This window comes from Erinaceus europaeus, chromosome 14, assembly GCF_950295315.1.
Source record: "Erinaceus europaeus chromosome 14, mEriEur2.1, whole genome shotgun sequence".
Lineage (NCBI taxonomy): Eukaryota > Metazoa > Chordata > Mammalia > Eulipotyphla > Erinaceidae > Erinaceus > Erinaceus europaeus.
This window is the reverse complement of record NC_080175.1, coordinates 32,375,811-32,519,989: the sequence shown is the minus strand read 5'-3', so window position 1 is coordinate 32,519,989 and position 144,179 is coordinate 32,375,811. Positions and strand designations below refer to the sequence as shown.

General features: G+C 45.2%; 2 protein-coding genes across 6 annotated transcripts; one reads left to right on the top strand and one right to left on the bottom strand.

The window, feature by feature from the left end:
* The first annotated feature begins 2,066 nt into the window (after nucleotides 1–2,066).
* Nucleotides 2,067–31,036, top strand: LANCL2 (LanC like glutathione S-transferase 2). Of its 2 annotated transcripts, XM_060171533.1 has the most exons (10): nucleotides 2,545–2,675; nucleotides 8,068–8,180; nucleotides 8,298–8,415; nucleotides 10,852–11,059; nucleotides 13,859–14,006; nucleotides 19,462–19,608; nucleotides 22,641–22,823; nucleotides 25,885–26,061; nucleotides 28,277–28,349; nucleotides 30,733–31,036. In XM_060171533.1, exons 3-10 carry the CDS (start codon nucleotides 8,355–8,357, stop codon nucleotides 30,843–30,845), a joined length of 1,110 nt encoding a protein of 369 aa, XP_060027516.1. In that variant the 5' UTR covers nucleotides 2,545–2,675; nucleotides 8,068–8,180; nucleotides 8,298–8,354; the 3' UTR covers nucleotides 30,846–31,036. The 2 variants fall into 2 exon arrangements, with proteins under 2 accessions (XP_060027515.1, XP_060027516.1); XM_060171532.1 differs by lacking the exon at nucleotides 8,068–8,180 and having other exon boundaries at nucleotides 2,067–2,675.
* A 19,984-nt stretch (nucleotides 31,037–51,020) lies between these two features.
* On the bottom strand, nucleotides 51,021–135,297 carry VOPP1 (VOPP1 WW domain binding protein). 4 transcript variants are annotated; one of them, XM_060171529.1, is made up of 7 exons: nucleotides 135,106–135,297; nucleotides 121,836–121,975; nucleotides 82,188–82,246; nucleotides 66,981–67,009; nucleotides 64,602–64,679; nucleotides 58,476–58,612; nucleotides 51,021–53,195 (listed from the first exon to the last, which is right to left on the bottom strand). In XM_060171529.1, exons 1-7 carry the CDS (start codon nucleotides 135,166–135,168, stop codon nucleotides 53,027–53,029), a joined length of 675 nt encoding a protein of 224 aa, XP_060027512.1. In that variant the 5' UTR covers nucleotides 135,169–135,297; the 3' UTR covers nucleotides 51,021–53,026. The 4 variants fall into 4 exon arrangements, with proteins under 4 accessions (XP_060027512.1, XP_060027514.1, XP_060027513.1 ...); XM_060171531.1 differs by lacking the exon at nucleotides 121,836–121,975 and having other exon boundaries at nucleotides 135,106–135,281; XM_060171530.1 differs by lacking the exon at nucleotides 66,981–67,009 and having other exon boundaries at nucleotides 135,106–135,268.
* Between the last annotated feature and the right edge of the window lie 8,882 nt (nucleotides 135,298–144,179).

Sequence of the window (144,179 nt, the reverse complement as noted above, 5' to 3'; positions counted from 1 at the left end):
CACCTGAGCTCTGACAAACACAAAGGATGAAAGAACTTCTTTAGTGGCTGAACAACTTAATTCATGAACTTAAAGCTTTGATAGGAAGTTGCTGGGAAATTGTGCCAATGCAGTCACATCTGCCATGTTGTCCTCTCAGGCTACTGCTAGTTCCCGCGAGAGTTGGGACATTCTCGGAGTGCCTGTTCAGCCATGTTGTGCCCTCAGGGCATTGTCTATATCCCCAATATTTGGAGTGCTTTGGTTACTCCCCCCCCCCCCATTCTCACGAGAGTTATTATCCTATCCTGGAGTGCTATGGTTACTCCTCCCCCTTCCCATTCTCCTGAAAGCTACTCCTATAAAAGCCCTTCTTCTTCCACATCTCGCTCTCTTGCCAGCGCTTCACTCCTGGTGTTCAGACGCAGGAAAGGTTACTGCATGAGGTGGCCATTTTCGCTACCTCCACGTGGCCCAACCTGTCTCTCTAGCACCCAACTCTGAGGTGCCAGCGCAAATAAAGATTTGTGTTTCCTCTTCGCTCCGGACCCCCTCTCTCTCTTCTCCGCGCCCGCCCGCGGCCCGTGCACAACAACAGGAAGTTACCAGAAAGCACTCCTAGGGTTTCTTCAGAGTGGGCACCTATTTAATCTTCATACTGCTCCCTCTCACACAATTGGCAATACTCTATCCAGAACTTTTCCCATGTTATGCAGATTAGAAGTTGTCATTTCAACATACTTTCTACTAGAGCAGCTGCCAGAAAGTGGTCCCGAAGTTTCAAAGGGCAGTTGAATGCATATTTCTCCTTCTGCCTTGACAAAATGTTTCTGGAGACAGGAGGGTGAAAAAAAACCTATTACTTTTCTGCAGAGTAACGTACATAAAACTTCCTAGAAGGACAAGAGATATATCAATCAGATAGCATTTAGACACATATCTCAATTCCTTAAATTGGCTTTAGATTTTAGTTTTTGGAATACTGGTTGACCTTAGGACAACTTTGTGTACTTGTCAACAGTTGTCCACAGGTACCCACCAAATTTTTAAGACTGCAAATTTTAAAAGGAGGAGGAGAATTGCTGTGCCTTACATGCTAAACAGAAGTCAAAGGTCACTGTGGATGTTTCCGCCACCTCTGCCTGTAGTATTATAGTCGGGACAAATAACCAGGGTCCAGGGAACCTGTAAAATGGTTGTTTTGCCTAGTGTAGCGCCTGGGCAGGAGAGAGATGCTCCTGTAACAGGTGAGCCTGGGTACTGAGTAGGCAGTTTCATTCAGGATGTAGTGTGAAAACTGGAAGCAGTGAAGATATCTTTCATTAAAGATGGGAGAAAAGGGGCCCCCTGGAAAGGGGAAAGCAGGCAATCCGAGCAGGCATCTTGTTCTAGCAAGGGTGTCTGTCCTTCACCTCTGGGTATTTTGAATATAATAACCTCTTTAGTGAGGTTATTATATTCAAAATATTCAAATATTCAAAATATTCACCTCATTTTACAGTGAATATCTCTCATGGGACTTCTTGCCCAGCCTAGGGAGAGAGCTGGACGGAGCAGTTTGTGTGCAGTCAGTGGGGCAGGGCAGCAGGAGGCCTCCGAGCTGGGTGTGATGGAGACATCACCCTTATTTTTGGGCACTTTATTCTATCCCGATGCTTTTTAAGTCACATTTGTTATCATCTAGTATCTTTGGGGGGCTCAGTATTTAAGAGGGGGGTATCTGAAACACGACATTGTCCTCAAACAGGAGGGGGAAAATGACATCTCTTTACAGCCCAATCATCAAAGACACAAGAACAAAGAGACCCAGGGAAGACTGCGAAGCTAGACATGTCGCGACGCTATAAACCTGTCTACATGCTGGTGTCTTTTTATTTATTTGTGTCTTTTCTTCTTCCCGACGCAACCGGGCGCTCAGTCTCTGGGGGGTCGCAGGACGGGTGACACCCGCAGCCCGTCGCGTCTTCACCTTCTCCCACAGGGGATAGGGGTGGGGGAGCGCTTTATGGAAACAAAGAGATAGAAAATAAAACATAAAAAGATTAAAAAAAAAAAAAAAAGCGGCCGAGGCTCCTCCCCCAGACACCCCCCACCCGGGGTGCGGAGGAGGGGCGCTCGCCAGCCCCGGCGCCGTCCGCGCCGCGCTGCCGGCTGTTTTGACATTTATTTTTATTATTCTTATTTTATTTTTGTTTCACGGCGCTGCTTTTTCCTTTTCTTTGCAGCTGGGAGGCGCGGCGGCCGCGGCCTGGGGTCCAGAAGGCGGCGAGGGTGGAGGCGGTGGAAACAGCTCCGGCGGAGATCCGAGCGGCGGCGGCTCCTCAGCACCGAGGCTCCCGGGTCCCCGCCGCCCCGGCTCTGCGGGTAGTCCCGGTGCCCAGCAGCGCGCAGCGCCCGGGCCGGAGGCTCATTCCCGCGAAGCTCGCGACAGCGGAGGTTTGTCCCCGCGCGCGCGCCGTAGGCGTCCCGGGTGCTGACGGGCGAGCGGGCGGCGCGCGGTGGACATGGGCAAGACCATGTCCAAGCGGCTCAAGTTGCACCTGGCCGGGAACGCCGACATGGAGGAGCGCGCCTTCGCCAACCCTTTTTCGGACTACGATGGGGCCGCCGCCGGCGGAGCGACGGAAGACACGGGCAGCGCTCGTCCTCCACCCGGCACAGAGCAGCCCGGCCTCCCCTTCCACAGCGACGGCCAGGTGAGGTGGCGCCGGCGTCTTCGGGCCGTTAGGCCGGGCGAGCGGGCGGGGGGAGCCGACTATGGTAGCGTCCGCCTGCCCCCCGCGCTGACGTCATCCCGCGACAAGTGACGTCATCGGACCGTCGCTCCTGGCGTCACACACTCGCGACATACCCAGGGCCCTCGGGGTGCCTCATCATGGAGGGTGCTGGAGCTGCGGCCCAGCGGTGGTGTGGACCCCCACGGTGGAGGCTAGTGTGGGGATCAGTCGGATGGGGTGCCGTGGGCCCCCCTCCACTGTTCTGGAAGTGCGTCCTGACCCGGTCCTGTCCCATCTTATCTGCCGCAGTTTGAGGGTGGGGGCACGAGGCGGTCGCTAATGCGAGCAGGTCTCACCCCCGTCCCACCTCCCTACTTGCTGCTGCTACATCGTAGACGCCGCCGCAGCGAGTGAGCAACCCAGTGCGGAGACTGTCGGGGATGCCCAGGGGCAGGCCCTGAAGGGGGGGTATCAGCACCACCCCCCTTGCAGTCCCGCTCCCCGACCATCCCCTTATCCCCTGCACTCCCTTTGCATCTGCGAGCAACCTGAAAGAGGGGCCTGGTGTCCGCATCCTGCACCTGCACCTGCACCTGCACCCCCCCCCTTCCCACCTGACCGCTGAAGCCATGAGAGTCAGATGCTGTAGATGTGCACCTGGAGGCAGTGGCTGGAGTTAGTGTGCTGGGGTCCCCCTCCCTGAACCTGATAATAGAAGTCAGAAGCCCTCGGGTGTGTGTGTGTGTGTGTGTGTGTGTGTGTGTGTGTGTGTGTGTGTGTGTGTGTGTGTCCATCCCCCTCCTGCATGCCCCTAAAGCATGTATCTCTTTCCTATTCTTTTGTCTTAGTAAGTACTCATTGGAATATGCCTTGGCATTTTCTTTGCAATTGTCAGTCCGGAGCCTGAGTGGAGGGGTTGAGGGGCCCTGTGCCCTGCTCCTTGCTATCCCAAAGCGTCCTATGCCCGACTCCCGCCCCTTCTTACTCACCCCCCGCCCCACACACACACACACACACACAACACAGCCCAAAGCTGGAAGCTGCAGCGGTGTGTGACAGAGCTTCGGTGCCCCTGTAGATTCTGGACTGCCATACTGGACACCCTTCTGCCTGGGAGCTAGGCTGTTCCAGAACCCTGGAGGCTCTTCCTGGGAAGGTCCAGGTTCAGAGTGGTGCCGCTTTGCTGTGCTGCTGGTGGTCGTCACTGGCTTGCGGCCCTCCAGCTTTTTTTTTTTCCTTCAGCTGAAGATACTTAAGGTATCGCAGGGGCTGTTTCGAGGAGTTAATTGTTTTTCCAAGTGTTTCCTAAGAAGTATACATGTTAGTAAACTTCAGTTTGTTGGCATCTTTTACTGGGACCAGGAGAGAGCATCTCAGCCAAGAACCCGGAGGGACAGAGGGGTGGTGAGTGCACTTCTGCAGGCATCAAGGAAGGCTTTTCCTATAACCTGGCTGTTTGTATGTGAGTTTTAAATTAAATTGGGATTCGAAAGGATATAAGATACAGACTTCCAAGTGGCAAGGAATAAGACAACTAACAAAAGAGATGATGTGGCTGAAAAGGTAGATAAGAGCTAATTTCTTAAGGCTGGAAGAAACATGTTAGGTGATAGAAACCAGAAAGAGAAGGATGAATATGGGATGATATCACTCATGGATAAAAGTTGAGAAATAAGAACAGAAAGGAAAACACAAAGCAGGACTTGGGCAAGGTTTGGTGTATTGCACCACAGCAAACGACTCTGGGGGAGGAGGTTTTCAGGTCCTTGTACTTGATGATGGACCTACTTTGAGGGTGAGCGTGTTTTGCAGACACCTATCTTGGTGAGATGAGAAATTATACCCACATACCAACAACTACTGCAAACCATTAACTTCACCCTAAAAAGTAAATTTTTAAAAAAATAAGTGTTTTTTTCATATTTATTTTTTTATATTTATTTATAAAATGGAAATATTGACAAGACCATAGGATAAGAGGGGTACAATTCCACACAATTCCCACCACCAGAACTCTGTATCCTATCCCCTCTGTTGAAAGCTTTCCTATTCTATTAAAGAAGTTTTTATCAGTAGCATCAAGTCATGTCACAGAAACTTTAGGAAATTAGCTCTCTTCGATTGCCCAGCAACAGCAAGTGGATTTCCCATACTGCAGACCCTTCTAACTTCAACTTCTGCCATACCATTCCAGTGGAAGAATAATTCTACATAATCCACAAAAATTATTTAGACTAATTCTCCATTCCTCCTCCCTCCTCCTAATGTAGAATAATCTCCCTATTTTAAGATTCCAGGGTTAGGGTGTAGACATCTTAGAGATTCTGCAGAACACAAAGGCTCTTAGCCTATTTTTAAATTTTAGAGTTGCCTACTTTGGTCCAGACTCCAGTTTTACCACTTATCGTTTGTATCATTTGACAAGTTTCTTTATTTTGTGAAATTCTAACACCAAGGAAATTCCCTGGGTGGTAGAATTGTATTTAATGTATCTTTCCCCACCCACTCCCACCCTTTCTATAGAACAAAAGCAATCATAGCAGGGACGTATCTCAACTGTATCACACATGCATAAGGCCACATTAAGGGGGGGAACTTGTTTTTTAATCACTAGCAGAATTAGAATTTAATTAATTAATTATTTTTTAAAATCCTTTGTTACTCAAATAGGCAAATTATAGCATTTGTACATATTTGCACACCATATGATTACTGTGGTTGAGTATTTTTAAATTTTTTAAATATTTATTATCTTTTGTTGACCTTTTATTGTTGTGGTTATTGTTGTTATTGATGTTGTTGTTATTGGATAGGACAGAGAGAAATGGAGAGAGGAGGGAAAGACGGGGAGAGAAAGACACCTACAGACCTGCTTCACCACTTGTGAAGTGACTCCCGTGTAGGTGGGGAGCCAGGGCCTCGAACCAGGATCCTTAAGCCAGTCCTTGTGCTTTGCACCACCTGAGCTTAACCTGTTGTGCTACCACCCAACTCCTGGTTGAGTATTTTTGCCAATGATTTTCATAAAAATTTTTCTTTTGCATGAGATACATTGATTATTTTATAGATGTTTTTATGTTGTCACAGTCTCCTATGTAGAATTTTAGATTCACATATTTCTCTCTTGAAATTCTCATGAATTTTGAAGCCATTTTATGTCCTTTAACTTGTAGAAGTTAAAATGTTTAAGCAATCAAATCCATTGTTATTCGTTCTTTAAAACATTTTTTGTTTGTTTGCTCAATTTATTTTTTGTTGTCTTACCTTTTGATTTGTGGTCCATATCTTGTTTAACCCCTTTAAGGGGTTAGGTAGCGGTGCACTTGGAGCACACATGTAATCATGCAAAAGGGCCTTTGTTCAAGCCCCCAACCCCCACCTGCAGGGGGAAGCACCACAAATGATGCAGCAGGGCTAGAGATATCTCTGTTTCCCTTTGCTCTCTGTCTTTCCCAACCACCTCAAATTTTCTGTCCTATCATATAAAAAACAAAATAAAAGTACAGCCACCAGGAGAAATGAACTTAGTGCAGCACTGAGCCCCAACAACAACTAAGCCCTTTAAAAGCTAAAGTAGGGAGCCAGAAAGAAAGCTCAGTTGCTAGGGTGCCTGCCTTGCCATGTGCAACTAACTCAGGTTCCAGCCTCAGTACATCTCATGAGATTATTACAGAACTAGGAGAAGTTATGGTGCTATGATATATCGCCCTTTCTCTCTGTAAGTCTCAGTCAAAGAAGGTCAGCCCAGAGTAGTAAAATCATACATGTATAAAAACAACAAGATATCAGATCACCCCTCTGAGAATGTCATACATCAGAAAAAAGTAGCAACAACAAATGCTGGAGAGATTGTGGGGCCAAAGGAACCCTCCTGAACTGCTGTTGGGAGTGTAAATTGTTCGAACCCTTGTGGAAAACAGTCTGGAGAACTCTCAGAAGGCTAGAAGTGGACCTACCCTATGACCCTGTAGTTCCTCTCCTGGGGCTACATCCTAAGGAACCTAACACACCCATCCAAAAAGATTTGTGTATACCCATGTTTATAGCAGCACAATTTGTAATAGCCAAATCCTGGAAGCAACACAGGTGTCCAACAGCAGATGAGTGGCTGAGCAAGTTGTGGTCTATATACACAATGGAAAACTACTCAGCTATTTAAAATGGTGATTTCACCGTTTTTTAGCCCATCTTGGATGGAGATTGAAGAAATCATGTTAAGTGAAATAAGTCAGAAACAGAAAAAATGAATATGGGATGATATCATTCACAGGCAAAAGTTGAAAAACAAGATCAGAAGAGAAAACACTAAGTAGAACCTGGAGTGGAGTTGGTGTATTGCACCAAAGTAAAAGACTCTGGGGTGGGTGGGGGAGAAGAGTACAGGTCCTGGAAAAGGATAACAGAGGACCTAGTGGGGTTGTATTGTGTGGAAAACTGAGAAATATTATGTATGTAAAACTATTGTATTTACTGGTGACTGTAAAACATTAATCCCCAAAAAGGAAAAAAAATGTTAAAGAAAAAAAAGACTGAACCTGGGACTTTGGAGTCACAGGCATGAGAGTCTCTTTGTATAACCATATCTGCCCCTGTTCTGGGTCATTTTTTACTGTGTAAGTTTTTACATCTTTTGTACATCTATACCAATTCTGAATAGATGTTTGATGTTAGTCATTTGTCGGATGTGTGATGTATACAAATACTATCTCTCACTTAGTGAGTTGCCTGGTTATCCGATTGTAGTTTGTTTTCCTTTTCGATGTGTAGAAACTGTTTGGTTTCATGTAACACCATTTGTTTACATTTGCTGTCTGTTCCCATAGCTAATACATCTTTAATAGTGAAGAGCCTGAATTTCACTGATACTTTCTTCTTTAAATTTTAGAAATTTTGGTTTAAAATCCAGATCTTTGATATATTTTGATTTGATTTTCATGTATGCTGTTAGATAGTGGTCTTATGTCAATTTTATATATGTGGCTGCCTAATTTTCCTAGCACCATTTGTTGAAGAGACCTTCTTTATCTCATTGGGTGGTTTTGTTCCCTTTGTTATATATTAGGTGGTTGCACATGTGTTTGCTTAATTCTGGGCTCTCCATTCTGCTCCATTGATTCAAGTATCTATTTTTGTTAAAATGCCGCACTGTTTTGTCATGTAAACTGAAGTTGAGGAGCATGATACATCCATATCCCCCCCCCCCCCCGAAGTGATTTGGGTAGTCATTGCTTTTTGTGGTTCCAGAAAAATCTTTGGATGAGTTGTTCAGTTTGCTTGAAAAACACCACTGGAATCCTGATAGGGTTGCAATGAAATTGTAGGTTGCTTTGGATAGAATGATATTTATAATAGTATTTATTTTCCAATAAAGGAACAATAAGTATTCTTCTAAAAAAATTATGCATGTGCGAGGCCCCAATGCAGCAAAATGAATCAATAATGTCCAAGGGAGATTCCAGCCAATGAAATACGCAAGTGGGCCAGGTAAAACAATTTCTGTCTTTTATGCTCTTTCAACTTAGACTGTTAATTACAAAATGTATTGTACCATTGTCCTGTTCATAATATGCAACTTAAATTTGTGTCATCTTTTGCTCACAGATTATTCCTAATTTTACAAGGCGGATCCAGACCAAAATCAAAGATCTTCTACAGCAAATGGAAGAAGGGCTGAAGACAGCTGATCCACATGATTGCTCTGCTTATACTGGCTGGACAGGTAAGACTGGCTCCGCATAGCTGACACACTCTAGCTGTGGATAGTGTACAACAGACTTGGCTTAGAAGTGGTTGGTTTGTTTGGTAGTTTTTTGCTTCTTCCTTCTTTATTGTATGAAGTCTTCTTGAACTGTCTGACCTAGTAGAGCTCATACTCTACCAGGTGTGAGGACCTGGGTTCAAGCCCCCTACCCACCACATGGGAGCACCATGCAAAGTAGTGGATGCTTCACAAGTGGTGGAGGGGTGTTATGGTATCTTTCCTTTCTCTTCCCCATCCTTCCATGCTCTACCTGGAAAATTGGGGGGGGGGGGATTATTGACCAGGAATGATGGAATCACACAGTGAAGCCCTGGCAGCAAAGTAAAAAGTAAAATAAAATAAAATAAAAATGGCTAGGTGGTAGCATATCCAGTAGAATCTGTTACGCACATGAGGACCAGATTCAAGCCTCCAGCCCCTATATGCAAGGGGAAAACTTCAGAAGCAACTGAACAGTGCTACAGGTGTCTCTTCCTCTCTTCTCTCTCTCTCTCTCTCTCTCCCCCTCCCTCCCCCTCCCTCCTTCTCTCTCCCTCTCTTCCCCTGTCTCACTCTTGAGTTAAAAAAAAAAAGAGGGGAGTCGGGCTATAGCGCAGCGGGTTAAGCGCAGGTGGCGCAAAGCACAAGGACCGGCATAAGGATCCCGGTTCGAACCCCGGCTCCCCACCTGCAGGGGAGTTGCTTCACAGGTGGTGAAGCAGGTCTGCAGGTGTCTATCTTTCTCTCCTCCTCTCTGTCTTCCCCTCCTCTCTCCATTTCTCTCTGTCCTATCCAACAACGACAACAATAATAACTACAACAATAAAACAACAAGGGCAACAAAAGGGAATAAATAAAAATAAAAAATAAAAAATCCTCTAGCCACTGAAGGTGTGCCGGCACTGAGCTCCAGCAATAACCTTGGTGGCAAAAAACAAAACAAAACAAAAAATTAAAATTAAGGGCAACAAGATAGGATTTCGTGTCTGCTTTATCACACGCTCAATCCAGGTTCAAGTCCAGCCCCAGCAGCTTTGGTGCTGTAGTATCTTTTCCTCTCTCCCCTCTGTCTCTGCCCCTGTCTCTTTCTCTGTGTGTATCTTTTTCTATTGTGGGGGGTGGGGGGGTTGGCTTAGAGTTATGAAGCCCTGGCAATGATGACAGAATTAAAAATGATAATAGAATAAAATAAAATTTGAAGAGTAATGTATGTAATTGCTTACTCCTTGTGAAATATCTTAAGGAAGTATTGCAGCATTGACTTTTAGGTCTAGAATGATGTACAAATGAAATAAATGATAACAGTAATAGATAATAATCTCTGTTAAAATTAAAGAACTGCTCTGTTTGAAGGCAGTTTGAAGAGGAGAGGAGCCTCAAACTAGGAGGAAAATAATACAAAAACACAGCTGCTAAGGGCTCTTGTCCAATATATGCAAAGAACTCATAAACCAAACAATAAGAAAACAAACAACTCTAAACAAAATTGGCAAAAGACATAAACAGACATCTCATCAATGAAGATATACAAATGTTAATTAAACACAGAAAAATGGCATAATGCTTCTCATTAGGGAATGCATATATGTTAAATAGTGGCCATGCCAGATGCAACTGAAGAATGGAGCAACCAGTGCTCATTCATTGGTGGTAGACAGGAAAAACAGAATAGTCGCGCTCGAAGACAGTTTTATGGCTTGTTGTTTGTTTTTATAGAACTGGCATATTTCTGCCATATATCTCAGCAATCCTGTCCCTTGATATTTATCCAAATAGACTGGAAGTTTATTTCCACACAAAAAAACTGCACGAAGTAACTTTATTCACAGTTGCCAAAAGCTGGAAACAACTAATCTTCAACAGAGGAATTATACATCCATACAATGAGATATTATTCAGTGTTAAAAAGAAGTGAGCTATCAAGTCACTTAAGGAAACTTAAATGTGTATTTGTAAGGGAGAAAGAAGCTAGTTGAAAACACTACATGCTGTGTGATTCTAACTCTAGGACACCATAGTGATCATTTTTTTTAGTGTATGTCAGTTTGGGAGACGTCATATGTAAGTAGAAAAAAAGATCTAAGTTAAAATAGAAAGGAAAATGAATAAAATTTTGAAGTGATGAGTGTATACAGGAATAATAAAGAGGTATTGAGTCGCTGTTAGAACAATTAGTAAGGCAATCTATTTAAATTTGTTTTAAGCTTTTCTACTCTGACCTTTTTTTTGTTTTTGTTTACTTGTTTGTTTTGTTTTGTTTAACTGTTTTCCACAAATGTCTGCTAGGTAATTAGTTGCCTCTTTAGAAACAGGGCTTAAATAGAGGAAAGGTTTTATTGTAATTTTAAAGTACTATCCTGAAGTCAAAAAAGGAAAGGGAGTAATGCCTTTCTTGTGGGGTGGGGGGTGTTCCAGGCATAGCCCTTTTGTACCTGCAGCTGTACCGAGTCACATGTGACCAGACCTACCTTCTCCGGTCCCTGGATTATGTCAAGCGGACACTTCGGAACCTGAGTGGCCGCAGAGTCACCTTCCTCTGTGGAGATGCCGGCCCACTTGCTGTCGGCGCCGTGGTCTACCATAAACTCAGAAGTGATTCCGAGTCACAAGAATGTATCACAAAGTGAGTTGTTTTAAAAATTAGAATTATTTTCTCCTAATTTGCAATAGAAAGTTTTGATATAAAAAGATTCAATAGGCTTTGATGTAAATTTTTTTAATTCTTTATTTATTATTGGATAGAGACAGAGAGAAATTGAGAAGGGTAGGGGAGACAAAGAGGGAAAGAAACAGAGGGACATCTGCAGCCATACTTCACTACTCATGAAGCTTTCTCCTGCAGGTGGGGACCAAGGGCTTGGAACCGGGTCCTTGCATGCTGTAATGTGTGCAATTAACCAGGCCTGCCCCTACTATAAAAATTTTCACTAGAAGGTTTTGCTGTGAAAAACCTGGTGGTGGCCCACCAGATTGAGCACACATGTTACCATGTACAAGGAACCCAGTTCAAGCCCCTGGACCCTACCTGCAGTTGGAGAAGCTTCACGAGTGGTGAAGCAATGCTGCAGGTGTTTCTCTCTCTCTTCCTCCCTTCCCTCTCAATTTCTCTCTGTCTCTATCCAAAGTAAGTAACTATAATATTTTAAAAATATATTCAAAAAGGAAAAATATTAATGTATTCATTATATCGAACAGATCTTTTCATTGAAGTGAAGAGGTTTGTGTATTCATTGTAATCATAGACGTAGTCCAGGTCCTGCTTTGTGCTTTACTTTCTGTTCTTATTTCTCAACTTCTGTCCATATTCATTCTTCTCTTTCTGGCTTATCTCACTTCACATGATTCCTTCAAGCTCCATCCAAGGTAAGGTGAAGAAGGTGAAATTCACCATTTTTAATAGCTGAGTAAGTAGTCCATTGTGTATACAGACCACAACTTTCTTAGCCACTCATCTGGGTTGCTTCCAGGTATTGGCTATGACAGATTGTGCTGCTATGAACATAGGTATATACAGATATTTTTGGATGTTTTTTTCCAAAGCACTGCTCATCCCTGGCTTATGGTGCCGCTGGGGATGGAACCTGGGACGTTTGGTGCCTCAGGCATTCTTTTGCAGAACCATTATGTCTCTCTAGTCCTCATGTTCTTTCTTGAGGAAGGGGAAACCAAGGCTTGCTGTAAGATCTGGTGGAGCACCTAGCATGGGCTGGTCACTTCATGTTTAGGGAAAGATGAAATGTGATAGTAGTTCCCAAGTACTTGTCTATACTTTGCTACCATTTTTATCTAGGTTTTAAGATTATTTTCTTTAATGTTTATATCAAAGTTTATTATTTTCTCTTACATAATTTAGAATAAATGTGAAAGGGGAAAAAAATCTGGGACCAGCATGATAACTTGTCAGGGGAGGTGGGTGCCTCTTTTTATGTTCAAATCCAGCTTTGAGACCAGTCCTGCTGCACTTAGTGCCTCTCTCTCTGTCTCTTTCTGTCTCTCTCTGTCTCTCTCTCTGTGTGTGTGTGTGTGTGTGTGTGTGTGTGTGTGTGTGTGTGTGTGTATCTGTCTGTCTAAAAACTCTGCTGGCATAAATATAAGTTGTATCCAAACATGAGGTCCGAAGTTCAATTTCCAGTGCCACGTATGCCAGTGTTTCTCTTCTCTGTTTTGTGAAATAAATAATATATCTTCTGGGGATCCAGGAGGTGATTCACCCAGTGGAGTACACACATTCCCGTGCATGATGACCAGGGTTCAAGCCTCACAGCCCCCTATCTGCAGGGAGGAAGCTTCACAAGCAGTGGAGCAGTGTTGCAGATATCTCTGTTCTCTATCTCTCTTTCATTCTCTTTCTCCTTCTCTATTTCTCCTTGTTTCTCATCCTCCATCGTGAAAAGAAAATTGGGGTTGGGGAGAGAGCATAATGGTTCTGCAAAAGACTTTCTTGCCTGAGGCTCTTAAGTTCAGTCACCTGCACCACCATCAGCTAGAATTAAGCAGAGCTCTCGTCTCGGTCCCTCTCTGTCTCTTTCTGTCTCTCTCTCATCAAAATAAATAAATAAAATATTTTAAAAAGAAAAGAAAAAATGTCCAACAGAAGTGGTGCTGAAGTCGTGCAGGCACTGAGCAAGCACCAACAATAATCCTGATGGCAAAAAATCTTTATCTATGTTTTTAATATCTATTTTTTGATGTTATTTATGTATTATTGGATAGAGACAGAAATTGAGAAGGGAAGGTGAGATAGAGAAGGAGAGAGAAAGAAAGAGAGATACCTGCAACCCTGCTTCACCATTCATGAAGCTTTCTTCCTGCAGGTGGGGACCAGGGGCTTGAACCCAGGTCCTTGTGCACTGTAATATGTGTACTTAACCAGGTACTTCACCACCTGATCTATCTCACAAAAATACAAACTTTTTCTAAGAGAAAATAAGACAAAAAAAAAAAAACCTGGCGGGATAGATAACATAATGGATATGTAACAAGACTGTCATGCCTGAGGTTCCAATGTCCCAGGTTCAATCTCCCACACCATCATAAGCTAGAGCTGAGCTCTGGTGAAAGAAAGAAAGAAAGAAAGAAAGAAAGAAAGAAAGAAAGAAAGAAAGGAAGGAAGGAAGGAAGGAAGGAAGGAAAGAAAAGAAAAGAAAAGAAAAGAAAAGAAAAGAAAAGAAAAGAAAAGAAAAGAAAAGAAAAGAAAAGAAAAGAAAAGAAAAGAAAGGAAGGGAAGGAAAGAAGGAAGGAAGAAAGAGAAAGAACTGAATAGAAATCTACATCTGAGTGGAATAGCCTTTGTTGTTTTCTGTTATTTAAATGATCATTAAGTCAAATAATAAATAGCAGGTCATTCTTAAGGTGATGCACATGCTATTCTAGCCAAGTATTCTAGATGTTTTCTTGTCTAAACAGAATCCTTGTTGGGTAGACTTTTGCAGCTCCAGAGAAACATTGTCTGCCAAGATTCGGACCTTCCTGATGAGCTGCTGTATGGACGGGCAGGCTATCTCTATGCGTTACTCTACTTGAACACAGAGATTGGTCCGGGCACTGTGTGTGAGTCCACGATTAAAGAGGTACTGTCTGCTGTCAGGCCTACTGACAGCTCTGGTAGGAGGGGTACAACTCCACACAATTCCCACCACCCAATCTCCATATCCCACCCTCTCCCCTGATAGCTTTCCCATTCTCCATCCCTCTGGGAGCATGGACCCAGGGTCATTGTGGGTTGCAGAAGGTAGAAGGTCTGGCTTTTGTAATTGCTTCTCCGCTGAACATGAGGCTGAACATGAGCGTTGACTGTTCGGTCCATACTCCCAGTCTGCCTCTCTCTTTCCCTAGTAGGGTGTGTCTCTGGGGAAGCGGAGCTCCAGGAAACATTGGTAGGGTCGTCTGTCCAGGGAAGTCTGGTCGGCATCATGCTGGCATCTGAAACCTGGTGGCTGAAAAGAGAGTTAACATACAAAGCCAAACAAATTGTTTAACAATTATGGACCTAAAGGCTGGAATAGTGGAGAGGAAGTGTTGGGGGGGGGGGGTACTCACTGCAGACTATTGTGTACTTTTGCTTTCAGGTATATATTTTGCCCTAGTTTATGGATACGTGTGAACATATGCTCTATCTCAGGGGACCTGTTCTATATCTAGGTTTTGAGACTTTGTTAGGAAGTGAACCACTTGGAAAGGAATTAGAGAATACTATGAAAGGAAAGATCTCACCCAAGTGATGAAGCTGAAGGGTTGTCATTCCACACCTGAAGTCTCTGGACACAGTCTGAAGTGAAGCATGCCGGGGTGGCAATCATTGCGCTGATTAGATTGCGATCAGTGGATGCAATATTATTTCATATGAATTGAGAGAAGCATGCAGGAAAGTGTGCCCTACCCTAAGGTTCCAGGACTCGGGGAAATAATAGTGGAAATGTGAGGTTCCTGCTGTCTTAGGGTTCAAGAAGACAATGGATAGTTATTGTTATCATCACATTATTTGCTAATTGGGTTAACTTTGAAAATTTGCTTTGTTAGGGTTTGCTGTATAATACCCAGCATGTTGTGTATAGCTGTGCCACCGATTGCTTCTGTTCTACCTAGTCTAGGCTTTTGAGAGAGTCAACATATCAAAGACTGAGCCTATGTATTAAAAAGACTCAGTCTGTGTTTTAAAAAGATCGAGACATGCAATCAATTTTTCCCCTCTCATATTAATTAAATAGTGATTTATATGAGTACACTTTAATAGGAGGTACATAAACACCATTCCCACCACCAAAAGACTGTGTCCCATCCCACCTCCCCCTCTCCGCCGCTGCCCCGGGAAGCCAAATGTCCACCCTCCCCCTAGCCACGGGATTTTTACTTTGATACCCTATCTAGATAGGGTATCAAAGATTTAGTCAGATCCTGCTTTTAGTTTCGCTTTCTGTTCTTCTTTCTCAGCTTCTGTTGATGAGTGGGATCATCCCATACCCATCTTTATCTTTCTGACTTAGCTCACTTAACATAATTCCTTCTAGCTCCGTCCAAGATGGGTCAGAGAAGGTGGGTTCATTGTTCTTAATAGCTGCATAGTATTTCATTGTGTATATGTACCACAGCTTTCTCAGCCACTCATCTGTTGTTGGGCACATGAATTGCTTCCAGATTTTAGCTATTATGAATTATGTTGCTATGAACATAGGTGTACACATATCTTTTTGATTGGGCATTATAGAATCCTAGGGGTATATCCCCAGGAGAGGAATTACTGGGTCATATGAAAGGTCTATGTCTAGCCTTGTGAGAGTTCTCCAGACTGATCTCCAGAGAGGTTGTACCAATTTACATTCCCACCAGCAGTGCAGAAAGGTTCCTCTGTCCCCACAGCCTCTCCAGCATTTGTTGCTGTTGTCCTTTTTGATGTATGCCATTCTCACAGGAGTGAGATGGTATCTCAGTATTGTCCTTATTTGCATTTCTCTGACAATCAGAGACCTGGAGCAGTTTTTCATGTTTGTTAGCCTTTTGGATCTCCTCTGAAGTGAATGTCTTGTTCATATCCTCTGCCCATTTTTGGATGGGGTCATTTGCTTTTTTGGTGAGAAGTTTGCTGAGCTTTTTGTATATTTTGGTGATTAGTCTCTTGTCTGATGTATGGCATATGAAGATCTTCTCCCATTCTGTGAGGGGTCTCTTTGTTTGTGTGATAGTTTCTTTGGCTGTGCAGAAGCTTTTCATTTGATGTAGTCCCATTGGTTTGTTTCTGCTTTAGCCTTCCTTGCAGTTTGGTTTGTTTCATCAAAGATGCCTTTGAGGGTTAGGTGGTAAAGTGCTCCACCAATGTTTTTTTTAAGTATTTGATAGTTTCTGGTCTAACATCCAGGTCCTTGATCCATTTGGAGCTGATTTTTGTTTCTGGTGAGATAAGGTGGTTCAGTTTCATTCTTTTGCATGTTTCAACCCAGTTTTCCCAGCACCATTTATTAAAGAGAGCCTCCTTCTTCCATTTAATACTTTGGGCCCCCTTATCAAAGATTAGATGTCCATAGGTGTGTTGGTTTAGTTCTGGGCTTTCAATTCTGTTCCACTGGTCTGTGTGCCTATTTTTGTTCCAGTACCAGGCTGTTTTGATGATGATGGCCTTATAATATAGTTTGAGATCTGGCAGTGTGACGCCACCATTTCTGTTTCTTTTCCTCAAGATGGTTTTGGCAATTCTAGGTGTTTTCTGGTTTTGAATTTTTTTTTTTAAATCCATACTCCTCAGGGCCGGTGATGGCACACCCAGTTGAGTGCGCACGTTACCGTATGCTAGGGTCCAGGCTCATGCCCCTGTCCCCACCTGCAAGGGGAAAGCTTCATGAGTGGTGAAGCAAGGCTGCATGTGTCTCTCTTTCCCTCTCTATCCCCTCCCCTCTCAGTTTCTCTCTGTCTTTTGGGAAGAAAGGGAGGAAGTTGACCAGTCCATACTCTTCTCAGGCCTGCATTGTTTCAGTTGACTTTACTAGAGCCAAAAAAATAACAACAACCAAGCCTAAAATGTTTATGTCTCTTTAATGGCTGTCTGGGGTTACTGTGAAGTTAAGAAATTAAGTTTTCTTTTCTTTTCTTTTCTTTTCTTTTCTTTTCTTTTTTTGTTGTTGTTTAAGAAAGTTAAGTTTTCTAATTGGGTGGTAGCACAGTGGGTTAAGTGCACAAGGACTGGTGTAAGGATCACAGTTCAAGCCCCCAGCTCCCTACCTGCAGGGGAGTAGCTTCACAGGCGGTGAAGCAGGTCTACAGGTGTCTCTCTCTCTCCCTCTCTGTCTTCCCCTCCTCTCTCCATTTCTCTCTGTCCTATCCAACAATGATGACATCAGTAACAACAACAGCTACAACGATAAAACAACAAGGGCAAAGAAGGGAATAAATAAATAAATATTGTGGTCAGGGAGATGACACAGTGGGTAAAGCATTGGACTCTCAACCATGAGGTCCCAAGTTCAGTCCTCGGCAGCTCACTTACTAGAGTGAGTTCTCGTTCTTTCTCTCACTTCCTATCTTTCTCATTAATAAATAAATGAAATTTTAAAAAGCTAAGTTCTCTATTTTCTTTTCCTAGTTGTCCTTCACTTAGCATAATTACCTCCAGTTCCAATTTTATCCTAAATGATAAAATTGATCCCAGTATCATCTTTTTATTACAGAGTAGTATTCTATTCTGTTTGCTCTTCAATATCCTTATCCAAATGACTAAAACTAGTTGAGCACTTATCCCTGAGGCAGGTGAGGCTGTGGAACATGAATATGAAATCTTCCTTTCTTTTAGGCCAAGCATTAGAAGTTACCCATACTGCGTTTTTGTTTTTTTCTTACTACTTCTTCTTCTTCACATCCCATTGCCAGAGCTTGGCCAGATCTCTGAGTCTATCTGTCTGTACCTAGAAAAAGAGATGCTCTGTAGATCCTTGGGGCAGTACTGCCAAATGTACAAAAAGAGAATGGCGTGAGTCGGGCAGTAGTGGGGAGTCGGGCGGTAGTGCAGCGGGTTAAGCGCACGTGCTGCAAAGTGTAAGGACCGGCTTAAGGATCCCGGTTTGAGCCCCTGGCTCCACACCTGCAGCGGAGTCGCTTCACAAGCGGTGAAGCAGGTCTGTAGGTGTCTGTCTTTCTCTCCCCCTCTCTGTCTTCCCCTCCTCTCTCCATTTCTCTCTGTCTTATCCAACAACTAAGACAGACAACAATAACAACTACAATAATAAAACAAGGGCAACAAAAAGAGAATAAATAAATATTAAAAAAAATTTTTTTTAAAAGAGAATGGCTGTAAGGAAACATTGTGTGTCTTTTCCATTGTATTTATTCCAGGGTTGATTGTCATCTTTTGATCTAAAACCTTCCACTCCCCTACAGACCTCATTCCACTAGCCTTTTTTTAAAGAAATTCCTCAGCATTATACATTGCAATTACAAAAAAACTAATCTAGGACTTTAAGATTTTCTATTTGTCTATTAGAGACTGAAACTGAAGAGAGGGGTGAGAGAGAGAGACACCTGCAGCCCTGTTTCACCACTTGTGAAACTTTCCCCCTACAGATGGGGGACCAGGGGCTTGAGCCCTGGTTCTTGTGCACTATAATGTGTGCGCTTAACTAGGTGCATCACCACCTGGCCCCCCCAGTTTTTTTTTTTAACTTTCATTTTGTATTGCTCAGCTCTGGCCTATGGTGGTACAGGTGATTGAACCTGGGACTATGGAGCTTCAGGCATGAAAGTTTCTTTCATAACCATTATTCTATCTACCCTTGCCCTGGACTATTTTTTTACTTTATCTATTTTTACTGAATCTAATAAACTGTTCATATTTAAAACTTTCTTGACTCACTTTTCTAGTATATTTCTATTTTGTGATTGATTGTCTTATGATTGTTCTCTGCCTGTATTTGTTTCTATTTATATAACTAATAGAACAGTATTAGCTACCCATCTAAAAACAAGGTATGGGCAGAGAGAGCACAGCAGTAGTGAGAAGACTGCACTCCTGAGCCTCCAGAGTCTCAAGTTTAATTCCCAGCCATTGTGCCAAAGCTGAAAAATGCTTTAGTATCTCTGTCTTTCTTCCCCACTACCACCCCTCCTTTGTCCCCCCCTCATAAAAATAATGTTAATATTAATGTTTTTTAATGTTAAAAAAAAGCAAAGACGTGTTATTAGTGCTAATTAAGATAAAATAGGATAGGTAGTAGGTGGTAGCGCAGTGGGTTAAGCACACATGGCACAAAGCACAAGGACCGGCATTAGGATCCCGGTTCGAGTCCCTGGCTCCCCACCTGCAGGGGAGTCGCTTCCCAAGCGGTAAAGCAGATCTGTAGGTGTCTATCTTTCTCTCCCCCTCTCTGTCTTCCCCTCTTCGCTCCATTTCTCTCTGTCCTATCCAACAACGATGACATCAGTAACAACAATAAAACAAGGGCAACAAAAGGGAATAAATAAATCTTTTTTAAAAATTAAATAAAAAAGATAAGATAGGATAACTGCAAGTATCTTAGACTAAGCCTGCCTTGACTATCTCTGTAGGTAGTCGGTGCTATTATTGAATCAGGCAAGACTCTGTCAAGGGACGAGAGGAAGACGGACCGCTGCCCCCTGCTCTACCAGTGGCATGGGAAACAGTATGTGGGAGCAGCACATGGCATGACTGGCATCTACTACATGCTAATGCAAGTAAGTCAGAGCACGGGGAAGCACCAGCCCAGCCACCACATTGTGATGAAGTCCATCCAGTGTGAACTGGAAATGGAGTCTATACAGATTAAGCCGGCTGGTATGAAATACAGATCCCAGTTGGAATCAAGGTTGTGTATACACTGCTTCATAAACCCTGCAGCACACTTCTGAGAGTATATCTCTGCATAGTTTTGTGCCAGATTAAATGTCTGTGACCTGTCCATGCCCTCTTGCTGCTTGGAGTTTTCACTCTTTCACTGAGGAAAACAAGCAGGGAGCAAAAAAAGGGCCTTGGAAATTCAGAATGGGATAGACTTCTTCTTGCTCAGATGATTCCAACCTGCTACCAATTGAATTCTGAATTGTTAACTAGTTTGTCAATCATAATTACCTTCTTGTCTGTCACTCATGATACCTGCTGAGTGTATTGGCTCTTCTGTCAGAAAGTTAGAGACCCTCAATCCAAATATTATTTCAACCTGCATCCAGCCTTTGGATACTTGCTTCCTTTCCCTTCTCTGCTTTGGTCTTATCCTACTTTAAAAATAATAATAATAATAATAATCAAGCTTCTTTTTTTTTCCTACAATACTCATTCAGGCCATTAATTTTCTGGAAATCCTTTTTTTCTTATTAATGAGAAAGATAGAAGAAAGAGAGTGTATCAGACATCACTCTGGTACATGTGTTGGGGATGGTGTTGGGGACTTAACTTGGGACCTCATGCTTGAGAACCCAGTGCTCTATCCGCTGCGCCACCTCCCGGACCACTGAAAATCTTAAAAGCTAGTGAGAAGAGAAGCATGCATTAGAATTTAGATTCTTTTTGGGAACTGGGCATTGGTGCACACAGTGGAGCACACACATTACCATGCATAAGGACCCAGGTTTGAGCCCCCACTCCCCAACTGCCGGGAGGACTCTTCATGAGCAGTGAAGCAGGTATGCAGGTGTCTCTTTCCCTCTCTCTCTCTCTCCCCCTGTTATCCCAGTTTCTCTTTGTCCTATCAAATAAAATAGAAAGAGGGGAAAAGAGTCGCCAGAAGCAGCGAATTCATAGTGCTGGCACCCAGCCCCAGTGATAACCCTGGTAGCAATAAAAAAAAAAAAAATTCAGTTTGTTTTGGACTAAAAGTCAAACATATAATTTTACCTTCAAGTGCTTTTTAAAAACAACCATATCCTGCTGCTGTTCTCTAAACTAAAACAGGAAATCTAATATACAGGTAACCCCCCGTCCCCCCTCTCTCCCTCTCTCCCCCTCTCTCTTCCCCCCTCCCCCTCTCTCTCCCCCCCTTTCAACACAGTCACTCCTCATTCTTTCTCTCTCTCTTTTTGAAATAGCTCAGATGAAAGATCTGCTGAATTTACAGTGGTTTGACTTACAATTTCTTGAATATTCGATGATGCTAAAATTATAAGAAATCAGTAGAAACCATGCTTTAAATGTTGCTGTATTCCCCCGGCTGGCAGCAAGTGGTGCAGTCTTCTGTGCTGAAATGCAGGGTCCTGCCGGCCATGCAGGCATGAGGGAAAGCAACCAATACTTTTTTAAAAACACATTTTCTTATTCTTTCATTACTACTTTACTTCCCTTATTAAAATATTTGACACTGGCAATCTCAGCATCATTAGAACTTGCTCCTATTTTCTGGAACCAATTTGTTGAGGTGAAATTCAAGTAATAGAGATGTGAGTTATCAGTGGCATTCAGGATGTTCATCAGCGAACAGCCAACATGCTGAGCATGTATTATGTGGATATTGGCCCTGTTTTTACCTCCTTCCATGTCTGCAGGTCATCTCTCTGTATCTGAAATACTCAGCACTTTGTTGTAAGTCTTTTTTTTTTTTTTTTTTTAACCACCAGGGTTATAGCCGAGGCTCAGTTCCAGTACTGCAAAATCCACCATTCCTGGTGGCCATTTTTCCCCTTCTTTAAATTTAAATTTTTGTTTTTATTTGGTTTTTTTTATTTTACTTGACAGAACAGGGAGAAATTGAGGAGAAGGGAGATAGAGAGGAAAGAAGACCAACAGACACCTACAGACTTGCTTCACTGTTCAGGGAGCATCCCCCATGTAGTTGGGTGTAGAGACTCAAACCCGGATCCTTGGTCATGGTCATAGGTGCAGTTAACTGCGTGCACCACTGCCCAGCCCCCCTAAGTCTTTGTGATGGATGCTTTTGCCTGTTCATGTGTTAAAGTGTGTGTTCTGAGCATGTCTTCAACATGGATGCTACACTAAGCTACTGTGGTCTTTGTTAAAAAAAAAAATCAAGTTACTGTCTGTAGTGGTTAATCCTCTGATTACTTGGAATGGCAAAAGTCTTCAGGTATTTGACAGACGATATTTGGGATATGTTCATGAGGTACTTTGGATGAAGTTTCCACCTAAGGAGGTGGACTTTTAGTAAAATAAAATGTACCTTGTCTAGTCAGCTGCCAACCTCTCATGAGCAAGATGAAATTTTCTAGCAGATAACCTTTGAACTTCATCTGCAAATATCAAAAAGGGTTAAAATGGGCCAGGTGGTAGTGCAGCAGGTTAAGAGCACATGGCATGAAGTACAAGGACCGGTGCAAGGATCCCAGTTCGAGCCCCCAGCTCCCTACCTGTGGGGGAGGGGGGCGGCGTCACTTCACAAGCCGTGAAGCACGTCTGCAGCTTTCTATCTTTTTCTTCCCCTCTCTGTCTTCCCCTCCTTTCTCAGTTTCTCTGTCCTATGAAATAATAACAATAACAACAGCAAAGGCAACAAAATGGGGAAAATAGCCTCCAGCAGCAGTGGATTTGTAGTGCAGGCACCAAGCCCCAGTGATAACCCTGGAGGCAAAAAAAAAAAAAAGAACAAAAAACTGAAACACAAAAAATTATGTCTAAGTCTTAAATAAACAGGCAATGAGATTAGTTCTAATAATCTTACTCCTCAGTACACCAGATAATCAATGCCATTATGCAGTGACTTTTTTTTCAAAACCTTAAAGCAAAATAAAATTATTTTGTTCCATATGGTCTTTATATAAAGCCAGCAGCAAAAGTGGACCAAGAAACCTTGACAGAAATGGTGAAACCCAGTATCGACTATGTCCGCCACAAAAGATTCCGGTCTGGAAACTACCCCTCTTCACTGAGCAACGAGACAGATCGGCTGGTACACTGGTGTCATGGGGCCCCAGGTGTCGTACACATGCTGATGCAGGCATACAAGGTCAGTGCTGTGCTTCCTGTCATCAGAGCCCAGTGTCTAAGACCCAGGTGTCACTATCAAACTTTCAGTTCAGTTTTGTTTGAGGACGCTTGACTGCAAACTAAAAACCTTTGAGAATTAATGATTTGAGTGTGTGTGTGTGTGTGTGTGTGTGTGTGTGTGTGTGTGTGTGTGTGTGTGTGTGTGTGTGTGTGTAGGGTGAGTGGTGGTGCACCTGGTTGAGCACAGACATTACAGCATATAAGGACTCAAAGCTTCAAGAGTTGTGAAGCAGGGCTGCAGGTGTCTCACCCTCACCGTCTCCCTCTCCTTCCCCCTCTCCTTCCCCCCTCCCTCTCTTTCCCCCTCTCTCTCCCCCTCTCCCTCTCCTTCCTCCTCCCTCTTCCTCTCCTTCCCCCTCTTCCTCTCCTTCCCCCTCTCCCTCTCCTTCCTCCTCCCTCTTCCTCTCCTTCCCCCTCTCCCTCTCCCTCCTCCTCCCTCTTCCTCTCCTTCCCCCTCTCCCTCTCCTTCCTCCTCCCTCTTCCTCTCCTTCCCCCTCTCCCTCTCCCTCCTCCTCCCTCTTCCTCTCCTTCCCCCTCTCCCTTTCCTTCCTCCTCCCTCTTCCTCTCCTTCCCCCTCTCCCTCTCCTTCCTCCTCCCTCTTCCTCTCCTTCCCCCTCTCCCTTTCCTTCCCCCTTCCCTCTCCTCCCGCTCCCTCCTTCCCCGGCTCCCTTCCCACCCTCTCCCTCTCCTCCCCCCTCCCCCTTCCCACCCTCTCCCTCTCCTCCCCCCTCCCCCTTCCCACCCTCTCCTCCCCTTCCCTTCTTCCCCCTCTCCCCACCCTCTCCCACTCCTCCCCTTCTCTCCTTCCCCCCTCCCTTCCCACCCTCTCCTCCCCCTCCCTCCTTCCCCCTCTCCCTTCCCACCCTCTCCCTCTCCTCCCCCCTCTCCCTTCCCACCCTCTCCCTCTCCTCCCCCTCCCTCTCCCAGTACATCCTCCTCCCTCTCCCTCTCCTTCCCCCTCACCCTTTCCCTCTTCCTCTTCTCCTTTCTTCTCAATATCTGACTCCAAAATAAGTAAAATTGTTTTAAAAATAAATAGTAAGCTTTTTCTTCACTGTTCATCACGAGTATAATTGATGTATGTGCATGCGTATTTGAACAGGGGTTGCATTGATGCATGAAAGGAAACCTAGAAGACAGCAAGGTGATGGCTTGTAGTCAAATAAACATCAGTTTGCAGCAAGGTGGGAGGCAGTGTTATAAACAAAATGTGCGTGCGTGCGTGCGTGTGTTTCTAATTTGACTTCACATTGTCGTCCCTTCTTGCTTAAATGTGCTTTTGTCACTCGATGGTGATTCAGAACCATTTGCATTCAAAGTTGTTATAGATGTGGTATCAAATTTTTACACCTAAGAGATTATTATAAGATAATAGGTCACCTCTTCACTGATCAGTCCTAGTAGCCTCTGGATACACATGGGTACAGTGGGAAGGATACTGTTGATTTGCCTAAGCTAGACCATGTAACTTAAAAGCAAGGAATGGTTCTTTGGCAGTTGTGTTTTTCATTTAATGCATCTTCATTTGTACCATTTAATGTTGGGATTGTTGTTCACATATGTAAAGTATATGGCTGTGTCCACTGTGATTGGTCAGTCTTTTAGTTTTTTTTTTAATATTTATTTTATTTATTTATTCCCTTTTGTTGCCCTTGTTGTTTTATTGTTGTAGTTATTATTATTGTTGTCGTTGTTGGATAGGACAGAGAGAAATGGAGAGAGGAGGGGAAGACAGAGAGGAGGAGAGAAAGATAGACACCTGCAGACCTGCTTCACCGCCTGTGAAGCGACCCCCCTGCCGGTGGGGAGCCGGGGTTCGAACCGGGATCCTTATGCCGGTCCTTGTGCTTTGCACCACCTGCGCTTAACCCGCTGCGCTACAGCCTGACTCCTAGTCTTTTAGTTTTGTCAGATACATAGAATCAATGGAGAAATCAAATTTCTACTAGAAAACAATATAGCCAGATCCTGAATCAATTTAATTTCCCTTGTGATTAAAATTATAATAAATATTCTAAATAGTCTTTTATAATTTAGTCTGATATCTCAGAATGTTTCAGTCATCCTATGACTGTAACACTAAATCAAATAATGTAAATCAGGGAGATGAATTCCACGAATCACCCCCCAGAAGAGCATCTCTAATGGCCCTGGACTTCTCCTGTCCAAAACTCATTTGCACTAGAATGGGATGAGTTATGCAGGCAAAGTTTACTGATGCTAGATTCTGAGAAAAAGGACATGGGGAACAAAATTAATGAAATATAAGGAAAATATGTAAGCGGGAATCAAAAGAGACAACACAGACAGCTAGCTTCCTCCTGCTGGCATCTGTCTTTTGGGCTCTTCTCTCTGCCACTGTCTATATAAATTACACAGCAAAGACAGTGCCTTTCTGCCTGTGTCCTGCAGCCCAGGCCTACTTGATCCTGGGTCTTGGTATGTCACTGAGTCCACGGACTGAATATTCTTAACTGACATGACAATTTTATGGAATCATCAGCCCCTCGATTGCCTTCTATATGAGCAGAAATTTTATTTTATTTATTTTGGATAGAGACAGGAAGGGGGAGAGGGAGAGGGAAAGACACCTGCAACAGTGCTTCACTACTCATGAAACTTTCTCCTTGTAGGTGGGCACTGGGGGATTGAACTAGGGTCCTTGTGTATCATAGCATGAACACTCTTACCAGATTTGAGGTGCCACCACCCAGCCCTAGTTAGCAGAATTTTTATAGCTACAGACTGTACATTCCAGAAAGCACAGAATGGGTTTATTTGGGACAAGACGTCTTAACAATAACAACAACAAAAATCTGGTAGCTTTAGTTTTTTTATTAGAAAAATTTGGAATTAACTTTTGCAAACTCACAAAGTAGGCGGGGGAGAAGGCAAAAATAGATGACTAGCATGAAACTGTCAGGTTCTGTGCTATGGTTTAGGCTTTCTGATTTCTGAAGCATTTTTGCTGTTTACTGGATCCATCTGTTTTGGCACCGCTCTGTCTCTTCACTGCTCAGGTTTTTAAGGAGGAGAAATACTTAAAAGATGCCATGGAGTGCAGTGACGTGATTTGGCAGCGCGGTCTGCTCCGCAAGGGCTATGGGATCTGCCATGGGACAGCCGGCAATGGCTACTCTTTCCTGTCCTTGTACCACCTTACACAGGAGAAGAAGTACCTGTACCGAGCTTGCAAGGTAAGGACGCCTCTGCCCAATCCTGTCACTCCCGAACATTCACAAAGCCTGGAAATACAGCTCTTCTTCTCTTACCCAATTTCTTCCAAATCTGGTCTGTCTGCTTCTTCTCTCACAGCCTGGCCTCTGGGGTCCTACTCTACAAAGCAGGTGTTTGGAGATAGGTTTGCGAGCACATGGCCTGAGGAGAATCACCACCTGTGCTCTTCTTTCACTTGGTGACTTGAGTCAAGCTCCAGTTTCCTTGTCTGTAAAAATAGAGAAGACATGCTATCCTCCCCTAAATGTGTTCCAGTCATCCTAGTAGAGACAGAGCACATCGTGCTCCTCGTGGCCTTGCAGAGAGAGGTCTCTCACCGCACCGCAGATAAGACCCGTACTCCTCCCCACGCTTACAGGTTGTCACCAGCTGCTCCTTCCTCAGCATCTCGTTTATGCCCAACCTCCGACATAGCACACTACCCACCATTTCATTTGTTGTTTGCTCCCCATAATGCTCTTTTCCTAAAATTCAAATGGTGATCCCATGCCATCCCAACTCCAGATTAACTGTGATGTTCTTTTTTCTGTAATTTCTTTTTTATTATCTTTATTTACTGGTTAGAGACAGCCAGAAATCGAGAGGGAAGGGGGAAGATAGAGAGGGAAGAGAGACAGAGAGACACCTGCAGCCGTGCTTCACCACTTTCAGAACTTTCCCCCGCAGGTGGGGACTGGGGGCTTGAATCTGGGTCCTTGTGCACTGTAACGTGCGCTCAACCAGGCACACCACCACTAGGTCCCCTGTGATGTTCTTAGAGGGTACCTCTGAGCTCTTCCACTGAAAGGATCTGTCTGTCACTCCTGTGTGTCTCCTTGTTTCTGGAGTTAGTTGTCCCAGTGGATTATAAGCTTCACAGTCTTACTTGTCATGTCACTATCAGTACCTAGAGCAGGTACCTTGTGCCTAGCACCAAGTAGTCTCTCAAAAAAAAAGAAAAAATCCAAATAAGAACTGAATGTGTAGGGCCCAGGTGGTGGCACCTGTAAGCATACATGTTACCATGAACAAGGACCTGGGTTCAAGCTCCCAGTACCTGCCTGGAGAGGGAAACATCACAAGTGGTGAAGCAGGTCGGCAGATGTCTCTCTTTCTCCAACCCCCCCCAATGTCTGTGTTTACTAAATAAAAGTAAAAATAAAATGCGAAAATAAATCACACACAGAAGACTTAGTACAGTGCTTGCTACTGTTCTTGATTATCACACACATTTCACAATATGTAGTTGTATATGTATGACAAGGGAAAAAGTCGAGAAGAAAACACAACAAAATGTCTACAGTGACACTTGAATATCAACAACACTATGAATGATGCATTCTTTTTTTTTTTTCTTTTTCTTTTTTACCTCTAGGGTTATCGCTGGGGCCGGGTGCCTGCACCACTGAATCCACTGCTCCTGGAGGCTATTTTTTTCCCTTTTGTTGCCTTTGTTGTTTATCATCGTCATTGCCATTGCTGCCATCATTGTTGGATAGGACAGAGAGAAATCAAGAGAGGACAGGAAAACAAGAGGAGGAGAGAAAGATAGATACCTACAGATATGTTTTTCACCGCCCATGAAGCAACCCCCTGTAGGTGGGGAGCCGGGGGCTCGAACCGAGATCCTTGCACCAGTCCTTGCGCTTTGACTGGTCCTTGCACTTTGCGCCATGTACCATTAACCCCCTGTACTACTGCCTGGCCCCCCAAATGATGCATTCTATGTATTTTGGACTGCAAACATCTGTTAAATATGAAAGCAGCTCCTACCCTAAGAGGGGTGTTGAGGCAGGACTGGGGGCTGAAAAGCCTGGGGCCCCTCATGCAGGTGCTCCCCACATGGGGCCAGAGATTCTAGTCAGGGAGCCAGCAGCTGGGTTTGTAGGTGGTCAATAGGCAGAGTTCAGGATCTGCATAGGGCTAGTGTTTGGAGTTAATTTCAGAATTGTCACCTGGAGGAACAGAGGGTAGACACCTGCAGAGGACAGAGGCCCAGGCTGAAATGTGTTTCCTACTTCAGTCTTCCCTGCCCCCAGCCTAGTAAGTGAGGACAGGCAAGAGAGCAGTGTTGCTCCCCTGATGAGCCTGTATTCCTGCCTCTCTACCACCCAGAGTCTTTCACTGATTCCTGGCAAATCTACTGCTGTGTCTCATGGGCTGCCTTCTCACCTAAGGAGCCATCTCTCTTCTTAGTTTGCAGAGTGGTGTCTCGACTATGGTGCACATGGCTGCCGCATCCCCGACAGGCCCTACTCGCTCTTTGAAGGTAAGTGAGAAGAAGTGGAGTGCGTGGCTGTATCTGTGGGCCTGGGTCTCCAGTCTCTGTGGAGGAGCACTGTGCCATTTGATCTGGCTTGGGTAGTAGTAGCTCTTCAACTGTGAGATATCTGAACATGTTAGTTCATTGTTTAAAATAAGATCGAGTCTCTTTACCTTAATCTAGTTCATATCCTTGTGAATGTTTTCCAAGTATTCTCAGATCTTTTGTGAAGTACACGTTACAGAATGCAGGATGCTTACACTCAGTAGTGAGAGACAAGATATTTACTCCATGGTATTTTATCTGTAATGTTAGGTACATAATATTGACTGATTACAGGAAGCCTGGTTACTTAAGTTTATTGCCATATAAAGAAATCTGAATTATTAATATCAGTAGCCTAAGAGTATAAGTAATTTCAAAGTAAATGGGTAAAAGATGTTAAGGTACAGTGATAAAAGCCTGCTCTAGAACTGTATCAGACATTAATTCAAAATAAGCTTCAGAAGGAATAAATGATTGCACTGAATTTTGTCAAATGTATTTTTCTGCATTAGATGTTGGTGTATAGTTTTCTCTTTTTGGACTGTTTCTGTCTGGTTTTGACATCAAGATGGTACTTGCCTAATCAACTATATTAATAATTATCTTCTCCTGTTTTCCAAAAGAGATGTACATTCATTGGTAAAATAATTAGTGTTCATTTTAATGTAAATGATAGGGAGAGTCCTTGGAAGAGATTGCTTTTGGGGGGAGTATTAAAGTTTAAAATTGTTTATTAGTTTTTAAGACTGTTATATTAGCTATTTTATTTCCAGTGGAATTAAGTACTTTGTATTCTTGAGAAAGTGTTCCATTTCATCTATGAGGTCAAATTTGTATGTGCAAGACTGTTCATAATACTCATTGATTAGTCTTTTTTGATGTCTGAATTATTTATAGTGACATGACCTGTTTTGTGTCTACTATTGGTAATGTTTTTTAACCACATAGTAGAAATATGAATATAAAATAGAGCATTTGCCATCGTCTTTTGTAGGGTAAGATCTTTTGATGACTATTCATAGAAATAATAATGAAAAAGTCTTTCAGAATAAAAATTGTATTCTTTCATATTGTCAGATTGTCATATGTGATGTATTTGCATAAGGTAAGACAGAACTAGCACCTCAACTTTAAAATCAGGTTCATTCAAGTTTATAACAATAAATGCAAAGACTTGGTAGGTAAAGATCTTTGCATGTACATGTGGGACACTATCAGATGTGTCTGCCCTCTGTTCCCCTCAAGAGCCTGGCCGGCAGCACTGCCAGATGGTGGTGGCTATGTAGGTAGAAGAGTCTTTGTTAGACTGGAAGGTTGCCCCTAGAAGAGTTTTTCCTGCTTAAATGCTTTATCCAGGTGAATCTGCTGGCCCTCCCCCCTCATCAGAAATAAAACTCTAGAAAAGTCAACAAAAGCTGAGGGCACATAACAGGTCACTGTCCATTTCTAGTGCATTCTGCTATATGAGAAATCTTCAGAACTTTTAAAATAGTCTTTTGAAGCCCTTTCTCCAAACAGAAAATTAGAAGGAAGACCAGGAACAGTGTCAATTTAGGGAGACAGCTACTGGCACCCAGAAAATATGAATGAATCATTGAAAGGCTGACAAAGAAGCCACTCACACAGCCGTGTCCTCTGTAGCTCTACTCAGTATCCTTCTGAAACAGATAAAACAAATCCACACTGACATGTGTGGAAGGATAAAGAAAAGCTTCTTCGGGAAGGCAGTCCTGATGGGGTTTGGTCTACACAGGCAGAGGCAACTTCAGAACTCAGAGAAGGACATTGAAGTTGAGTGTTTACTGTCTTGTATAACTTTCATGTTCAAATAAAAACCAGATACACAAAAGCCCACTAGGGAAGGCCGTGTTCTGAGTGAAATGAAATGATTCCTCCTTAAACAGTTTAAAGCTCAGTGCTGGGTTACCACTGTGATTTTGGGGTAGGTTTGATTTGTGGAGGTTTTGACTGCCAGAAATAAAGTCATTTCAAAATGATATTCTGAAAACCTAAAAAAGACATAAAATACAACTTTGTGTTTGAAATAAAGATATAGAGGGTCTGAGAAAGCTCCGTCTATCTAAATGTCACAGTGGCAGACACAGCCATAGTTTTTGGGTAGTAGTACTTTGAGATCAGCTTAAAGTTTCAAGACACAGATTAAAAACTAAATACCAAATTTCCTTTAAATTTTAAAACCTGCCAGTGACTAGTAAAAAAAATTTTTTTTAAGTGAAGTCTTTTTATTTTTAAACCTTGAGCACTCTTCCCCACATCCACACAGCCCTCTGAAGGACACTGTTCTCTGTCACTGTCTGATGAAGGATCCATGTTCATGTTGCAGGCATGGCTGGTGCAATCCACTTTCTCTCTGACATCCTGGCTCCAGAGACGTCACAGTTCCCAGCGTTTGAACTTGGCTCATCACAGAGGGATAAAGAAGTGCAGAAAGACTAAGATGACCATCTGGACCCAAAGTCCCCAGACATCTCGGTGCCTGAAACTGACCCCTCTGGACCCTGAAAGGAGAGCAGGCGTATTCACAGCCCCTGTGTTGCCAAGACCTCCCCATCAGAGCATGAGTGAAAACCATTCGTCCATGTGTGTGGCCATACTCACTGGTGTAAAATAGGAACTCTCCACACCCAAAGCCTCCCTAGTGTTTGCATTTGTCTTGGTGTTTGTTGTCCGTAGGTGTAAATTTTTCCTAAATAGCTGACCATGTATGGGAACAGCAGTGGGCACGTCTCTGTATATAACATTTAAACTGGGTGTTGTCTGGCTTGACAAACGGGGATCCCCAGGTGATATGTCTCATGAATCATTAAGGTTGGAAGGCGACATCCTAGGGGCAGTACACTTGCAGGTTTATCTTTGGGACACACACACACACACACACACACACACACACACACACACACACACACACGCTGAGAAGGCAGGGTAGGTCAGAGAGGCTTGCTGGGAATCTTGGTGGAGTCAGCTTTCCCATCAGGAGTAGAGCACCCCCTCCGTGCTCTGTGCTCACCTGGTGTCCTAAGGAAGCCCAAGGGAGTGAAAAGCAGCACTCTTGGGGCCACACATTCTCAGCCAAGGTTCCAGGTGGTTGATAGCAAGTCACAAAGGATCCTTGTGACTCTCGTCAGTTCCCGCCTGCCATGGAGAATGGACTTCCTGGTGTTAGGGATGACACTTAAAGGTGCCTTCTGCCTCAGGGCGAGGCAGGAAGCAGTGGCTCACACTGGGATTCTAGAACATATCCCCAGATGTAAAGACCACAGAGGTCCTTCAGTTTGATTAATACCAGCTTATTGTAAGTTGAGTGGCTATGATTCTAGATGGACAGTAAGCAGAGAGATAGTTAACTGAACCCATGTCCTTGCAATTAAACTTCTTCCAAAATTTAGTGAGTTATCAAAGTATAAATGCAGGATGAAGACAGTCCTTAGGATTGGTTTACCATTTGGATGATAAAAGCTGACATTTGATGAACTGTATCAAGCATAGAAATGATAGTATACATTTCCATTCCACCAAGGGGAACATAGTATTCTAGCCAACAAATGTGAATTACTACTTTTTTTTTTTTTTGCCTCCAGGGTCATGGCTGGGGCTTGGTGCCAGCACTACAAATCCACTGCTCCTGGTGGCCATTTTTCATTTTTATTGGCTAGAACAGAGAGAAATTGAGAGGGGAGGGAGAGGGAGAGACAGAGACATCTGCAGACCTGCTTCACCAGTTATGAAGTGACTTCCCTGCAGGTGGGAAGTCCTTGTTCCGGTCCTTGAGCATCATGCTGTGTGTGCTTAACCTCATGCACCACCCAACTCCCCAAATGTGTATTATTCATCTGTTTTTATTTTTATTAGGGGTAGAGGGAGCTCTACTAGCAAGGCAGTGCCCAGGTTCAAACCCCAGAGTCACATGGGAGGCACAGTGTGCTAGAGGAAGGCCTGTTGCTATGGTGTCTCTCCTCATGGTCTCTCGTTCTCTGGGAAAAGCTGCCTGGAACAGAGTCACATGGGAGGCACAGTGTGCTAGAGGAAGGCCTGTTGCTATGGTGTCTCTCCTTCTCACGGTCTCTCGTTCTCTGGGAAAAGTTACCTGGAACAGTGATCATCAAGTCTAGGAAACCCAGATGCACATTCAGAAAAGGAGGGGCAGGGCATACACTGAGTCAGCACACCCTCTTCTGTCCTGTAAGCTTGGGATTTTGGAAGAGTTTTATCATGGCTTGAAGGGTCTGGGACATCTTTTACTTCTGTTAAGTCTCAGCATTTTTATTTTTTCCCCTTTTGTTGCCCTTGTTTATCATCATTGCTGTAGTTATTATTTATTGCTGTCATTGTTGAATAAGACAGAGAAATGGAGAGAGGAGGGGACAACGGGGAGAGACAGAAAGACAACTGCAGACCTGTTTCACTGCCTGTGAAACGAACCTCCTGCAGGTGGGGAGCTGGGGACTTGAACTGGGATCTTTACGCCAGCCCTTACACTTCGCACCATGTGCACTTAACCCGCTGCGCCACTGCCCAGTCCCAATTTTTTTTTCCCCTCCAGGATTATTGCTGGGCTCAGTGCCTGCACCATGAATCCACTGCTCCTGGAGGCCATTTTTTCCCCCTTTTTGTTGCCCTTGTTGTAACCTCGTTGTGGTTATTATTATTGCCATTGTTGATGTTGTTCATTGTTGGATAGGACAGAGAGAAATGGAGAGAGGAGGGTAAGACAGGGAGAGAAAGACAGACACCTACAGACCTGCTTCACCACCTGTGAAACGACTCCTCTACAGGTGGGGAGCCGGGGGCTCGAACCGGGATCCTTACACCAGTCCCTGCGCTTTGCGCCACCGCATGGCCCCCTAATTTTTATTTTTTTAATCAGAGCACTGCTCAGCTCTGGCTGATGGTGGTGGTGGGGACTGAACCTGAGACTTTTGGTGCATCCAGCAGGAGAGTTTTTGCAGAAATGTTATCTCCCCAGCCCTGTGCATGTCAGGAGGAGCAAAGTAGGCTACTTGGGAATCTGATCCTTGCCTACACATTCCTCAGCCCTAGTTTAAACTCCGTGAGGAGAAAGACTATTGACCTAGGAGACAGTCTCTGTTGGCCTTTTTCTAGCTGTCTGAGCCTTGCTGGTGGGGCTGACACCCTGGCGTGGGCCCTTCCCTTTCTAGTCTGTGCCTCTTCAACAGCAACACTCATCCCTGAGCCAGGACTCAGCTTTCAGGTTCTGTGGAGGCCTTCCATGGAGCTAAGTCCTGCTTCCCTGTGAACTGGCTGAGCCTGCTCACCCAGCCCCCCATCCTCCCAGCACCTCAGCACAGAGGTGCTGTCACCTGAGGGTCACCTCAGTTTTGTCACCTGAGGGTGGGTCCTGCCTGAACATAACTGAGGGCTCTCGGAGCACAGCTCAGCCATCTGCACCACTCTCTCCTGCTATCACCATCTCTTCTTGTAAATGCTTGTAGCCCACAGCCAGGCTGTCAGCCTCTCCAGGCCCTGGCTTGCTGCACTTGGCCTCACTCCTAAGAGAGACCTGAGGGGCTGCAGAGGAGTTGCCCAATGCCCACCTTTCTCCACCCCTTCCTCAGCAAAGGGGAGGCAACTCATGGAGCCCTGCTTCTGGCTAGGTGACTGAAATTCTTAACAGCTCTAGCTGAGGGAAAGGCCAGTGGAGCAGATGGGGCAAGTTTCACTTATAGGATTGGTTCATTTATTTACTTTTTATTTATTATTACCACCATGGTTATCACTGGGACTCAGTACCAGCACAATGAATCTATCACTCCCAGTGACCATTTTTTTCCTTTTTTTTTATTTGATAGGACAAATTGAGAGGAGAAGGGGAGAGAAAGAGAGATACCTGCAGCCCTGCTTCACTCATGAAGCTTCCCACCTGCATGTGAGGACCAAGGGCTTGAACTCAGGCCCTTGTACTTGGCAGCATGTGCCCTCAACCCAGTGTGAACCACCTGGACCCCTGAGTTTTAAAAATATTTTATTTTAGTGAGAGAGATAGATACAGAGAGGAAGATACAGAAAGACCAGAGCCCTGCTCAGCTCTGACTGATGGTGCTAAGGATTGAACCTGAGACCTCATCCTCAAGCAAGAGAGTCCTTTACAGAACAACTGTACTCTATCCTCAGTCAGCTTTATTTTTAGATAGATAGAGAGAGAGAGAGAGAGAGACAGAAGGACATATAGTGAGCTCTGCTTACCTCTGTCTGATGGTGGTGCTGCGAACTGAACCTGGGACCTAAGGCCTAGGCATGAGAGTCTTTCATAGATCCAGAACCACTGTGTTGTCTCCCCAGTCCAGTTCTTTTTTTTGTTAAGCCAGATGCGTTGCCACCTTTACTCACCAGCTGCTGTGTTACCAGTGCCCTGGCCCCCAGCCCTGTAGGCAGAGGGGGAGTGTCCCAAACTTCCAGGAACAGCAAGGGCAGGAGTGCATGCAGTGAGGCTGCATCAGCAATCTGTGCACACCCTGCAGGCTCTGGACAGCTGGGGCTTCCTTGTCCTCCTTGGCGAGTCTGCAGTTTAAAAATATGTGTCCATGCACAGTCTCATTTTAAGAAATTGAAAGGAAAAAGTCCATGTCCACAAGTGTGTGGGTGCTCTAGTGTTGTGAGTAAAGACAGTTGTATGGTGACGCTTGTGGTGTCGTCCTTGGCTCTCCTGTCTCCCTGCGGCTGGCTTTGGCATCAGCATTGGATGCCCCCTACAGATGCCGTTCCTCACTTTATAACGTGGCAGATAGTTCACCAAGACAAAGCTGAGGGTCCCCACCTGTGCATTCCTGTTCCCAGATGGGCTCCAAAGCCGCTGTGGCCATACTCGCTGTTCAGAGCTTTCAGGGGTGGGGTGGATGGGGCATGCTTTGGCTGCCCTACAACTGGCCAAGCTGAGAGCCTGACCCATGGCCCTGGGATGAGGCTAATGGGGCTCAGACCAGACGGTCTCAGGGGCTCACCCTGCTAGCATGGTCTCAGCCCCTCCCACCTGCAAGCCTGCTGCAGCAGTAAAAAAGTGGAATAGGAGTCGGGTGGTAGCAAAGCGGGTTGAGCACAGGTGGCGCAGGGTGCAAGGACTGGCATGGGGATCCTGGTTTGAGCCCCCGGCTCCCCACCTGCAGGGGAATCGCTTCACAGGTGGTGAAGCAGGTCTGCAGGTGTCTCTCCCCCTGTCTCCCCCTCCTCTCTCCATTTCTCTCTGTCCTATCCAACAATGACATCAATAACAATAATAATAGCAACAACGATAAAACAAGGGCAACAAAAGGGAAAAACATGGCCTCCAGGAGTAGTGGATTCATGGTGCAGGCACTGAGCCCCAGCAATAACCCTGGAGGCAAAAGAAAAAAAAAAGTGGAATCAGCCAGGCAATGACACCTGGTAGAACACACTTCATAGTGTACAAGGGTCTGTGTTCAAGCCCCCACTCCCCACCTGCAGTGGGGAAGCTTCACAAATGATGAAGCAGTGCTGTAGGTGTCTAGACCACAAATGGTTCCGGGATGCGCAAGGCAGGCTGGGCCTCCAGCCAGGGGCAGGGGTGCTATGGAAGAAGGGGGTGTGGGTTTCTGGAAGCAGAAAGCTACTACAGCAAGGTTCTAGGCTCCCCCCCGCCCACTACCCCCATCCCCTCTACCCACCTCCCAGGCCCACAGAGAGGGAGGAGGAAGGGGGCTCACTCTATGGAGTGTAACACTGTGCTCCCCAGAACCACTGGGATGTTCACCCTGAGCTCCCCAAGTGGAAGTGTGACACCACACCCCCCCAGACCTACTGGGGGGACCCTGTGCTCCCCAGGTTGTAGGAGGGGGTGACACTACACTCCCCAGACCTACTAGAGTGGTTAGGTGGGAGGGGGAGAGGCCTCATGCTCCCACCAGGTTTTGAGATAGGAGCTAGCACGGACATGAAACACACACCACGCAGTTCCAAACCAGCTTGAGTAGCACTGGGAGGGATACTACCAGGGCAGCCTCCCCCTCACACTCAGGGTCACTTCAGCAGAGCCCAGAGGAGCCTTGTTCCTTGACCCTCTTGCCTGTCCCCTGTTAGTGCCCTGTAGAGGCACACAGGGCCTCCCGTCTACACAGCAGACTCTCCACAGCTTCCACAGGATCACCTACCAGACTCACAGCTGAGGGCTTTCCGCACGTCTACCCACCTCATATAAATATTCCTGTTGTTTCCAGGATCCCTGAGGCAGAGCCATGTTTGCCCAGGAGGAGGGGGGAAAGGAGGGTTCAATGGTTACAGGGGCTTCTAATGAAAGAGACTAATAGCTGGCCTGAGGTGCAGCCACCTGCAAGTGGGTCACAGGTGAACTGCCAGCAGTGTGGACCCTTTCAAGGAGTGACGCTGCAAATGCAGGGAAGAAATGGTGTTCTAGCTGGTAAGGAATACAGTGGAAAAATAGGTATGTCTGTAAGCAGGTTGGCATAATGAATTGGATAAATTTTCTTTGTAATTGCCATCAGGGTTGTCACTGAGGCTTGGTGCCTCCACAGTGAATACACCACTCCTAGGGGCCATTCCCTCTTCCCTTGTTCCCCCCCCCCTTTATTTGATAAGACACATAGAAATTGAGAGGGGGAGGAGGAGATAGAAACAGAGGGCCACCTACAGACCTGCTTCACTGTTCGTGAGGCTTCCCTCCAACAGGTGGGAAGCAGGGGTTAGAAACCAGGTCCTTGTGCATGGTGATATGTGTTCTTAACCAGGTGCACCACTGTCCAGCCCCCTTAAGTGGATCATTTTTTACCTCCACCCTCACTTCACAGCCAGGGCTTTTTGCATCCAGAGTTTCACTGCTCCTGGGCCACATTTTAATGCAGAGAAAGGAGGGAGTGGGCAGAAACAGCAACAAGGCCAAAGCTTCTCCCAGTTCCACAGCACTGCCAGTGGTGCCAGGGCTCAATCTTGGGCCATGCACATGGCAAGTCATATACCCCACCTGGTAAGCTCTCTCTCGAGCCCCACAACAGTTATTAAAAAGTAGTAAGGGCTGGGGAGGCGGCATATGGTTATACAAACAGACTCTCATGCCTCAGACTCTGAAGTTCCAGCTTTAGACCCCTGCACCACTATAAGCCAGAGCTGAGCAGGACTATGGAATAAATAAATAATGACAGGGGCCTGTGATAGCACACCTTGTTGAGCACACATATTACCATGTGCAAGGACCCAGGTTCAAGACCCCAGACCCCCCCCTTCAGAAGGGAAGCTTCATAAGCAGTGAAGCAGGTCTGCAGGTGTCTCTCCTCTCCATCTTCTCTCAATTTCTCTCTGTCTTATCGAGTTAAAAATAAATAAGTAAATAGGGGGTCGGGCAGTAGTGCAGTGGGTTAAGCACACATGGTGTGAAGTGCAAGGATGGTGCAGGGATCCCGGTTTGAGCCCCCAGTCTCCCACCTGCAGGGGGGTCAATTCACAGGCGGTGAAGCAGGTCTGCAGGTGTCTTTCTCTCCCCCTCTGTCTTCCCCTCCTCTCTCCATTTCTCTCTGTCCTATCCAACAACACAACAATAACAATAATAACAACAATGATAAACAATAAGGGCAACAAAGGAGAAAAAAATGGCCTCCAGGAGCAGTGGATTCATAAAACAGGCATTGAGCCCCAGCAACAACCCTGGAGACAAAAACAAATAAATAAATAAATATTTGGTGGGAAAAAAGTGAAAAGAATTGGAAGGGGCAGAGGAGATTCTGAAGAGAGGAGCTGGGCGCCAATTCCCTGGACAGATGGATGGGCGCAGGAAGGTGGGAGGTGCTGAGGAGAGCTGTGGGATGTTTCTCCTGATTTCTACTCTTAGTGAAAGTGGAAGCCGAGTGGCATTTGTGGACAAAGATGGAGGAGGAGGTGTCGGGATGTGAGGAGAGCATGTGAAAACTGCAGGAAGCCCAGATAAAGAGTCTCTTGGCAGGTGTGTGAAAGCACAGATTGCTGGGTTAGTGTGGACCCAGGAGGCCTCTGGAGCCCAAGTCTCTTAGACTGGATTCCCCCACAACTCTCTGTTATTATTATTATTGTTGTTGTTATTGTTATTTTTTAATTCCATGGGCAACAGACAATACAGATGATTTCCTTTTTTATAAAAGTTATTTATTGGGAGTTGGGCGGTAGCGCAGCAGGTTAAGTGCACGTTGCACGAAGTGCAACAACCGGCGTAAGGATCCTGGTTCGAGCCCCCCTGCTCCACACCTGTAGGGGAGTCACTTCACAGGCAGTGAAGCAGGTCTGCAGGTGTCTCTCTTTCTCTCCTACTCTGTCTTCCCCTCCTCTCTCCATTTCTCTCTGTCCTAGCCAACAACAAATGACATCAACAATAATAACCACAACAAGGCTACATCAACAAGAGCAACAAAAGGGGGAATGGCCACCAGGAGCAGTGGATTCATGGTGCAGGCACTGAGCCCCAGCAATAACCCTGGAGGCAAAAAAAAAGAGTAAATTTAAAAAATGTTATTTATTATCTATTGTATAGAGACAGAAATTGGGAGGTAAGAGAAAGAGAGACAGACAGACAGACAGACCTGCAGTCCTGTTTCACTATTCATGAAGCTTCTCGTCTGCAGGTGGGGCCCAGGGACTTGAACAGGGATCCCTGTGCATGGTAACACGTGTGCCCAACCATCTGCATCATGGCTTAGCCCTTTCCCGGCTCTCTGGTATCTAGAATGGTCTTTCTGGAGTCAGGGCCAGCCAGCACAGGAGACAACCTACAACACTACTTCCCAGTTCATGACGCTTCTTCCCTGAAGGAGGGAGGGGCCTGGGTTCTTGAACCCTGGTCCTTGTGCATTGTAACGTGTGCACTCTACCAGGCAAGCCACCACCTCTTCCCTGACAACTCTAGTATTTTATATATTTTTTCTCACACTGAATTATCTTGTTAACGTCTTGAATCTACAACACACACACACATTAAATATTTATTTATTCTCTTTTCCTGCCATTGTTGTTTTGTTGTAGTGATTATTGTTGTTATTGATGTCGTCATTGTTGGATAGGACAGAGAAAAATGGAGAGAGGAGGGGAGGATAGAGAGGGGGAGAGAAAGATAGACACCTGCAGACCTACTTCACTGCTTATGAAGCCAACCCCCTGCAGGTGGGGAGCCAGGGGCTAAACTGGGATCCTTATGCGGGTCCTTGGGCTTTGCGCCTGCCAAGTGCGCTTAACTCACTGCACTACCTCCCGACATATACATATACATATACATATACATATACATATACATATACATATACATATACATATACATATACATATACATGCCCCACATAGAAAGGCTAATTCTTTTTGTCAGATGAAAAAAAATAAAGAAATGTATCTGTGTCCAATGTGAATGTGTTCGTATAGGTCTTGTACTTGTGAGAGTTACTCAGCTATTTTCACCATCTTCTCTGGAAGCACACACCCTGGAGGTCAATGAGGCCAGCAGCAAGGAGCTTGTGTGAGTGTACCAGGGAGACCAAGGATTGGAGGGCAGAGGTCTGGAGGAGTTGTCCCAGCGCAAGACACCCCACCCCCGTTTCTGACCTCAGGCCTATTTCCAGAGCTGTACTCTCCCACGAAGCCACTGCAGTTTTAGCACACTCATATGACCCATCCATAGCAGCTCCTCTCCAGAGATGATGCCGTATTTAATTCAAAATTAGCACATTGTGAGTCACCAGCACTATTCCCAGTGGCCCACTCAGGAGAGAGCACCAGGGATGCTCAGATACTCCATTCTAGGCTCCCATTCATCGGGTGGGCTTCATCACTTGAGAGCAGTTAGTTCCTACTGTATAATGATCATGTCGATCATTCAAGGAGCCGAATAGCATGGGAAGTGCAGGGTCAGCATTATAACATCCAATCAGCCCATCAGCCCTTCACACAAGCCTGTGTGTTGGCCTGGCAGCCACCATTCACCACAGAGAGGTGGCTGAGGACAGGTGTTGGTATGCTTCTAAATTCTGCTTATAAGACCATCTGTTTTGATCATCACATTAGGTTCGCTTGTATTACTTATGATGTGGTCTATTTATATCATCACTGTTTTACCTGGGTCCCGCCCTGCCTGCAGGGTATTGGTTTAATCCCCACTGGTTAGATGGAAGCTTTCTATGTTCTTTTTGTGCTCTTTTTTTTTGCTCCACCTCCTCTCCTAGTCATTTCCTTTCGCCTGCTACTTCCGGTGAAGAGATGCATAAAAGACGATGTATCTGATTAATAAATGAGATGAGATACTGCTTCCCAGCTCAGCCATGAGTCCCTGGTCGTCTGTCTCCCACCCACAAAGCTAGACTGGCAACTGGTGCCCTGAACTGAGACCGGCAGACAGGGATGCTGGCCCAAGGTCATGCAGCTGAGCTATGCGACAGAGATGCAGCCAGGCCTGAGTCTAGGGGGCTGGTGTCACAAGTTTCAAGGTTAAGGATGAAAAAGGGAACACGTGGGAGTTGGGTGGTAGCACAGCAGGTTTAGCGCACATGGCATGACCCAAGTAAGGGTTCTGGTTCGAGCCCCCAGCTCCCCACCTGCAGGGGAGTTGCTTCACAGGCAGTGAAGCAGGTCTGCAAGTGTTTATCTTTCTCTCCCCCTCTCTGTCTTCCCCTCCTCTCTCCACTTCTCCCTGTCCTCTCCAACAACGATGACATCAATAACAACAATAATAACTACAACAACAACAAAAAAACCAACAAGGGCAACAAAAGGGAAAATAAATATTTAAAAAAAGAGAGAAAAAGGGAGCACATTTCCATTCTCCACAGAAGGTGAGAGTAGGAAGAAAGAAACAGCCCTCAGAATGGGCAGCAGAATGGCATTTCAACATCTAAGCTCTGTGTACAGACAGGAAGTAACGATCAAAAGGTATGCTCAAAACTGTCTCTAGGATGTGTAAGAACTATGGCAGTTATCTCTGTGAGGAAGGGGTGGGGGACACTGCTTTTGTTTTGGGTGTGGTGTCGAACTACACATTTTAATATTACAGTCATAACCCACTATTAATCACAAATAAAAAATGGAGAGAATGGAGTCCAGTGGTAGCACAGTGGGTTAAGCATAGGACCAGCATCAGAATCCCGGTTCTAGCCCCTGGATCCCCACCTGCTGGGGAGTTGCTTCACAGGTGGTGAAGCAGGTCTGGCAGGTGTCTTTCTCTCCCCTTCTCTGTCTTCCCCTCCTCTCTTCATTTCTCTCTGTCCTATCCAACAACAATGACAGCAATAACATCAATAATAACTACAACAATAAAACAAGGGCAACAAAAGGGAATAAATATTTTTTTAAAATGGAGGGAGAAAGTGTGTTCAAAATTTGAACATTAAATAATAAGCATTATATTCTGGTTTTATACCCTGGTCAAATCAGCACAGATATACATATATTTTTCCCCAGAGCCCTGCTCACCTCTAGTTTATGGTGATACTGAGGATTGAACCTGGGATCTGAAAGCCTCAGGCACAAGTCTTTTTGCATCACCATTATGCTATCTCCGAAGACCCAGCATATTTCTTAGAATGTTAATCTGAAAAACCCTTGAAGACATAGCCAAATTTCAAAAGTTGCTATTCTATCCCCTAATCTGTGAGTCCAGCCAATGATGACCACTGACTTTCTGGAGACAAGCAGACCTTTGTCTCTAGGTGCGGCTCTTCTGATGAAACACACACCACCACCCTGGGAGCAGTAGACATTCAAACTGAATCAGAAAAAAATAATGTGGATCTGATTAAGTTTCTCTAACTACCTGTTTCTAAGAAACAGGGGGAAAGAACATATTAAATGATGTCATAGAGATGCAATCAACAAATTCCAGACTTGAGTAAATCTGCAAACGGCCTGGTTTCTTTTATAACACACACACACACACACACACACACACACACACACACACACACACACCAAAGGGATTTTTTTTTTCAAAGATGGAGAGGGAGGAGTGTAGGGCAGTAATGCTCATTTTGCCATGGTCCAGGATGGGGTGGGGGGTAGGGGGAATAGGAAGTGAGACTGTTTTTCAGAACTCCCCGCCATGTAGCCAGCTCACAGGATAGCTCTCCCTGGGCTTCATCTCCTGTCCTTGTGAGTCCCTTCCAGCTTCAATGCCAGGCTGTAGAAGTGATCCCCTGTGCCTTCTGATGTCTAGTTGTGAGAGGAACTACAGGCTTTCAAGACACCTGCTGCCTTCTGTGCTCTCATGCAGTTGTGCCGGGTCCCATGTGGAAAGTGGGTTGCCAGATACAGGATCCCCTAAAGTCATATTCTCAAGCCCTGTTCACATGGCCTTATTTTGGACATAGGATGGTTAAAATGGTTTATATTAAAAATAAATCTATCTACAAAAAGAAAAATACATATTGGTAAGAGGCTGGTCAGGGCCGCTAGCTACACTACCTACTATCAACAATCATTATCTATCTTTTTCCTTCTTTTTGTCATCAAATGGGTTTCAATGCTGTGACCAAGTTCTGCAGATAGGAGAGCAATAGAAGGGCTGGGTGGGGTGGCACACCTGGTTGAATGCACATGTTACAATGTGCAAGGGCCCGGGTTCAAGCCCCCAGATCCCACCTGCAGGAGGAAATCTTCATGAGTGATGAAGCAGTGCTCCAAGTGTTTCTCTGTCTCTCTCCTTCTCTATACCCCCCTGCAAATGTTTCTTTGTCTCTCTCCTTCTCTATATCCCCCTTCCTCTTGATTTCTGGCTGTCTCTATCTAGTAAATAAAGCTGAGAGAGAAAGAGAGAGAGAGATAGAAAGGAGAGAGACAGAGGCAAAGAGACAGAGGGAGAGAAGGAATCATATTACAGTACTGGTTGTCCTGCACTGTGCCAGAGGCTGAACTTGAACCTGGGTTGTGTGCATGGCAGAAGTCAGCCTCCCACCTTACTGACTCCAACAAATATCTTTTATTGGATATTTAACAATGTTAATCATTGTGTTCTTTTTAAAGATTATTTGTTTGTTTATTTATTTATTTATTAGAAAGATAGGGAGAGAGAGAGAGAGAGAACCAGACATCACTCTGGTACATGTGCTGCTGGGGGTCAAACTCAGGACCTCATGCTTGAGAATCCAATGCTTTATCCACTGTGCCACCTACCCCCAGACCACTGTATTCGGTTTTCAAAAAAAAAAAAAATCTTCACATAATTTTCAAATAACCCTAGTCACAGATAAATAACAGAAAATATGATTAACGAGAATTTGTGTGTGTGTGTGTGTTCTTTTCCAGATTACAAGAAACCTAGTATCTGTGATTCAGCAGTTCAGTAGTGTGAAAGCTGGCATTTCTGTGAGTATCTTGGCTGTTCCCTCTTGGTCATAGCATAGCTGCTGCAGCTCCAGCTGTTACCACAATGATCAAAGAGAACAAAGAGAACTGGCTTGTGGCAGTCAGCAACTCTAGTCTCACTGATGAAAAGAACAATGTCTCTCTTCAATGAAACAAATCCAATTACAAAGAAGTCTAAGTCAAGCATAAACCTATGGCACTACATCAAATTAAAAAGCTTCTTCACAGCAAAAGAAACTACTACCTAAACCAAGAGACCACTCACAAAATGGGAGAAGATCTTTACATACCATACATCAGACAAGAGGCTAATAACCAGAATATATAAAGAGCTTGCCAAACTCAACAAGAAAACAAATAACCCCATCCAAAAATGGGGGGAGGACTTGGACAGAATATTCACCACAGAAGAGATCCAAAAGGCCATACTCTACAGCAAACCATAACAAAGGGACTTTTCAAAGTTAACCCAATTAACAAATAATGTGATGATAACATTAACTATCGATTGTCTTTTTGAACCCTAAGACAGCAGGAACCTCACATCTCCACTATAGAGCCCCTACTTCCCCCAGTCCTGGAACCCTTGGATAGGGCCCACTTTCCCGTATGCATCTCCCAATCCAAACCAAATAATATTGCATCCGCCAATCACAACCTAACCAACGCAACGATTGCCACCTCAACATGCTTCACCTCAGACTGTATCCAGAGACTTCACGTGTGGAATGACAACCCTTCAGCTTCATTACTCGGGTGAGACCTTTCCTTTCATAGTACACTCTAATTTCATCTCAGGTAGTTCACTTTCTAACAAAGTCCCAAAACCTAGATATACACCAGTTTCTGTGAGAGAGAGCTTATGTGCACACATATCCATAAACTACTGCAAAATATATACCTGAAAGCAGAAGTACACTAGAGTTTGCAGTGAGTAGCCCCCTAACACTTACTCTCCACTATTACAAGCTTGGGATCCATGATTGCTCAACAAATTGTTTGGCTTCATATGTTAACTCTCTTTACAATCACCAGGTTCCAGATGCCACCAGGATGTTTGGCTTCCCTGGATTGAAGACCCCACCAATGTGTCCTGGAGCTCAGCTTCCCCAGAGACACACCTTACTAGGGAGAGAGGCAGACTGGGAGTATGGACCGACCAGTCAACGCCCATGTTCAGCAGGGAAGCAATTACAGAAGCCAGACCTTCTACCTTCTGCAACCCTCAACGACCCTGGGTCCATGCTTCCAGAGGGCTAGAGAATGGGAAAGCTATCATGGGAGGGGGTGGGTTATGGGGATTGGGTGGTGGGAATTGTGTGGAGTTTTACCCCTCCTACCGTATGTTTTTGTTCATTAATCCTTTCTTAAATAAAAAAATTTAAAAAAAAGAGATCCAAAAGGCCAAGAAACACATGAAAAAATGCTCCAAATCTTTGATTGTCAGAGAAATGCAAATAAAGACAACAATGACATAACACTTCACTCCTGTGAGAATATCATACATCAGAAAAGGTAACAGCAGCAAATGCTGGAAAGGTTGTGGGGCCATACGAACCCTCCTTCACTGCTGATGGGAATGTAAATTGGTCCAACCTCTGTGGAGAACAGTCTGGAGAACTCTCAGAAGGCTAGAAATGGACCTACCCTATGATCCTGCAATTCCTCTCCTGGGGATATATCCTAAGGAACCCAACACACCCATCCAAAAAGATCTGTGTACACATATTTTCTTAGCAGCACAATTTGTAATAGCCAAAACCTGGAAGAAACCCAGGTGTCCAACAACAGATGAGTGGCTGAGCAAGTTGTGGTATATATACACAATGGAATACTACTCAGCTTTAAAAAATGGTGACTTCACCATTTTCAGCTGATCTTGGATGGATCTTGAAATATTCATGTTAAGTGAAATAAAACAGAAATAGAAGGATGAATATGGGATGATCTCACTCTCAGGGAGAAGTTGAAAAACAAGATCAGAAGAGCAAACACAAATAGAACCTGAACTGGAATTTTTGTATTGCACCAACCAAGGTAAGACTCTGAAGTGGGTGGGTGGGGAGTATGTAGGTCCAAGAAGGATGACAGAGGACCTAGTGGGGGTTGTATTGTTATATGGAAAACTGAGAAATGTTATGCATGTACAAACTATTGTATTTACTGTTGAATGTAAAACATTAATTCCCCAATAAAGAAATTTAAAAAAATACATCTTTGATATTAAAAAAAAATAAAAAAGATCAATGTCTCCCCCAGAGGCCCCCAAGTGGATTGTAACCATATACCACACTGGCAGACACTGTCCCATGAATAGCCTTTTGCAGAGGACACTGGGCTGGCAGATATGATATTCAATTTCATCTTCCATATACAAGGCAGGAGAAAGGGGGGGCTAGATCAAAAGGCGCCATGGAGGTGATCCTGTCCTTAGGAGTCAGAGGACACTGCTGCTCAGAATACCTCCCCCTGGGTTGTGCAGAAGTCCAGGGCAGGGCTGGAGAGAGGGATCAGCAGGCAGGGTGCAGGCCTTGCCAAAGGCATGGCCCAGGTTGGAACTCTGGCATCACAAGTAAGGTACATGATATAATACCCAGCCCTTCCAGGAAAAGAGGACCTGGAACAATGAGATTGTGCATTCAGGAGAACCAGATTACACAAAATAGGAAGGAAGGAAGGGAGGGAGGGGAGGAAAGAGGAAGAGAGGGAGGGAAAGAGGGGGAGGGGGGAGGGAAGCAAAAGGAGAGAAATAAAGAGAAAAGAGGGAAGGATGAAGGAAGAAGGGAAGAGAGAGACAGGGAAGAGCAGTGAAGGGCAGAGAAGCCAGTGGCCGACACAACAGATGAGTTGGATACTGACCACAGATGCAGCAGAGGACACTGGTGCTACCTGGAGCTGAGGCTGGCTCACACCCCTTAGGAGAGGTGGTGTCTGCATGTCCTGAGAGACCAGGGGGAAAGCTGCCCTCAGGAGACCTGAGGGAGGCCACTGACCACTGGGGAAGAGTTGCTTGCTAGAGCCCACAGGTGTCCACAGGGGATGTGGATGCCTAGGGCATTCTTGTGTGCTCCATCCTCAACCTGCATCTATGTCCTATTTCCTCCCCAACCATCTCTTTTTCATTTGTGTTTAGTAGTGGGTTACAAGATTGCAAGTACAGTTTTGTTTGTTTCTAATCCAAGTTCATGTGTATCAGTTCTCTAGATCCACAATGTATGAATGAGACCATCTGGTAGTTGTCATTCATTTCTTTACTTATTTCACTTCCAATTCCATCTGTTTTGTCCCACAGGACACAATATACTTTTTAAAATAAGGGTTTTTTTTTGCCCTTGTTGTTTTATTGTTGTAGTTATTATTGTTGTTGTTGTTGGATAGGACAGAGAGAAATAGAGGAGGGGGAACAGAGAGGCGGAAAGATAGACACCTACAGACCTGCTTCACAGCTTGTGAAGCAACTCCCCCTGCAGGTGAGGAGCCAGGGGGGGGGGGGCTTGAACCTGGGTCCATATGCATGCATAGTAACATGTGCACTCTATTGAGTGTGTCACCACCCAGCCCCAATATAATCTTTTTTTATTGCAGAGTAGTATTCCACGGAGTGAATATCCCATAACTTCTTTAGCCAGTCATCTGCTGACAGCCATTTAGGCTACTTCTACTCTTTGGCTATTGTGAATAATATAGCTATAAACACAGGGGCGCATATGTCCCTCTGAACTAGTGTTTCAGTGTTCTTTGGATAAATGCCCAAGAGTGATACTGCTTAATTTTGCCTTTTTGTTTTTGTGAACTTTGGCCTTATTGACCCTTGAAGAAGACGGTTCCCAGAGTTAAGGAGGCATTCACATAGAAAAATAATGTAAGATCGAGCAAACAAACAAAAAAGTTGGTACTTTTTTTTTAGCCCCCTACAAATCAGCAATCATGTATGGCCTAATGATTTATATATATAGTGTTGGCATAGGCTGGCTGAACAAATCAGCATGATCTTTCTATATGGAATGTGTCAGAATCCATGAAAAGTAAATATAAGCTTTGACCTGGCAATTTAAATCTTGAGATTTCATTCTGAAAAATTAAAGTGGATGTGAGGGAACAAAACATGTAAGCTTGGCACTGCATTATGTGTAAGTGAGAAAAAATAGCAACGGCTTGACCAAGGAACCAAGCTGGAGAAATGTGTCATCATAAAGTTAAAAATGAAACAAGGCCGTATATGGTAAAATGAATACAAAAGCAAGGGGATTGTGAGCAGGAAAGGTAGGATGCTAGCAGATTGCATGAGGCCTCACCTGCTGCTGGGAGCTGGGATACTGAAAAATAAACTTCCACGGAGGGTGGGTAAACTGTGGGCAGCCCTATGGTGGGATACAATTTAATTCTTTAAGTTAAATATATATTTTTAAATATTTTTAACTTTCTTTCTTTTATAGGGCAGAGATCAATTGAAAGGGAAAGGGGTGGAGGAGACAGTCAGAGAGACACCTGTAGTACTGCTTCACTGCTCAGGCTTTCCTCCTGCAGGTGCGCTTAGCCCACTGTGCTACCTCACGACTTCCAGAGATGATAGTATTTTGATGTACTGGGTTGGTTCAATATATTATTAAAATATTTCTACCATTCTTCTATGTAGTGAATGAAAATTTCATGTGATATGTAGCTCATGGTATTAAGCGGTCAGTGCAGGCCTAGGCACATATTTAAAAACATTTTTCCAGGCTGGGGAAACTCTAAGGCTTTTAGGTCCCTGGCTCAATCCCTTGAATCACAATAAATCAGAGCTGAGCTCTGGTCTCTCTGTATCTCTTTCATCTATAAATGAAAATATATTAGAAACATTTTCCTTGTGCACTTTAAGGCATGATGCAAAATTCTTTGATCCCAGGCAACCACATGGGGTTTTTAGTGTTTACAGAGGCTGTACTTTCAAAGGTGCACTCTGGTTCCTGTCCCATGCAGGGAGGTCCAGGTCTATGGCAGATGATTCAGGGGCTTCAGCAATCAGGACTGTTGTGACTCCCAGAGTCCAGAGAGGAAGAGAGATAGCACTCTTGCCACTGCTGATAAGATAGCAAGCTCCTCCTCTTCCGCCCTGTTTTTAGAACATGCACAAAGTCTTCCTTTGTAGAAGAAAGGTCTGACTCTGCTGGGTGGTGTCAGATGGAACTTTCCTGGGAATATTTTACGTAATTGGTGATTTGATCATGTCTAACACGCTTTTTAAAATATAAAGAATGCCAAAACCCAGGGAGGTGACTAAGCAGGTAGAATGCACTACTTGCATGAGTGAGGCTTCAAGCTTGATCCCTGGCTCTACATATTTCAAAATAGTGCACTGTTCTCAGAAGGAATTTTTTTTTCTAGAGCCAAGGCCTTATATATGTGAAACTTCACAGCCACCAGGCCCCCTTCTTGTTTTCATTCAGAGACAGTGAGAGATATCACAGCATCAGAGTATCACCTAGTGACAAACACTCCAATTACCTCTGGGATTTGAACCTGGGTCACACACTCTGACCTAAGAAAATTATTTTTTTTGTGCTGGGGCTTTGTATCTGCAATATTCCAGTGCTCCAGAAGGACTCTCTTCTTTCACCAGAGCCCTGCTTAGCTCTGGCTTATGGTGGTATTGAACCTGAGTCTGCAGGCAGGAGAACATGTTTGTATAACCACTATGCTATCTCCCTTGCCCGTTCTTAAAATTTAAAATAGAGAGAGATGGAGAGACAACAGAGAGACTCCATAGCACCTGCTGTGCATGATACTCCCATGTGATGTCAGAGAACTTGAACTTGGGTCCTTGTGCCTAGTAAAATGTGCATGCTCTAGGAAGTGAGCTGTCTCCCTGCCTCTCAAACATTTTAAATGATGCCATCATTTTACCTGGCAGTATGCCCGCCCCCCCTCCTTTTGTTCTTGTGTATGTGTTAAGTCTGCTCAGCTCTGGCTTGTGGTGGTGCTGAGGATTGGACCTGGAATCTCTGAGCCTCCAGAATGAGTCTTTTTTGCATAACCATTATGTCATCTCTCCAGCCCTCTCCCTCCTGAGAATGCAGGCACCAGGGCTGTTCCTGCAGTCAGCTACTCCCCTTTGTGCAGATCTAGCACGCGTGGCATAACTGTTCTCCAAACACCCAAGGGACCCTCACCTGGTGTCTGCCCGCCCTCTCTGGCTCCATCCCATCCCATGCACTCCATGTGGAGAGTGAAGAACTCTCAGCTCCCAGTCACCTGCATCTTCCATCGAGTCTGGTCTATTTTCTCATCCCCCAACCTCACTTGCTGTGTAACATTTCAGAAATTCCTCAAACTTCTGTCCTTTCATATTTTGCCTTGAGAACTATGATGATTTTTTTTTTTGAAGTTCAGTAAAACTTGGAAGGAGAGATAAAAGAGAGTGGTCAGTTTACCATCTCAAGCTATGACTCTGCTTCAATTCTACACTGAGAGGCTGGTGAGGGTGTGTGTGTGTGTGTGTGTGTGTGTGTGTGTGTGTGTGTGTGTGTGTCTACATCTCTGTGTGTGTGAGATTGTATGTGTATGTCCAGAAAGGTGTGTACATTCACTCTGACTCCACCACCAGCAAGTTCTCAATCTCACCCAGCTAGTACAGGTCCCAAGACAATAAATTACCAATGCTAGGCTGTAAAACAGCTCAGCTGGACAGAGCTGCTGCTTTGCTATGTGCACTCTGCAGGCTCGAAGCTGACTCCTGTGGTCCTGAAGGAAGCCTCCCTGTGATGGTTTCTCTCTCTGGAGATGTTTTTAAAAAGTATCAAGTGTTTCTTCATAAACATCATCTCAGCTATCAACTTCCGTAAAATGTAGCCTAACTCTGGCAGTTATTATCCTCCAGCAGATCTGGAGAGAAATGGTTTCTGATGGGGCAGAGCTGGGTTTTTAAATGAGGAATCACCTTCACAGAACACAGATTAACATGTCAGTACTGCATGAGATTTTTATGGGTGGGTGGGGATTAATGAAAAAAGGAAGAGGAAGAGAACCAGAGCACCATTCTGGCACATGTGATGCCTGGGACTGAACTCAGGATATTGTGCTGGTTAAGTCCAACACTTTATCCACTGCACCATCTCCTCAGTTGCAGATTTTACCCAGCATTTTGTAATCTGTTTCACAGAACCTTTTTCTTAGCTAAAATGTGTTAGTGAACCTCATATTCTTAAAGTGCATCTATTGTCTGTCCCCAGACTGGGTACCTCATCCCCTAACTCACGGCCAACAGAACAAATGACTCCCTGTCCACCTTTCCTCACCAGAAGCGCCATCTTTACCCCTTCTCAGTGTCCCAGCAAAACACTGACGCCTGTGCCCAAATTTAGTTTTATTTTGCATACATAGGAAATAGGACCCTATCAAAAGAGGACGAGAAATATAACAGAGCTGAGTGGTGCAGACGGAGAACATGCACAGATCTGCCCCAAGCTCACAGCTGATCACTGACCACAGGGGCTTCAAAACAGGGCCACCCACCCACCCACAGCACAGAAGACAGGAGATGCCAGAAACGCAGCAGGGGGATGACCCCACACAGCAGCGCAACTCATGGCAGCCGGCTCACACCCAAGTCTAGGAGAGAACACAGCTCACCTCACACAAACGTGGGGCTAGAAAATGGCTGAGCCCTCCCTAAACTGTTGAGTCTCAGGACTGTGTTGTCAAAAAAGAGAAACAAGACTGAGTCGTGGACCTCTGGGTGATGTTCATCTGCACTAGGCCCAGTGCTGGGGGCAGCTCTGGTGTGCTTCTGTATTTTTAAAAAAGAATAATAATAATGAAGGGAGAGACTGAAGTTAAGAAAAAAAAAGAGCAAAACAAATGACCTGGAGGAAGAGGAGGGACTTTTGGACCTATGTGGTGGCCCCTGGTTGTAAACAGCATTTTGTGCTTTGCCATCTGGTTTGAATCCAGGACTAAAGGGTGGGGAATACAGAACAGAGAGGTCACAGGGCGGCCAGAGGCCTGGCAGCAGCATCTGTTTGGAAGCTGTGTTTTCAAGGTGAGTCTGAGCAGTGGCTGTGGCCTCATCCTGCTTCTTGCCCCCTCCCGCCTCCCTCCCCACCCTGACATCCCAGCAGATCAGGGACACAGACTCCTGTTGCCAGGGGCTGAAAACACCCTGTCCAGCTCCAGGGAGGTATCCTGATGCTCAAAGTTTAATGCGAAACAATTTTCCAAGGTTCCAGTGAGCACGCCTGGCCATCCTACACCTACACACATTGTAATCTAAGCTACTCTGTGTCTCCCTCCCTCCCTTCCTCCCTCCCTCCTCTCCCACACACCCAAGCCTGGGCCTGGGTAAGACAGGGTGCATGCCCACCGCCCACTGTAAGCTCCCCCTGTGGGGGAGGGGGGGCGGTTTCTAAGCCAGGACTCAGTCTTCTGCATCCTCACTCTGATTGAGGTCAGTGCAGTCCTGGACTCTGTGTCCTGCTCGGCAAGCCTGGCCTCTGAAAACCCAGCTCCCAGATGCTGAGATGGAACCACAGGCCTTGCTGAGACACCTCTCTCAGTGGCCAACATCACAGGCCTGTTTGCCAACTGTCCCTTACACCCACCCACCATAGGAGTGGATGATGGGAAGGGTGCTTCTCACACAGGAAAGACCACAGAGTGGTTGGGCTCCAGGGCCAGGGTCTACACAGCTTCCACGAACAGACAACAACGGGGGATACTCTTCTCTTTGGGAGTCACACCATGGCACCCCAGGGGGCAACTGTCCAGGAGCTGAAATTGTGTTCTTCAGTGACATCTTGGGGGCTGCAGATGCCCAGCAAGGCCTCTGGGTCCCCATCTGTGTAGCTAGCTGAGCAAAAGCTGCACAGTTTCCCAGGGGTAGGGGCAGTGCAGAAGGGCCTCTGTCTCTAGGAGCCAGCGGAGACAGGCAGTACTGAGCGGCTTTTCCCCACCCAGAGTCTCCCTTGAGCAGAGACTAGTAATAGGGCAGGTCCTGGGAAGGGATGTGTTCCAGCTGTGCTGACTCCCAGGAGGGAGGTGGGGAATGGGGGGCCTTGTGCCTGGAGCCCTGCCATCCATGTCCTCCTTTGCCTGAGGGCCTGGGAGCCCCAAGTGTCAGCTCCTGGACTGGGCACAGTCATGGCAGAGACAGAAGCAACAGGGAGACATAGGGTGAGCTCAGACACTGGTCCTCCATGGGTGGGGAAGGGGGGGCCCGCCAGGGGCTCTGAGGGTGGGGAGCAGCTGCCCTTGGCGCCTCACAACACGGTTCCTGGACACCAACATGGGTGAGGACAGGGAGGCCAGGGGGTGAGGTGGGGCCATGGAACCCCTACTTGTCCTTGACCACCTGTTCATACGGGGGTGGGGGGGTGTTGCAGTAGGAGGGGGGTGGCGGGTAGGCCGTGCTGCCCTGTGGTGAATTTGGCTGGACCTGGAACGCCATGGCCATTGGGTTCCCAGCAGGATTCACACCCAGTCCTCCAGGGTCGGTATAATACGGCAGCCCCACAGGCTGGGCTCCTGCAAGACAGACAGACAGACAGACAGTGAGCAGAGCACAGACAGCAGCCTGCCCTCACCCTGGGGCATAGGGACCCCCAGTTCCCCATTTTTCCTCTGGGATTGGTGTAATACAGCAGTCCCACGGGTTGGACTTCTGCAAGACAGACAGACAGTGAGCAGAGAAGAGATAGCAGCCATCACCCGAGGCAGGAGGAAACCCCATTGTTCTTTCAGTGGGAGTTGACTGACATCCCACTAGCAGCTGGGACTTAGGGTGACTGGAACCCAGGCCACCCCCACCCCTGTCCCCTGCAAGCTCCACAGAGGACACCCAGGTGACATGAGGACATGAACCAGGTCAGCCACGAAACAGGGTAGAGGCTGTTGCAAGACCTGAAGGGCAGCCCAGGCAGCTCTGGGGAAGACTGGAGAGGGTGTGTGTTCCATGAACCCTGGTACATGGGCACTGAGGCCACTCAGCCGTGACCACTACAAGCAGAGTGGGGACAGGCCTCCACTCTCAGTTTTAGTACCACCGATGATGGACAGGCAGGGCAGAGTGCAGAGGGGCTTGCTGAACATCCGTCTCCACATCCCCCTGCTGGCTCCTCCTGGGGGTGGGGGCTCCCTGGTGTGAAGAAAGAACCCAGGTATGCAGCAGGGAGATAAGCTTTGGGGTGACACCTGCAGGCCTACGAGCCTCGATCAGCTCCATGCAGAGGGAGGAAGAGGCCTTCACAGGAAGAGGCACCAGGTCAGAGAAGAGAACTTAGGGGTCCAGAGAAGAGACAAGGATTGGAGGGAACAGGCTGATCTCTGAGCCTCAAATCTAGGCTCTTGTTTATTTGATTTTTTATTTTTTTATTATCTTTATTTATCGGATAGACAGAAATCGAGAGGGAATGGGGTGATAGAGAGAGGGAGAGACAGAGAGGGAGAGACAGAGAGACACCTGCAGCCCTGCTTCACCACTCACAAAGCTTTCCCCCTGCAGGTGGGGACCAGGGGTTTGAACCTGTGTCCTTGCACATTCTAACATGTGCACTCAACCAGGTGCACCACCACCTGGCCCCTTGATTTTATTTTTATTGCCACCAGGGTTATCACTGGGGCTCAGTGCCTGTGCAATGAATCATCCTCTTCTGGCAGCCATTTTTTCCTTTTTCTTTTCCTTCCTTTCTATAGGACACAAAGAAATTGAGAGAGAATAGGGAGGTGGAGAGGGAGACAGAGAGACACCTACAGACCTGCTTCAGGTGGGGAGCGGGGATTTGAACCCAGGTCCTTGAGCATGGTACCATATGAGTTCAACTGGGTGCCCATTGCCAGGCCCCACTAACTAATTCTCATTTTGAAGTATAGAACATCTGAGCTACTGTTGGGAGAATTTTTTTTTAATCTGGTCTCCCCGATAATGCTATAACTGTATGAATACTGACTCTGAGCCCTGCTCAGCTCTGGCTGATGATGGTGCTGGGGATTGAACCTGGGACCTCAGAGCCTCAGGCATGAAAGTTTTTTGCAGAACCATTATGGTATCTCCTTGCCCAATAATGAATATTTAAATTAAAAAAAAATCAAGAAAATTTGGGGGGATTTCCTGGGCTGTATCAATTTGTGAGCAGACATAGGCCTAAGAGTTCTCTCTCTTTTAATTTATTAATTATATTAATTTTGCCAACAGGATTATAACTGGGACTCAGTGACTGCATGTACATGGCCCCACTATTCCCAGTGGCCTTTCCCACCGTCCTACCTTCTGTCCTGTTTTTTTTTTTTTTGGAAAAGCTAAGAAGCGGGGGATAGGGGGTCCTGCAGCGCTGCTCCACAGCTTGTGAAACTTCTACCTCCCCTGGAGCTGGGGGCCTGGGGCCTTACAATCTTGTCCTTGCACATAGTAATGTGTGTGCTCTAAGGTGTGAGCCACTGTGTGACCCCTAAGTCTCTTTGTATCCAAGGAGCTGTGTTATGTAAATATTACAAGTTAATATTATCTAGTTTATTTTAATTAGTTTAAGGGGAGATTTTATTTTAGATTATTTATTTATTCCATTTTTTTGCACTTGTTTTATTGTTGTAGTTATAATTGTTGTTGCTACTGATGTCATCGTTGTTGGAAAGGACAGAGAGAAATGGAGAGAGGAGGGGAAGACAGAGAGGGGAAGAGAAAGACACCTGCAGACCTGCTTCACCGCCTGTGAAGTGACTCCCCTGCAAGTGGGGAGCCGGGGGCTTGAAGCCAGTCCTTGCACTTTGTGCCACTTGCGCTTAACCTACTGAGCTACCGCCCGACTCCCTATTTTAATTAGCTTTTACTCAGAGGGGTCTGAGTAAAGGTTTGCCCCTTGTTCCCAGTGAGGTGAGCAGTGTCATGGCAAGTAAGAGCTACCAAGGGGCAAGCGTGTCCAGTCTGAAGGTCAGCACTAGTGTCTGTAGCACTGGCCAGATGCTGCTAAGGACCAAGGTGCTGGAGGAGAGAAGGTGGAGCAGAGGTCAGAGAAACAGGCCAACCATCAGCAAAAATGCCACTTCACCTGTCTTACCAGCATCTGTGGTCCCAAGACAGCAGCACCTCCTTCTGAGGGTGCCTCTTACCCCTGTCTTGGCCATGACAGCATGGAGAAGCTCCACACTGTGAGGCAGGAGCTACTCCTGGGCTTTGCAGGATACAGTCTTCAAATCATACCTCCCACCTTCCTAAGTCTCTCACCATGCAGAAGAGGCAGTACAGAGTTGTGGGGAGATAAAATAATGGTTCTGCAAAAGACTTTCCTGCCTGAGGCTCTGAGGTCTCAGGTTCAATCCCTAGCTCCATTATAGGTCAGAGCTGAGCAGTGCTCTAGTAGAGCTATAGCGCTCTCTCTCTCTCTCTCCCTCTCTCTCCCTCTCCCTCTCCCACTCCCACTCCCACTCCCTCTCCCTCTCCCGCTCCCGCTCCCGCTCCCTCTCCCTCTCCCTCTCCCTCTTCCGCTCCCGCTCCCTCTCCCTCTCATAAGCCAAAGCTGAGCAGAGTTCTGGTCTCTCCCTCTGTCTTATTCTCTGAGCCTCTTTCTCATTAAAATAAATTTTTTAAAAGTTAAAAAAAAAGGCACCATAGTGGGTAGGATACTACTCAGCTACTAAAAATAGTGATTTCGTTGTTTTCAACCCATCTTCGATGAAACCTGAAGAAATCATGTTAAGTGAAATAAATCAGAAATAGAAGGATGAATATGGGATGATCTCACTCATAGGCAGAAATTGAAAAACAAGACCAGAAGAGAAAACACCAGTAGAACTTGAACTGGAGTTGGTGTATTGCACCAAAGTAAAAGACTCTGGGGTGGGTGGGTGGAAGGTGGGGGTGGGGGAAGAGTAAAGGTCCTGGAAAAGGGTGACAGAAGACCTAGTGGGGATTGTAGTGTTACGTGGAAAACTGAGAAATGTTATACATGTACAAACTATTGTATTCACTGTCAAATGGAAAACATTAATCCCCCAATAAAGGGGGGGAAGGCACCATAGTGGGTATAATAGGTGGGTGGATGGGGCTGGGCTGCACAGCCAACTGCAGGTGCCAGTTCCTTCTCCAGAAGATAAAGAGAGCCTTGCAGACAGACAGCCTGGGAAGGGTAGTGAGGGGCCTGCCCCATCTCTACAACCTGAAGCACCATTTCAGGAAGAGCTGTACTCAGTCCACAGGCTCTGAAATGTCCATCCTCACAATCAAAGTTCCCTGTTACATTTCAGCTCTGATCTGAAGGGTAATGAAACTGTCAAAACACATGACGCCCCACTATTTCCATTTCCTGCCATTGGCATCAGCTGGGGCAGTGCTGTCTGGAGGGGGGGGGGGTTGACAAACTGATCATGAGATTGAGACATGAGAAGTCAGGAAACTGCCACTGATCTCCCCATGCACACACGGCTGGAGAGCAATACATACGCAGCCTCCCCACGGGGCCTCTCCGTTGACTCCTGTTTGATTATTTTTCAAATCAGCATCAGTCACATCAAAGAGAAGTCATTGTGAAGGGAAATGTAACGTTAGCCACAGATGCCATTCTCCGTCACCTGTAATCTCTGTCTCTGCCTTCTATGGCTGCACAGTTGTGGGAACTCCACACAACACACCATCCACCACCCTTGTCCCTAAACACAAGTGGACACTTGTTCTGTCACAGTTACAGGGCCATAATCCTAGCTATCTGCTTGAGAGGTGACATAGCACCTTACAAAACAGCAGGGGCTGCCATTCTGCCATCAGGTCCATGTGGTGCTTGCTCAGTCTTCCCATGCTCAGTCTCTGCTGCCCTCAGTGTTCAGCTCCGGCCCTGCTCACCTCCACACCTCAGCTCTGCACCTGCCAGGTTCTGGCAGTCCTTCACCTTGCTACAAGCTTCTTTCACCCTTAAGTATACAATGGACATACAGCGTCATGTTCATTCATTCATTCGAGTGCACATATTACCATACACAAGAACCCAGGCTTGAGTCCCTGCTTCCCACTTGCAGGGCGGAAGCTTCATAAGTAGGAAAGCAGTGTTACAGGTGTCTAGTTCTCTTTATTTCCCCCTTCCCTCTCAATATCTCTCTATCTATATCCAGAGTAAATACATACAAACTTTATTTTAAAAAGAACCAAATAAAAGTGACAAAATTCACCCCCAGCTTATGTTGCTAACACATGACACAGCTCTTATACTATAGGGGTGCCCCATAGCATCTCTGCGGAATCATGGAAGCCCTATACTCCTTTGGAACAAAGCAAGCCTTGCTCTCACATGGCACTCTAGCTTCCTCTAGGACCCATTCTTTCATGCTGCTGCAAGTCTATAAGATCTTTACCAATGAAAGATGGTGCTGAACCCTCTGGCTTATGGTAGTGTTGGGGATTGAACCTGGGGCCACTGGGGCCTCAGGCATGAAATGCTTTTTGTAGAACCATTACACTATCTTCCTAGCCCATCACTCTGGCTAATGCTAAACAAATTCTGCCTCTCTCTCTCTCTCTCTCTCTCTCACTCTCTCCCTCTCCCTCTCCTTCTCTTTTCCAGTATGGTATTCAACTTCAGTGGCAGGCTGAATGCACAAGACTGAGCTGGACCGTGTGATAACAGGTGTATCAATAACTAGGTGAGAATATAGGTGACTATACCTTTTATCAGCCAAATGCACAACAGAGTTGATCATCGGAACAGTCTAATCCATATAACCCATCTTTTCCTTCCGGCATATTCCATAGCATCACCTTTATTGACATGCTTGTAGGAGACACATAGACCATAGGGAGAAGACAAGGACAGAGGGTCTGCTGACCTGGAGCAGGGTTTGGGGGCTGCCTGGTATAGGACACGTTGAATGCAGGCTCCTCCATCAGCGGCGGGGGGTACATGCGCCTCCGGATAAAGAAGCCGGCTCCACAGCAGAAGAGAACACCCATCATCAGCAGGAACCTGGGCACAAACACAGTGTGAGACACTGAACCTGGGCCCTGGGCTTCCCATGGGTGCACTGCGGTCACAGAGAGACCGCAGCACAGAGGAGCTGCTCACACTAGTGTCAGAGCTGTAGGCCAAAAGCCCTAGTTGTCACATATCCTTGTCATGTGCAAGGGCCCAGGTTCAAGCTCCTGGTCACTACCTGCAGGGAGGATACTTTATGAATGTTAAAGCAGGTCTGCAGACCTCTGTCATTTTCTCCCTTTCCCCTCTCAATTTCTGTCTGAGAAAAGAAAGGAAGGAAGGAAGGAAGGGAGGAAGGAAAAAAGAAAGGAAGGAAGGAAAGAAAGAAAGAAAGAGAAGAGAAAAAAAATTGCCTGGCACCAAGCCCCAGTGATTATCTTAAAAAAAACTTTAATTGTAAATATAAACTAAATATTGTCCAACTGTAACTCTGAAGTCTAGGGTCAATGGTGAAGGATAGGACCTTTGTTCAACTCATGTCAAAATGATCAGTGTCATGATGACTGATTTAATACATGACTGGTGAAGGGCTGGGTGGCGGTGCACTGCTCCAATCAGTTAAGACCCAGGTTCATGCCCTTGGTTCCCACCTGCAGGAAGAGGCTTCATAAGTGGTGAGTACACACAGTGACAGCGACCCCCCCCCCCTTCTCAATTTCTTTTTTTAAAATTTTTAAAAAATATTTTATTTATTTTTTAATGAGAAACATAGGAGGAGAGAGAAAGAACCAGGCATCACCCTGGTACATGTGCTGCCAGGGATTGAATTCAGGACCTCATACTTAAGAGTCCGATGCTTTATCCACTTCGCCACCTCCCGGACCTCGCTTCTCAATTTCTCTGTCTCCACCAAATAATTTTTTTTTTAATGGTCAATGAATGAGTGAATAGCTTTGCCTCACTTTACACTCCACATACCACCCTGAAATAAGGAGTCAATCTGAGAAAGGCCAATTGTTTATCCCTTGCAGATAAAATTGGGAAACCCTGGTCCACCTCTGAGCTGAAATCATGTGGAAGCTCATGGAGCCTTCTGGAATCTCACACCCCATTCTCTGTGAACAGCCAACCACCAGCTAGCTGGTGAACACACAGCAGAGTCAGCTGCTTCGTGATCGAAGGCATCCAATCACACATCAATGAAACTTGAGAAAGGAGCAGATAAAGCCTCTGAGAATATTAATATGATGTCACGTACAAGTCTGCCAGCCAGCCAGTAAGTACTTAATGGACAACCTTGGGAAGAAAGGTCAGAAGCCCCAGACAGGAAATGATTCAGGAAAAGGAAGCAACTGGAGCTTTCTGATCTGTCTCTTGATTCATTATTCATTCAACAAATATTTTCCAAGCGCCTGTTCTCTGTGCTGGAAAAAGATGAAGGAGTCCACCTCCAAATGGACTTGAGTTTAACAGGGGTGGGTGTATGTGTGTGTGTGTGTGAGGTGGGTGTATGTGTGTGTGTGTGTGTGTGTGTGTGGTGGTAGTGGGGGCTGGGGTGTGGGGTGGCGCACAATGGTTAACTGCAAATTTACAAGATTATGCATTTACAATTCTGGTGAGTGCTAAAAGGTGCAACAGTTTTAAATGTCAAGGAAAATACACGATAAACCACTTTTTTTTTTTTTGCCTCCAGGATTATCGCTGGGGCTCAGTGCCTGCACTATAAATCCACTGCTCCTGGAGGCCATTTATTCCCATTTTATTGCCCTTGTTGTTGCCATGTCTATTGCTGTTGTTGGATAGACAAGAGAGAAATAGAGACAGGAGGGAAAGACAGAGAGGGGGACAGAAAGACAAACACCTGCAGACCAGCTTCACCGCCCATAATGCATCCCCCCCGGCATGTGGGGAGCCAAGGGCTCAGGTGTGGATCCTTACTCTGGTCCTTGCGCTTCTCGTCATGTGTGCTTAACCCACAGAGTTACCGCCCGGCCCCCAACAAACCACTCTTAACGGCTGAATTCAGTGCAGTGAGCAATTATAACAAGGGTATCTGCCACAATCAGGAGGAAGGTCAGAGACACATCTTTTCCTTCTCAGCAACACCTGAGCTGAGTCTTGAAAGATGACAACAAAGAGCTGGCAGACAGCTCACTTGGATAGTGTGCTGCTTTGCCATGTGTGTGACCCAGGCTTGAGTCTCATCCCCTGTGCATTGAAGGAAGTTTTGGTGTGGTTTATTCCCCTCTCTCTGTCTGCCTTGATCTAAAAAGAGATGATAATAGAGAGTTGGAGCAGGAGAGGAGAAAGGTAGAAAGAGAGGTGTGTGTGTGTGTGTGTGTGTGTGTGTGTGTGTGTGTGTGTCTCAACCCAAATGAGTAGGGGCCTGGCAATGAGGTTTAGGAAGCACAAAATGTTCAGCTGAAGCTCTTTTAAAAAAATCATTTATTTCTTTTGGAGGGCAAGTCTGGTGCCAGCAGCTGCGGTAATTCCAGCTCCAATAGCGTATATTAAAGTTGCTGCAGTTAAAAAGCTCGTAGTTGGATCTTGGGAGCGGGCGGGCGGTCCGCCGCAAGGGGAGCCACCGCCCGTCCCCGCCCCTTGCCTCTCGGCACCCCCTCGATGCTCTTAGCTGAGTGTCCCGCGGGGCCCGAAGCGTTTACTTTGAAAAAATTAGAGTGTTCAAAGCAGGCCCGAGCCGCCTGGATACCGCAGCTAGGAATAATGGAATAGGACCGCGGTTCTATTTTGTTGGTTTTCGGAACTGAGGCCGCCTCCCGTGGCGGCGACGACCCATTCGAACGTCTGCCCTATCAACTTTCGATGGTAGTCCCCGTGCCTACCATGGTGACCACGGGGGGAGAGCAGGGAGCGAGACCTCAGAGAGGGAGAGCTGAGAGCCCAGAGGGGGGGGGGGGTGAGGGGGCTTTTTATTGGGCGACAACCAGGGGTGACGTGTAGGGCCAGGATTGGTTGAAGGGGGCAATGCTAGGGTTTCCAGCGGCGTAGTGAAACCTGGGGGCGGAGACTGCATCAGAATAACTCCTCAGCAACAGATCAAGACAGAAAGAAACGGAGGAAAGAGACACCTGCAGCACCGTTTCACTGCTTGTGAAAATTTGCACTCTGCAGGTGGGGACCAGGGGCTTGAATCTAGGTTCTTAAGCACTGGAATATATGTGTTCTACCAGGCGTGTCACAGCCCGGCACCAGATGTATCTTTTTAAAACTAATTTTCCCCAGGAGGACTCAGCACAAATCTCACATTCAACACTGGCTGAATACTGTGTCCAACTACAAACAACTGTGAAGAAATATAAGCACTGAGAGGCTGCCTGTGCACAAGGGTTCACCTCCTCAGACAGATTAATGTTCCCTCCCGAGACCACAGGCTCCATGGGGTGGAGATGCAAAAGCTGCCAGACTTCCAGCTCAGGAAAGCTTCTTGGGAGGGGCTGGGCATGGCACACGTGGGTGAGTGCACATGTTACTATGTGCAAGGACTGGGGCTTGAAACCCTGATCCCAAAGCAGGGAAGCAGGTCTGCAGGTGTTTTTCTTTCTCCCTCTAAATCTCCCCCTCCCATGTCAATTTCTGTCCTACAAATAAAAAGGAAAAAAAAAAAAAAAAGGCCAGTGAGAGCAGTGGATTTGTGCGTACCACACCCTAGCAGTAAGCCTGGCAATAAAATAAATAAATAAATAAATAAATAAATAAATAAATAAATAAATAAGCAAGCTCCCAGGTCTACCTGGACACCATTTAAAAAATTATACAGGGCTGGCAAAAGAGCTCACTCGAAGGTGCATTGCTTTGCCATGTGGATGACCCAGGTCTGAGCCCAACCCCCACCCACTAAAGGAAGTTTTGGGGCTGTGGTTTCTTTCTTTACCTCTCTCTCTCTCTCTGCCTCTATCTCTATGTCTCTATTTCTCTATCTGATAGACAATTATACAGTACAGTTGGGGGTCAGGTGGTAGCGCAGTGGGTTAAGCAAAGGTGGTGCAAAGCACAAGGACTGGCTTAAGGATCCCGGTTTGAGCCTCTGGCTCCCCACCTGCAGGGGAGTCACTTCACGGGCGGTGAAACAGGTCTGTAAGTGTCTATCTCTCTCTCTCCCCCTCTGTCTCCCCTCCTTTCTTGAAAATAAATAAATAAATAAATAAATAAATAAATAAATAAATAAAATTATCCAGTACCTAAACTTGGATAAGCTTTTCATTTTTAGGAGCAATCCTACAGTCTCATCATGACTACTCAGTGCTTCAGACCAACTTAACACACATCTAGACCCTTCTGGGATTCGTGACTCAGCAGTCATGCCTCCTCCTCCGAAGGGTTCATGGCAGAGAATTCTGGATATAAAGACACGTGAGCCAGGCACAGCTCTGGGAAGCCCTTTCTCAGTCTTCTGGGCTCCTCTCTCAGCCCAGCATCGAGACTAGTCATATCAGTTAGAAATATGCAAAGAGATGCCCACATTCGGAAAATCCTAGGTAAACAGGATCAACTTCTGTCATAGAGTTTTAGAGACTAGCAAGCAGCTAAGAAGTAAAAGAGCTGGAAATTGCTTCTGGTTTGGGGAGTGGCCAGAGCAGTGACACTGACTGGGGTGTCCAGGCCAGGGAGCAGGGACAGGTGAGGCCAGCCCCCAAGTGACCAGTTAGGGAGGTGGCGAGAGAAATGAAGGAGCCTTCCCATCAGACCATGTGCCAGGCTGCCCTCTCCTCCCAGGTGCTCTCCCTGACTGCACACTGTGGTTAGTCACCAAAAGTCCAAGTGCCGCTGGGACATGCTCTGAAAACCTTCAGAGTCTTGAAGTCTTAATGAAATGGGTGTGGTGACCATGTGTGGCTGTGAAATTATAACCCTAACTTCTTAGCATTTTGTGAAGTTGTTAAATCACTAACTAGAAAGGAGAAAGAAACAAAGAAAAAGAAGAAAGGCTCTTTGTGCTGTACATACATCGGTCTCCACATAAGCTTTGCTTCCCCAATATCTGACTCAGCCTGTCTGTGGAGCCCAGTGTCTGCTCAGACACCCTGAAAGGCAACCTCTGCAGGTGGCATCTCCCCCTCACAAGAAACCATGCCCATGCCCTTCTAAGGCATCCCTTCCCCCCACCCCAAGCACAACCTGAAATGTCCTGGCTCTCCATGTATCCCTCCATGGAGATGGTAGGCAGCCAAGGATGCTGGGACTAAGAGCAGAGGATGCTGGGGGCAGCGGAGACTTCCAGGTTGGATAAACTTGGCCACAAAACTGATTTTCTGATGCATCCAGAATTCCTCTTCCTTTCCTTCTTTCATTCCTTCTTTGCCTCCTGGATTATTGCTGTGGCTTGGTGCCAGCACTAGAAATACACGGTTCCTGGCAGCCATTTTTTCCTTTTATTCTATCTCTCTCCTTCCTTCCTTTCTATTTTTATTAGATAGGACAGAGAGAAATTGAGAGAGGACAGAGGGAGAGAAAGACAGACACTTGCAGACCTACTTCATTGCTTGTGAAGCAGCCCCCCTGCAGGTGGGGAGTGGGGTCTTGAACCCAAGTCTTTGCCTTTGGTTATATGTGTACTTAACTGGGTGTACAATTGCTGCCTTCCCCCCCACCCCAATTCATTTCAGAAACTGGCCATTGAGCTGTGGAAGGCTCAGCTCCCCATTTGGAAGAAGAGCTGTTTGTCCCCAATCACAGTCATTGGAAACACATGTGGACTTTCTGCAACAGGGTTTCTTGTCAGGAAGCCAACCGGAACATACTTAAACTTCCTATTTTATTTCATTCTATTTTATGAAGAAGTGCTTATTTATTAATGAGAGAACCAGAGCACTACTCAGGCACATGCAATACTGGGGATCAAACTCAGAACCTCATGCCTGAGAATTCCCTGGGCTGCTGTGTTTGTTTTTCTGATCAAGACTGCCCCCGCAGCTACATGCCCCTGGTGAACTTGAAGTGACAGAGGAGCTGTGACAGTGCTGACTGTGAGCAGAGACTTGGAGGTGGGAAGAGGCCTAAAGATACAAGAGCTGAGACCTACCAGAAGTACCACAGTCTCTGTATGGAGAGAGCCCGCACGCAGCACCGGGAGCCACAGCAGTCCTCGTAGGGCCGGCATCTGTGGGGAGAGAGGGCACAGCTGGTCAGTGTCGGGGCCAGGAATCAGGCCAGAGCAGTCCCTGTGGCCTGAAGGAGACCTCAGCCCAGCAACTGACATGGCCTTCTAGTCAGGGGGCTGGGTTTCAGATGTCCAGAGTTGACTGGGAGGAGCAAAGAAACCAGCCTAGACACATTAGGAACTTAAATACGTCCACTTCTGATCTATGGGGTTTCCAGAACAAGAGCACTGAAGAGACACTGTTCATGCTGCAGACTGCCACACACATGCCAGGGTGGGTGTAGGTGGGACTCTGACCTAAGTTACACAAAATAAATCTGCATCATACCCTCTGGTTTTTCCAATGTTTTAAAGGCTTTTTTTTTTTTTTTTTGAAGCAATGCTGGTTCACACATCTTTGTGTTTGAAGGCCTAGGAGACACTGGTCACAGGGCTACTGCATTTAAGAGATCCTGATTCTTCTTCTGTATCTGCAATAGTTGAACTCTAGAAGGCACAGCTCTCACCTTCTCATGAACAGATTCTGCTGTGGCAGCTATAGGAGGTTAGAAGAGAGGGGTGGAAAGGAGAGAGCAGACACCTGCTCTGAGGAGGAAGCAGGTTGTGATCCTTCAAGATCAGAAGCCTCTCTCTTGCATCTCTCTTGCAAGGCTACTCCTAACAACCTCGAAACACTTCAGTTATGGACTCAGGCAGAAAGCTAAAGAGGTACCTGGGGTTCACCTGACTCCAGTAAGCATGAACTTGGCATGAAAGAAGAAGGCACAGGGATGACAATGGGTTGAATGCAACCCTTTCATGGGCTGAACTTGCTGACACGCGTCCCTGTCAGACTCAGCCTGCACTCAGGCTCCAAAGCCCCGTTTCCCATGTTAGAGGAAGCAGGAGGCAGAACTCTTCTATAAGCCTGCAGACAGAGTTAAGAGTCCCTTCTGTGAAATTCTGGGATTCACATACATCTCCGCTAGAGAGGGCATCTTATTTAGAAAAACTGGGTGTGTAATGATACTGCAGTTCTGATTCAAATGACTCCCTGTTGGCAAGACTCAACTCTCAAGTGCCCTGCTTTCAAATCTCAAGATCTAACTTTGGAGGGCCAGCAGCAAAGACATCTTCTCAGCTGTCTTCCTGCTTCATTTTCTCAAAACAGAGCACCCTTTGTGCTCCCTTACTTAGCTGGTGACCCACTCTGTCCCTGCAAGCATCCTTGCAGATGTCAGCCAAACACTTGAAGGAGCACCAATTACCCAAGGAGGCAAAGGTGTGGCCCCTTGCTTTCTGTTTTTTCCTTCCAAAATGCCTACTGTTAAGTTGGGGTCCTGAGCAAATACCTGCTAGCATTCCAAAGTGCTGCAATTACCCAAAGAATGTTAAGTGCAGCTCCGAATTTAATTACCAGTAGTAAACATTAGTGGGATGTCTCACATACTAAATAAGCCACCAGCCAATGGGTCAGGTCTACTGTTCAGGGTCCACAAGCTTTGAAATGGCATTCATGTTTTCTTCTTTCTTTTTTAAAAAATTCACTGATTAGGTGACAAACTTTCATTAAGACACATGAGACAGAGAGAGAGAAAAGAAGAAGAAGGAGGAGGAGGAGGAGGTGTAATAGTAGTAGTAGAAGGAGAAGGAGAAGGAGAGGAAGGAGAAGGAAAAGAAGAATAAACCACAGTACCAAAACTTCTCTGGGTGTCAAAGGTCAAACCTGAGGGTGTCAAAGATCATTAACAAGAGTCATTAACATGGGGAGGCATGCACCCTACCTAGTGGGCTATCTCTCTGGCCTGAATTTGGTGATTTTAAAGGACTGCTGCAGACTGAAGTTTTCCTTCTGCTTTCTCTCTGTGTGCCAGACCCCCAGCTTACAACAGAGAGGAACAAGCGCTGCTACTAACTGAATCCCCCCTTTCACAAACCTCATTACAGGTCCAGATGAGAGACACACAGGCTCACATCCAAAGAGTGAAAAGTGTGTTTACCAGCAGAAAGGAGTCCTGGAATGGTTTCCTGTTAGCAAATATTCTGACTAAGTATCCAAACCAGAGAGATGAAATCAGCGTCTCTCCTTGAACTTTCAGAAATAAGTGGTGCATAATGCAGAAGAAGTAGAACGCATCATTCCTTCGAGCCCCTGCTCCCCACCTGAAGAGGGGAGGCGTCACGAGTTTTGAAGCAAAGTTACAGGTATCTCTGATTGAAATTTTAGTGGTGTCTCCCCTCAAATTCTCTCTGTCCTATAAAAATAGGAAATAAATATTCTGAAAAAAAGGAAATAATGATCACTGGGAGTGGTGGACTCACTGTGTAGGCACTGGACCACAGCGATAACCCTGGTGACAGAAAAAGGAAAGGAAAAAATTATTTTAAAATATCACAGAAAGGGGAGTGGCACAGTGGGTTAAGTGCATGTGGCACAAAGCACAAGGATCCCAGTTCAAGCCCCTGGCTCCCCACTTGCAGGGGAGTCACTTCACAAGTGGTGAAGCAGGTCTGCAGGTGTTTGTCTTTCTTTCCCCCCGCTCTGTCTTTCCCTCCTCTCTCCATTTCTCTCTGTCCTATCCAACAACAACAACATCAATAACCACAACAATGTTAAACAATAAGGTCAACAAAAGGGAAAATAAATATAAATAACAATAATAATAATTCATAAAAAAATAAAAAAGAAAAAATATCATAGAAAAAGAATGTATATTCCAGTGAATTAATGCAAATGAAGCAGGTTAGTCCTTTGGGAGTTTTAGGATCTGAGAAGTAAGCACACATCATGCTTATAACATCCAGGATAGAAGGGAGCCTGGCCCTTGGATGCTAATGTTCTAAGATTTGAGGTCACATAATCTCAGGAGCAGAAAATGGACAGACAGCACATTAGTCCATAATGCTTAACATTAATGAAATCCAAAATCTGTTAAAGAAAAAAAGGCCAATGTTGATATGCAAACTTTTCTAAGCAGTGCAAAACAGTGCATTATATTTAAATCAACTGATAGAAAATTAGCTCAGTATTTGCAAGTCACTGCAACATCTGTGCAGTATTCAGGCTCAAGTCCAGACATGGAGTGTGACTAGTGTTACATAAAGAGACAGTGAGAATGAACAGATTAAAGACAACTGCTGGATGCTTTCATTCATATGTGGAATAAAGAAGAGGGAAGCTTCCAACGGAGGGGATGGGATACGGCACTCTGGTGGTGGGAACTGTATGAATTCCCTTTTATCCCACAATCTTGTTAATCATTATTAAATCATTATTAATAAAAAAAAGTTGAAAATAAGAAAACACAAAGCAGAACTTGGACTAGGTTTGGTGTGTTGCATCAAAGTAAAAGACTGTGGGGTATGGGGAAGGGTTCAGGTCCTGGAACATGATGGCAGGAGGACCTAGAGGAGGTTGAATTGTTATGTGGAAAACTGAGAAATGTTACACATGTACAAACTACTGTATTTTACTGTCGACTATAAGCCATCAATCCCCCAATAAAGAAAAATATATGAAAAAAATTAAGTCTCAGTTTCTTGCTTCCAAGAATATCCTTCCTTCCTAGGTAAAAGATAGTGGTATCATATGGAAACAAATGCAGAAATACACCTATGATGATCTTCAAGATCTTTATTTGTTTGTTTTTAGATAGAGACAGAGGCAGAGAAGGAATGAAAAAGATGACAGCACTGATGTTTCCTTCAATGCTGTAGGGGCCAGGCTAAACCTGGGTCACCCACATGGCAAAGCAGCACACTATCCAAATGAGTTATTTTGCTGGTCTACTCCTGTGATCTTAAAGAATTTAAATCTGATCATAGATTTCAAGTCACTGCAGTAGCATATACTTCACAAATACAAATTGAGAGATATAAAGCTGACCAAAAAAAAAAAAAAATGGGTAAGATTCTAGCAGCTCAACAATCTGGAAACCTGGATTCAGCTTGATGCCTGGCACCTGGCTTACTTCCTCAGCTTTTCTTGAGCTGGTTAACCACTGTCTGCTCTGTACTCTAAACCTGTATTCTATACATGCTCTTCTTCCTGAGATGCAGAAGAGAAGCCCCACTGTGCACACTGCCTGGATGTTCTGTGGGAAATCAGAGCTCAGTGTTCTCCATGCTTTTTGTTAGTTCTCTCCTGGAATCTGCTCATTTCATGATTTCTCTCCCCAGTCAGAAACCTCTGAACTCCCCTCTCAGTTCTCAGGTCAAAGTCTTCTGAGAACCAAATGTCAGCTCTCCCTTTAGGGCCCTTCCTACAACAACCACCTCCTCACCTCTGGTCTCAACCTCAAGTCAAACACACTGCACAACCTTCTGTAGCAACAGTTCACACCTCTGCCCTGAGTCTGTGCTGGAGCCTCCGACCTCACACTCAAGGCTTTTCACAGAGGCCCATTCTTTTTACGTCTCCTTTCCTGCCATCTACCTGGTACCCAAAACTCTAGTTTTGTAGTCCCCCAAGTTAGGGCACACTATTATTCTTCCATGTCTTCCACTCTATCATCTGTGAAAACTGCTCCCCATAGTATGGATAAAACTGCCAATGCCATCTCCAGTGGAGAAGCAGTTACAGAAGCCAGAATTCCTTCCTTCTGGACCCCAAAAAAGAATTTTGATCCATACTGCCAGAGGAGGGAATAGATAGAGGAAGATGACCAGAGGGCTCTGAATTCCAATTTCACTTGGACCTTAAATGTTTGTCACTAGGAACTTTGTTTTTATTCCATTACTGAAAGGGAAGCAAATCTGGAGAACACCAGAGGAAGTTAGGCACTGTTTCTCTTATCTAAGAGGGAAGAAAAAGGAAGGACACCTGGAAGGTGTAGATGTAGGTGTGAGTTAGAAAGGAAGTAAAGGAAAGACCATAGAAAAAAATGGGGGGGCTGGGTGGTGGTCCACCTGGTTGAGTGCACATATTACAATGCACAAGGACCTGGGCTCGAGCCCCCAGTCCCCACCTGCAAGGGGGAAAGCTTTGTGAGTGGTGAAGCAGTACTGCAGGTGTCTCTTTGTCTCCCTCTCTATCTCCCCCTCCCCCCTCAATTTCTGGCTGCCTCTGTTCAATAAATAAAGATTAAATATATATATATGTATATATATATATATATATACACACACACACACACACACACACATAATAATGGGTAATAAGTAAGATAAATAATGGGTAAAAAGTAAGACAGGTATAGTTATATAGACATAATGTCAACCCATAATTAGAAGAACTTGTCGTTAAGTTCGGGGCTCCAGCTGGCCAGGCTAGCTTCGTGGTGGTAGACAGAGACTACCAGAGACACACGGCTGGGCAGAGAGGCTTTATTCATGAGTGGGCAAACATGTGCTCTCCTGTCTTTCTGCTCTGACGGCAGAGAGAGACCCTTAAACTAATCACCACACAGATCTGTCCTCCATCCCCTCACGCCGGCGCCCCAAGAACTCCCACACTATCTAGCATAGGGGGCAGGGAGAAAGTAAGGTGCGAAACTAGCAAGGCCAAACCAATTTCTCCCAGAGGTGAGGGGAAGGAGACCAAACCAATATGAAACATACAACAATTCCTCCTTTTCTCTATATAGGGCGCTTTTGGAGGGCCCCCAAAAGTGCCCTGTAAACTATCTTGTGGAAATTAATCCACAACAGATCTGGCATCAATCTGGCACTGTAAATGTTAAAACCATTGTCACTAACATACATTAACTCTCTAAGTAACCTGAGCCTGTTTATACTCCAAAGTAAAAATGGTTAAAAATCAATATATATTTTAACTATAATTGGTCTAAAGATCCTGCTGTAGTGACTGCTACAGGAGGTTACATTAGATGACCTTTAAACAAAATCATTAAGATATTTAAACCAATTATAATTATCGAGGTATCAACTATAGTAAACCTCTAACTTGTTACAAGTTTAATTTTTTTTCACAAGTGAGTGATTACAGCTATCAAGCCTTCATATGAAGAATCATCTGTTCATATGGTAAGGTATTAAACTATAATAGTTCTTCCATATACAACTTATGTGAATTAACAACATTCACATATTCTTCTACACTAAACTGATGTATCTCATCCCCCAATACTCAGTTGGCTAAGGCACCAAACATATATATATCAAATCAGATGCCCTGCTAACCACGAGAAGGAGATTGTGTTTCTTTCACAGGAATCCCGGGAAAAACCATCTGAACCCCTGCACACCCTGATGTCACCCACTAGACGGCACGACTACAGTGGCACACTCCCTGAAACCCTAGATGTCACTTGATGCGATCTGAAGATCCTGATACACAGATTCCAAGGACAGAACTTTCTTAATGCCTGCTTGCCATTCCTGCTTCTTATTTGCTTGTCACGTTTTGGCGGTTCCAGCTAGCTCCTTACAGAAAAGCAGACTTCCAGCAGCTGACCTTCTTCATGCAGCGTTTCATCCCCTGCCATTTCTTCCCCTAGCCATCTACTTTGGACTGAGACGTCTATCGGACTTGCTGGTATACCCTATGGACACTTTACACAATTTTAAAGCAGTTTATTTCCCTTCACGCTGCTGGTTTTTCATAGACTGATCCTGAGTAGTTCATAGACTTTACAGACTGTTGCCTTGAGGACTATACAATGCCAAATAGCCCCTCTGCTTGGTGGGTCATGCCCTCCCGCCTCCCCCTCATTATGTACCCTTGCCCTCCCCCAAACAGGGAACGTTCCTTTACACACCAATCCTTCCCTTGACAACACACTGGCTTTTACTACTCCCCTACTTGTCCCTTCCTGTTTTGTTATATCATTTAGGTTTATGTCAAAAAGGTTTCTGCTCACCCCTACACTACTATTCCTCTGTCATAGATAGTCTTTTACAGACTTTGAACCATCTTATGCGATGACTAGATAGAAAGATAGAAAAAGATGTAGAGATATTGTGAGGAGATGGTTGAGCAGGCTGCGCTTAACCTATGAGATGAGTCCCTCCAGGTATGTCTCTCTCTCTAAAAAGGGGTTGAGCACAGGGGGACACATAAATATCACAAGGTTGGCAGCCATTTAAGCCTTCCCTCCTCCACAGAAAGTCCTACATCTTCCCACCTGAGCACGGCATTCCTTAAAAACATTTAAGCCTGCTCCATTCCATATTTCATATGGAATATTTCCTTACTGTGTCCATTTAGATATAAAGGGAAAGGAGGAGATGATGCTGAGGAATTATTCTGATGCAGTCTCTGCCCCCAGGTTTTACCATGCCCCGCAAAATCCTAGCAGTGCCCCCTTCAACCAATCCTGTCCCCCACATGTCACCCCTGGTTGTTGCCCAATAAAAGCTCTCACACTTCCCCTCCCTCCCTCTCTGGGCTCTCTCTCTCTCGGCGCCCACCCCCCCCCCTCTCGCTCTTGCCTGGTGGTGAGGTAGTGGGGATGGCCATTGTCGGCTGACTCCACGTGGCCTGAGCCACCCCCCACCCCGATCCAATAATAAAGATTTATGTTCCCCACTTGCTCTGGACCTCTTCTCTCTTTCTTCTCTGCCTCGCAGCCCGACAAGAACTATTGCAGTTTCCACTGGAGGGGGATGAGACACATGTGGTTGGAGCAGTGTGAAATTATACCTGTTATCTTCTAATTTTGTAAATCACTATTAAATCACACACACACACACACACACACACACACACACACACACACACACACACACACACAAATTCCCACCTGCTCCCCACTAGTCAAAGACCAGCTCTGCAAGGCCCTTCCGAACACCCTCCCTTAGCCCCCACTGCCCGCAAGGTCTGTGTGATTCTCACCATCAGCAGTATCATTATTGCTTCTCTGTCTTCCACAACAGAGCAGAAGTTTCAGAACCATCCTAGTTCAATCTATTCTTCTCTGTAGAGCTGAGGCACTTACCATGATTCCTGGCATATCACACATATCTTACTTTAAGCACAAGTGACCTTGACATATTAAGGAAACTCCCTATACTGGACAATATTCAACGGACATGACTTCAGAGCACAAAGTGTATTCTGGGGACAATGTCGCTGCTGGTGCTCTCATACTGTAAGATAGCCTTTGGGAAACCGGCCTGGCAGTGCTTATTAAACTAGAAAAGGAGAGGCCAGGGACACAGCTCAACTGATCTGAACCTGTGACATGCACCCTGAAGCCCCTGTTTCAATCCCTGACATCACAGGCACTCGGGTGGTGTTCTGGCTTCTCTTTCTCTCATGTAAGACTTCCTGTCCACCTCACTGAAATAATTAAAACAAATCTTCAAAAAGAAATGCATGGAGGAGGGGTCCAGAGGATGGCTCATGAGGTAGTATGAACACTTCCCTGTGCATGAAGGACTAGGTCTGACCCCAAACCACCACACAGGGGCATCACACACACAGAGGGGAAGCTTCATGCCCTGGAGCAAGAGTGCTGCACTGGTGTCTCTCCTCTCTGTCTCTCTCTGTCATTCACACTGTCTTGAAAAAAGAACAAAACGTTCACCAAGAATAGCAGAATAGTGGATGTGCAAAGACCTAGAAAAAAGGAGATTAAAATAATAAAAATAAAATTTAAAATTAAAAAAAATTAAATAGAGGCAGGGGAGATAGCATAATGATTATGCAAACAGACTCTCATGCCTGAGGCTCCTAAGTCCCAGGCTCAATACCATCACCACATAAGCCAGAGCTGAGCAGTGCTCTGGTGTTTCTAACTGTCTCCCTCTCTCCCTCCCCCCCCCCTGAGGCTCTCTCAAAAATAAAATAAATACAATATTAAAAATTTAAATAGTAAAAACTTAAATGCACAACATGTAAAAAGAGCCTAATTTTAGCCTCAGCAACTCTTTGTAAAAAAACATTTATTTCACTTCATTTTAATGAGAGAGATGTACACAGAGAGACTAGAGCCCTGCTCAGCTCTGACTGATGGTGGTGCTGGGGATTGAACCTGGGACCTCAGAGCCTCAGGTGTGAAAGTAGTTTGCAGAGCCATTATGCTGTCTCCCCAGCCCTGCCTCAGCAATTCTATTCATGCAATGGCATGCCATGACAAAAGTGAGTTCTAGTACTAAAGACAGAGGATAAAGAATGATGCTTATTGAGTTCTGAGGACCAATATAATTCTTTCCCCAAACTCCTGGGCTCACATACTTGAATAAGGCAGCTGTTTGGATTCACGAATGATACGCTATGTAAAACCACATATTATACATCACACCACCAGGAAGATCTATGCTGAAATGCACAAAGTGTCTGCTAAAGCAATCAGACAGGAGCACTGGGTGGAAGTGACAGACAGGCCAGAGGTGATGTCACTGACTTGGCAGTGACTTGAATAGACCAGAATCTAAGTCAGAGTCTGTCAATGTCTTGGGCAAGTCCACAGTCAACACATTTTCCCAATGAATGAAAAAAACTTAATGTACAGCCAATCAAGTGATGTCCTTGTTTGACTTCACTATAAAAACTGTACCCCTGTTCTTACCCATGTCTGGTTCGATGGGGCCCAATTTCAGCTGATGCACATTCAAATAAAGTCTAAAAGAGGTTGGTCAAGGGCTAGTGAAATAGCTCACCTGGATAATGTGCCTGCATTGCCAAGCAGGTCCCTGGTCCCAGCCTGGTCCCCAACACACTGGGGAGAACTTTAGTGCTGTTCTCTCTCCCCCCTCTCTCATATTCTCTCTCCATATGAAAAAAAAAAAAGTCAGCACACAGAAGTGAGGCCCTGGTGATAAGAAAAAAAGTGAAGCTGCCTCAGTGCATCTTTTTAACACATCATACTAAAGAGAATGCTTTAAATGATATAAATAACCTCATGTCTGTTCACATCCATTCTTGTTGCCAAGTGAGTTAAGTTTGTCTGTGCACAATGTCTAGAATCCCAGACCACTACATAAGAGACTATAGATTTTCAAGCTCCCAGCTTGAGAGCTGGAGGGTGTGCCTAGCTGCCTCATCACAGGGACAGCAGGGAGAGGGGCATATGGAGGGAAGGGGGAGCAACCAGGCCTGCCCCCCACCACCACCATACCCTGGGCCCCACTGAGGCTGTGCACATGGAGACCAGCTGACTTGGCAGAAGACTCCTGAAGGCAGGGGGGCGAAGTGGGAGGTGTGGGCATACCTGCACCTCCCCCAGTGGCCAGAGGTGGCTCTGTACTTGGGGGCACCTGGAGCTGACCTGGGCACCTCAGGCCTAGCTAGAGGGCATGGCATTAGCTCTGCAAAGCTAGATTCTGGGATCTGGGTCTGACACCTGCAGACAGTGTTTCCTTCATGCCCAGCATTAATCATTCATCACAGGGAACTGATTCCAGAGAAACACAATAAACCAGGGTCACATGAACGTGTCCCAAGAGTTCTCACACATCATCGGGAGTCTCAGGAACAGAGACCGAGAATGGCCTGGCAGAGACTGATGGCCAGAGCACAGCATCCACCCAAGGCTGGGCACAGTCTGCTGAGGATGACCACAGACCACGGCTCCTGCCGCCTCATCTCCACCCCAGGGCCCCACTTTGCCAGCTCCCTGACTCTTCAGCAATGATGTAAAAGCACCGGCACTCAGTCAACACTAGCGGCAACATTGCACGACTCAGGGTGCTCATCAACTGTTTCACATGCCTCTTCCTTACACAAGGGACCAGATGCCTCCACTCCAACAGGTGGCTGCCTCCCTATCCTTGTGCCCTAGAGCCTCAGTGCAGCTGACTAAGGAGACCTTCCCCCACTTACTCTCCTCCAGCAGCACTGAAAGGTGAACTCAGCATTAGACTAATTGAAGGGGCTGGGGAGACAGCATAATGGTTATGCCAATGACTTTCAACCCTGAGGCTTTGAGCTCCCAGGTTCAATCCCCAGCACACTATTAGCCAGAGCTGAGCAGGGATCCTAGGTCCACCCCCCCCCTCATGTTTTTAAAAGGATAGTGTGGGGCTGGAGAGAGAGCACAATGGTTTTGCAAAAGACTCTCCTACCTGAAGCTCTGAGGTTCCAGGTTCAATTCCCAGAACCACCATCAGCCAGAGCTGAGTAGAGCTATGGTCTCAGTCTCTCTCTCCCCCCCCCCCCATAAAATACGTAAAAATAATGAGAAAACGTAATACCTAGAACCCAAACACCTATGTTTCCTCCATATGGTGGTCAGAGGTGACTCACATATGCAAAGACCCCTGAGAAGCTGAGGCCCAGATGAAGAAGGAAGGGCTTAATGACTCCTGCTGTCAGTTCAACTACAAAACTGGGTAAAGATGGCCTCAGTAGTCTCAGAATAGAGGTTAATCCAGGACTATCTTTGGTGTAAACTTTTCTCACAGGTCAACAAGGCAGTGGTTCACAGTGCTAATCAATGGAGTCTAGGGCTAGCCAAATAGCTCACTGGCAAGTGCTTTGCCTTGTGAGCAACACCAGCTCAAGCTTAGCCTCCCACAGCACTAAAGAATGCTTCAGTGATGTATTGTCTCCCTCCATATCTCTCTCCCTCTCCCTCTCCTTCTCCTTCTATCTACCTTAACAAATTCATGGGGATCTAGTTAAGAAGACCCAGCCTACTCTCCCCTACCATATATTTTCAGAACAATGACCAGACTCCATTAATTCTACTCATCAAGAACAGGAAGCTTGTCCATCCAATCAGTAGCTTCCTCTGGCTTGTTGTGGTCCTGGTGCATGATGGTAGAAATAGACCTAAGTTAGTGGTGAGAATGTTTTGTAGACACCTATCACAGGGAGACAGGAAATTGTACCCATTGCCAACAACTGGACTGCAAACCATTATCCAATCCCAATAAAAGTATTTGAAAAGAATCACACAAAAAAATTGTCTGAACAAATGCCCATGTACGTGACTTTCAGAGACATTCCACTTAGCACCTAGTATCGAGATGTCTTAGGAAGCTCAGAGATGAAACAGTGAGTGGCCACTGGCTCCTAAATTCATGCTGGGGGGGGGGGGGCTTTGCAGTGTTGCACCTAGTTGACAGCACATGTCACCATGTGCAAGAATCCGGGTTCCAGTCCCTGGCCCCCACCTGCAGGGAGAAAGCTTCACAAGTAGTGAAGCAGGGTTGCAGGTATCTCTCTTCTTTATCTACCCTTCATTCTCAAGTACTCTGTCTCTATCCAATAAATAAAATTTTAAAATAGTAAATCCATGCTACTGCCTGCCTGTGTGGTCACCTTCTTGTCTTCTGTATTGGGAAGACCTGCAAAGAAAGGTAACTTTGGCCACTTTGACAGAAGCGATTAGTCAGCTGCTTTGCGCTTGGCAAGGAGGCTGGACGCTTAATGAGCTGAAAATCCTTCTCATCTTTGTATTCTTACCTCTGCTACTATACCATATCTGGCTAGTCTGTCACCTTTCAATCCTTGTGCTCTAAATTACTCTGAGCAGTGAGCCAGAGGGTGTTACTCAACGAGCAGGGTGGGACCTTGGCCTAAGTGGTTTGGGGAAGATTTACCCAAGAACACATAGGAGCTAATAGCTAAAGGGTAGAGCTGGACTTCAACACTTAAAACACTGCCTACCAGCAAAGCCAGATCCTCCATCTCCTTCTCTAACCCCTGTCCTGGCCACACTTGGCTTTAGCTATTAATTAACCTTGCCTATGGGGCAGCATGGAAGACAGAAAGGTCAACAAGACAGAACACAGACACTCAATAGCTCCCAGCTGAGGGGAAGCCATGAACACTTCAAGCAAGTCCTGGAATGCAACATGACATGGGAGTGTCAACCAGGGGCCACACTCATCAGCTAAAACAGAGGGAGAGGAAGAGAAAGGCCACTGCCAGAGCATGCAGGCAACATGCTCACGGAGGCTTACCCGTTGCACCTTGCAAACATGGGTGTTAGCCATAATTAGGTTTGGTCACGGTGCGAGCTGGTGACCTCACAATTTCCCCAACACAGGGTGTCACCCAGGATGTGTCAGCTTCAAGGACAGAATATGCTCTGGAGTGGCCTGGGTGGCTATTGAAGGGGGAAGTGGGACTATGAGATGTCAATTATGACCACAGTAGTGCCCACTCTGACACTGAGGGGGCCCAGTAACTTGTGGACACTGCAGATGAGCTCGGAAGTTTGCACCCATGCCCCAGGAACATGAACCAGAGGGGAGGCATATCCATTCAGCTTCCCTGCCTCCAGGGGCAGCAGCCTGGAGTCTAAATCAGGAGGTCTAGACAGTCAGCTCTGGACATAGACCCACTGGCTTGATGTAAGACTTGATGAAGCTGCAAACATTAGTGATGTTATAATCCTTAAAAACATGCATGGCAGCTGGTACTAAACTAGCTTTAAAGTGGGAGAACTCAGGAGTAAGGCCAAGGAGTCTTGGAGACCGGGCAGAAGTTGGTGAGATAGGACGGCTCTTTGCTCTCCTGTACACACAGGACACTGGGCACAGGACCAGCGACAGGACAGGGGTGCCCAGCTACCTCAAGGGACAGGAAGTTGCAGTGACCTGGGTGGGCAGATTCTTCTCTTGCAAATGCCACATTTGTCTATAGCACTTTCTAGAGGCCAAACAAGGAAGGAAAGAGTGTTGCTTCACATCCATGCAGCCTGAGCCCAACACAGCCCCAAAGTCCACTTTCCCTTCTCAAGCACCACCCCTACCCGACCCCTGCCCAGTCTTCTGCAGGTTCTAAGTCCTCTAGACAAAGCCTACTGAACAAGGAAGCCTTTAAGAACAATACAAGCAGAGAATGAAAGCAAAGAACTGTACTGGGTGAGCCACAGGACCACTCACTATGTTTAAAGCCACACCATAGCTAGTAAGTCCCGAATCAAAGCACAAAAGGGGAATATTTTAATTAGGATCTGTAGAAAGGACAAACAGCAGACAGGAAAGAGAGGCAGCAAAGGGTGTGAAGAAAGATAAATAAATAAATAAATAAATAAATAAATAAATAAATAAATAAATAAATGGAGGTTTGAAATTAATGTTGCATGTGGTACAAAGAGCAAGGACCCGCTTAAGGATCCCGATTCAAGCCCCTGGCTCCCTACCTGCAGGATAGTCACTTCACAGGTGGTGAAGCAGGTCTGCAGGTGTCTTTCTCTCCCCCTCTCTGTCTTCCCCACATCTCTCCATTTCTCTCTGTCCTATCCAACAACGATGACATCAATAACAACAACAATAATAACTGCAACAATAAAACAACAAGGGCAACAAAAGGTAATAAATAAATAAATATTTTTTTAAAAAAAGAAATTAATGTTGCTTCTCTGTTTGGATTCTAAAGGAAAATTCTGTTCAAAATATAAGCAAAATAGTTTTCTTCGTACATACATATTCAGTCTTCCAGCTCAGCACTCTTAAGATTAAAAAACCTGGTATAGGGGAATGGGCAGAGAGACAAAGAGGGCGCACTATCACACAGTGTAAATGTAATTATCTGTTAAAGGGTTAAGCATCTAATAGCAAAATAGCTGTCATGCTAGAATGAAATCCAGGGGCATGGAGAGTGGAGAGAAATCTGCACAATGCCATGTGGATTTCTGGTGAGACACTTGAAATTGGATTTCAGATATAAGAGTAAAATCTCTGAAGCTAAAGTTTGCAACCAAGATCTTCTCTCCCTAATGCATTTCTCTGCAAATTAGAAATACAAAACAGGTATACTTTGGAACAAAACGTTATCAAAGGAAAATAAGAAACCTGGAGCAACCAGCTGAAGGACACCAGCTTAAGCCAACAAAGTTCGTAAGGAATTCTTTAATTTGGAGAATGATCTATAAAGCACTTTATTTTTGTTTGTTTTTTTACCAGAGCACTGCTCAGCTCTGGTTTGTGGTGGTGCGAGGGATTGAACCTGGGACTTTGGAGCCTCAGGCATGAGACTCTCTTGGCATAACCATTATGCTAACTGCCCCCCCATCCTATAAAGCACTTTACTCGAAAGAAATGAAAGATAACATGGAGTGGGGGTGTCATTCTTAAGTGAGGTGTGTTTTTTTTTAAATATTTTATTTTATTTATTTTGGGTAGAGACTGAGAAATTGAGAGGGGAAGGGAAGATAGAGAAAGGAACCAGTAAACAGACAATAGCAATGCCTTTCCTCTCCCAACCTTCAGGGAAGCAGAAAATGGTTCATTGGCTGATTCACAAAACAATTTAAGAAAAATTTGTCTTCAAGGAAAAACTCACTTTGGAAGATTGTTGACCCATTCTTGAATAAACTGAATTAAAGAAATAGAATGTACCAAGAACCAAAATATGTCACCTCCCTGTTTTTCCAGAAGCATTTTTTCTTCAACCTGATAGCTCTGTAGAGCCCAAGTCCTTATGCTTTTGTTTCCTTTCTAGTAGGGTTTGTCTTTCTACAGCTGCAGGGACTTTCTGCCAGGACTCCAGCAGTGTGGGCAGTAACAAGTCCTGCTCATCAACAGGAAACCAAGGCCAGGAAAACTGCCTGTTTTCTTGTGCTTCACACTGTTCATTTTTGCAAGCTTTCTCCTCCCATACTCATTCCTCTCAAGAGCAAGAACGCCCCAAGAATAACAGTGAGGAGAAATGCATATCCCAGCTAATTAAAAATAAACCTCTTTCCTATTACGGGCATATTTCCCATTCAATCTCCCTAAATGTTGGCAAAATGTAGCACGTATGCTATGAATTGATTGACTGCATGCATTACTAGGAAATCATACATTTTGTGAAATTCAATACTGAAAGTAGCTTCTCTGAAGAGAAAGTGATTTGGGACTTTTCCTCCCAAGCCTATAGAACTTCAAAACACAATTATTAAAAAAAAAAAAATCTGGAGTGTATTACACCCAAAGTAAAAGACTCTGGGGTGGGAGGGGGAGGAGAGTACAGGTTCTGGAAAAGGATGGCAGAGGACCTAGTGGGGGTTGTATTGCTATGTGGAAAACTGAGAAATGTTATGCATGTGCAAACTACTGTATTCACTGTCAAATGTAAAACATTAACCCCCCCCCCCCCAATAAAGGGGGAAAAAGTCTGGAAAATTAATCTGATCACCTAGGGGAATGAGTAAAAATACATTAAAACCATGGTGGTGGGGAAGAACACACCATTATTTCAATCAAGCTAGCAAGTACTGAGAGAAGAAGAAAGAAGAAAGAAGGGGGAGGAGGAGGAGATAATGCTTGCAACCAGGCTTATTGCTAGGGCTTGGTATTATGAATCCAGGAGACTTTTTTTCTTCTCTTTCTCCTCTTTCTCCCCTTCCTTCTTTCCTTCCTTCCTTCCTTCCTTCCTTCCTTCCTTCCTTCCTTCCTTCCTCCCTTCCTTTTGCTTCTAGGGTTATTGCTGGGGCTCAGTGCCTACACTATGAATCCACTGCTCCTGGAGGCTATTTTTTTTCCTTTTTGTTGCCCTTGCTGTTTATGATTGCTGTTGTTGGATAGGACAGAGAAATTGAGAGAGGAGGGAAGGGCAGAGAGGGGAGAGAAAGACAGACACCTGCAGACCTGTTTCACCGCTTGTGAAGCGACCCTCCTGCAGGTGGGGAGCCGGGGGCTCGAACTGGGATCCTTATGCTGGTCTTTGCGCTTCATGCTGTGCGCACTTAACCTGGTGCACTATCGCCTGGTCCCCTTTTTTCTATTTTATTTTATAAGAAAGAGAGAAATTGAGAGGGGAGGGGAGATAAGAGAGGGAGAAAGACAGATAGCTGCAGATCTGCTTCACCATTCATGAAGCTCCCCCCTTTCAGGTGGGGAGCAGGCACTTGAAGCCAGGTGTGCCACCACCTGGGCCCCCAGAGACTGAGATTTAAAAGACTTAGAAGACTGTGACTATGCTAACTGGAGAAAGGTGACAGGGCCAGGTAACCACCAAGGGGAGAGAGAGAGAGAGAGAGAGAGAGAGAGAGAGAGAGAGAAACAATAGCAGCTAAGCTAATTTTTCCTGCTCAAGGCCATAAAATTATACTCCTACTACCCTGGATTTCTACACCTATTTGCATAAATTAACATAATACAGCCTCACTCGTACACAAAGCAGCATAAATGAGAGAACAGAGCAGCCAGGAGCCCAGGCTCCACAGTAATTGGTCTGAGCAGAGAACTGTCCTCAAGAAGGCCAGGCTGCTTGCTCATCTGTGAACAGTTAGGTGGGTCAGGCTTGCCACCTATTAGAGAGAATATTAAAAATGAATTCACCTTCTCCACCTCATCTTGGATGGAACTTAAAGGAATCATGTTCAGTGAAATCAGCCAGAAAGAGAAGGAAGAATATGGGAGGATCTCACTCATGGACAGAAGTTGAAAAACAAGAACAGAAGGGAAAACACAAAACAGAACTTGGACTGGGTTTGGTGTACTGCACCAAAGGAAAGGACATTTTTTTTACGGGAGGCTTTCAGGTTGTGGTGTGTGATGGTGGAAGAGGACCTAGGCTGGGGGTGAGAGTGTCTGGCAGAAGACTGAGAAGTTTTACACATGAACTAGCAACTTTATTTACTGTAAGCCATTAATGCCCCAAATAAACATAAAATAATTTTTAAAAACAATTCAGAGGAAGACGTGAACATAGAACCAAACCAATGATAACGTGCAAATACTCACATGTAATATGTTGGATAGAGTCCTTCGAAATACCAGCAATGCTTTTTGGCCTCTGTGCACTAGAAAGAAAAGAAAGAAATGATCCTGTTATTACCTAGTAACTTGTACATTGTTGAAAGGGCCTCACAAAAAGGAGAAAGTATGCACAGATACAGCTAATGGTATAAAATGCTCAGGGTCTTGGGGTGGGGGGTGGAGGTGGGACAGGTAAAGCATATAAGTTACCATGTGCAGGAGCTGGGTTCAAGTCCCTGGTCCCACCTGTGTGGGGGGTGGGGTGGAGGGAAGCTTCATGAGCAGTGGAGCAGGCTACAGGCCTCTGTCTTTCTTGCCCCTGCCATCTCTCTTTCTCCCCCTATTCTCTCTGTCTCTATCATAACTTTAAATAGGGGAGGGGGCTAGCTGGTGACACACCTAGTTGAGTGTACTTGTTATAATGCTCAAGGACCCAGGTTCAAGCCCCTGGATCCCGCCTGCAGGAGGGGAGCTTTACAAACAGTGAAGCAGTGCTACAGGTGTCTCTCTCTCTCTCTCTCTCTCTCTACCTCTCCCTCTCTATCTCCCCCTTCTCTCACAATTTCTCTCTTCCTCTATCTAATAGAAGGGGGAAAAATTACTGGAGGGTATGGTTGAGTCATCATTTAGGCATAGAACCCCAGTGGTAACCCTGATAGCAAAAAATAAAAATAAAAAAGCTGGGGGCCAGAGGCTGGGGAGTAGTGCACCTCGTTAAGTGCATGTACTACAATATGCAAGGAACCAGGTTCAAGCCTCCAGTCCCCACTTGCAGGGGGGGAAGTTTTATGAGCAGTGAAGGAGGTCTGCAGGTGTCTCTCTCTATATATTCCCCTTCCCTCTCCATTTCTATCAAATAAAAAATAATAATAAATTAAATTAAAAGCTGGGGACATGGGGATGATAGCAAATTAAAGACTCAACCATACCATGAAGTTAAAAAAAAAAAAAAAACTGTTAAATTGTTAAAAGGGAAGGAATAGAGGAAAGGCAACCATTTCCCCCTATTACTTATCTAACCTTTTATATCTCTGAATATGCAGAGCATGACAAATTCCTTAAAAAGGTCAGTTTGAAAACTGTCCCTTTTTTGTTGTGGTTTTGTTCTTGTCTGATCAGCAGGCTGTTGAGCTCAGAAAGCAGGAGGATGAGGCTGGGCCCCTAGTGCAAGTCCTCAGTGTGACCACTAGGCTGCCTCCCAGAGACAATCCACTATCTTTAATCCACCGATTAAATACTGATTAAATACAGCATGTCAGAAATAAAACCATTACAACATTTTCCATACTCTCCCATTGTGTGTTTTTTGAAAGATATTTCCTACAGTTTCAACATTTTTTAGCCCTTTATATTTCAGACTATTCCACAAGCCACGTTCAAAATCATGGATCTCCCAGTGAGGACAGATATCTGCCAGACTTCTGTTAATTCAGGGTTCACCCATCAGTGTCTCCCTCATTCCTAGGGAAAGAGGGGAAGGATGGGAGAAGGGAGTGCAGGGGGAAGGGGAAGAGAAGAGAGACAGCCAGAGTCTGCCCTGCACCTGACAGCAAAACCTAACATGTGTCATTCTTGGGGTGGCACTGCAGGCCCCCAAGGCCAGGGCAGAGTGAGGAAGATAGCAGACCCCACTGGCAAACAAGAGCACCCTTCCAGCCAGCTGCACACAAGGAAAGCTGGGGCCCATCAGAACAAGCCTTCTCTGAAACTACTCCACTCGTGCCGTTATTGCCCCCTGCCCCTACCCCCCTTTATTATTATTATTTTTTTTGCTATCAAGGTTATTGCTGGGGCTTGGTGCCAGGATTAAAAATCCACCACTCCCTGTGGCTCTTTTCATTCTTGCTTACTTTTTTCTTTTTATTTCTCAATTGATGTATTTAGATAGTACAGAGAGAAATTGAGAGGGGAGGGGAGATAGAAAGGGGAGAGGAAGAGAAATAAATACCTGCAGACCTGCTTCACAGCTCTTGAAGTGTCCCCCACCCTGTAGGTGGGGATCTGGGGCTCAAACCTGGGTCCTTGCACCTGGTAACAACTAGGTGCATCACCACCTGGGCCCCAATTGTCTTTTTTTTTTTTTTAACTCACAGTGTCAGTTGATAATCCAATTCATTAGCCCTCATGTGCAAATAAAACCCTGGAATATCACAATGCAAAGTCACCAAACAAGGAATCTGGAACAGATACAGAGACAACAAACCTTCCAGGAAGGGCTGGGACTGTGCCACGGAGACCCCCTGACCCCAATCTCAGGCAGTGGGCAGCGGGCAGCAGGCAGTGGGCAGGGGGAGCTTTCTGGGCTCGGGCCAGGCCCTTTTCCTCCTTGGTCTTTTCCCAACAGGCACAGCATTCTCCTTCTAAGGAGTTCAGAAACAGCCGCCCCATCTACAGAGGACAGTCAAGGGAGAGGTGGCAAGCTCCAGGCTTATGCTGGCTAAACCAGACAGGTCATACCAATAAGGACAGGAAACTACATGGAGGTGTAGAAATATATGCTTCCAGGCACTTGCAGCACACCCAGGCGGTCCAAAGTGACCCAGTTCTATTCAGGGGAAATGTGCTTGGTTTGTAATGGGTGAGCTCTAGTTCAGTTCACGAAATGAGTTTTCAGACAGCCAAAGAAGTCAATTCACTTTAGCAGCGAAGAACAATTTCAGGTCTCTTCCCCACACTACCACTCATTCCACTGGAGTCTTATGATAAACTGAAGAGCAGGGCCTTTCTTCCAAGTGGCACTGCAAGTTTCTTTTACTCCATCACTATCAAACACGTGTGCTTTCTCAGACCTGACACTCACTTTCTGCATAGCCAAGAAGCAGTCTCCCCAGACACCAGTCCCCAAACTCAGGGAACCCAGAGGCAAACGCTAGAAGAAGAAGGGAACCCAGAACCCAGTCTGAGACCCTTTCCTCCTCCTCCTGCTGCTGCTGCTGCTGCTGCTGCTGCTGCAGGAGCCCGAGTTGCCACACAGCCCTCTAGATCCTGGACACCTCGGCTGCAGGCACAGCAGTTGCCAAATGCAGGGTTTTCCTCAATTTAAGTAAGTTTTATTCTGAAGCAGCTCCTGACTTGTTCAAGACCATAGTACTGTACCTCCGGACTCATAACAGCAAATACAGCATTTATGTGTTGTCCTTTGCAAAGGATTGCTTCTTGGTTTGTTAATGTTAGGGATGCCATTTTGTAGATTAAAAGAATGGGAGCCCAGGGCTGGTGGTGGCACACCTGTTTGAGCACACATGTCACCATGCACAAGGACCCAGGTTCAAACCCCAGTTTCCACCTGCAAGGGGGATGCTTCAATGAGTGGTGAAGCTGTGCAGGTGTCTTTCTCCCTCTTTATCTACCCTGTCCCCCTCAATTTCTCTCTATTCTATCAAAATAAAATAAAGATTTAAAAATATAGGGACCCCTAAAAGGTGTCTTCTCAGAGTCACAAACTTTACAACAGCAAAATGAACTCTGAGCAGTATTCTCCCAAACAAATCTACATTATCCTCAGGAATCACTTTGCCTACTTCCAAGGCCTCTACATGGTCCTATCACTATCAGTGATGGAAAGAGAACCTGATGGAGAATTCCAGAACCTTTTCCTCCTGGGTCATTAACAGATGAGTGAGACTCTGAAGAAGGAATCTCTCCCAGCCTCATCTCCTTAGATATCGATCCATGTAGATATATCCAGGTGTGTGAGTGAGAGTCTGAGGAAGTCTGAGCCTCAGGGGTTTGATCTAGTGGGTTAAGACATTGGATTGCTGCACAGTTTCTAAGCATATTCATTCACAGCTGTCAGAAAGGAAAGTTGGCAATATTTGGACAGTAACAACAAATACTATCTGTTTAGTGATTTTTCTCTCCACTAATATGCACAAGGTTGAATTTCATGGCACTAGTTCCAACAGCAGAATTCTGGACACAAAACAGTTGCCCACAAAGAGCAGGTCAGGAAAATAATTAACATGCAGGCACACTACAGAACACGCACACACAAGGAACAGAGTAGCCAGCCAGCCAGAAAGGCCTCTCAGAATTGGGGAGAAATGATCTCCGCAACGCCACATTAATTGAGAAACCAATATGCATAAGGTCTAGTCTTAGTATGTGGCTTTGTATGGAAAATGGAATTATACATCTGGTTGATTTCTTTCATCTATTATACATGAGCAGGTGTAAACATTTCACAGAAGACAGACAGTGAGGTCAAGTCAGAGACCCCCACACCGGCACATTCAGCGCTGAGGAAGGAACTGGGACTTTAGGTATGAAAGGCCAGTGCTCTAACAGTTGGTACTATCTCCCCAGGCACTGGTTATTATTTCTTTAAAGAATCACAAGAAGGGCGTAGTGAATATATATATTTTTCTATATAAACATTCTATATTTCACTGTGGGTGGTGGGCAAGGATGAGCTTTCTTTGAGTACATTTAATTTTAAAACATTTATTGGGTAGAGACAGAAAAAAATCGAGAAAGGGGAGAGAGAGAGATACCTGCAGCACTGTTTCACCACTTGTGAAACATCCCCCTGCAGGTGGGGACCATGGTAGCATGTGCACTCAACCAAGTGCACAACTACCCAGCCTCCTACACTTAATTTTTAATTTCTATTATTTTATTTATACTGGGATGAACTCAAAACCCCACTTATAACAATTACATGTCTGATCCCAAGAATGACGTTTTATGTAGTTTGACTTTTGAATCATGTAAATGCTTTTCACACTCAAAGCAATAAAGCTAAGCCAAAAGAAATGTTTTTTTAAAAAAATCCATTCTTCTCTGTCTGAAAAGATTTAACTGCCTCTCAAGGCACCATATTATACATATCACACTGTTGCCAAGAGCATCCTAGCAACGCAGCAGGCAGCTAGGGCATCTCTGATGCCAGATCCTCTTAAAGGCAGCCTCTCCTCCTGGTGCCACTCCCAGCCCCTACTACCAGGGGCTGCTTCCCTCTCACTCTTTCCTCACATCCCCACTTCTTTCCTGGCATTCTCAGTGGAATCTCCAGCAACTTCACTGGTTCCTTGCTTATCCTTGCTCATTGCTATTGTTAATATCATCTTATTTGTTTTTTCTTTTTTTTTTTAAAGTAGGATACTTAAGACCTATTCTTTTAAAATATGTTATTTATTTTAATGAGAAAGACACAGAGAAGTAAAGGGAGGGGGGAGAGCGAGAGGGAAGAAGGGAGAGAGGGAAGGAGTGAGGGAGGAGAAAGTGAGGGAAATGGAGGGGAGGCAGAGGGGAGAGGAGGAAGGGGAGGGGAGGGAAGGAGGCCAAGGGGAACAGTGAATTTGTAATACCGGCACCAAGCCCCAGTGATAACCCTGCTAGCAATTTAAAAAAATAAGGTAAGGGAAGGGAGGGGAGGGGGAGGGAGGGGAGGGGAAAGGGAAAAGGAAAGAGAAATGGAAAGGGAAAGGGAAAGGGAAAGGGAAAATGGCCACTGGGAACAGTGGATTGGTAATACTGGCACCAAGCCCCAGTGATGACCCTAGTGGCAATTAAAAAAAGTTTCTGAAATGAGAGGTGGTAAGGGATAAGTAGAAGAATTTTATTACTGAACATTAGATGAGTGGAGTGAGGAAAGGCAGGAAAGGCAGAAAGGGCAGACTGTGTTAGTTTCAAATGGAAGAAGCAGCCATATCAAGATAACCCAAACCTAGAGCCTAGGTTCTAATCCCCACTGCCATGCTATCTGCTGTGCTATCTTAACTACCTTACTTTTTAAAAAGATAGACTTCTTTTTCCTGTTTTCAGCTGACATTTTATAAAATGACTCTGAGATAACTGAGATGAAGTTTATCTAATATTCACTCCTAGAAGGAAGTCCATTCATTCTGTAAAGATACTTCCATAGTTCCACTTTATTTGATAGTGATAGAAATAGAGGGGGGAGTTGGGCAGTAGCGCTGCGGGTTAAGCACACATGGCACAAAGCACAAGGACCAGTGTAAGGATCCTGGTTTGAGTACCCCAGCTCCCCACCTGCAGGGGAGTCGCTTCACAGGCAGTGAAGCAGGTCTGCAGGTGTCTATCTTTCTCTCGCCCTCTCTGTCTTCCCCTCCTTTTTCCATTTCTCTCTGTCCTACCCAACAACGATGACATCAACAATAATAACTACAACAACAATAAAAACAATAAGGGCAACAAAAAGGAAATAAATTAAAAAAAGAAATAGAGAGGGAAGCAAGAGAGAGAAGGGGGGAGAGAAAGACAGGGAGGAGAGAAGGAGGGGGAGAGAAAGAGAGAGGAGAGAGAGAGAGTTGCTGCATTGCTTTATCACTTGTGGAGCTTACCCTGTAAAGATAGGGAGCTAGGGCTAGGGCTTGAACTGGGGTCCCTGAACAATGTAGCATGGGTGCTCTCTCCTCTCTCTCTCCCTCTCTCTCTCTCTCTCTCTCTCTCTCTGGGGATTAATGGCTTACAGTTGACAGTAAAATACAATAGTTTGTACATGTGTAACATTTCCCAGTTTTCCACCTAACAGTTCAATCCCCACTAGGTCCTCCTCTGTCATCATGTAGCATAGTTGCTCAACTGGGCACAGTGTCGCTTGGCCACTTCATGATTTCTTAGGGTTTCTCTATGAAACTCTGTCAGGAGAGGCCAACCAGCTGCTTTCTGTCACTGCCCAGACATCCGAAAGCCAGCACACGGGGCTCGGCTCAGAAAAACAGCCCTCGCTGAGCCACATACACAGTACTCCTTCCGCCTGTGTGATGGGAGCCATCATAAGCACAGCCATATTGCTCAGGGAGACCATACAGAATATAGATTACAAACCACCAACACAGCAGAATATAAGGGATTCTGAGACGACATCTACATAAGGAGCAACTCAAAGGAAGGAATCTAAGGTTTATACTGGAAAGGTCTGCAGAGCATCTGTGCTCAGGGAAACATTCGAGAGGTCTATTATCCAAGGACTAGATTACCCACAAGTGTAGTTAATCTCTCCTAAATGTAGTTACCCATATTTAGCCAGGATCTAAGTAAGCTCCCTGCCCAACAAATCCTTTCTAATTCTTCACCTTACTCCTCATGCTGATATTTATCCTCCTCACTGTACTACACTGAATAGAGCAAGGAAAGTGGTTAGGGTTAGGGTTAGGGGTTAGGGTTAGGATTAGGGGGGCTAGGCAGTGTTGCACCTGGTTAAGTACTGACAACATTGTGCAACCACCCATGTTCAAGCCCCTGGTCCCCACCTGCTGGGGGAAAGCTTCACAAGTGGTAAAGCAGGGCTGCAGGTGTGTCCTCCCTTCTCTCTCTCTCCTTCCTCTCTAAATTTCTGTCTCTATCTCATAAATAAATAAATAAATAAATATTTTTTAATAAACGAAAAGAGGGCTGTTGGTATGCTTCATATTGGTTTGTTCTCACTCCCCCCCTCCCCCGGGAGATTGTGGTTTAATTTAGTCTTTGCCTTTTCGCGCTTCTCCCTTTTCCCTGCCCCCTACCCTACGTACTTCCTGGGTTCCTGCTGCTGCTGCCAGAGGAGAAGGATGCAGGACAGATCAGTGTGGTGATTAGTTTAGGTTAGTTTTTTGAATCGTTGCTCCTAAATAAAGAAATACAGCTTCTCTGCTCAGCCGTGTGACCTCAAGTCTCTGTCTACCACCGTGAAGCTAGCCCGGCCTACTGGAGCCCCAAACTTAAATGACATATGGCGCTACAACGTAGGACATGACCTGCACATCTCTCAGATAAGTGAAGACAATTTGGCTACCTATCTACAATGGCCTGCTTTTCTGACTGTGAAGAGGTTTCCAAAGGCCTCTGCCCTTTCTTCATGAGACTGTTTTTCTGTTTCTGGAACATTTCTCTCTGGGCCACACACTGCTTTCTGCCCGCCGCCCACCCACATGAACCAGTTCGCAGCCGTGCGGTGCGGGTCATTGGGTGTGGGCTCCCTCCACGCTGCTCGGCAGCCGGGAGCAGGGCAGCAGACGTGGTGGGCAGGGGTGCAACCCATCCTGGCCGCCACCCCAGGACACCTCGGCCCGCGCCTTATGCACGGCCGGCCCGCCCGCCCTCCTGCTATGAAGTCTGGGAAGATCCTGGACCACCCGGAGACAGCAGGCTCCCTGCCAGGACTGGGTCCCCTGGCCAAGATCCCCAGCTCGGCTCTGAAGGCAGAGGAGGTAGAATACGCAGAGATCCCTGCAGAGATCACAACCTACAGTTCCTGGAGCTGAAGTTGCGCAAGAGGCCACCGCTAGACAACACACTCCCCAAACGGCTAAGACAGTACAGATCATTTGTGTTTAAAGTGACATGTCTTCGTAACAAAGGGTTTTCTCCTTGTGTATTAAAGACCATATTTACGTGTGTGTTTAAAGTTTGGTAAACATTAACTTTAAGGTTAAAAATGTAACTTTAAGGCTATATTCTTACCAGACAGAGTTAAATGAAAAAGGTTTTCAACATAGTTCTCATAAAGGTAAAATTAACGTACATTTAAAGTCTGAGGTAAAAATTAGTTAAAAATCAATATATTTTAACTAAGTTGGTCTAAAAAACCTGCACACACCTAGGGTGTGTCTCCATCTTGAATGGGTGTAACAAAAGGTTAAGTAAGATGTTGATATGTAAAACTCTCAAATACCTTCTCAGTTAGGAATGGTAGATTGCACAATGGTTATGCTAATGATTCTCATGCCTGAGGCTTTTTTTTCCATGGTTCTTCTGTTTACCTTGCCACATTTTATTGTTTAAACTTTAAACAACCTTAAAATCATACTAAAAAAGACTTCCAATTGTAATAGAGTTATCAATTGTGGTAAACTTCTAAACTGCTACAAGTTTTGTTTCATAAGTAAGTGAATTGCAGCTGTCAGTTCTCTACAGAAAAGTGGAATTCCAGCAGCTGACCTTCCTCATACAACGTTCCACCCCCTGACATTCTTCCGTGGACATCTGCTTTGGACTGGCACTTCTATCGGACTTACTGGTATACCTCTTGGACACTTTGCACAAAACTAGCAGCTTCCCTTTATGCTGCTGGGTTTCTCAAAGACTGACTGCAGCCAGCTGCCTTGGGACTCCAGGCCATACCCTCCCTCCATGCTAGGTAACGCCCACAGAGGCAAAAAATGCCCGTCGAGGCAAGTAACGCCCCCCCAGAGGCAGGAACTGTTCTTTAGCTGATAAGCCTTGCCCACAGAGGCAAAAAATGCCCCCTCAGGCCTTCCCTTGGCAGCACACTGGTTCTTGTTGCTCGCTTACTTGTTCCTCCATGTCTGTGCCAGTTTCTTTTTTGAAAATGCCTGTATGATATAGGTTTCTGTTCACCCCACACTCCTGATACTATGGTCAATTAATTAAAAAGAAAAGGAGAAATTGTTGGTATGCTTCATATTGGTTAGGATTCACTCCCCCCCCCCCCGAGATTGTGGTTTAGTCTTTGCCTTTTTGCGCTTCTCCCTTTTCCCTGCCCCCTACCCTACGTACTTCCTGAGTTCCTGCCGCTGGAGGAGAAGGATGCAGGACAGATCTGTGTGGTGATTAGTTTTTTGAATCGTTGCTCCTGAATAAAGAAATACAGCTTCTCTGCTCAGCCATGTGTCCTCGACTCTCTGTCTACCGCCGTGAAGCTAGCCTGGCCTACTGGAGCCCCGAACTTAAACGACAGAGGGCTAGGGAGACACCATAATGGTTATGCAAAAGACTCATGCTAGAGGTTTTAAAGGCCCAGGTTCAATCCCCAGTACCACCATATGCCACAGCTGAGGAGTGCTCTTGTTTCTGTATCTCTCTCATTATAATAAAATTTATAAAATTAAAAAAAAGAAACAAGAGAAAGTGGTTCAACTGGCAGAGCACACAATCATTATTATTATTTTTTTGCCACCAGGGTTATTGCTGGGGCTTAGTGCCAACACAACTCCACTGGCCTTTTTTTTTTCCGTTCTGATAGAGGGTGCGAAAGATAGCAGGAGAGGAGGAGACAGATAGGAGAGACACCTGCAGCACTGCTCTTTGCTCATGAAGTGTCCCCTGCAGGTGGGGACCAGGGGCTTGAACCTGGTCATTGTACATGGTAATATGTGCACTCTAGCAGCTGTGCCAACCCTGGCCCTGAGTCTTGGTCTTTCACATCTGAGGTTCCTTGTTCAACCCCTGGCACCACCTCAATACTATTCTGGCTTCTTTCTCCCTCATGTGAAGCTGTCTCTCCTATGAAATAAGTGTATTTTTTTATTATTTATTTTTCCTTTGTTGCCTTTTTTATTGTTGTAGTTATTTTTGCTGTTGTTGATATCATTGTTGTTGGATAGGACAGAGAGAAATGGAGAGAGGAGGGGAAGACAGAGGAGAGAGAGAAAGACAGACACCTGCAGACCTGCTTCACCGCCTGTGAAGCGACTCCCCTGCAGGTGGGGAGCCAGGGGCTTGAACCGGGATCCTTAAGCCAGTCCTTGTGCTTCAAGCCACATGTGCTTAACCTGCTCTGCTACTGCCTAATCCCCCCCATAAGTGAATTTTTTTAAAGAATACTTTCTATTCCAAGTGAAGGGAATAGCTGCACTGAAATAATATGATCAACTTTGAGAAACTAAAATCACATGGGAATGAAGAGCAAGTATCTAAGGGATTCAAAACACTGAGATCCATTTAAATCCTACTTCTCCCCTCTTTGGGTGGGGGTGTAGTACCAGATGACTGATTCAACAAAGAGCAAACTGGCAACTGAGAGCTTTCAGTAAAAGAAATAAGTCCATGGGGACCTGAAAAGTAAGAACTTTTATTTATTGCAGAGCGCTCTAGTCATCCTGTCCTGAGATAATATATTCATTTTTATGCAAAATGTGCAATGGATCTGAGAGCATGGGTCCAGTGTTTCTGTTGGGTGTAGGGTTGGGGGAGGTGCTGTACAGCACCCAAATCACATCCATCACAAGCTGGACTTGACACAGAGGCCAGGAGATTCTACTGTGCAGCCCCAGCCTGATTAGAGCAGGAGCTTAAGCTACAGAGCACTCTGAACAAAGGCAGCCTCCTTGATGCTGGTGGTGGGTGCTCAGGACCAGGGACAGCTGCCATGGAAGGCAACCCTTTGCTTCAAGTCAGCAAGAATTTATAGGAGAGTGAGATCATTATCTCAAGGGCCCTGGGTGTCAAATAACAGCAAAGGCCATTCTCTAGTCCCTGCACTAAGATTTTAATCAATCTCCTAAGTGCTAGTGACTTCATTCTTCATTCTTTCTATTTTCCAGGAACACTTCATCTCATTATTTTTTAAGGTAATAAGAGTACAAGGCTTCTTGCAAGCATGCATCATTTCTTTTTTCTTTTGGCCAGGGACTTTGTTGTCATCCCCCCCCCTTTTTTTTTTTTACTATAGCACTTCCTGAGCAGATTCTTCAGGTAAATTTAGTAAAGGTGAAGTGAGAAGCATATATATACACACATATCCTAGGGCTCCCATACCAAGGAACTACAATAAGCAGTGACATCAGCAACAGATATTTATTGTCCAAGAGGTATGGATATTGGAAGTCTGAATCTGATATATTATCAGAGTTTATTTCTTCTGAGAGTAAGAATTTTTCCCACAGGGGTCAGGCGGTAGTGCAGCGGGTTAAGCACACATGGCGTGAAGCGCAAGGACCAGCGAAAGGATGCTGGTTTGAGCCCCCAGTTCTCCACCTGCAGAGGGGGTTGCTTTACAGGAGGTGAAGCAGGTCTGCAGGTGTCTACCTTTCTCTCCCCCTCTGTCTTTCCCTCCTCTCTCAATTTCTCTCTGTCCTATCCAACAACAACAACATCAATAATAATAATAACCACAACAATGATAAAACAACAAGGGCAACAAAAGGAAAAAAGTAGCCTCCAGGAGCTGTGGATTTGTGGTGCAGGCACCAAGCTCCAGCGATAACCCTGGAGGCAAAATTAATTAATCAATTAATTATTTTTTTAAAAAAAGAATCTCTCCCATGAGGCCAGGCTGTGGCACACCTGGTTAAGCACACACATTACAGTGAACAAGGATACAGGTTCAAGCCCCTGGTCCCCACCTGCAGGGGGAAAACTTCACAAGTGGTGAAGCAGTGCTGTAGGTTTCTCTGTTTCTATCTCCACCTTCCCTCTCAATTTCTGTCTCTAATAACAAATTGAAAAAAAAAAAAACCTCTCTCCGATGATTGCTCTGATCTTCTGGTGGCTCGCTGTCAATTTTCATTCCTTAGGTTAGAGAAATATTACCCTGATCTCTGCCACCATCTTCACATGATGTTCATTTATGTGTGAGTCTGCATCCAAATAAATTTATTTTATCTTACACCACATTCCTAATGGTTCTTTCCTATGAGCATGGAAAGAGAAGAAAAAAGAAAAGAAAAGACACTTTTTTTTTTTTTTTTTTTTTTACCAGCGCACTGTTCAGCTTTGGCTTATGGTGGTGCTGGGGCTTGAACTGAGGACTTCAGGACCTCCTCAGCATGAAAGTCTTTTGCAGAACCATTCTGCTGTCTCCCTAACCCATCTCCTTTTTAAGGACACAAGTTCATTTAATGAGAGACACACTCTACTCCAGTGTTATACTGCCTTAATTTAAATACTTAGAAATCAATTATCCTTTTTCCAAATAAAGGCCCATTCTGCTGACTGCTGTTTTACAGGCTGTTTATTGGGGGAACAATTTCACTCGCCTACCTGACACAGTGGTATGCACCCATACCACTTCCATCACTAAAATTTACAAATAAACCCTCCAACAAAGTTGACTGCATTCCTTCTGCCCTTTAAATACCCATTTTCCTCCCACCTTGGTGACTTAGCTCTGAGTTAATCAGAGTCTAAGTTAGGGCTTGTCTCCCCTTGACTTTGTTCACTTGACAAGCAGCAGTTTTATGGGCAAGAAAACAGAGATTCCTCCTGAACCTTCTAATCACAGATCACATGAGCAAATCATCATCACATGTATCTTGAGTAGTAACCATCAGAGCTGCAGTGCTGGGGACAAGATACAAAGTGGTCCCAGCTGCAAACCCCTTAGAAAATTCTCTGAATTCTCAATACTTACCAGAATAAAATCTTTTTTTTTCTGTCTAGTATTTAACAAAAGAATGGTAATGGAGCAGATTTCCTCAAAGTTATTAGCACAGGTATATAAAAATCCTTATCTCCAGAAGATGAAAATTAATCAATAACCAATATTAAAAGGTAAATAGCAATATATACACATAATGGAATATTACTCAGCTATTAAAAATGGTGATTTCACCATTTTCAGCCCATCTTTGATGGAGCTTGAAAAAATCATGTTAAGTGAAATAAGTCAGAAACAGAAGGATGAATATGGGATGATCTCACTCACAAGCAGAAGTTGAAAAACAAGATCAGGAGAGAAAACACTAAGCAGAATTTGGACTGGAGTTGGTGTACTGTACCAAAGTAAAAGACTCTGGGGTAGGTAGTGGGGAGGATTTAGGTCCTGGAACAGGATGACAGAGGACCTAGTGGGGGTTGTATTGTTGTGTGGAAAACTGAGAAATGTTATGCATGTACAAACTATTGTATTTACTGTTGAATGTAAAACATTAATTCCCCAATAAAGAAAAAAAATAACTCTGGGGTGGGTTGGGGGGGGGGTTCAGGTCCTGAAGCAGGATGGCAGAAGACCTAGTGGGGGTTGTACTCTTGTGTGAAAAACTGAGAAATGGTATGCATGTACAAACTATTGTATTTACTGGCGACTGTAAAACATGAATCCCCCAAAAGAAATAATAAAAAAAAAAAGGTAAACACTAGTGGTCTGGGAGGTGGCGCAATGGATAAAAAGCACTGGATTCTCAAGCATGAAGTCCTGGGTTCAATCCCCAGCAGCATATGTACCAGAATGATGTTTGGTTCTTTCTCTCTCTCTCTCCTCCTAGCTTTATCATTAATAAAATAAATAAAAGCTTTTTTAAAAGTCAGTGAGATTTTTCATTAGTAATCCTAATTAATTTTTGAAAAGAAATGTACTATGAATTAAGAAAGCATATATTATAATGGTATGGGGATCGAGTGGTGGCACACCTGGTTGAGTGCACATGTTACCATGTGCAAGGACCTGGGTTCAAGGCCCTGGTTACCACCTGTAGTACGGAAGCTTCATAAGTGGTGATGCAGGGCTGTAGGTGTCGCTCCCTCTCTCTCTCCCCCTTCCCTCTCCCCCTTTCTCTCTGTCTCTATCCAATAGTTAAAAAAAAAAGAACATTATGATATGGTTTTCTCTATCAAACTATTCATTAACAAGACCTAGCAATCACTGTTGATGAGGAAACAAGGGAGAGCACACATACACTGTAGGGAATATATATGCAACGCCTCAGAGCGACAGTGTTTTAATACATATGCCTGCAAATACATACGTTCTTGTTAAAATGTATGTAACTCAGGCCAGAGAGTGCCTTGTCATGAATTAACTCTAACCCAAGTATAACATGGGAGGCATTATATCCCTGGTGCTATGGTGTCTCTCTCTCTCTCTCTCTGGCCCCCATCTCTCTCTGACTGAGAGAGCAGACAGAGCAAGGAAATCATACATGATCAGGCATGTCACAGCTCCACAAAAAACAAGTACATAACATAACTGAGGCTATTATACTGGTCCCAAGGAAATACTATTAACAACTGTACACAGTTACTGAGAAAAACTAAAAATAGGGGGCCAAGAGGTGGTGCACCTGGTTAAGACCACACATTACACACAGTGCACAAGGACCCAGGTTCAAGTCCCCAGACCCCACGAAGGTGAAGAAGGTCTGCAGGTGTCTCTCTGTATTTATCTCCTCTCCGCTCTCAATTTCTTTCTGTCTCTAGCCAATAATAAATAAATAATATATATACATATATATATATATATATATATATATATATATAAACTAAAAATAAGCAAAGTTTTCAGACTATGGATTTGGCTAAGTAAATTTATAATGGACCCCCCCCCAAAAAAAAAAAAACAACATAAAAACAAAACCTATATGATTAGGTGGTAAAGAAACAAATAACAGAAGGGTCAGACCACAGTAGCGGAGGGTTTCCAGACCAGTGTGATCTGCCTCCTCAGACTAAGGCAGCCGTTCAGAAGGTAATTTGCAGCAGCTGGCAGCTAAAAGGCAAAGGGAAGCACCTGATGGCCAAATGGTAAACTGAGTCTTATTTCTTCAAACACAACTATCACCTGGTAGCAAAACCCCCACAGCCCCACCTGTTGGCTCAGCAACAATCAGCACAATAAATGTGCAAACAACCAAGAAACAGTAAAAATACACTGCAGAATATGACTACAAAACTAAAACAAAACAAAACAAAAAAACCAAGGACTCTAGGAAGTCTTAGACATAGAGGGACTATCAGAGGAAGATGATGGGAGAATTATTATGAGGTCTATCCAAGAGTCTAAGCACAGTTTGAACAGTATAGTCAAAAATTAAAAGATTATGTTATCAAAGAGTTAGGAAACACAAAGGAAGAGCTCCGAACAAAGTTCTCTAAGCAACTAAAAATATGAAAGAAGAATTTCGGGGGTCGGGCGGTGGCGCAGTGGGTTAAGCGCAAGGACCGGCGTAAGGATCCCGGTTCGAGCCCCCGGCTCCCCACCTGCAGGGGAGTCGCTTCACAGGCGGTGAAGCAGGTCTGCAGGTGTCTATCTTTCTCTCCCCCTCTCTGTCTTCCCCTCCTCTCTCCATTTCTCTCTGTCCTATCCAACAATGAATAGCGTCAACAATGGCAATAATAATAACCACAACAAGGCTACAACAACAAGGGCAACAAAAGGGGGAAAAATGGCCTCCAGGAACGGTGGATTCATGGTGCAGGCACCAAGCCCAGCAATAACCCTGGAGGCGAAGAAAAAAAAAAAAAGAAAGAAGAATTTCAAACAGAGAAACAAATAATAGTATAGGAACATTTGGCTAGGGAAAATAAAGTAATACTTCTAGGACAGCTTATCTTTGTTATCTGTCACAGCAGGGAGACAATAGTTTGAAAAGATATATGCCGAATACTGACAACGAATTTCCCTAGTGGCATTAGTGATGGGCTTCAACCACTGAGTTTTCTGTATGGAACTTGTAACTTGTTTTTAAATTTTATTAAGTGGTCGTTTAAAAAGCAGATCATGATCCCATAGTGGACAGCAGATATAAAGAGATCTAAATTAAGAAAGTATAATTGGTCAACGAAAAGAAACATTATTAGAACTGAGAGACAGATCAACCTGTGAAAGCAGCAATTTACATGCCAGAGTCCCCAGAGGTAACAAGCTCAGCCCCTGGCACCACCTTTGTCCTCTCTCCTTTCACCCACTCTCACATAATGAATAAAGCAATCTTTTAAAAAGTAAATACTATCTAAGTTAAGTCAAATTTGAAAGTAGGAGATGAGCAAAGTTTTGAAAAAGAATACACATGTCTAAAAAATATGCACTGAAATACTCATACAATCATCCATTAAGGTAGTACGTATAAAAATTTTAATATTAAGAAAAGTGTTCTTTATAAACTTATTTTAAAGTACATTACATACACTTAATTTGACAATGTAAAAACATTGTTGACAGGCAAAAGAATGGGACAACATAAGCCTACATTCATAGTGTTACTTTTGAGTAGTGTGATTTTCTTCGGATTGTCCTACAAGTGTCTCTCCCCTTAAGCCTTAAATCCCTCTAACGGCAGAAGAGGCTGTTGTGGCATGAGGCCAGAGGTGCCTGAACATGAGGGCCCTGAAGAGCACAAAGTCGGGATGGATTGAAACATGTGAAGTGTCTGGGCTGGTGGGTGGGTTCCTACTAGTGCCCATCTGAACGCAAGAGATCTGAAAGTTGTGCTATTTTTGGAAAAGTAATTATTAACACAAAGCACAAGACCTGGGGCAGTCGTGTGGTCGAAGTTCCAGCTCAATATGAGGTTCGACTTCCACACCACTGAGCTGGCAGGCCCACACATCTGTTGAGTCTCTGTCTCTCCCTAATACAGGCCCAACTATTCTGGATTCGGGTGGGGGATGTCTGCACCACACCAAACAAGTCCTACTATTTATTTATTTAGGATAGAGACAGAGAAATTGAGAGAGGAGAGGGAGCTAGAGAAAGACAGACACATGCAGACCTGCTTTATCATTCGTGAAGCCTCCCCCACCCCACAACACGAGGGAGCTGAGAACCTAACTCTGGGTCCTTGTACACTATAAAATGTGTACAGGAGCACCATCTCGCAGTCCCGAGGCATCCTACTACTGAGCTCAATGTGGACATGATGTGCCTAAAAGGAGCATCAGATCTCACAGGGTGAGGACTCAGTCCTACATGTTAACTGTCTGCTAGTCCCTGCCCCCGCCACCAGCTAAAGATCAGAGATTCCCACATGCCCCTCCTGGAGCTCCATTCATTTACTAGAGTGGCCCATGGGGCCAAAAAAACTTTTTTTTAAATTTTTTATTGCCAGAGAAACATTTTACTCCCTAGATCTAGGTGGGCCAGATGCCAGCAGTAAGGTACCTTGTGTACTGCTGCCCAAAAGCTGAACATCCTGTTCAAAATAACTGAGCAAGCTTTTCAGGATGGTGTGTGTGTGTGTGTGTGTGTGTGTGTGTGTGTGTGTGTGTGTGTGTATGTGTGTGTGTTTTTTGAACTGGTAGGATCATATGGACAATATCCGGGCATTCCCAAGCCCATAAATCACCTTTCAGATCATACTCAATAGGTCTATGTTGTCCTTTCTGAGGCTAGGGGGAGAGGGTGCAGAAACCCCATTCCCTCCAAGCTCACCCACAACCCCTCCAGATGTGCCACACTCACCAAGCCCCAAGTTCTCCAAATCCTCTGAGTTTACATGGAGGCTTCAGTATGGAGGTATGGAAGGTGAGATCCTTAGGCACTAGTGATGCGATTCAGTCTCTAGTCCTCCCCTCCCCCAGGATGGGGACAGCACTGGAAGTCCCCACCCTCTAACTAGAAGGCTGGTCTCATCCACCAGGCAAGTAGTTACCCCATTCTTAGGTCTCCAAGGGGGCTTTCCAATAGTCATTTCATCTACATAACCACAGTTTTTTTTTTACTTTAAAATTTTTCCCCTTTATTGGGGGATTAATGTTTTACATTTGACAGTGAATACAATAGTTTGTACATGCATAACATTTGTCAGTGTTCCATAACAATACAACCCCACTAGGTCCTCTGTCAGCCTTTTCCAGGACCTGTATTCTCCCCTCCCCCACTCCAGAGACTTTTACTTTGATGCAATCACGACAGTTTTACAAAGATGAGAACCACAGACACAATACACACAGAGAGACACACACACAGACACACACACACACATGCAAACAGATGCATATTTCTGTTTGTTTTATAAAGCCAAGCACAGGGAGTTGGGCAGTAGCGCAACAGGTTAAGTGCATGTGGTGCAAAGTGCAAGGACTGGCTTAAGGATCCCAGTTTGAGCCCCTGCCTCCCCATCTGCAGGGGAGTCACTTCACAAGCGGTGAAGCAGGTCTGCAGGTGTCTATCTTTCTCTCCCCCTCTGTCTCCCCTTTTCTCTCCATCCTATCCAATAACAATGACATCAATAATAACAACAACATTGAAACAACAAGGGCAACAAAAGGGAATAAATATTTTTAAAAAGTAAAAAAAATAAAAATAAAGCCAACCATAGAAATTTCAGTTTTTTCTTTTTCTTTTTTTCTTTTGGCTGCCAGGCTTCACTCACACTTTGTGCCTACATGATTCCAGTGCTCCCAGATTCTTTTAAATTTATTTTTAATTTTATTTTTATTGCCACTCATAGTATATGCCGCCTAATTCTGTCCAACTACACTGCTGCATATCAGCAGCTCACTTCCTGGGGCATTTGGTAAACTTTACATGTATGCTTTGAGAGTTAACACACTGTTTTTCGAAAGTTGTCCTACCAGCATTCCCAAGAGCAATACCTGAGGGCTCCAGTCTCAACACTCATTAATCCCCCCTAAAAATAAAAAGAAAAAAGAAAAGAAAAGCACTTGTATCTGCTAAAAATTCTGAGAGGTGCAACTGTAGGGCAGACAACATCATGAAGTGAGTGCAGGGGCTGCAGCCAGAAGAGGTTTATGTGACATGTTTTCCAAATGCCAAGAGACATCATTCATTCAAAAACTGATGACTGGGAGACTTAATTAGACTGGTCTGAAAACAGTGATAACAGATGGAAATAGCAATGCTACTGTGATGGGCTGGCAACAATGAATATAATTAACCATGGTGTGGGCCCAATTCCAACAAAAGCATTGAACGGAGACCAAACCTTCACCATGCTTGCTTTCAGGGCCTAATCCAAGAAAGTCACCCCTTTCAACATTATTCCATAGTATAAGAAATACAGTGGGAGAAAAGTCTGCCCATCAGCTCTGCACACACCTGGTCTGTGCCCCGGGCACCTGCTTCATCATAGAAAGTGACATCACAGAAATTGAGTGAAGACTTAACTGGGAATGAGATCCTCAGTTCAATTCCCAGTAAATGTATCTCTCTCTCTGGATGCTGGTTCTGGAACGAGCCACAGTATCCTCTGACTCCTCCAGCTTAAATCTTCTGATCTTTCTTCTATTGAGCAGGCAGGGGAAAGAGTGTTGGGGTTAGTCAAAACAGTCACAAGGAGGAGGAGGGCAGAACTAAGGTCTAGAAGGAGAATGATGCCTTAAGTGTAGCAGACAGTAGTGGCTTTATTCCTCACACCACACATTTCTGGAGGAATTTCAGCAAACTATTTATAGCCCTGCCTCCTATCCCTGGCAGCTATCATTTCTCATAGTTGTCATGTGTCCTGCTTTTTTCAAATCTTTGATGGGAATCATTTTGTGTAACTATTTCTTTTAAGGGGATGGGAGGGGAAGTGAAAAGGAAGAGTGGGGTAACAGAGTAACAAAGCAAATGCAAGCAAATGACAAAGATGATGTCTCCAAAGATAACAGATAAAGAGCCCCTCCCCCACGCATTTTCTAGTTCAAATATCTAAATTTCAATAGTGGGTTAGGCTTAACTTTTCATGTAATATTCTTTTTTTTTTATTTTTTTAATTGCCACCAAGGTTATTGTTGGGACTCAGTGCCAGAACCATGAATCTACCACTGCTGGTGGCCACTTTTTTCTTTTTTACCTATGTGATAGGACAGAGAGAAACCAAGAGAGGAGGAAAAGAAAGAGAGGGAGAGAAACAACTGCAGACCTACTTCAGCACTCATGAAGCCACCCCCTGCAGGTGGGAGAAGCAGGAGCTTAAACCCAGGTCCTTGCACATAGTTATGTGTGACTAACCAGGCAAACGACTGCCTGGTCCCTTATGCAATATTCCAAAAAAATTTTTTTATTTTGTTTTTCCACCTGAGCTTCAAGCCTGGCATGACTGCACATTCTTGATGGACTTTTTTTTTTTCCCCTGGATAGGACAGAGACAAATTGAGAGCGGAGGGGAAGAGAGGGGGAGAGAAAGACAGACATCTGCAGACCTGTAGATGGAGAACTGAGGATTCGAACCTGAGCCTGTGCCAGTCCCTGCGCTTCACACTGTGTGCTTAACCTGTATGCTTAACCTGGTGCATTACTGCCAGCCCCTGGCTTTTTTTTTCCTTCTTCTTTTCCAAACAGAGGGATGGGGGAGAGAGACACTATAGCACTGTTCTACTGTATGTGAAACTTCCTCTTTGCACAGTGCTTCCACACAGGGACTGGGGGCTTGAACTTGAGTCCTCATGCAGAGAGTGTAGCGTAAGCTCTGTGGGGTGAGCCACCTCCTGGCCCCACTGTGGAAGAGGCTGAATGCTGCTCAGTCTTGAAAGAGGTGTGGCCCTAGGACAGTCACCTGGGTAGAGTGTACAGTGACTCAGCCTAGTACGTCTCTGTGTTTGGGAAGGTGGGGCTACGACAGCCTCACTGTGGTCAGAACTGACTCAGTGACAGCACCTCCCCTTCCTCACTCTGAGCCTGATGCTCAGTTTCTTCCTTGATGGGTCTTTGCTTTTGAGCTCACTCTGCAGTCTCCCCAGTTCTGACCAGCTGCCTCCCCTTGTCTCAGCAAAGCAGCCCTCTGGCAGATGTGGTGAGCCCAACAAATGCTGCAGAGGATATTCCTGTGTGAGGCCTTCCCTCTGCTGAACATGAAGGGGTTCCAGCTGCCCCCCAGCACTGTGGCCAGGTGCCTGGGGATCCTCAGACTAGCCCCCTAAACAGACAGCCTGAACTAACTCGGCAGCCATGGGCTCCCTGTTTGAGGGAGAAACACCACGGCTTGGCACAGCACAGCATGCACGAGCCTCTCCCCACTCCATCCCACGATCATGGAGCTATGTTCCTTCCCGTAATGACCCAGCCCTCCCTGAGACCACTGGGGCATAGCAGGTGAATAGAGAAGAGAGGTGAGCTTGGTAGTGCTGGAGAAGGAAGCCACGGAAGATGCAAGTGGAGGGAGACCAGTGGAGATAGATGAGCTAAGCCTTTTTGTTGAAGAACCTAATCAAGGCAAAATGCCAGGCTCTTGAAAACTGCCAGTGGCAGGGAGAAACACATCTTCCTCATTTGAGTTCATGCAGGCACCCAGCTTCACTCTCCGCAGGACAGGAAACTCACCAGAGTGACCAGAATTGTAATAGAAAGTGACCAGAAAAAAAAAAAAAAAAAAGAAAGTGACCAGAATGGAAGTCAGATGGTGAAATCCAAAACGGGGCGGGGGGCTGGGGCCTGCCTGGTAGCACAACCAGATTTAGACTCATTTTCTAGGAAGCTTGCTGGGGCTGACAGAAGTTCCAAGTAGTCAGAAGCCTCTGGAGAGGAGCAGCTGGCCGCTCTGACAGCAGGCTGAGCATGAACATGATCTCAACCACCAACACCTCACATCCCTGGCTGGGATGTCTGAAAGCCTCCAGAATAAGCCGTGCCCACAGGGACAGGCAGCTCGGGCACTCTGGGTTCTGCTCCCTCACAATCAACCCATACACCCTGCTCATCTCTTAAGGACTCCTGCTGATTTCTTTTTCTTTTTTAAAAATATTTATTAGGATGGAGAGAAATTGAGCAGGGAGGGAGAGGGAATAAAAGAGAAACACCTGAGACACTTCTTCACCACTCATGAAGCTTTCCCCCTACAGGTGGGGAGCAGGGGCTTGAACCCACATCCTTGTGTATGGTAGCATGTGTACTCAGCTGTATGTGCCACCAGCCAGCCAGCTCCTCTGCAGATTTCTTAAGCACACCCACACAACACTCCTGAGCATGTATTGCCAAGGAGACCAATGGAGGCTCTCGTTCAGTTGGCCCAGTTAAGTCAGCTGGCACTTCAATTCACACCTCCTTTAGGCCTGGGTGTTTCTCCTATGAGAAGCTACTTAAACCCAGCTCCACGGGGCATCAGCTACTGAGTAGGAAGGGGAATCAAAGTCAGACAAAGTATCTTTGCCTTAGAGTTTCCAGGAAGATCATGTATAACAAATATCGGACCGAACTGAAGTCCTAGTGCAGGACCTGGCTTTGCAGATAAGCCACTAGCAAACCACCTGAGCACCTAGGTGAGGCTGTCCCTGTGCAGCATCACACTCAGGTCTGGGACACACAGAGCAAAGGCACACAGCAGGGACTGGCCACACTGCTTGCCGCGATCACACACAACTGCCACCAATAGAAGAACACTGAGGACGTCCGAGTTCCAAACCTGCTCATACCCATACCCATCAAAAGTAGCCAACAACCTCATCCGCAGATAGTCTGTTACAGGAGAGAAACAGACCAAAGCACAAGTGGGACTGGCCCCTTTTCCAGATCATCAGGAAACAATCAGCCTCCCAATGCCTTCAACTTCTCTCTGCTTTTACCAACTCAAACCATGTAAATGAGAAACATCCAACTCTCATACCTACCAACTCTCACACCACCCCCCCAAATCCACAGATTAAGCACTAGTAAGTCCTGTAACAGGCACAGGGGGGAACCTGAGGGAACCTTTCTCTAGTGAATTCTCCAAATTCACTAGAGAAAGACAGAAACAGGCTGGGGGTCTGGATCAACCTGCCAATGCCCATGTCCAGCAGAGAAGAAATTACAGAAGCCAGAACTCCCATCTTCTATACCCCAGAAGGAATTTTGGCCCATAATCCGAGAGGGATAAATGTTAGGGGAAGATGACCAGAGGGCTCTGAACTCCAGTTCTACCAGGAGCTGGAGAGAGAAGAGGATGGGGGAAGGTGGCAGAGGGTGGTGGAGGGAAGGACACTCAGAAGTAGTAGGTATAACTTAGAAAGAGAAGGCAGGACATAGGAAAAAAGGGGGGCAAATGTATATAAAAATAGATAGTTATAGAAATAATAGTCAACCCATATCTGTGACCTTGGGAGAACTACTACAGTTCCCAATGGAGAGAAAGGGGACACAGAACTCTGGTGGTGGGAATGGTGTGGAATTATAGCCCTGTTATCTTATGGTTTTGTAAACTGATATTAAATCACTGATAAAAAATTTTAAAAGGTCTCCCAATTCCACAGCAAAGCGAGAAATTACCAACAGTTGTGACCTTTCACAGTTTAATGACAAATAAAATAATACATCAATGCAAACTTGCAAAAGAGAATAAGACAAACACTTGTCCAAGAGTTGCAGGGGACATTGTGTACGATAGCAAAAGGCAAGAAACTGCCCAAATGTCATTCACAAGAGAGCTGATTAAGTGAGTCATAATTGCTCATATAAAGGAACACTTTGTGATCCTAGGCAAACACAGTGGATGTGTGCAAGCATAAATAGAAATATATCCAAGAAATCTCTCTTAAAAGAACAAGATGCAGAACACTGTGTATAATATGATCCCATCTGTGTACTTTTAGCTGAGTTTACAAATTAGAAAGAAAACATTAGAGAGATACAAAGGAAAATCAACAGGAGTTACCTGTGCAGAGGGGGTTGGAAGAAGAATGGAGAAGTCCTCACATTCTTTTTCATACCTTTTTTAAAACCATGTGCATGCACTGTTATAAGTTAAAACCATCAACTCAATTCTCTGTAAAAATAAGGCATGAAATTAACACAGATGACGTTCCCAGATAATTTAGGAATGGTGGCTCAGCTGGCATTTCCCCGTTATGACAAAGCTCCCAACAAAGTGAATTCATTCTTCTCCCTGGTACTCCCTCACTGCCTGCCCTTAAAACAAAGCTAATGAGCTATGAAATTGTCAAAGGTGAGGCCAAAAGGAAAAGAGACAAAGGCCCTGGACAATTCCCCACTGCATAATCAGCTCTTCCTTGAGCACAGTCCACACATCCACCTTGGATGGAGACCTGAAGGAAGGCAGAAGTTCTGGTATTTTCCTGGGTCAATGACAGACGTAAGTCACCTCGATAATTAATTGGCTGCTGCACTAAGAAGACAGCATTAACTGTGGGAAATGGGTAAGCATAATGTATGTCACTGTATTGCACAGCCCTGCTCGTGTGATGAAGGGCTACTGAAAAGAACACTGTTGCACGAATACAAGGGCCTTCCTGCTTATTAATGGGCCACACCTCAAAAGTCTATTTCCAAATTGATGATTTAGGATTTAGCACACAGAAGTTACAGGCTATCTCAACAAGCAGCTCCAAGCCAACTCAAGATCAGGATGGTAGTTTATTTACTAGATGGACTTGACAGACATGAGTTGACTAGTCAGGGAATTGTTATGCATCATTGTTCTGCATTTGTTCTGCAATTGTTATGCATCATTGTTCACTGAACTGCCCCTGCGGCTACAGACAGACTATGACCCACATAGTTAACGACTGCCACCTCTCCAGATTCAAAGGAGGTCTCAAAACTTTACATCAGGCTCAACCTGACGCTGTTGACTGGCTACGGAAGAAGGGCAAACGCTAGAAGAAGAAGATTGTTCTGTTAAAAAAAAAAAAAAAAAGTCCTCTGGGGCTGGAAGACAGCATGATTCTGTAAGAGTTTCCTGCCTAAGGCTCTGAGCTCCCAGGTTCAATTCCCAGTACCACCATAAGCCAGAGGTGAGGAGTGCTCAGGTCTCTCTGCATCTCTCTTATTAAAGTAAATAAATAAAGCACTTATTTAAGACATTGATCCTCATGGTCCGGGAGGTTGTGCAGTGGATAAAGCAGTGGACTCTCAAGTCTGAAGTCCTGAGTTCAATCCCTGGCAGCACATGTACCAGAGTGGTGTCTGGTTCTTTCTCTCTCTCCTCCTATCTCTCTCATTAATAAATAAATAAAATATTTATTTTAAAAAAGCACTAATCTGGATCAACAATGATAGAGAATATTTCATCCTCCCTTTGGAGGATGGACAACATACTCTATGCTACATATGAGGAAGATGGGTTGATATTGGGACAGCCTGGAATGTTCCTACTCATGACCACAAAATGGGAGCTCAGATCTACAGGGATGCAGAGGTCACACAGGCTCCTAAGCTGAATATGGGCCCCAGACCACATCAAATCGATGGGGTTTACAGTCAATGTTTATACCCCTTTCCCATATTAGGGGCCTACTCTCTTCCCTGATCCAGCTTTCTGGTCCTTCTTCCAGCCATGACATCATCTCCCCAGACAATAACTTGGATCCACTGACATATCAGATTTCAGGCTCAGGGGCAAAAAGGAAAAGGGGGGGGGGGGACCTAGTATAGCCACAGGCCCTTTGGAATTTAACTAAAATATGCCTACTAGCTATCTACAAAATGGAGGATTCCCCAACACTTCATCTGCACTATTCCAGCCCTTAGGTCCATGATTGGTCAACAATTTGTTTGGCTTTGTATGTTAACTCCCTTGTCAACCACCAGATATGAGCTCACATTCTGAGGTTCCAGATGCTAGCATGATGCCAACCAGACTTCCCTGGACAGACAACCCCACCAATATGTCCTGGAACTCCACTTCCCCAGAGCCCTTCCCCACTAGAGAAAGAGAGAGATAGGCTGGGAGTATGGATCACCTGTCAATGCCCATGTTCAGTGGGGAAGCAATTACAGAAGCCAGACCTTCAATCTTCTGCGTCCCACAATGACCTTGGGTCCGTACTCCCAGAGGGTTAAAGAATAGGAAAGCTATCAGGGGAGGGGGTGGGAAACAGAATTCTGGTGGTAGGAATTGTGTGGAGTTGTACCCCTCTTATCCTATGGTTTTGTCAATGTTTCTGTTTTATAAACAAAAGAATTTTTTTTAAATGATGAGGGGAGAAAAAAATTGATGGGGGAGAAAAAAAATTGATCCTTAATACTTTTATTTTTATCTTTCAATTATTGGATAAGGCAGAGAGAATTTGAGAGGGGGAAAACAGAGAGAAGTAAAGACACCAACAGCACTGCTTCACCACTCATGAAGCTTCCACCATGTAGGTGGGGATCAGGGGCTTAAACCTGGGTCCTTGAGCATGATAACATGAGCACTCAAGCAGTGCACTACCAACCACCCCCTGTCTTCTTTCTTAATCTAACTCTAGTATCATTTTATTGAGGAAATAATGGCTCACAGGAGTGCTATTGCCACAAGGGTATATTTCCATGTTTACTGAGAGCCAGGAGACAGCTCACTTTTCACTATGTATGAGGACTTGGCTCTGAGGACTGGGGGTGCAAGCCCTAGCCATCACATGTGAGTACTGTGCAAAGGGAACGCTTCACACATGTACTGTGTTCTCCTCCTCCCCCTCAGCCCTGCTCAGAGTACCATGACAGGACTGTGTGATGGAGATGTAGCCCAGCCAGATCAACTTCTGGGGACTCAGGAGCACAAGCTGATGACACTTTCATTATATCACTCATCATCCCAGTCAACTTGACCCCAGGTTTGACATGATGTCCAACAGACACTTATCTGCAACAGACACTGAGAAGTAAACAGTGTAAGATTTGGGGAAGGCTGGCAGAAAGCACCAGACTCTCCATCCACTGAAAAATATGCTTAGTAGCACTGCCATGCTTGCCTGTGAGATATCAATATAAAAAAATAATAAATTTTTTTTAAAAACTCCCTGGTTCAAGGCCCTGGCTCCCCACCTGTAGGGGAGTCACTTCACAAGCAGTAAAATAGGTCTTCAGGTGCTTATCTTTCTCTCCCCCTTTGTCTTGCCCTTTCTCCATTTCTCTCTGTCCTATCCAACAACAACAATAATAACTACAACAACAATAATAATAAAAAAAAACAAGGGCAACAAATGGGAAAATAAATAAATAAATAAATGCTAAGAAAAAAATTTTTTTTAATTTTTTCTGAAAAAAAAAAAAAAAGTGGAGGAGACACCATAGTGGTTATGCAAACAGACTCTCATGCCTGAGGCTCCAAAGTCCCAGGTTCAATCCTCTGCACCACTATAAGCCAGACCTGAGTGAGCAGTGTTCTGGAGTGAAAAAGAAATAAGAAGAAGAAGAAAGAAGAAAGAAGAAAGAAGAAAGAAGAAGAAGAGGAGGAGGAGGAGGAGGAGAAAAAGAAGAAGAAGAAGGAGGAGGAGGAGAAAAAGTCAACTTGCAGGGAGCTGGAAGACAGCTCACCCAGTAGAGTACACACTTAAACATGCTTGAGGATTTTGGCTCAAAGACTGATTGGAGCACCAGCCCCCACATGGGAGCACCAAGCAAGAGGGGTGCTTCATAAGAGGTGGAGCAATACTGTGTTGTATCTTCTCTTTCCCTCTATATCTCTCCGCTTCTACCTGGAAGAACAATAAAAAGGAAAAAATGAGTCTGCTGGGAATGGTGGAATTGTGCAGGCAGAAAACCTTAGTGAAGCCCTGACAGCAAAAAAAAAAAAAAAAAAGTGCTTTCAATGTGTTGTTTACAGCAAAAATCACTTACCAACAATATTTCTTTTCTTCTTTTTATTTTTGAGATAAACTGAGAGGAAAGGGGGAGACAGACAGGAAAGAGATAGACACTTAAAAAAAAAAAAGCTAAACTCTCATTGTGGTCTGGGAGGTGGTGCAGTAGATAAAGCAGGTGGTCCCAAATTTAATTCCCTGGAAGCACAAGTACTGGAGTGATATTTAGTTCTTTCTCTCTCTTCTCCTATACTGCTCATTAATAAATAAATACAATCTTGAGAGAGGGAGAGAGACCCGTAGCACTGCTTCACCACTCGTGAAGCTTCACCCCCACCCCTGCAGGTGAGGGCCAGGGGCTTGGACCTGGGCCCCTGTGAATGATAGTGTGTACACTCAACCAGGTATGCTACCACCCAATCCCCTTGTCAATATTTCTTTTTTTTTTTTTTTTTTTGCCTCCAGGGTTATCACTGGGGCTTGGTGCTAGCACTATAAATGCACTGCTCCTGTGACCATTTTTTCCCCTTACTTTTTTGGATAGGACAGAGAGAAATTGAGAGGAGAGGGGAAGATAGGGAGAAAGACACACACCTACAGACTTGCTTCACCATTTGTGAAGCACCCCACTAGCAGGTGGGGTGCCAGGGGTTTGAACCAGGTTCCTTGCACAGGTCCTTGTACTTTGTATTCTGTGCTTAACTTGAGGCGCCACGACCCGGCCCCCAGCAATATTTCTTAACATCACTTCTATCAAAGGAGAAGACAGCAGGTCTATTGAGAAAGGTGCTCTCACCAGGAGGGCATCCCTTTGGGCCATTTCAGCCCTTGATGTTCCAGGTAGAAGAACTTGGCAAAGGAGTAGGTCTCTCTTCCACACAGGTCAGGCCTGGGCACACTTACAGACACATTAGCTGGGCCTACGTGTGTGTACTTCCCTGTCCCTCTTCATGGCTCTGCGCACATCACTAAATTCACCGTGAGATAAACAAGAGGTGTGACCATGCCCTGCTGTGAGTGGAAAATAAAACAGATGTGGTGACAGCTGTGGTTCCAGCACACTGGTCACATCAGCCACACACCCAGTGGCTTTAACACCACCTCCTCTCATTCTGCTTCAAAGACGTCTGAGAAGCTTCCCCTTCCAACCTGCGTTTCAAAATTAGCCCAGAAGTGAATGTCTGGTTATTCCCCAAGACCTCCTCAAATCAAGAATGGTTATACGTAGATGATGCTTGGCAGATAAGGCAGAGGAAGCAAGCATGAAGAACACATTTCTGTCCACTTGCTCCTGTCCATAGAATCTGCAGACGTGCTGTTGGGGTGGCTTGGTGGGAAAGTTTGAGAGGCACTGCCCAGGGGATGAGGCTGTAGCAGTGAGACTGCTGTGCAGAGAACAGAGACCTCACTGGGCAGAAGCTGGGAGAGGCACTGAGGGGGTTACAATGAGTGCTGGTAGGCTCTGGACTTTTTCACAAAAATTTGAAAATCCAGATTTTTCTAAGTTTCTGTATCTTAAAACTTCATGAGGGATTGGGGAGATAGCATAATGGTTGTGCAAACAGACTCTCATGCCTGAGGCTCCAAAGTCCTAGGTTCAATCCCCTGCACCACCATAAACCAGAGCTGAGCAGTGCTCTGGTCTTTCTCCCTCTGCATCTCTCAAAAATAATAATAAAATAATAAAGTAAAATAAAAAAAACTTCATGGGCCTGGGACAAGTGTGGTGGTGCACCCAGCTGAGCATACAAATTACTGAATACAATACACAAGGATTTGGGGTTTTGAGGGTTTTGTTTTTTTTTGCCTCCATGGTTATTGCTGGGGCTCGGTATCTGCGCTACTAATCCACTGCTCCTAGAAGACATTTTTTTCCCTTTTTGTTGCCCTTGTTGTTTATCATTGTTGCTGTCGTTGCTATTGGATAGGACAGAGAGAAACTGAGAGAGGAGGGGAAGACAGAGAGGGAGAGAAAGATAGCCACCTGCAGACTTGCTTCACCACTTGTGATGCGACTCCATGCAGGTGGGGAGCCAGGTTCGAACCGTGTTCAAACCGGGATCCTTGCACTGATCCTTGCGTTTCCCACCATGAATGCTTAACCTGCAGTGCTACCGCCTGGCCCCCTAGGATTGGGGTTTGGGTCCCCACTCCCCACCTGTAGGGGGGAAGCTTCATGAGTGGTGAAGCAGGGCTACAGGCATCTCTCTCTCTCTCCCTCTCCCTTTTGATTTCTGTCTCTACCCAATAAATAATATATTTTCAGAGACTCATGGGCCAAATAAAATATGCCCATGGGTAGATGGTGTGCTACTGCCTGGCCCCCACAGCTTGATGTCAACCACCTGAATCAGAGGCCCACCTGGGCAGAGTGATGAGGGCAGTGACCCTCAAATATCACTTTTTGTAGCTGGGAGTGAGCCTGGGCTGCAGTCCTTCAGATTTCTTCCCTCTGTCTCACCTCAGGGTCTACTCTTCCCTTCTCCCACAGCCACATCCAATCACTATTTTTTTAACGATTTTATTTATTTATTCATGAGAAATGATAGAGAGAAAGAACTATAGATCACTCTGGTACATGTGCTGCCGGGGATTGAACTCAGGACCTTATGCTTGAAAGTCCAAAGCCTTATCCACTGCACCACTTCCCGGACCACATTCAACCACTATTCTACAAGCAGCAACCACTAGTGGGCCTGGGCCCACCCCAGCACCACATAGGAGCACTTTGGAAAGCATCAAGGGAACTCTATGGATGGTGAAAGAGCAAATGCTTTGATGTCTCTCCCTCTTGCACACTGCCCCCCCTTAAAAATACAGAACAGAAATTAGGCCAGGAACACTACTCAGTGGTATCACACATATACAAGGCCCTAAGCATATTCCCTGACTGCATAAAATGGAGGAGGAGGAGAAATAATTCCCCCATCCCATGTGTTTAAAAGCCTGCACTCATTCCCTTTCTGGTGAGGAAATTGGTGCTCTCCAATCAGAAACAGACTCATCCACACACAACTCCTATAAAGTCATTGCACAGACTGGACACTCTGGCCAGAAAAAATGACCCCTGGTCATATACATGGAAACTGTCTTCTCCCCAGCAAGGTGCCTGAGGGCCACACGACCAGGGTCCAGGGGCCCTGGGTGACAGCAGCAGGTGTCATTCCCCAGAGTGAGAGAGTATAGCAAAAAACAGCAGTGCGTGCAAGAGGCCATGCCGTGACATTCACCTCAGCCCAAGGTCTTAGAGCAGGAACCCACTCCCAGCACAGTGTAACTCACTCATTAAAACCAAATGCCCAACAGAGACAAAGAAAACCATAGTGCTCAACCCAGGCCTTGGGTACAAGAAACAATCTTTCTCCATAAGAAGAAATCTGTCAACACTCACAGGATGTAAGTAAATGCTGTTTGATTCTCTGCATTTACCGTAATGTGGGAAAAACCTATTTTGCTCACGTAAACAAAGATAACATTATTTGACCATGTTGCTAGAAGGCATCAAGATTTGGTCAAACTTTCCGAAAGTCAGTCTTGCAAGAAATATGAGATGCTTTTAAATCTGTCAATAAGCTCTGGTTCAGTTGTTCCATTTCTAGAATTCTATCCTCTAATAAATCCAAAATGTACAGAGGTGCTTATCACAAGATTCTTAAAATACAAGAAAAATGGGGGTGGGAGAAGCTAGTCAACATGAAAACTGCTGAGTCAATCAAAAGTTATCGCATGAAATGTTTGCAGGGAATATTTAATGGAACCGTGTTTACTAGAGGAGAATGCAGAACCCAATGCACATGATGAAAATGTAGGAAGAATGCAAAGCAAGGGGATGGAAGGCAAATAGCATGCAATGCTAACAGCTGCTGTTTGAAAGTGATAAGGGTGTCATGCTTTTTGATGCCTTCTCCTTTTAAGATCATTGTACTTCAATGGGGGCATGGTGGAGGAGGCAGTGCTCCATTCTGGCATATGGTGGCCTCTAGAACTGAACCTGGGAACTCAGGCATGAAAGTCTCCCAGCCCTCATGTTTTCCTTTCTTTCCTTTCTCTACTCCACAGAGAGAGTGCATTCCTTTTATTTTCACAATCAACAGAGCCCCATTTTTTAAAAAAAATTATTTATAAAAAGGAAACATTGACAAAACCATAGGATAAGAGGGGTACAACCCCACACAATTCCCACCACCAGAACTCTGTTTCCCACCCCCTCCCCTGATAGCTTTCCTATTCTTTATCCCTCTAGGAGTATGGACCCAAGGTCATTGTGGGATGCAGAAGGTGGAAGGTCTGTAATTGCTTCCCCACTGAACATGGGCGTTGACAGGTGATTCATACTCCCAGCCTGTCTCTCTCTTTCTCTAGTGGAGAAGGCCTCTGGGCAAGCGGAACTCCAGGACACATTGGTGGGGCTGTCTGTCCAGGGAAGTCTGGTCCACATCATGCTAGCATCTGGAACCTGGTGGTTGACAAGAGAGCTAACATACAAAGCCAAACAAACTGTTGACCAATCATGGACCTAATCAAGGGCTGGAATAGTGCAGATGAAGTGTTGGGGAGTCCTCCATTTTGTAGATAGCTAGTAGGCATATTTTAATTAAATTCCAAAGGGTTTCCCCCCCCCTTTTTTTTCTTTTGGCCCCTGAGCCTGAAATCTGATATGCCAGTGGATCCAAGTTATTGTCTGGGGAGATGATGTCATGGCTGGCAGAAGGACCAGAAAGCTGGATCAGGGAAGAGAGTAGCTCCCTAATATGGGAAAGGGGTATAAACATTGTTGACTGTAAACCCCATCGATCTGATGTGGTCTGGGGCCCATAATTAGCTTAGGAGCCTATGTGACCTCTGCATCCCTGTAGATATGAGCTCACATTCTGTGGTCATGAGTAGGAACATTCCACGCTGTCCCAATATTGACCCATCTTCCTCAGGTGAATAGAGCCCCATTTTAAGGAAGTTTGAAAGTCAAAAGTGACAGGGGGACCAGAACAGGCACACAGAAAAGGTGGTTTTGAAATGAGAGGGTGATCCCCAGGAGAGAGAGCATTCCCAGAGCAGAGAACACAGCACAGCAAATGCAAAGGGGAAGAAAACTCCGTATGCCAATTTGGTTGGCAAGCTACCCAGAGAAGCAGCAAACATCCCTAACCCAGAGCTGACCTCACTGGTCAATAACAGAACACTGCTGAAGAAGTTTCCTGACCCCAGACTTTTTGATATTTGTTGTTAAAAATTCTATTGATTTTACCCAAAGCCTCCATGTTTACAAACCCTGCCTGGCAGATTGCTACCAGGTGCATTCCTTTGTCTAAGAATACCAGGAGGCCTGCCCAATAAGTAAGGCTTCAGGCCTAACCCCTTTTTGTCACAACTCCTCCCCCCTTAAGGCAGAAGTATGAAGAGTGTGAGAGAGTAGCTCTGACCTCTGGCTCCTTCCTTGAAGGGTTTGGGGTCTGTGCATAGAGTGACCTGAATATATCTTGAGGCATCAGAGAATTGCACCTGACTAATGACATTTAGGCAAAGACTATTGTAATCAAGGCTTCACACATTCTTGATGGCCCCCCTACCTTGAAGGTAATTTGTGTTTGGACAGTTATTCTTGAATTGTGTTTTTACCTAAACGCATCTTCGATCTTCCTTTTCCTTTTGATGTGATGTGATTTTATCTGACACACCTAACATTCTCATTTGGCAATGTATAGCCCTCTCTCCAGACTCTTCAAATAAACTATATGGTGACTGAAGCTATTTTCTCTCAACCCTGAGCTGTATCAGATCTGAGGGTCCCGGCATCTAGCTAAGGTTCTCCCACTCAATAAGTCATATAAGTCATAAAGCATAAGTCATAGAGCATCTTTCAGAAGCCTTTTTAAACAAAGCACCCCAGTCTGTACCTGTCAGAAAGATAAGCATTTTCTGCAGGTCTCAACTTCTCTGCCCAGCTTGCTGTGGTCTGGTGACTCCAGAGGCAAAGGAGGTTTACATGTTGATGTAAATATCTATTGTAAGAAAGTCCTCCTCATTTACACAGGATCTCTAAGCTCACACATATTCTGCAGGACTCTCTGTGTTAGAGGTGTCCAAGAGGGCTGGGAAAGACAGTATTATGGTTATGCAAAGTCTGTCTCATGCCGGAGGCTCCAAAGTCCCAGGTTCAATGCCCCATGCCAACATAAATCAGAGCTAAGCAGTGTTCTGATAAAAAAAAAAATATATATATATATACATATATATACATATACACTGAGATGTCCAGGAAAACTAAGGGATGCAGCCAAGAAGAAAATGATGCAATTAGGAGCCAGGCAGTGGTGCACCCAGTTGAGTACCCGTTGTCATGCTTGAGGATCTGAGTTGGCCTCTACCTGTAGGGGGAAACTTCACAATCAGTGAAGCAGGTCTGCAGATGTCTCTCTGTTCTTCCTCCCTCTCTATCTCCCCTTTCCTCCTTAGTTTATGTCTCTATGCAATAACTTAATAATAATAATAATAACAGTAATAGTAATAATAAAAGAAAATATTTAGACTCACACACAGGTTTGTCTGATGCTAGAGGAGCCCTTTTCCTAATACACACCACCAGTCCCCAAACCTCAGGGCACAAGGCCAGGCCTTCTTAAGGCAGGTGCCACCTTCCCCAGCGCACATGGACTCATGGTGAGGGAAAGGCAGCTGGGAGCCTGCTCTCCTCAGAGTCACTGAGTGCCCTCTCTCTCTCTCTCTCTCTCTCTCTCTCTCTCTCTCTCTCTCTCACACACACACACACACACACACACACACACTGGACTACAGACTGCTTTCACCCTTTAGAAAACCAAGTTCTGTTCTTTGCCATCATTCTATTAAAAACTAGGCTGGAGCATTTGTCTGGGTTTCAATGTTGTTGCTCCAGCAAAAATGTCAAATACTTGACAACATAATTATAACTGCCAATCTTCCTAAAATAAATTAAACCTGGAAACACTCAGGAGTAGCAGTACTGGCAAAGGAGTTAATTGTATTTCTCATGGCTGCTCCTAATGTATGTCTCACTACTGGGAGGCATTGCTCATCTGTTATATTGGCAATTTAAAATTTTGGAACTCAGTGCTTTTTCTCCCCCAATATGGAGGAGCTGAAGGGTAGTTTTTCATGTATTTGCTAGCAATCCCTTCCATCAGTTATCAGAAGAAGCTTTCATTTCTACTTTTGCACCATCAGAAAGGAGGCAGGGTGGGCTGCTGGAAGTCTTGCCAGCAAAGACTTTTATAAGAGAAAAGCTTACAAAATGAACAGAGAGACGACTAGGAGTCATGGTGCATGACCCTAAGACTGAGTTAACAGGTCTGGTGATAAACTCCACATTGACCTACTGCAGGATAAATAACATTTAGATTTTAAGTGTAAATCTAATGACTGGGAGAGGTTTTTTAAACAGCCCTTTAAAATAAAACAATGGGATGAACTGGCAAATCATAAATGGATATTCTCATCAACCCTGGAAGAAGCTTTACATCTTTTCTATTTTCATTGCCACTAGAATTATTGCTGGGGCTTAGTGCCAGCACTACAAATCCACTGCTCCCAGTGGCTACTGTTTGTCTCTCTGTCTCTCTCTCTCTCTCTTTCTCTCTCTTTCTTTTTTCTATTTTACTGGATAGGACAGAGAGAAACCAAGAGAGGAGGGGGAGACAGACAGAGACAGAGAGATAGAAAGATGGACACCTGTAGACTTGTTTCACCACTTGTGAAGCTTCCCCCCTTAAAGTGGAGAGTAGGGGTTTGAACCTGGGTCCTTGTGTGTGGTAACGTGTATGTTCATCTGGGTATGTCACCACCCAGTCCCTTACACTGTTTTCTCAAACCCTAAAGCCCCAGCCTTCACACACCAAGGTGACTTAGGTCACACCCAATCTCTGATTCTGTGGGTCTCCACCCCAACCTATACACACACTCACTCTCATCCTAGGCCTCTTTCCTGTCTAGTCCCTGAGCCCACCACAGTCTCTACCCTGACCTATAACACAAGCTATAATTCCCCACAGAAGGTGCCATTTGCCAAGTCTGTGCTGTGACAGGCACATCTCAGACTGAGGCATTTTAGCACCGCTGGCTGGTACTCGGAGCTCTTTTCCTTCCTCTGTGATTTTCAAAATGCACACGTCATCCAGAACTGTGGTCCTAAAGTGGTGTCACCCTCCCTGCCCCAGCCCTTCTCCTCAGATATTACTAGACCCTGAAGCTTGCAAAGTGATTAACCTCACTAATAGAAACCAACTCTGGTTAGGCAAGAGTGGTGGTGGTGGTGGTGGTGGGGTGATCAGAAAGGTTTAGGACAAGGCAGATCCAGGGTTGGGAGGTGGTGCACTTAGTAGAGCTCCTATGTTAGAGTAGACAAGGACCCAGGTTCATGCCCCTGGCCCCCACCTGCAGGGGGAAGCTTCATGAGTGGTTAAGCAGTACTTTAGGCGTCTCTCTTTCCCTCTCTATCTCCTCAATTTCTCTCTGTCTCTATTCTAAGTAAATAAATCAATGAATAAATACTTAAAATAAAAGGAAAAATATATTTAAAAAAAGAGAGAGAGAGAACAGTGCAACAGGGCCCATCCACCAAGAGCCACCTGAGGTCATTCACAGCACTGAAGGGCTATGTGAACTGAGCTAAGGCTGACTGGGATGTGTATGAACATATTTCAGATAGAGAAAAGATAGGCTAGATTGGAATGCTAAAAGATGATGACACAGGCTGGGCAGATGGGAACAGAGAACATGGAGGCTTGGGAGATGTGTTCTAGGCATCTACAGGGAAAACTAACAAGAGCTGAGACAGCAGGGGACACAGAGAGAGGCCACTGGGAGGGCCCCAGGTCTCCGGAGTTGTGTCCTGATGGGTGGCAGGAACTGACTGGGATGGAACTCAAGCGGAGCCTGTGGGAAGAGTGAGTGAGACCTGTGCAGACACACCCTGTGTGAGAGCCTTCCAGGCTACCAGCGGAAAGATTTATACCAGGCAGATGAATTGATGAAGCTAGAGCTCAGCAGGGACCTCATGTGCTAGGCAGACAGACTGGAGAGACATTGGCATAAAGTCAGCCATGACAGATTTGGATGTGGAGGAGATTTCCTGTGTCTATCACAGACAGAGAAGTGGAAGAAGAGGACCAGGTGATGGTTAAGCATACACACTAACACACTACAGTGTGCAGGAATGGAGTTCGAGCCCCTGTTCCTACCTGCAAGGAAGAGGCTTCAACATCAGTGAAACAGGGCTGCAGGTGTCTCTCTCTCTCTCTCCTTTCAATTTCACTGTGTCTATCCAAAATAAATAAGTACAAATTAATTTTTAAAAAAGAGGATGAAGCCCTCCTTGGAGCTAAGATATGCAGACAAAAACAGAATCTGGGTTAGAAAGTCAAAGTCAAGGAAAAAAGCAAAGCAAAATGCAGAAGCTGGAAACAGAAGGTAGAGAGGGTCTGGGTTGGAGGGTGAAGACAAACAGCACAATCATTAACCATTAGCGCCTCGGTTTCCCTACATATTAAAAAAATAAAAAAGAAGAACCAGTTTAACATCTTTTTTTGACTGCACATAGGGTCTTTGATAAATCACTTGACTTGAGCCTCAGTGAGCATACCTGTACAGTTTACAACTAAGACAGTATCCAGCACATTTCAAATGGCAGAGAAGACTGCCCTTCTCAGTGCTGATGCCAGTCTGGAGCAGCAAACTATTAGAAAGGGCTTTCTACAAAGCTTCAAAGTACTGAGATAGTTCTTTAGATGGGAGACTTCCAGCTCCCTTGTTATTAAAATAATGGCTGTGAAGCCAAGGAGACAGCTCAGCAGTACAGCACAGAACTAGCATTCGTGAGGTCACAGACTCAAACACATGAACCAGATATGCCAGAACGGAACAGTGTTCAGTCTTGGTGTTTCTCTCTTTCCCTCCTTCCCCCCCAAACAGAAAAATAAGCCTGGGATAACAAAACAACTTACTTGGGTAGTGTACTGCTTTGCCATGTACACAACCCAGGTTTAGTTACAGCCCCCACCACATTGAAGAAAGCTTTGGTGATGTGGTCAGTTTTTCTGTCTGTCTAATACTCTCTCTTTAAAAATAATGGAGGTGCTAAAAAAATGTTTTTAGTAGTAATTCCTTTTTTGTAAAAATTTTATTTATTTATTAATGAGAAAGTTAAGAGGAGAAAGAGAGAGAAAGAACCAGACTCTGGTACATGTGCTGCTGTGGATCAAACCCGAGACCTCATGCTTGAAAGTCCGATGCTTTATCCACTACACCACCTCCCAGACCACAATAGTAGTAATTTCTAGAGTCACAGAAACACTTCCACGTTAAAGAGTAGTAGTAATTTCTACAGCAGAATGTCTTTCACTGAAAACATAATTTCTTAAGTTTCATCAAAATAATCATCCCTATGTCTGAAGGCCAGGGGCCACCCAAATGGCACATACTAGTGTGAGGGTTCCAGCTCCGGCACCCTAAGGGAACAACAAACGTGACAGCTGCTTTTCTGTCTGTCTTTATTCCTTTATTGCTGTCTCTCTCCATCTTAAATTTTAGAAAAATAAAGAGTCCACTATGAACAATGGAAGCCCAGTGTATAAAAATAAGTAAAATAAAGTTTCACTCAAATAGTTTCTTCTATGAAAGCCTCTCAAAGGCTACAATAATCCCAGTGATATAATGAGTTGTACAGTAATTCCTCCAGGAAAATAAAATAAATGGGGGTGTGCTGTAGTGGTTATACAAAGAGACTCTCATGCCTGAGGCTTCAAAGTCCCAGGTTCAATCTCTTGCATCACCATATGCCAGGGCTGAGCAGGGCTCTGAGGAAGAAAAAAAAGAAAGAAAGGGAGAAAGAGAGGGAGAGGGGACACGTGGTGGTGCACCTGGTTGAGCGCACTCATTACAGTGTGCAAGGACCCAGGTTCAAGTTCCTGGTCCCCACTTGCAGAGGGAAAGCTTTGCAAATGGTGAAGTAGTGTTGCAGGTGTCTCTCTGCCTCTCTCCCTCTCTATCACCCCCTTCCCTCTTGATTTCTAGCTGTTCCTGTCAAACAAAATAAATATAATAAAAATTTTAAAAAAGAGAGGGAAAGAGGGAAAGAGGGAAGAAGGAAAAAGAGAAAAGAAAAGAGAAAGGAAAGAAGAAGAAAAGGAAAGGAGAGGAAAGGAAATAAAAGAAAAGAGGAGAGGGAGATTGGACTCTGAGAGGAACACAATCTTTGTCATACATGAGGACCCACATGGGAGCATCGTACACAGAGAAAGGTTCATGACTGGTGAAGCAGTGCTGTGCTATCTTCCCTATGTCTCTGTCCCTCTGTCTCTCTGCCTTTCACTCTCTATTTGGAAATGGAAAAGAAATAAGACAGCTCACCTGGGAGCAGTGGAATGGCACAAGCATGAACCCCCAGTGGAGCTCTGACAGCAAAAAAATAAACACATTAAAAAAGCAATAAAACAGAGCAAATAAAGATAAATTAATGAATAACCCAAATAGTCCACAAACCAAGGCTGACTTGTTTGTTTTCCTTTTTATGTGTTGTAAGACATTTCCCGGTAGACTTGGTCTTGTAACAATGAGAAAATGGACTTGTGTGCCAAACATATTCCAGCTTGGCACACAGGGCCAAGCATTCACCTTCATGAAGCAGAAAACTACACACTGACTGAACACCTCTGCCAGCTGTTTCTGGAGGATATGCTCCCAGACAGCCTAGCAAGCCCCCAGCCTCCTCAGACGTACCCCAGACTGGCACAGAGTACTGGCTGGGCCCCATGAGGCAGCCCACCTCGTGAGGCAGGAGCCATGGCAGAGATGGGGATACGGGGAGGGAGAGAGAAAGAGAGATACCTGCAGATCTGCTTCACCACTTGTGACGCTTCCCCCCTGCAAGTGGGGAGCGGGGGCTTGAACATGAATCCTTGCACATGGCAACATACTGTGTTACCAGGTGTGCCCCCACCTGGCCTCCACCTCTGGATGGAGCAACCCTGCAGAGAAGACAATGAAAATTAAGTGCTAATGTTACAGAAACTCACATATGGGGGGTAAGTTAAATACCACACCTAAGAGCAGAAACTCTGAAGTCTGATGAATATGGAATATTCATGACACTAGCTAGAAAATCTTGGGCGAGCTTTTTAACCTCATTCGAGTCATCAGAAAAATGGACATATATGAATTCTTTTTTTTAAATTTTTTATTTAAGATATATGAATTCTTGATTCAGCTGCAGAGGAGCTAGGTGATGGCACACTTGGTATAATGAGCAGAGCATGTTATAATGTTCACAGACCAGGATTTAAGCCTCTGCTCCCAGAAGCTGTTCCGTGTACCGAGACTGGGCTCACACCCACCTGTGCCCTTGGTATTACGCCCCCTACCTGCAGATCTGGACACAGATCTGTGACCTGTTCCAGACTACAACTTGGCTTCAGAGGAAGACTTATCTAGTCAGGAAGCATCTATCTGCCTGCGCCCCAGTGACAAGTTTGCCAACAGAAGGCCTAGCGATAGCCAGGTAACAAGGGCACAGTCCTGGTTAGCCATGATCACAAGCACTCTGTCAGCTCAGGGATGCCACAAGGGAAGGTCTCTGACAGTGCTTCAGCATATTTCACCTGTGCAGCCGATGAGGGAGCTTACCCAGCAGGCTGCTGCCTTGTCATGCCCAGGTTCAAGCCCCCGGCACACTACATGTGAGTACAAAGGCAATGGGGACACCTTTGTGCCTTGGTATCTCTCCCTCTCTCTGTGTCTGTCTCTCCACCAGAAAAAGTTAGCCTGGAATGGCAAAGCTACAGCTGCATGAGGACATAGGTGCGCGCGCAAACACACACACACACCACTAGCAAGAAAGGTTTCTATGTCTATTTCCTTTTTTTTAATAATTATTTTAAATATTTATTATCTACTTTGATTGGACAGAAAGAAATTGAGAGAGAAGAGGAAATAAAAAAAAAAGAGAGAAAGAGTCACCTGCAGACTGCTTCACCACTCATGAAACTTCCCTCACTACAAATGGGGACTAGGAGCTTGAACTTCAGTCTTTGCACATGGTAATGTGTGTGCTCAATTCGGTGTGCCATCACCTGGTCCCTCTGTCTTTCTATATCAATCACTAGGTTGGTTTAAATTTGAAAATGCTAACCTTAAGGACCCCCTAATACCATCCTCATCCAAAAAGAGTTTCCCATTGGAAAAATATTGGGGGTATGGGAGAAACAAGTAGCACTGCTTGACCACAACAGAATAAAGTAAACATGTGTCCTAAGAGAAAGCATCTAGAGGTGGCCTTACTTTCATCTTGTGAGGAATTCCACCACCACAAAGCAGCTCCAAGGACAAAACCCCAGGAGTGTGGGTGGCATCAGGCAGAGTTCCCCAACCCTGGGGAAGCCCTGAGAGCAGACCTCTTTACAATAGGAGGCAATCAATTTCTTCAAAGTACACAGCACTTCAATTGGGTTTCCTGATAACACTGGGCTGAAAGTACTTTAATCAATACACAACCTAAGAAGGACTCCACATGGGGAAATCCTTCCGTTCTTCTTAAGGTTCATAAAATTCACCCAGGGAGCTGAGTGGACGGGGGCCAGCTTGGTGTTAAAGCACTGGGCTGTCATGAATGAGGTCCTGAGTTCCATTGCCAGCAGCACATATGCTGGATCTGAGTGGTGTTCTGGTCTCTCTCATTAAAAATGACAACATTGGGGGCTGGATGGTGGGGTACTTGGTTAATCACACAGGTCAACAAATTCAAGAACCAGGGTTCAAGACGCCACTCCCCACCTGCAGGGGGGAAGCTTCACAAACAGTGACGTAGGTCTGCAAGTGTCTATCTTTCTTTCCCTCTCTTTTTCTCTCTCATTATTATCAGAGCACTGCTCGGCTCTTATGTGTGGTGATGTAGGGAATTAAGCCTGGGAACTTGGAGCCTCAAGCAGGAAAGTCTCTTTGCATAACCATAATGCTATATACCCTCACCTCATCTTTCTCTCATCTTCACTATCTCCTCCCTTCTCTATCAATTTCTCTGTCCTATCCAATAAAATAGAAAGAAAAAAATGAACACCAGGAGCATCATGTACAGGAATGAGCCCCAATGATTTAATGGTGTCAGTAAAAGAAAGAAAAAAAAGTCAACAGGAGAGTGAGGGAAACAGCACAATGGTTATGCAAAGAGACTCTCATGCTTGAGGTTCAATCACCAGCACCAACACAAGCCAGAGTTGAGCAGTGTTCTGGAAAGAAGAAAAAATAAAATAAAATAAAATAAAATAAAATAAAATAAAATAAAATAAAAATCAAATCCAATATACTGTTTTAGTCAGTGGGCAGACCTGGTTATCCTTCAAAATATTCAACAAATGCTGACTTTTGTACTTTGTAGTGAGCCTCTCAGGACCATGAGTCTTGTACACAGGGCATAAAATGTCTTATGCTGTTAGCCCTTTGATTCCCCACCCACCCTTCACCTCTAGTCTCCTTGTTTTTCAAGACCCCACAGAGTAAGACTGACAGACTGTAGTCAACAACACAATCGGGTGACAGAGATAGCACCAACCCTGGCATGAATAAAACTGAGAGCAAACAGCTGTTCTTAGTATTCTGGGACCTTGCCAGCAATGATAATGCAGGTTTGAAAATAAAATTAAATGAAAAATAATAATGCAGATACTCTAAAAGCCAAGGGAGAAAAGAAAGCAAAGGTTAGTGTTCTAAGTCAGAGAAGAGCTGGTTTTATCCAAACATGAAACTTAGCTGCTGCCTAGCTACCACACTACCCGCACAGCAGTCCCCTGTGACTCATGCAGGCGGCTGATGAATTTAAGATCTGATTGGTAAGAAACTGCCTCTTTGTTCTACTGAGGATGTTACTCTCTTGTCAAGAGTTGGCACTTCTGGAAAAATCTCTCCTCTCTCTCAGTGTAACATTGCCTCCCTGTTGTTACTGACTACTGGATCCCCTAACCCATACAAGCAAAGGTCACTGCTTCCTGATTACCAATTCCCATGGATTTACAGGAGGCTCTTTCTCTCCAGCTATGCAGCTCAGTGCAAATATCCCCCAACTACAGATTCCCAACTCCATGAGCTCTGGACTCCCATTTCTTGACTCTCTTCTCAAGGACAGTGATCAGATACTTCAAAACATGTGACATTTGAAGCCTAATTCTGACTTTTTAAAATGGAGGACATGAGGGCTGGGCAGTAGCACCACAGGTTAAACGCACATAGCACACAGCACAAAGCACAAGGACTGGCGTAGGGATCCCAGTTGAAGCCCCCAGCACCCCACCTGCAGGAGGGTGGCTTCACAAGTGGTGAAGCAGGTCTGAAGATGTCTTTCTCTCCCCCTCTGTCTTCCCTTCCTCTCTCAATTTCTCTCTGTACTACCCAACAACAGCAATAACAACAATATCAATAATAATAACAAGGGCAACAAAAATGGGGGAAAAATGGCCTCCAGGAGCAATGGATTCATTGTACAGGCACCGAGCCCCAGCAATAACCCTGGAGGCAAAATAAATAAATAATAAAATAAAATGGAGGACATTATTCTCCAAGTTAAAATCCCAACCCTCTATCTCAAATGCACAGTATTCACCTTTGATTGGAATTTATTGAATGTTTTCATTAATCTGTTGGATAAAGCTGATAAGGTTATAATATTCAAAACCCTATACAGCACAAAACAACGAGGGACCCTGGATTTTTAAAATTCATATTCAGATAGATGTTGACAGATCTGACATAAAGGCAATAATGTGGATTACAGTTGGAATAATGTCAGTCCCTCAATTACTTTTTTAAAACCATATAATAAACAGCTCAACAACTGTTGTGAGGATTTGCAGGATACCGGAAGCAAAGATTAAAAAACTATGTCAAAGCAAACTCAATGCTAAACTCTTGGTTGGGGTAGGGGTGGGGTGGGGCTCATATTATCTATATAATGAAAAGGTTTTGTGGGTGCCAGTCAGATACATCTAGGGATGAGAGTATCCTTATTGTCCAAGTTAAGTCCCAAAGAGAAAAGACAAAGACATAGGCTTCATGTACAGGTTGCTCAAATAAGTCCCAATGGGAAAGAGACATGAACTGAGGTCCAACGAGAAAGAGACAGGAACCAAAAGACTTCATAACAAAGTGGGCTCAGCATCAAGCCCCTTCCCTTAAAATAGTTCTCTAGCACCTGGGCCTACCCAACACTAGCTGCTCTGTAAACCAGTCTCTGGATCACAGGAAGATCATGGGAGAGCACACACACAAATGAGCAGCAAAATGCTCCTGGGGAATCTCACAAAGATGCAGGACCTGGGGCTGGGTGGTGGTGCACCTAGTCGAGCGCATGTATTACAATGCTCAAGGACCCAGGTTTGAGCCCCTCATCCTCACCTGCAGGGGGAAAGCTTTGCAAGTGGTGAAGCAGTGCTGTAGGTGTCTCTCTCCCTCTCCATCGCCCTCTTGATTTCTGGCTATCTCTATCCAATAAATAAAGATAAAAAAATTTTTTTAACAAAAGACCCAGGACTTCACGGAGTCTATGACAGTAACAAGAGTCTGGCAGATAAGCCACGAAGATACCCACATGCATTTCAAAAGAATCTGGTGGGGGGAGTCGGGCTGTAGCGCAGCAGGTTAAGCGCAGGTGGCGCAAAGCACAAGGACTGGCATAAGGATCCCGGTTCGAACTCCGGCTCCCCACCTGCAGGGGAGTCGCTTCACAAGCGGTGAAGCAGGTCTGCAGGTGTCTATCTTTCTCTCCTCCTCTCTGTCTTCCCCTCCTCTCTCCATTTCTCTCTGTCCTAGCCAACAACGACAACAACAATAATAACTACAACAATAAAACAACAAGGGCAGCAAAAGGGAATAAATAAATAAAATAAATATTAAAAAAAAAGAATCTGGTGGTAGAGGAAGAAGGAGCTGTGAGAATCTAGAAAACAATATATGGAGGTGAGGAAGACTCAGGGGAAGTGTGTGCTCAGGGCCCAGCAGCTCCCCAGGTCCTACTGAGGACCAGGCAGGTCTGAAATGTCTCCTGCTGTAGCCCAGGGGGATGACTTCTGCAGGGCTGCTAGGAGACAGCCCACACCTGTGCTCCTCTCTGAAGCCCTGTGTGTGTGTGCGCGTGTGCACGTGTGTGTACAGCTTCTGAGACCAAAAACACCAAACTTTACCAATTTTGCTTTGACTCACCCCACGCCCCCACCTTCCCAAAGGCCCTGGAGTACCCCAACACCTCACCACCTGGGTGAGCAGCTGACAGACGTGGGCCAAGGGGCCAATGGGGGCTAGTCAGTTCCTGAGTGAACAGAAAGGCAAGCTGGATGAGCAGTTTAGACCCTTGCATGCTAAGTGCCAAGCACTGGAGAGGAATGTTTCATGGGATTTAAGCCAAACACTTGTATTTGCAATACGGTTTCCTGGGAGAAATGTCAGTGTAGACATCAAATGGACATTAAAGGGGGAGGCTGTGAAGTGCTGAGAAGACCAGCCACAACTTGCTCAGCCACTCATCTGTTGTTGGACACCTGGGTTGCTTACAGGTTTTGGCTATTACAAATTGTGCTGCTATGAACATAGGTGTACACAGGTCTTTTTGGATGGGTGTGTTTGGTTCCTTAGGATCTATGCTCAGGAGAAGAATTGCAGGGTCACAGGGTAGAGGAGGACATAGGCTGGGAATGACAGTATTTTGTTTTGTTTTTGCAGAAAACTGAGAAATTTTACACATGTACCAACAACTGTATATACTTGTGTCATAAAATTATTTATCATATAAGGCTATCTGTGAAATACCCCCAGGTCAACCCCTTTACAAGGCAAAAATTTACCAGTCAGCTTCTAACCGTTCTACATATCAAAAAATAAGGCTCCACACCTGGTCACTGACTGGAGGCCACTGAATAGAGATCAGTCCCCTGATGCCAAGGTGGCTACTGACACACTCCTTCACCCAGCTTCCCACAGACCCAGTTTTCACTGAAGTAGACATAACCAAGGCAGTCCTGCCTAGCAGGAAGCAGCTAGCTCTCTCCTTGTTGACCAGCTTCCCTCCATCTCACCTGTAAGGCAGGTAGCTCCTTTATACTGTCCATCCTACCCTTCTCTTGGTGAACTTGTTTATTCCAATAAACTTTATAAAACCTTTGTAACTGCCCCGTTCTCTCTCCCTGATCCCCTGTGCAATGCCAACCATAATACCACCAGGCAAAAAAAGAAGCCAGGCACATCCTGTCCTGATTGACTTAAATCAGCTTAATGCAGCTGCAGTAGCTACACCCCAGAGGTGTCTGTGGCTGGTTCCTCAGACATGGTCTCTGGCACCGCTGAATCAGGGAGTCCCCTGTGTCAGTCACCCCTCACACAAATGAGTCGTTTGAAATTTCTGCATCAATCCACCTGAATGAAACTCAATAGATAGCAAAAAGTCAGGGTCCTTTTATTAGTAAAAGGCGAAAGATTTATGTGATCTGAAGAGAAACCAGAGTATAGGGTCCTTTTATTAGTGCACATACAAAAGATCACCTTGTTAGGGGTCTGCTTAAGGAAAGCATTTTGGAGGAAGGACATTAGCAACCTCTCCCCCTGTACTTGCAGGCAGCCAGGAAGAGAGGGTAGAAGTGCCAGTGTGTCTGCATCCTGCCCCAGCAACCCCCCCCCCCCACTGGGCCACAAAATGCAGATGGGAGGCAGATGGAGGCATCTGGAGACAAAGGCTAAAGCACAACTTTGAAGACAAAGGCTGAGGGTCCCACACAACCCCTGAACCCACTATAGAAGTTAGAAGGGGAGTCGGGCAGTAGTGCAGTGGGTTAAGTGCACGTGGCGCAAGGACCGGCGTAAGATCCGGGTTCAAGTCCCCAGCTCCCCACCTGTGGGGAGTCGTTTCACAGGTGGTGAAGCAGGTCTGCAGGTGTCTGTCTTTCTCTCCCCTTCTCTGTCTTCCCCTCCTCTCTCCATTTCTCTCTGTCCTATCCAACAATGATGACATCAATAATAACTACAACAATAAAACAACAAGGACAACAAAAAGGAATAAATAAATAAATATTAAAAAATTAAAAAAAAAAAAAGAAGTTAGAAGACTCCAGAACTCAAGGGCCTTTGCCTCCCCCCCCTTTCCCCTATAGCACTCTATAGTGTGCATCCCTTACTCTTTTCTATCCCTGCTTTGTCCCAAAAAACACTCATCTCCCTGAAACATGGCTGTCTCTCCTGTGATTCTTTCATGTAGATGTGCATCTAGAACCTGACCAGTGGAGCTTAGAGGGGATCTCGGTGCCCTCTGCCCTGTTCCCGCTTGCTCCCCTGCTACAAATTTACTAATGGGGGAAGGAGGATACAGTGCACAACCCATTCAGACTTCTAGCCCTGCCTGAGTGTCAGGAAGCATACCTGACCAGGGTGGGGTGATGGACAATGGACGATGGACATGGATGACAATGACGACACACAATGGACCAGGACCAAGTAGTCCTGCTTCCTGGAAGCAGAACTCTCCCTGTCTAACTTCAGGACAGAGCTGTGGACACATTTTCTCCTGATCTCTGAATCTGTAGCAGCTCAAAACAGTGAGGCGGGACCAGAATGTCTAGGATCACGCCCAGGCCTCAGACCAACAAAACAGATCACTTGGTAAAATAATCAATCTTGAGACTATCATAAAAATTGGATTAACTAAACTCTGGCATGATGAGAGAATATTAACTATAATTTCCTTTAGTATATACAGTTATGGTTTCTAAGAAGTACATTTTGCATACATTATCAGCTGATTCTTAGCATGAACCTGTGATATAGGTATAGCCTGCCTTGCTATACCAACTTTAATGATGAAGAAATCCAAGCTAAAATAAGTGAAAAATTATTCAACTATAACAAGGTGAAACTCAAAGTCAGGGCAAGACAGGAGCACAAATTCAGTCTCATTAGAAAATAACTTTGCAGGGTCTGGGTGGTGGCACACCTCATAGAATTCACATGTTACAAAGTGCAAAGACCCAGGATCAAGTGCCAGGTCCCCATCTGCAGTGCAGGAGTTGTTTTGTGAGCAGTGCAGCAGTGCTGCATATGGTCTCTTTCTCTCTATCTTCCCCTCCATTCTAAATCTGTCTCTACCAATGAGAGTGAGCTGAGAGAGTGGGGTGGAAAGGAAGGAATACTGCCTAGAGTGGTGGATTAATCATGCTGACAATGAGCCTTTAACCCTCAGGAAAAGGCAAAGAGCAAAGGAGAAAGGAAAGGGCAAAGGGGAAGGGGGAAGTAGGAAGAGGAAGGTGAAAAGGGAAAGGGGCAAGAGGGAAGGGGGAAGGGGCAAGGGGGAAGGGGGAAGGGGCAAGGGGGAAGGGGGAAGGGGGAAGGGGCAAGGGGGAAGGGGGAAGGGGCAAGGGGGAAGGGGGAAGGGGGAAGGGGCAAGGGGGAAGGGGGAAGGGGCAAGGGGGAAGGGGGAAGGGGGAAGGGGGAAGGGGCAAGGGGGAAGGGGCAAGGGGGAAGGGACAAGGGGCAAGGAGCAAGGAGCAAGGAGCAAGGGAAGGTGAGGGGAGCGGAGGGGAGGGGGCTGGGTGGTAGTGCACCTGATTGAGCACACATGTTACAATGCACAATGACCAGGGTTTGAGCCCCCAGTCCCCACCTGCAGGGGGAAAACTTTGTGAGTGGTGAAGCAGTACTGCAGGTGTCTCTCTTCCTCTCTATCACTCCCTTCCCTCTCAATTTTGGGCTGTTTCTACCCAGTAAATAAATTAAAAATTTTAAGAAAACTAATGGAAAGGAAAGAAAGAAGGAGGGAAGGAAGTACGGATGGAAGGAAGGAAAGAAGGGAAATTAATTGTGATTGTATTCTCAAATGGAAGGCAAAAGTCAAAACAAAACATAACAGCTTAAATACTTATCAACCAAATAAATCCCCCTGTAATTCTTAAATATATTCCACAGTGACTCTTTCCTAATTTTGCTGTTATAAATTTCACCTAAACAAACAAACAAACAAAAAACAGCTCACTTGGGTAGTGTTAGCTTGGATACTTTGCCATGTATGTAACTTGGGTTTGGGCCTGGCACCAACCATACTGAAGAAAGCTTCAGTGCTGCAGTCTCTTTCTCTATCGTCTATCTATCTATGTAAAAAAAAAAAAATTTAAAAATAAGCACATGCCTCAGCCCCTCCTACTTAACAATAGTGAGGATGGAGGCAATTTTTTTTTATTTCTTTATTGGGGAACTAATGTTTTACAGTCGACAGTAAATACAATAGTTTGTACATGCATAACGTATCTCAGTTTTCCACATAACAATACAACCCCCAGTAGGTCCTCTGTCATGTTGTTTGAACCTGTACTCCCCCACCCCACCCCAGAGTCTTTTACTTTGATGCAATACACCAACTCCAGTTCAGGTTCTACTTGTGTTTTCTCTCATCTTGTTTTTCAACTTCTAGTAGGCAAGTTTTTTACATCTTCACTTGGGGGGGGGAGGTAGGGGGGAGTGAAGGGAAAGATAAAGTCCCTGCTAAGAAGATTAATGAGCTAATATTTATCAAGTGCTTAGAACAATACCTGACCCAGCACCTAGATATGGACTAGTGCCCAAGAGGCAGAGCACATGTGCACATGTATCCATAAGTTAGGGGGAAATATAAACCTTAAAGTAAAAGTGCACAATAGTTTACAGTGATCCAGTAAGGGCAGCAAGCAAGTAGAAAGACCTAAAAAAGACAACATAAAGTACTTAATCAAATAGTTGCAACTTAGACCTAGATACTCCTCACCTGCTTCCTATTTCACTTCCCTCAATCACTCCAAGGCTAACCTTGTCAGATGAAGTAAAGACTACAAAAGCCAGTTAATGATGGGATTGCTCTTTTGCTTACTACCAGGCCACCTCAGCTCCTGGGGCTCTAGTCAGGGAATCCTGGGATCCCCACACTGACATGATGGGATGGGCCTAGACCTCTGATAAATCCCTCTTCCCACTGTCACTAGTCGTCTCCATCAGGAACAATATAATGGATCCCTTGTGGGCCCCTACAGGACCTTGCCCTCAGTGCGGATCAACAATGGTAGTGACTGCCTCATTCTCTGAAGGGTGGTTGGGCCAAAATACTCTACCACTCAAAGATGGGTCCAGCAATGGGTGTAGCCTAGAATGTTCCTAGCTATGACCACAGAATGGGACCTCAGACCTACAGGAATGCAGAGATTACACAGGAGCCGGCACTGAATATAGGCCCCAGATCAAATCAATGGGGTTTACAATTAATGGCATTTAGATACTTTTTCCATATTTGGGAGCTATACTCCTCCTTGATCCAGCTTTTCTAGTCCTATTTCCAAATCTGACACCATCTCTCCAGACACCTTTGGTCCACCTGCATGTTGGCTGTTGGGTTTAGGCAGAAATTGGTAGAGTCATGGGTCCCTTGGAATATATCTGGAATAGACCTACTAACTTTTCCCAAAATGGAGAGCCCAAATCTCATCTGCTATATTTTTGCTGTTTGGTTCCTTATTATTGACAATTTGTTCTGCTTTATATCTTAATGGTTTTTCAGACACCAAGTTGTAGATGCTACCATGATGACAACCTGACTTCCCTGGGCAGATGACCTCACCAGTATACTCTGGAACCCCACCTCTCTGGAGGCCTGCCCCACTAAGGAAAGATAGAAATAGGCTGGGAGTATGGATCAACCTGTCAATACCCATGTTCAGTGGAGAAGCAGTTACAGAAGCCAGACCCTCCTCCACCTTCTGCACCCCATAATGACCCTGGGTCCATGTTCCCAGAGATAAAGAACAGGAAAGCTTTCAAGGAGGGGATGGGATTCAGAACTCTGGTGGTGGAAACTATGTGGAATTGTACCTCTCTTATCCTATGGTCTTGTCAATATTTTTTACTTTGTAAGTAAATTTTTTAAAAAAAGAACAATACCTGACACAGGTAAGCAAGCATTCCATAAATGTTTGTTAAGTAACATACACACATACAGTCTTGACGTCTAAGAGTAAGTACATTTCTTTTTTTAATATTTATTTTATTTATTCCCTTTTGTTGCCCTTGTTGTTTTACTGTTGTAGTTTATTTTATTGTTGTCGTTGTTGTTGGATAGGACAGAGAGAAATGGAGAGAGGAGGGGGGAGACAGAGAGGGGGAGAGAAAGACAGACACCTGCAGACCTGCTTCACCGCTTATGAAGTGACTCCCCTGTAGATGGGGAACCAGGGCTCGAGCCGGGATCCTTACGCTGGTCCTTGTGCTTTGCGCCACCTGCGTGCTTAATCCACTGTGCTACAGCTGGACTCCCAGTACATTTCTTTTAAAGAATACCCAGCAGGGCAGGAAGGTCCTCAGAACAGATGCTCAATCTCCTTACTTAAGGACTTCCCTCTATGTAAAATTCCCCTGTGATTCTGAGTAGTGCTGGCTGTCAGGGAAAAAAAATAACCACCTGCATGAGAGCTCCTATTCATAGAGGTTTATGAGCAACAATGAAACCAGGGCAGGCACAGCAAAGAGGAACAACCCAGGTGGCAGCTGATCTTCAGAAACCAAGTACCTTCCTCACTTGTGCTAGGTACTCAACTTGAGGAGAACCTTCTGCCTCTCACAGACTCAGAATTCTAAGTACACATTTATGAAAGTGATTCCGGACTTTAAAAGCATCAGACACACTCTGAAAACAACCACTCTCAGCTGAAATTTGGAGAGGCCACTTTAAGAAGAAAACATCTGTTTTATATCTTATGTATGAAACATCATGTGATAGATTTTTAAGAAATTTCCTTGACACCTTGAAAGACACCTGCTCACTGCACACAAGGCACTGACCAGGCTATAAAAGGTAGGTTACAATATCTGCTGGGAGCAAAAGTCACCAGTTCATTTAGTTGATGCTGTGACAACAGTTAGCTTAGTCATTTAGGCTATGTCACAGTTCTGCTTTTATGGTTGTTTCGATTCTTCAGACTTGATAAGGGCTATCTATTAAGTTGATAAATTCTATGCAACAAAACAGCTATTCTGGGAAAAACAGAGTTCCTGAAGTTGTCCTGGTTTCTCAGAGGGCAAAAAGGAATGACCAGAGAGGAGCAGAACCAATGGAGTGCTGGACAATTTCATCAGGGGGAGATTAAAAAAAAAAAGAATGGCAAAGGACACAGCACAAAAACATTAATACCAACAACTCAGGAAGACACTGAGAACAACACCTTAAAAAAATTGCCTTGGCGATGGCAGAGTCCGGCACTAGAAACTTTTCCATCAACCTTCCCATCAAGTCAGCTAAGAAATTTTTTTTCCTCCCAACATTTTGTAACAACCATTTTTTCAAATAAATGCAAGAAACGAAGTAGTCCTTCCCAGCACAAACATACAGCTATAAGAGTTTTACCACTAAAACATAGACATGACCATCCATTTTCTTAAATTTCACTCATTCAATGCAAATTCCATTCAAAATCATGACTCTGAGAAGGGCGTCCCACCCCAGAATCCCACTAGCTCACATTCAGCAAGGGGTGACCTTACACCCCCACCCGCACATACACCTGAGAGAGCAGCTTTTCACCTGGAGAAGCCAGGGTGACCTGAGGCGCTAAGGTCACTGAGGCTTTGTATACACACACACACATACACACCCGTCCTTCCAACAAGTGCTGCCTCTTGGCTTGGCTTCTCAGTCACATCCGCCAGCCAAGCAGCAGCATTCCCCAGCATGCGGAGTCCGCGCTTCATGTTCACAGGCAGGTATGTTTGCACCTGTCTGCTTGGGCATCCCCGTTGACATCCACCTCTTCACCATCCAGCCCCAACCCATCAAGCGCTCCGAGCTCTGCGCCTGCGCCACTTGGGGGGGGTCCCCACTCTCCCATCCCCATCCCCACTCCCACCCCAGCCAAGCCCCCTCGCCCAGAAAACCGGACTCAACAGGGGAAACGCAGAAAGGTGACTCCGAGCCCCCAGCGCAGGCCAGCGAAAGAAGGGGCGGCGGGGTAGGCCAGAGCCTCGCGGTCACGCCCGCGCCTCCCGGCAGAGCGCCCGCAGGTCTCAGGGGACCCTGGGGGCCCGAGCCCCCGCCCGCGGCATTGTTCGCGCCCCGGGCTGCACCCACCTCGGCCAGCAGCGCGAACAGCAGCGCGAACAGCAGCGCCGCCGCCCCCGCGGGCAGCCCCATGTCTACGTCTTCGGCGCGGTTCGGTGGCTCGACCCCGGGCGGGGTGCGGCTCGGGCGGATGGACTAAAAGGGAGCCGGGTGCCGGGAGCCTAGAGCCGGGAACCCGGGAGCTCACTGTGCCGCCCCGCCTGTGCCCCGCCTGCGCTCAACCGGCACCTCCGCCCCGCGCCCCGCCCCCCGCCCCGCGCTCCGCCCCCCGCCCCGCGCTCCGCCTCCCCCTGCGCTCATCCAGAGATCCGCCCCGCGACCCTCCCTTCCAGCTCTCAGCCAGTTCCCTCCGCCCCGCCCTCCACCCGCCAGTGGCCCACCTGCTTTCCTCCTTGCTCCGCGCTTGACCTTGTTCCGCGGGGCTCCCCGGTAGAGCTGGTTGGAGAACTGCGTGCGCCCCGCCCCGCCTGTGGGCCCTTGGAGAGCTGGCTGGCGGCCTGTATGCGTCAAGCTTCTTAGCTAGATGCACTGTAGGGCGGGAGCTTGTAGGTGGCCTTCTCCCCGGAGTGCTAGCCTGTTACCCTGAACGCACCCAGGCAGTTTCTGAAAAGAAGAGAGAAGTCTGGACTAGAGAGACTCTTCCAGAAGGAGGTGGTCTTGGGGAGCCCAGGGTCTTACAGCCTGTGCCTCGGGCGCCCGCTCGGGGTCCCTGGGCTGCAGCCAGGACAGCCAAGGCCTCAGGAGATGGCAAAGGGACCCTGGTCCTCCCCAACAACGGGATACCCACGCTCCAGTCCCGCACACTGAGCCTTGACTGCCTGCACCATACCCCAGTCAGCCCTGTCGGCATTCACCTGCCTGGGGGCATGGGGAGATGGTAACTGCTTAACACCTGGATTGTTTTGGTCTTAAGGAAGAATTTTTATGATTATTTTTATTTTTAAAATTTATTGTTTTTGTCTTTATTTGGGGGATTAATGATTTACAGTTGACAGCAAAATACAGTAGTTTGTACATATGTTAACTTTTCATTTTTCAACATAACAATCTAACCCCCTCTAGGTCCTCCTCCCTCCTCTCCCATTGTGTTACAGGACCTGAACAACCCCCCGCCCCCCAAACAATGGAGAGTCTTACTTTGGTGCAATACACCAACTCCAGTCCAAGTTCTGCTTTGTGTTTTCCCTCTGTTCTTATTTTTCAATTTATGTATATGAATGGGATCATCCCATATTCATCCTTCTCTAAGAGATTTTCATTTACATCTGTTAGCCTTAGTGGTGAGAAATGAATTCTAAGTCAGTGACTTGAGTATCTTGGTATTTTCTTTATCTTGGTATTTACTGTAGCTTGAATATCTGTTGTTTACTGTAGTTTGAATATTGGAATTCTATTTTACTATACTTTGACTATGGTTGTTTACCATAGTTTAAATACCTATAGGAGGAAAACAATAGCCATTAAAACAACTGGCTTCACATTACATATGAGAACCTTCTCATAGGCAAGAAGAGAAAAACTAGAGAAAGACTAGGAGCATTGAGAAGATTTGAGAAGTATATATCCTTTCCCCCATTGGCCAGTGGTTTCCTCTTTCTTTTTTTTTTTTTAATTTTCTTGTTTAAGAAAGGATTAATTAACAAAACCATAGGGTAGAAGGGGTACAACTCCACACAATTCCCACCACCCAATCTCCATATCCCACCCCCTCCCCTGATAGCTTTCCCACTCTCTATCCCTCTGGGAGCATGGACCCAGGGTCATTGTGGGTTGCAGAAGGTGGAAGGTCTGGCTTCTGTAATTGCTTCCCCGCTGAACATGGGCGTTGACTAGTCGGTCCATACTCCCAGTCTGCCTCTCTCTTTCCCTAGTAGGGTGGGTCTCTGGGGAAGCGGAGCTCCAGGACACATTGGTGGGGTCTTCAATCCAGGGAACCCTGGCCAGCATCCTGATGGCATCTGGAACCTGGTGACTGAAAAGAGAGTTAACATATGAAGTCAAACAAATTGTTGAGCAGTCATGGACCCAAAGCTTGGAATAGTGGAGAGGAAGTGTTAGGGAGGTACTCACTGCAAACTCTAGTGTACTTCTGCTTTCAGGTATATATTTTGCAGTAGTTTATAGATACGTGTGAAGATATGCTCTCTCTCACAGAAACTGGTGTATATCTAGGTTTTGGGACTTTGTTAGAAAGTGAACCACCTGAGATGAAATTAGAGTATACTATGAAAGGAAAGGTCTCACCCGAGTAATGAAGCTGAAGGGTTGTCATTCCACATGTGAAGTCTCTGGACACAGTCTGAAGTGAAGCATGTTGAGGTGGCAATCGTTGCGTTGTTTTTTTCCCTTACCAACTGTTGTGTGCTATTTATCTTAAGAATATATTATTTAGGCAAGGGTAGATAGCATAATGAATATGCAAAGAGACTCTCATGCCTTAGGCTTCAAAGTCCCAGGTTCAATCCCCAGCCCCACCATAAACCAGAAATGAGCAGCGCTCTGGTAAAAAAAAAAAAAAATATATATATATATATATATATTATTTATTTTCATACTTTTTCACTTCCGCTCCCCATTCCCTTTGTGTATATATTCATAACAAAACAGCACACCCCAGTTGCTTGGCATTTCTTGAACTTATAAGATGTCCCAGCTCCAGTCTACAGGGCCTAATAGCAGAGCAAGTATACTGCTCAGGGAATCTAGATCTATCACAACTGATAGCATGCTGAGGGAGGAGACTAGAGAGTGCTACTTTACTCATGGCTGGAAGTGGAAGGAGGAAGTCCTGGAAATAGATGTTCCCTGAGGCAAGTGGCAAATGTTTCAACCTTCTAAGCCAGTACTGCTCTGATGCACCACCAGACTATAGCTGCAGAGAAGACAGAGATAGAGAAAGGATGGAGAAGAGGGAAGGAGGGGTCTCAAAAGGAATCTTTCATGCCTGACCCACCAAGACTTAATATCTAAGCTAACTTCTTTTTTATCTGCTCTCAAAAGTGGGGGTGCAGCTGCAGGGTAGGTGGCTCAGTGTGTGCAGTGCCTTACTGGCAGGTGTGAGGTGGTGGGAATAGTGTGGATTAAAACACTGGTTGACAAGTAGTTTTGTAATATAAAAATAAGATTTAAAAAAATGGGCCAAGTGATGGCACACCTGGTTAAGCACACACATTACAGTGCTCAAGGGCCCAGGATCAAGCCCCTGGTTCCAACCTGCAGGGGGAAAGCTTCATGAGTGGTATGGCAGGGCTGCAGGTGTCTCTGTCTCTTCCTCACTATCTCCCTCTACCTTCTTGATTTCTGACTGTATCCAATAAATAAATAAAGATAATAAAAGAAAATTTAAAAAGAACTGATTGATAATAAAAATATTAAAAGAAAGAAGAATGTTTCTTTTAAAAAAACAATTATATATAAGCAAAACCTGAAAAGAATCTCAGCACCCAAAGGTCTTGGGTTGAAATATATTAAAGATTATTCAAGCTCCTGGCTCCCTACCTGCAGGAGAGTCGCTTCACAGGCAGTAAAGCAGGTCTGCAGGTGTCTATCTTTCTCTCCCCTTCTCTGTCTTCCTCTCTCCATTTCTCTCTGTCCTATCTAACAATGATGAAATCAAGAACAACAAAATAACTACAACAACTATATATATATATATATATATATACATATATATATTAAAGATTCCCCCACCTACAGGGGGTATGTTTCACAAGCAGTGACACAAGTCTACAGGTGTCTTTTTCTCTCTCTCTATCCATCTCCTCCCTTTTAATTTCTGTCTGTCCTATTCAATAAAAATATAGAGAAAGAGAAAAAAAGAGGGGGAGAAAAAAAAAACAAGAGGAAAAAAATGAATCGTAGTGCTAGCACCAAGCCCCAGCAATAACGCTGGTGACAATTAAAATGAACACACACACACACACACATATTCAGACCCAGTGAACGGAACTTTGATAATCATGATGATATAGAATGCTAACTCTCAGGCAGGGGAGATAGCATAACAGTTATGCAGAAAGACTTTAGTGCTTGAGATTCCAAGGTCCCAGGTTCAACCCTCCATCATAAACCGAGCAGGGCTCTGGGGAAAAATACTCTGTAGCTTCTTCAAGTGTCATCTTCAGAAGTTGTCAAGGGAGTCAGGTGGTAGCACAGCGGGTTAAGTGCACACAGCACAAAGCACAAGGACCAGTGTAAGGACCCCGGTTTGAGCCCCAGGATCCCCACCTGTAGGGGAGTTGCTTCACAGGTGGTAAAGCAGGTCTTTAGTTGTCTATCTTTCTCTCCTCCTCTTTGTCTTCCCCTCCTCTCTCCATTTCTCTGTCCTATCTAACAATGACAACATCAACAATAACAACAATGACAACTACAACAACAATGAAAAACAACAAGGGCAACAAAAAGGAAAAATAAATAAATAAAAATAAATTGACTCAATTCAGAAAACTTTGTCAAAACCCCTTAACAAGATCTAGAACTTCATCTTCAACATATTATTAGGTAATAAATTATATTTCTGAAGATTTATTTATTTACTTATTAGAGAAAGAGATAACCAGAGCATCAACTTGGAGCATCACTCCAAGACACCACTTCCTGGGCTGCATTCACCAGTTGTTTGCTTTGGCTAGACTGTTTGCTGTAAGATGCTGAGCATGATGAACGTGGTCCTTTCCAGAGATGCCTAAACTTAAGGGTTGATAAAAAGGAATTATTGTCTTGTGACCATGTTCACCTCTTCCACGTCAGTGATATTGCTTGGCCTTGTTAACTGAAAACAGGTAAACATATTGTAGATGAGTTTGTTAAAAAAACAAACTGAGGACTTGAGCCTAGGAGGGACTCAAGCCCAGGTCTAGCACATATTGCTCTGAAAGAACTGGTAGTGGGTTGGGATCCGTCCTGATGTGGAGATTTTGTGCATTGTGCATGTGTCAGGGGAGGTTAAATATTTTTAGGATGCAGGGCTAGCTTGGGGGTGCCTCTTCCTGGGTGCGTACTCTCTGGGTTGGAGAGAGCGTGACCAGAGCCAGCCTGGGCTGCTACCCACTCAACGACATGAGAGATGACTCAGGAACAGAGCTAGTGGCGGAGAGGCAATTCAAATCTTTATTGATCAGAGAGCCAAAGCTTTTAAGAGTCAGACCGGAAGTGGCAAGTCCGAAACAGAAATGGTTAGGAAAGGGGTGGAGAAAGGCAGAAGGGGGCTGGGAAAGGTAGGAACTTCCTTAGCAACTGTTGTGAGGGTTTTAATTGGTAGGATTAATAATACCCTGCAGGCAGGGAGGGTCTTGAGGGTAGAAAGAAAATAGATGAAAGGAATGGAATGGGTGGGCATCTTTCAGGCAAAACAATGATTACGCAAATAATAAGGGAGAAGGCCATAGTATCAGGAATGCAGGGTGCTTTGTGAGGCAGGTAGTCTGATAAGATGAGGCAAACCTTGGGGGTTTTGTTCCTCCTTGCTTAACCTCTCAGAAGAGAGAGAGAGACTGAGATACAAGAGCTAAAGGATATTTTTTCAGCATTTAAGGACTTTAAACCATGTGCAGTCCACCCCAGGAGCTCCATCCCCATAGATATGCATTCAGTCTCCCCTGCGGCCACTACAGCAGTTTCTACGGCACTTTCCACTTTTGTAGCTCCCTCTCCTGCACCATCGAACCAAATCCACACCTTTCCGGTAAACTTGGCCCCTTCTAAACAAAACCCTCAGCCGTGGCAGCCATATTCCTCTAAGATATTGGAACACTCAGGCAAGCGGTCAGGGAGGACGGTATGCATTCTCCATGGACCAAGTCCGTCTTAAGGAGCTTTTACCAGCATCTCAATACACCACAAGACTGGAAAGATCTGGCTAGAGCTGCACTCCCAGACCCACTCTATCTTCAGTGGCAGGCATGCTTCCACGATGAGTGCTCTAGACAATCGCAGGAAAATAGTAACAAACAGGTAGAATGGAATTCTGATGCTTTGTTTGGAGCAGGAGCTTATGAATCTGGAGCTCAGCAGGCAGAAGCCAGGTTTCCAACCAGTTATTTTGAACAGGTACGCATCTGTGCAACGCAAGCATGGGAAAGGGTGACCCCACCCGATGTAGATTCGTCAGCTCCCATTAACTCTTTTCACCAAGGCTCTGATGAATCATTGGCGAGCTTCATCTCAAGGGTGAAGAGAAGCTTAGAGAGAAAGGTTTATAATCCTGACGTCTGCGCACTACTCCTGCGCTCTATTGTCTGGGAAGGCATGACACCACAATTCCATCAGGCATGCCTTAATCTTAAACACCTACACCCAGATAATTGGATTCTAGCGACACAGGAACTTACATCAGGCAATTATGGGGCACCCGCTACAACACAGGTTTATGCAGTTGCCCCACGTAAGCAAAACGGGGCCTGCTTTCAGTGCGGTCACCAAGGACATTGGTTACCAATGTCCTGATAAGTTGCGACCATGCCTCCAGTCAGGGAAACCACGCCTCCAGCCAGAGCAACCCCACTTTCAGTCAGGGAGCCAGAGACCACGTACTGTTTGTCCAAAATGTCGTAAGGGGTTTCATTGGAAGAGAGATTGTTGGTCCCAATTTCATAAGGATGGTTCGCCCCTGAATGGTACAAATTCGGGGCCTGAGATTTTGTGGACCACTCCTGTTTTAGAATGGGGCCACCCTTCTATGACAGTAAAGATTGGCAATATTCCTTTTAAATTTTTGATTGACACAGGGGCAGAAAAGATGATTTTAAGGCAAGAAGAGGTTCCCCAAGATTGGGAACTTATCCCTGGACCCAGTATACATGGAATAGGAGGGATGACCCCATCATTTTGCACACGAGACTCGCTCATGTGGGAAGACCCAGAAGGTTCTACCGGACACTTCCACCCTTTGGTAGCTAATACTAGCACCAACCTACTGGGCAGGGATCTTCTGGAATGTCTTGATGTTAGGATATCCACAGATGCCTCTGCAGAGCGTAAAACTCGTTCCCGCGATACCAGGTCTATTCAGCACCCCCAATACTAAATGCAACTGTTCGTAGCCAAACACCCCGCTTAAGCTGGCTTTCTAATGAGCCTGTCTGGGTGGAACAGTGGCCTTTACCTAGGGATAAGCTAAAAATTTTAAAAGAGCTCGTCTGAGAACAGTTGTCCTTGGGACACATTCGTCATTCTCGAAGCCCATGGAATACTCCTGTCTTTGTGATTAAAAAGCGCTCGGGAAAATGGCACCTCCTTCAAGATCTCCGTGCAGTAAATAAAACCATGCAGGTCTGGGGCTCCCCCCAAAGGGGTTTGCCTCTTGCTTCTGCAATTCCCATGGGAATTCCAATCATAGCTATTGATATACAAGATTGTTTTTTTCTCTATCCCCTTGCATCCGCAAGATTGTAAACGTTTTGCCTTCTCTGTTCCGTCTATTAATAACACCAGCCCTGCTGATAGATTTGAATGGGTGGTGCTGCCCCAGGGTATGGCCAATAGTCCTACTATTTGTCAGGAGGCTGTTAAATCTGCTCTTGTTCCATATATTCATAAGGGCCTTAATTTTTTTCATTATACAGATGATATTTTAATATGGGGAAAATCAGATACATATCTCTATGCCTTACGTGATTTTCTCATTCCTGCATTAAAGAAAAGCGGCCTTAATGTAGCCCCTGAGAAGATATAGCTAATCCCTCCAATATCCTTCCTAGGTTCAGAGATTTCTCTAATGCAAATTCGTCCCTTAAAACCTAATGTTATGTTCCCTTCTAACCTTACTCTTGCTTCTTTACAAAGTTTTCTAGGAAATTTAAATTGGCTTAGGCAGTATCTCTATCTGCCCACAAGCTGCCTCCAACCACTGTTTGACCTGTTGAAAGGAAACAAACAGCCCTCTTCAAAACGTAAGTTAACTCCCGAGGCCTCCTTGGCACTGGAAAGGGTTAATCAGGCCCTCCAGGACATGCACCTTGTTCAATTCTCCCCCTCCTCTCCGGTAAACCTTCTAATCTTCAACTCCACCCCCACAGTAGTAGGGGCACTGTGGCAAGACCATGGGGTTCTCGAATGGCTTCACACGCCAGTAGGAGGAGCTCCAAGACTCCTCACTGAGATAGACGCGTTAGCATTCATGGTTTGCCAAGGGAGAAATAGGTCTGTGCAGGTCTTAGGGAAAGAACCGGATTTAATCATTCTGCCCTTTTCTCTCACAGATACAGAGTGGCTTATACGCCATCATTCCCGCTTTGCCATAAGCTTCGTGGGGTTTCCAGGACAAATAGATAACCATTTTCCTTCTAATAAATTGATAGCTTCTTTACCTCTTCTGCCTCTACTAGCACCTAAACTTTTCTCTCGGGATCCCATTCCCTCTGCTCCTACAATCTTTACTGATGGCAGAAAAAGGGGAGCTGCTGCCCTTATATATTACCCAGACAAACAATCTCCTAAACCTCTCTTTACTGAGCTTCCTGATAATTCCCCTCAGTACAAAGAACTTTATGCTGTTTTCCTTGCACTAAAAGCTGTACCAGAATCCTTCAACCTTTTTTCTGACAGTGTGTATACTGTTAACTTACTTCCATGGCTTGCTCGTTCTTATGTGAAAACTGATGACAACCCACTTTTCCCTCTTTTGATTCAAATCGCCTCTATGCTCTGTTCTCAAACCCAACCACTGTATATTCAACACCTGCATTCCCACAGCCCTCTTACTGGTTCCCTGTCCGAAGGGAATGCCGCAGTTGACCACCTTGCCTCCACAGGAACTTTCCCAGTCTCTATCTCTGATCCTGCTAATTTTCATTCTCTAACCCATGTTAATCTTAAAGGCCTTCGAGCTCGATTCCCTGATGTTCCTGTACCACAGTTAAAACATATCCTCGCTACATGCTCTTCTTGTGCAAGTCTCATAAAGACACCTGCTATCCAGACCCTTGGGGTTAACCCCCGAGGTTTAAAGGCTAATGCTATTTGGCAAATTGATGTCACCCACATACCAAACTTTGGCAAACAAAAATATGTGTTTGTCTCAATTGATACCTTTTCTAAATTTATGTGGGCTACAGCTCAGACAGGAGAAAGTGCTAAAAAGCTTG

Excerpts from the sequence above, each read along its gene's own strand:
- LANCL2 (XM_060171532.1), top strand. The coding sequence starts at position 2,484 with ATGGGCAAGACCATGTCCAAGCGGCTCAAGTTGCACCTGGCCGGGAAC. Across the intron at positions 8,416-10,851 it reads TGCTTATACTGGCTGGACAG|GCATAGCCCTTTTGTACCTG; the intron begins GTAAGACTGGCT and ends GGGGTGTTCCAG. Across the intron at positions 11,060-13,858 it reads TCACAAGAATGTATCACAAA|ACTTTTGCAGCTCCAGAGAA; the intron begins GTGAGTTGTTTT and ends CTTGTTGGGTAG.
- VOPP1 (XM_060171529.1), bottom strand. The coding sequence starts at position 135,168 with ATGGGGCTGCCCGCGGGGGCGGCGGCGCTGCTGTTCGCGCTGCTGTTC. Across the intron at positions 82,247-121,835 it reads GTGGTGAAGCAGATCTGCAG|TGCACAGAGGCCAAAAAGCA; the intron begins GTATCTCTCTTT and ends TTTTCTTTCTAG. Across the intron at positions 67,010-82,187 it reads CTCTATCCAACATATTACAT|GGTTATCGCTGTGGTCCAGT; the intron begins GTGAGTATTTGC and ends TTCTGTCACCAG.